The 140,155-nt window shown below is 39.3% G+C and overlaps 1 protein-coding gene across 1 annotated transcript; it reads right to left on the bottom strand.

The window, feature by feature from the left end:
* Positions 1 to 31,544: 31,544 nt before the first annotated feature.
* Positions 31,545 to 104,441, bottom strand: ADGRL4 (adhesion G protein-coupled receptor L4). Its single transcript, XM_058030075.1, has 16 exons — positions 104,032 to 104,441; positions 102,459 to 102,608; positions 67,006 to 67,158; positions 60,884 to 61,039; positions 60,296 to 60,366; positions 58,408 to 58,581; positions 58,136 to 58,319; positions 55,783 to 55,899; positions 54,506 to 54,699; positions 53,071 to 53,238; positions 51,352 to 51,555; positions 50,137 to 50,357; positions 49,976 to 50,042; positions 35,360 to 35,451; positions 33,649 to 33,817; positions 31,545 to 33,209 (listed from the first exon to the last, which is right to left on the bottom strand). Exons 1-16 carry the CDS (start codon positions 104,051 to 104,053, stop codon positions 33,147 to 33,149), a joined length of 2,205 nt encoding a protein of 734 aa, XP_057886058.1. The 5' UTR covers positions 104,054 to 104,441; the 3' UTR covers positions 31,545 to 33,146.
* Between the last annotated feature and the right edge of the window lie 35,714 nt (positions 104,442 to 140,155).

Below are 140,155 nucleotides of genomic sequence, written 5' to 3'. Positions count from 1 at the left end.
GCATGCAATGAGAAACTGCCTTTAAATGGTGTCTACCATATCTTGCTTCCCACACCTGGAAAGACAAAACTTGTCAGTATGACCATCACATTAGCCTGTGCTTAACAGTGAAAGCTTATACGAAGAAAACAGGAGGGAAATTATTCTCTTTGTTTATAAGAAGAATCTAATAAGAAGTGAGTTAAATTTCCAGAGGACCTCTGTGAGTTGGGACCATTGGGAACTTCTCAGTTGGTTCTCATGGGGTTTTTTCTGCTGTCCCACTAGGGGAAATATATCCAGAATTTCCCTCTTGCAGCAATAACATTTAGATCAATCCTTAGTAAAACCATGTCAGGAGGGAGTTTGCTCCCTAACTTCAATTATATGTATTTTTTTTGCAAGTGTTTAACATTTACTTTGAATTTAAACTTGTCTTTTGTTCAAATGATAAATTAAATATCAGGTAAAAACCCACCTGCATACAAAGGTTACTGAGGGGGCAGGAAGGAGAGCTCAGGAATGTCTACCTGGTATTTCCATGAGGCTGTGGGAGGTGCAACACAGCAAACACTGCACTAATTCAGGCAGCCAGACTTTATCCTCCAGGAGGGGAACAGGGATTTCTCTGCTGGTGCTGTCCATCAGGGAGGAGAAGGGTGAAACCTAAACCCAGGTCCTGAGGTCTTCTCCTTCTGGCCTGGAGAGACATTTACTGCAGGCCCCATCTAACAGTGCTTTACATTATTGCTTCATTTACTTGGAGTGATGCCACCTGACTGAGGAATAGTGAAGTTCATTATTGTGGTGCCAGGGCACCTGGGCTGGAGCCAGGGATGCAGTTTCATGGTCCCTCTACCCCATCATTGCTCCACCGGGAGTCAAGGGAGGGCTTCTTCACTACCAAGACCTCCTGAAATCTTGAGGATTTTAGTATCTCAGCTTTCCTTCATGAAGAGAGTGATACAGAATTGTATGGGTAGTCAGATCTTCCCTGAAATGAAATCTGTCTAGTAAAGTGTTTAAATATATAGTAGACATATAAACCATTAAAATAGATAAATAAATATTTTTGGGTCAGTGTGAGCTCAGGTGGTGAAAAAATAAGTATACACAGATTTTCCTTGATGTTTTCTCCTAAGGTCCTAAGTCCTGTGAGCTATGACAAGATACACCATGTATGTGAGCCCTGTGAAATTCAGCAGCACACCTTGGTGCTGTGAGATGTAGTCAGAAACATCCTTACAAACAGCTACATGTTTTGCAGCCAGCATGGAAGTAAATGCACAGCAGCAAAGTAATACTGTGATAACATGCAAAACTCCTGATCCTCTCACCCTGCTCATCACTGCCACAGCTTGACCTCTGCAGTAATATTGTGCTATCATATTGAGCTCAACTAGCTCCATTCCATAGGGCAGAATGTATAAGATAAAGTACAGAACTGTGTGAGAAAGAATATTTATTTAAACATCATTATTAATAGCTCATTGAAATACTGTGTGAGGGACACATACATATTAAAACAGAACTGCAGCATTTTTCAAGTCTAATAAAAGGTTTTATATTTAAGGTGTAACATGAATAAATTTGTTCTAAATGGATAGTGAATATACTGCATTTCTTTTTTCTAATGAAGCACACTGAATCTAAGCTTACAATCACCATGTGGACACCTGATTGCAAAAATAACAACTATAATAATTAAGATGGTGCAGGCTGCCATTTTCTCTTCATTTGCAGCATGTAATCTCTCTTTTTAATAACTCCTCTCTACCCAGGCTTGTTTCCTTGGGGGAGAAAAGAAAGTGATCTCAGAATTGTTGTACCCATTATTACTTTAAAGGAGCTACAGAATAAATGCAGTAAGTAGAGAGGAGACACAGCTAGAGTTTGAGGGTCACAGCACTGAGCTCTAATCCTTTCTTCAAAGTAGACACACCATTCCAGCTAGTTCTGAGGGAATAAACAGGAGATCCATCACTTAAGGGAAATGGATAAAAGGAGGAAAGGTAAGAGGTACACTTTTTAAAGGCAATACAATTTTTCTTAAACATTCAACAGGTCATGTTAGTGAGCAAGAAAATACATGAAAAATAAATAATCCACAATCAAACAGGTCCTCCACAAACAATATCCAAGTGCCTAATTTAGTTGCAGAGGAAGGAAATTTAATGTGGGCAGAGGCTTTATACACAACCTGAATCTTTTCCTTTTTTTCTTCTTTTAGGCATAAACAATGAAGAAAAGGGATTGTTAAAAAGCAATAGGAAATACCTTGGGATTTTTTTTCTTTTAAAGAAGAAAATATATGCTGTTGAGTGTTACAGAGAATGTGATGGCTGTATTAGGAGTGCAGTAATAGGAGGTAGACTGCTTTGATTTTACAGGGCACTTGCACCATAAATGAAACATGAATACAGCCTAATTAACCTGATTAGAGCTATTGCTTCTACACAGCAATTGTCTTTACATAACACATTCTGCTTGAGTAACAGAGTCTTATTATCTGCTGTTGTACTGCCATGGATAGCTCTGCACTCTCCTTGTTCTGTATTCACATTGCTGAATTATGGTGCAGTGATGCCATTTCCATCCTGCTAATGTATAGCCTAATGACAAAGCAGAGATTAGCCAAACTGCTCCCAAGCAACCACAGCAGGTTAAAATAGATATAGCCAGTTGGCTAGGAGAAGAGATTTTTAGCCTTCAGTTTTCCTCATTTTGAAAGATTTTTAAAAGGAAGCTTCACACCTATTTCATATTTAACATTCAATCCCTGAATGTTTTGCTCAAAACATTCAGCATTTGTAAGAGTGGCACAGCCTCCAAGATAATGTTTGATATTCTCTCCAGAGACATCGTCTAATGAATGAGAATGTGTTCAAGGCTGGGCTAAATTGCCATATGCTTATTCTAGTACATTCACAAAGGGATTTTTTTTTCATTAGATTGCTTTAAAAGGAGCTTTGGGTTTTTTGGGGTTTTTTTTTGACTCTTTTCCCAGTTTGATGCTGGCACACCACCACTGGAGTGATAATTGTGGGAATTGGATACAAAGTTTAAAAATTAAAACAGATAGAAATGCTATTTATATGTTGTCAAGCTTCTGATATATGCATGGTTTGAAAGATACTGTTGGTCTAGATTAATAGAATAGCTGTAGAATTTTATTTTGATAAATTTGCTTTTTGCTGCTAAGGTAAAGACACATTTTGGTGCATTTTTTGAAGTAGTTGTTGGGACTGTTCCTAAGGCCAAGTGTGCATTGCCTGTCATTTCCAGATAAAAGAATGAAAGTAGAAAGAGGAGTGGGGAATCTAACTCTGACATCCTCAATCTGAAATCAGATTGTTTTGATATGACTTAGTTTTACTAAGGAGCTCAAAGGTGTTTATTTGTATTTAAATACGGAAACACATTCTGAAGCCTGACAGTCCACCACCATGGCTACCATCATTGGCTCATCAGCCACATACAGATTCAGTGCCTTCAGGGTTTGCCCTCCCCTTTCAGGATATACTATTTCCCAAGTCATTCAGCAGGGTTAAATGTTAGACAACTTGCATCTGAGGCTTGAGTCACGTCATGTTTGAGGACTGGTGTTTGCTGTGTAACTCCATTGCACTAGAAGATAACTAATAAGTTTATCTTAACCCTTAGGCCTCATGGTCACAGGGTGGTTGGCTCCTGTGGGGTTGGTGCTGACAGGAAAGCAGGCAGCCCTGGAATTTAGCCCTGTCAGGAGTCTAGCTCAGTCCCTTTGGGGATGGAATGGTGACGGCACAGACAGGACACAGAGCTCTGAGGCCTGCAGTGCCCTGCTCAGCAGGCTGAGGGGCGGCCTGGGGCTGCATGCCTGGCTCCAAGGGTCACGGCTGGTAACTCAACCAGGGGGAAGGATACTTGTGTCAGGTTTATTGTGGTGAACTGTGGCTGTAAAACGTGTGAGCACTGCTGCAGGGAGGTGAGGAGAGTCCACACCACCCCGTGTGCCTCAGGATGAAAGCAGGAGGAGGGAGTTGGTTAAGCCAACTCAGCATCACAACCCTTTTTCAGGGAGAGCACACAAAACAGCCGCTGCCACTTCAGAATAGAACCCACGACCCTCTGCTGTACTGCATGAGGATGCCTTTCTATCCCTGGAAGAACAATGCCCAAGTCAGTGGTGGTGGAAGAATTCTAAAAAGAAGGAAATTCTCAAGGCTTCATTTTTCTTTACAACAGTCCAAGTGTATTACACTGAAAAACTTCAGATTCACCTAAGAAAGGAATCTTGTTTTTTATTTTCAAAGTATGGAGCAGTAAAAATATATAATGATCTCTCAAAATTGTTACTTATTGTGGTCCCACACAAAATGTGCAAAATGTTTTAAGAATGAAGGGGAAAGCACTGTTTTTTTCTTAGAAATCAATATTATCAGGTATAATGATGATTTTTTTTTGTTTGTTTCATGGACCTTCCTCTTAGTAACATATTCCTTTATATCACAGTACCACTGCAAGAACAGTATGGGTCTGGATCATCCCTTTCTAGTGCCAGAGTAACAGACAGGTTTATGGTGTCAGGAAGAAGCTCACCATGAATTTGCTCTCGGTACAGAATATGTGAGGTGAGTGGTACCTTAGTTTCACAGCACTGGGTCACTGTGACACTGGGTCATGGGTCAGATAAGATAAGCTGTGTATTATTCCTAAGGAAGGAGCAGATAATACCCAGCCAGTTCAAACAACAGGCATTGACTTTACCCTCACAAAATAGGTAAAAAAGACAACATCACCTACCAGTGTTTAATGAATGACTATGACTTCCAAAGTATAAAAGGTCTAATCGTATACAAATAAGAAGACACTTTGTTTTTAAGTTAGTGTGAAAGTTAGTTCAGTAATAAATTTGGCACCATGTTTCACTGGTGTAAAAGAAAGTTGCTACATGGCTATTCCCACAACAATATGTATTAATAATCATAATATTTTCTGTATAAGACAGATAAATGGAGCACTGATATTCATACCGGCTTATCAAGGACTTCAGCACTGGGGTTCAGCATTGCCCATAAAAATCAGAGTGCAAACTAACTCTTGAACACACCTGTGGCTCAGACCATGAAGATATAATTTAATCCCCCTCGTATAAAGAATTAAGGCTGAACAAATTTGTATACCCAGGAGGATGCAGGATGCATCCTCCTGGGATGCAGATCCAGGTCCACTGTCTTGCCACTTAGACAACTGCATTTTCTCCCACCTTGCAGAAAATCTCTTTACCATTTTACTGGGAGCAATTCTAACACTTATGATAAAGACTGTCTTTTCCTGCAAGAAGAGCATATATTACTGAAATTCTGTTCTCCAGTGTGGTATGTGCAGCCTTGATGTGTAACTGCTCAAATTCTATTTTCAAGACTTTTAAATATAAATATAGGAAAAAGTTAAAGGCAGGCCCCTGCTCTCTAGTCTCTGTACCCTGCACTGAAGTTAATGGTATCTGTTCATGGAGTTTAACTGGAGCTATATCTAGGTTATGCTGACACTAATTTGCTCTTTGAGAATTCACTGTAACTTCAGTGCAAACACTCAAGGAATAAAGCAGTTCTCAGTATGAATAGAGTTTGAAAATCTGCTCTAGCATGGGTACTTCTCAGAACAGTAAAAATGCTATATGAGAACTCTATTTCAGAAACCATCAATTTTTTAAAATATTCAATTAAAAAAAATAATACCTAAATTAATTTCCTTTGGCTCACCTTTGGAGAAAACACTAGGAAGATTGTTATTTTCTTGGTTTTCAAAGGCAAATAACTTGAAAAGAAACTTCTAAATTTAATTTTCAATGAATGCCTGCACTGATCAACAAATAATACCAATCTTGAAACTTAAATTGGACCTAATTATCCATTTTTTAATTCTTCAGAGAAGGCAATGGAATGAAGACAGAGAAATTCCATGGATATTTTCTGCAGTTTCATCTTGTTGGCTTTCCTTTCCCCTCTGAAAATTTATTTGTAATTCATTTACTGGCTGAATCTCTTCTGGAATAAACGGATGTAGCTCCAATTAAATGGAATTGGGTCACTTTACTCCAGATGTGCATTTAGTATTTTCCAGCTTTTAACATAGGAAGGTGTTGGTTGATGCTAACTTAGTTGCCTGTTAGAAAGTCTCTAGAAAAACAAGTTCCCTTGAACTGATTATTAGTAAAGCCTCTAATTGAGGACTTCTACTACAAACAACAAAGAACCATAAGTACAATCTGTAAATTATTCAAGCACTCCTATTCATTTTCCCAGAATTTCTGGACACTGTGACACAAGTGAATGAAAAATTGTCTTCCTCTTGATTTAAAGATTGATTTAAGATCTTTCCTACAGCAAATAAAACACTTAGATTCATATATCTGTGAGTTTTCTGAAGTGAATGTTAACTTTACCACTCCATTCTTTACTTGTGCACTTCTAAATATATGCAGATGTAGCACAACAAGGTGTAATAAATATGTTCATTTGAGCATATATTTTTTAACTCCTAATTAATTATACAAACATTTTATACCACTTGTGTTCCTGGTCCAGCTATCTACACTTCAGTGCAGGTGCCAGTGGCTGCCACACCACACAGAGTCACAGCAGAAGAGCCTATTAACACAGCCAAGACTCTTAACACTACATTTTCATGTTCATAAAGCTCAACTATATTTCTTAGTGTAATTATTATTTATAAGCATTAAATATTTCTTTCAAATCTGCCTATGTTTAGTCTCTCCAGACAGCTTCTGGGCTTTCTGTAGCAGCAGAGTGCTTGAACAGATCATGGCAGTGCCACTGCTGAACTTTGAGTTCAATGATGCTATCATATTAGGTAGGAGTGGTGATACTAAATAATTCAACGTCTTTCTGGAAGGTTGCAGCCCTATAACTTTCAGCTCTCCTCACCAGCCAATCTACAAAGAAATGTTGCTAGGAAAAACTATGGAGGAGTGTGGGAACAGCTCATCTTCCAGGCATAAAAGTAACTGCTGGTATCAGAAAAGGAAAATTAAAATATGAGACATACAACTGTAAAAGAAAATATGCTCTACATGAAAGCACATCAGCAGTTCCATCTGTAAGTTTCTACTCACTCAACATGTTGGAAAAAGTATAGAAAAAGATAAAAGTGCATGTACAAAGACTTAGGCAATGTCTGAAGAGAGGGTAACAAATGTTCTGTCTTAATGAAGCATGGAAAAGAAACCAATCTCACAGTAAGTTTGAAAAGCCAGGCCACTCACCTGGGAAACAAGAGAAAAAGGCAAACCAAGAAAATAGGCTATCAGCCTGAGCCTCACGAAGCATTCACAAAATATAAGTACCATAGACTTGTAAGTTAGTGGTTAATGGGCTCTAAAATTGTAGAAGTGCCTATAGCACACATGGAACCACAGGTGTGTGAGCCAGCCTTGTCACTGAAGATTACTGGAGCAGCAGGTTCAAAGCACATTGAAATGAACACCATTACAGGAGTTTCTAGATACCTTTCTCTGACTCCAAGGAGCAGTTTAGCAATGAGTTTGAAGCAGCCTTTCCATCCTGAAGTTACAGCAAGTAAGATTTCATTGCCATTTAATGGATATAATTCCTCATGCAGGAACAGTTAGACCTGTGGACAGTTCTTTAAAATGGACCTGGACTGAGATGATGAACCTCCAGCTATAAGCAATAAGGTGCAAGGACCACAACCAAAGGCAAGAGGAGGATTGTGAATCAAAGAGTGTAATTCCTCAGAAACAGTGGGAAGAGCATCCCTGAATCAGGCTTGGGCTGCCTGCCACAAAAGGTGGCACAAGGTGTGAGGAGAAGATTTGTGACAACTGTATGGCAGTGCAGGTTCAGAGAAGCAGGCAGGTTTTCCATGAGGGTATTCCCTGACCCTAAGAGATCAGGGGAGTCTATTTTGCTAAAAAGCACGAGACACACAAGGTGCTGACAAGAGCTTCAAATTGATCTGGAGAGCGGGAAGGGATGATGGACTTCTCAGGGAAGGAGTTGTTCGATTTCTCATCAGAGCACTTTGCCCTCACTGTCACTCATTTCGCTCTAGAGCCTTATAAGATCTTTAACCCAAAACAGGTGGTTTTGTCCGACTAATGAGACTTAATTGGAAACCTATTGTTTTTGCAGGGAGACTCTTAGGTCTTCTCAATAGGCAGATCGAAATAACATGAGGGAAAAAGGGATTTAAACTGAAAGACACGAGTGACATTTTGTCCATGTTATTACCTCAGTATTAAGTAGTTTATTTTTGTCTCTCTGTCTTGGGGAAAAATGGTTTGGGTTTGCCTTTGAATATGAAAGGTGATAGAGAGGTTTTAAACAGTTTAGATAAATAAAAGGCAAAAATTACTCTGGAAACAAATGAGAATAATTTGAAGCTACACAATAAAAAAGATAGAGATATATAGAAAATTCTACTTTTCCATTTTGAAATCCATTTAATATACTTCAGATTAGAAGGCTGGAAAAAGGTTTCTACTTCAGTCTCTTATCTGAAGCCAGGAGCAAGTGTACAATGCAGGAAAAAAGGAACCAAGGAAAACTTTTATTTTTCTCTTTGATGCCTTCACAGATCCATCAGAATAGAAGAGAGCTTCAGATACTTTATTTTTTTTAGTCTTGAAGAACTTCTGGAATAACTCAGAATTTTATATATTTTTTTTTTCCAGTTAACTTTTCTTTTTTATCTAGAAAATTTAATTTAACATCTCCCACCATCTTTAGCTTGTCTCTTGCTTTTTCGCATTGTAGACACAGTGGCTGTCTCAAAGTCAAATGAGGGCAATAATACTCCTCAGATGGTTTTTTGCTCTCTGAAAAAGCCCATCCTGCAGCTCTCCAAACTTTTCATTAATATACCTTACTTTATGGGGGTTTCAGTCATCCTTTAGGTGCTGCTGCCTCCTCCTGTGGTGCTCTGACTATTCCTCTGTGACAGAGATTTGGACACTGACCTTGCTCTCCCCCTCCCTCATTTAGGACCTCACACAAGATGTGGGAGGCTCTGTCTTCCCAGACTGCCCACAAAACTGGTCTTGTGTTCACCAAAGGCATTGCTAACAAATGAATAAGCGAAAAAACCCCAAACCTAAAAACCCAATGAAAGAACCCAAAAGGCAAAAATCCCCAGCCTCACCTCAGCATTGTAGCACAAGGGATAAATGGAAAAGGAGTAATAACAAATATATCAGAAGAGAGTGCAAAGACCTGCTTTATATGCTGGTGGTAATTCATGGGCTGTGGTGGGAGGAAGGTGCTTTCTAAGCAGGGGTGTGAGGAGAGAGTAGAATGCTGACTTATGATCTCCACTCCTACAAATACATTACTGTTGGACTGTAAAGTACCAGAGACAGCACTACTTGAGGTGTATCTGCTTGAAGGAGGTTAACAGGAATGCCATCTCTCCTCACATTTCTGTTTCTCCTTCTATTTCATCGGGTAAGATCTCTCTAGCAACAATTTATCATAACCTCATTAGCAATCTCTGACAACTGTGTTCTCTCCAGCTTTGTTTTCTCTCAATTCTTATGATCAAGAAATACACATTTTTTCTTCCCTGATTTCCTTCAGTTTTTTTTTTTTTTTTTTTTTTTTTTTTTTTTTTTTTTTTTTTTTTTAATGAAAGCCTGCAGTATGTAATGAAGGATTGCTGCCAGGAGCACATTGCACAGTGTCTATGTGATGATTATGTGAGTGGTTCACAGTCTTTCACGTTCCATGGTATAGAAGTGAGCCTTTGGGGCAACTCAAAAAGTTTTAAAACACTTGATTTCATTCAGGGAAGAATCAAAGAGTTTCACTAGAAGAAATTGTCTTTACACATATAAAAAAATGAAGGTTTCTAAAGGGATCTTTTGGTTAGATGACAGAAAACCTGCATTTTGTAATACCGCAGGGGTTCTTTTAATAAGTCACTGAAAAGTTCCATTTGACAAGTCAAACCTTGAATTTTTTTTTCATACTTATTATAGCCAAGGAGGTGCTAACCTAATACAATGGGCAAAGGAGTGTCATCACAATACAATAGACCAGACAGAGTTAGTACAATGCTGGGCAATAAGGGATCTCACTATAATGAGTTGGAGAAGCAGTGCCTGCAGCATAAGAAGCATGCTTCAGAAAAGAGAAAAAAAAGTGTTTAGTTTGTTACTGGTCATTTTATAGCTGCAATTGTAACCCAATGCAATGACCTGTAGATGCTTAAGAGCCTTTAAAAAGCAGAATGAGCATTTCAAAGGTTCACAGGCCAAAAGAAACCATTATGGTACCTAACTGGGGGCTCAGTAACACAGGCTTATAGATTTCTGCACAATGTTGTCTCTATCTGACTTGAAAATTCAGAGTTACATCAGTGATGTTAGGCTGAGGCTGTTTGGCCCTCTTTATTGCTCTCATTGATGCACTGTGAGAGCTACAGAAGTATTAGAGGATGAGATGAGAGTGTTTTCTCTTGACTTCCATTTAATTACAAAAAAAAAATTGCATAAAGTAAATCACAAATCTCTTCTTTTCCTGTACTTTTTTTGGTATCGGTTTCCAAAAATCTTTATTATATTTTTGGCCCTTAAATCACTTTATTCCATTTATACTCACTTCCGAGCTCATATTCAAATTTCAAGGTGCTCTAGCTCTGGCATCAGGACAATCCTATAGCAAGTATTGAAAGGTGTTTGGCTAGAAAAACATTCCCACTCACCACATCTTTCTAAAGCACAACACGGGCAAAGGATGCTCAGAACAAATCCATACAATATGTTATATGTAAATCTCCACAGGTTTTCAGCAAACTACACTCTGCAAATTTATGTGACCTACTTTTTCAGATTGCTTGGTGCATAATAGCATCCTTGCTGTCAATCACATGGCAACTGCAAGTATAATATATGCCCTTGATGTGGAGAGAAGAGAATGAGGCATAACTTGAATAAAACTTGGGCAAGATGTAGAAGAAAATGACGTAGGTATGAGTTCAAATTTACAGCACAACAATACAAATGCTTGGTGGGAGAAAAAGTGCTGCTCATTCTCTGGAAATGAAATATATGGTGCAGAATGGAGTAATTGTAGTATACAGAGGCACAGTTTGGATCACTTGGATATGCATGTGACAGACATCTGAAAGTCCAAGGAGCACCTTTCCTGATTACCCAGAAGTTCTAATGCAAAGCTTCATAAAAAAGAGTGACATTACAGAATCACAGAATAAGTTGTCCAAAAGCCTCTTGAACTGTCAGGCTGGTGCTGGGACCACTTCCCTGGGGAGCTTGTTCCAGTGCCCAGCCACCCTCTGGGTGAGGAACCTTTCCCTGACATCCAGTCTAAACTTTTCTGATGCAGATTTGAAGAGGGAGAACTCCAACAATATGTTGTAGTTACTTGGTGTAGCATAGTTTAAGGAGGAGTGCATTTCTGGACCAGATTTTTTAAACATTTTAAATAGTTTATTACTAATGAAAAATGGCATTCTTATTTAGCACAGAAAAGCTGTAGTGGTGTATAAGCTTTAATTCAAATATGGCAAAACACAGCCAAGCTGCAAACATCACTAGAACACTTTTGACTTCAGTAAGACCCAATTTACAGCTACTAAGAAAAAGAAACTATGAAATATTTCTGAGTTCCAATTACTAAATGGCCTTCAGGAGTCAGAAAACTTGGTTTTCTGGTTCAAGCAGTAGATAAAGCCTGAGGGGAACTGGTTTCAATTTATGGATCCGTGTTGGTCTTGGAGCAAATCATGCTTAATACAAAATGTGGATAGTATGTCATGCCTGTTGCACTATAAACGTTTTAAGGCAGGAAAAATCTCTCACCAGGTGAAGACTCTGCATCTACCTCAAAGAAATATCTATCTTGACTGAGAGGATGAGGTATTCCTATATTAGAAATACTGATCAATAACAAAAACAAATATTGCTGTCTTTTCCCAACCTCCCCTGGTTGCTGAAGCTTATCTCAGATGTGAGATTGGGTACACAGATTTTCTTCTGCACTTAGCTTTGTTGGGGGCAGGCAGTTCCTGCTTGCTGATAAAGATCAAGAAGGCTGGCAGAGAAGAAAATTAACAAGAATTATGAGGGAAAACAGAAAGAAGGAGGACCTGATGGAGGAAAATATACTGGTGGAGATATTCTGGTCTGCAGATGGTGAAGGACATATCCCAAGTGCTTTCCACTTCACCATCTGGCACTAGATAGAACAGAACATTCCCAGAGAATTAGAAAAGGTTGCTTTCACCTAAAAAATAACCCAAATATAGGGCTAATGATTAAGGGGGAAAAAATATTTATGTAGCCAAGTATTCAGAGTTCAGAAAGCAGGAGGAAAGCATAAGCCAATGAGGATGAGAGCTCTAAACCTAATTTTTTTTTTTCCTAGCCAATATTCAGGGCAAAGACTAACCCTTGCTCTGAATTCTCTTCACCTTGTTCCTGTGTTTGATGTTTCATGCAGTCCTCACCATCCTACTTCTCTCATCCTTTCCTTTCAAAAATCCCTGCATCTGCAATATCGCTGTGATTTGCTTCTAGGCCATAACCTGGCATGTGGGATGAGGGCTGATGGTTTCAGTAGATATATATGCTTTTTGTTCTCAAGGGAGATGGCATAGGTTAGAAAATGAACTGCCCCCTTTCTATCAGTGTTATATTCTTGCTTCTCTAAGGAACATTTGGGGTATAATGTGGTGGGAAGACATGTTACAGATGGATAAAACGTGGTGAGAAGTTGGTTTTATCTGCCTCAAATTAGACATGGAGACAGAAAGGACAGCAGTTTCTGGACATTAGGAGGAAAGTTTGCTTGGCAGGGCTTTTGAAACTCGGTCACATATTTTTTGTTTAACAGCTTACAAGATAGTGTATTATAAGACTGAGTGAGTGTTTATGATCTGTGTTGGAAAAGGACTATGGGATGTAAGTTGCTGGTGAATGTTTTCAGCTTATGTCTGAAAGGCTGGCAAGGATGAAGGAGGCACGGTTTAGGGGCCTGAACCCTGGAGAAATGGATGCTGACCACCTCACATCTGCTCCAAGGCTCCTCATGGGGAGGAACAGCAGTTGCTGCCATTCCATGGGGGGATTTCAGCACACAGTGATTACTTCACTCTGGTGTTTTTGGAGGAGCAAGTTCATACTAAAGTGTACGTATAAACTTCCTTCAGTTTATACCTACACTTGCATTTATTGCTAAGGGAATCTAGCTTCCCATTAAGTGCCTCTGAACTCAAATAGCTCCAAATTGGGCCTTCGTTTTTGTGAAAGCATGTAAGGAAAGACCTATACTACCAAAGGCAGCTCTGCTTCTTATTCTTTAAAGGTTTTGCCAAATGTTCTTATTTAATAACAGTTATCTTTATGTAGTAGCTGTATCTTTTCATAAGCTAATAGTTGTAAAGCACTGTCTACTTTGCTTAATGATACTACTTTCCCAATATAAAACAGGTCTAATGGGTGTCAAATGTGAAGGCAATATTCCTGCAATTTATCACTTAAGCCTTCTTTCACTCTTTTGGGGTGAATTGTTGTATTTTTAAAAGGAAATTGATTGCCTTGAGTGAATTCTTTTGTTCTTCTACATTAACAATTCATGAATGAAGCCAATAGCTGCAACACAATCTTCAGTTCCTTGTCCCACCAATAACCTCAGCTGTATCCTGGAGGGTAAACTCACACTGCATCAATCAGCTGTCCCCGTGCTCTGCAGCACAGCCATGTGAACTGTGCCTTACACTATGTTCTCCTTTGCTCCCTTGACTTTTGGCAGTAGGGAACTCCACAAAAATGAATTAACTGCTACAAAGTTTTCTGGTGTGCTGTACTTTACATGATTGGAAAGCTACGTTACTAGGAAGAATACAGGCATTTACTCTGAAGTTCAGAACCAAATGCCAATGGTCAAATGATCCTGTGCACCTTTCTTCTCTGCCCTGCTCTTTTCACTATATTTGTTAAGAATTGGGCCAGTCCAGTTAAAAAGATTCTGGGAGACTACAGAGGTTTCTGTTAGGGAACATTTTGGGCTACTTTTTTTTTTTTTTTTTTTAATAACCCACTGACAGAAAAATAACCCCAAACCAGCCCTATAAAAATGAGCTGGGAAAGGCAAAGAGGGTAGCAGTTTAAGAATACATTAAGATTGCACCTGCAAATGAGTTCATTCAGTTCTTTCCATGAGCAAACCCTGTGCTTCTATTCCCAAACAAGAAATAAACACCCAGGGCTGGTCAGGCAGACATCCAAATGCCCAGACTCAGAGTAGCTGTGTGCCCACAAAACTCATATGGAGAAGATGGAAGCTGTGAATGTGGACTTCAGCCTAACTTGCAAAGCTGGAGCTCTTGTGCAGGAAAACTCATCAAAATCTGCTGTCCTGGCTGGCTTTCAGTCACTAATAAAGTTTCTCTCCTGTGTGTCCCTTTTCTTACTGATGTGACTCCTCCCTTGAAAGACACCTGCTCTTAAGCACATTTTCCTCCTTTACCTCCTCCTTATTTTGGCTCAGTCTCCACATAAGCATGGGTATGCATGTGCCTTTTGCTGCTTTAGTTCCTCTCCAGCCACATTTGCTGTCTCTATGCAGCAACCTGCACCCAGACAGAGCTCTGCACACCCCAGGTTGGACAAGAGCAGGTTTCACCCAGGAGTAACACCTTGATGTTCCTGGACACACTTATTTCCACCTCAGTTTCATCATGGAACTTGGTGTGGCTGGTTATAACAATTTGTACTACTACAACAACAACAACAACCAAAAAACTGCTGCTGGTTACAAATTCCCAACCAACCAACCAACCAACCAACCAACCAACCAACCAACCAACCAACCAACCAATATTGACAAAAGCCATCTTTTGTGAACAAAACCCAACAAAACCTAGCAAACAGTTACTTTACTTCCTCAGGAAAACAATAAATTGAAATGCAAATAGGGGGATCCCCCTTTGTCATTGAAACTACATTTAAGAGACGCTCCTCTGGCCTAGTTGCTTCAGCATTTGACATCAGTGAGATAGAGGAGATACAAAAGATTATTTGTTTGCAGATTGCAAGATAACAAGCAGTACATCTGAAAATATATACCTGAGATAACTCTTCTTATAAATTATCCTGGGAGAAGATGAATAAGTAAAAGAAAGAAAAAAAAAGAGGCAGAGAAGGGAATGACAGAACTGCTGTAGGTAGTATGAATAAAGATTTAAGAAAAGACCAGTGAAAATAATTAATTTTTTCTGATTCACCACTTAAATTTCTTGAGAGTCCCCAAGAAATCTGATGTCCACCTGAACATAATTTTTTCCCCTATAATTATCTACATTTGAAACAAATATTGCCTGGGATTAAGTAAAAATGTTTATTCTAGCTGATTTTTTTAAACTTTGATTTGATGTCTTCTCAGAGAATTTAGAAAATAAAATAAGTACTTGAAAATAAAGGGATTAACTCATAGAGATCACTGCTAAAATAGAAGAAAGAGAAGAACAAGTAATGATGGCACCTTTCACAAAATGGAGCAGAAACAAAATCTGGGTTGTGGAAAACCCAGGCTTAGATTTCACCTCCCCCAAAGCTGCAGTGCAGACAGAAATCCACCTTTCCTCTCCTATGCTCATGCCATTCATTCAGACAAACATTCAATAAGAGTTCATTTATGTGCTCATTATTCAACATGATATAAGATTATACCCATAGACCCAAGTTCCAATTGGGGTCCCATGCACACCAGGAATAATTAATGAGGTGACCTCAAATGGTGGAGAGAGAAGATCTGCATCCTGTTCATAAGCTGTGGCAAGACACACAAAGGCTAAAAGTCTCCTTGTTTGTCCAAAGCAGTCTGTGGAAAATGGGATCAGAAATTCCAAGTCCTGGTACAGTGATTTTTCTGAAAAATGTTCCCCAAGACACACTATAAATGTGTCTCCCTAATGTCTCTCCACCCCTTTGCTCCCTGATCTGGTTCTGCTGAGACTCCAGGAGAGCTCTGACCAGATAACCTTGATCGACAGAACATTTTACAAAGACAAGGGCAAGGTAAACTTCCCTGGACTAGTCTGCAGTGTCATAAATGTTTGCAGAATTGACTGTTCCCTCCAGAGGCAGCCCCATGCTTCACTGTCCCTGCTGCATACAAATGAAGTCACTGCACAGCACAACCAAGTGCATATGCTGGGGTGTGACCTTCTGTTTGGTGACATCCATCAGTGAATTGCTCTGTGCTAGTGGCTGTCTGAAAATCAGCTGGTACATGAATTTCTCTTCTGATTTCACTAAAACCCAATCAATAAGGGCACATAGCTTTAGTGTTCTCATATGCCTCCTCTGTCCATAAAGTAAATGAAATATTTGCACAGACTTTTGTGATTCTTTTCAAAGGGCCTGACCAGAAATTGGAAGACGTCAGGAGCTCTGAGAAGGGGACTAGAGACAAGCAGCATTGTATGCACAGGAACTGCAAAGTCCTCTCTTTTAGGTGGAGGAAAAGGAAAATCAAAGCAAATCTCAATGAACCCTTATAAAAAATCTTGAAAGATTAATTTAGAATAAGTTAGTATTGCTAACTCTCTGATGCTGGACCTTGTGAACAGGTAATCCTGATGCAACTAAAGAAGCATTATAGATAACTGCTCAAATGCAAGCACATATCCCAGCTATATCTATATTTGCATAGAAATTTGTAAAATAAAGTCCTCTTGGCACGATAATTGTAAGGACATTATGGGAGAATTTTGTTTTTCTGGTAAAAAAACCCAAACATTAACGAACCTAATTATTTTGTAATTATGGAAAGATTAGGTAGGAAGTGGAAACAATGGCTCACCTTGTATTCTAAGAAGAAAATTGGGGCAAAACAAACAAAAGTGCAAACAGCGCTTTCAGAACAAAAGGAGATTCCTTTGTTCTGAGTGTGTCATTAAGCACAACATGCCCCAGCTATTGAAAAATATCCATGACTAATTGGAAATCTTCTGAAACAAATTGCTACTAAGGCTCATACAGAGCTATCCCACTTGGACCAAAAAAGACTCAATGCCCCTGGTGGCAACACTGAGAAAATATAAACACTTGTTATTTTCTGAAGTTCACTCTTAGGTATTGTCTTTTGGTTGCAGACAGTACGTGTGGCTCTGAGAGTGAGAGCAGCAGAGCCAGCGTGAGACAAGGGGGTTATTATTCCTAAATGTTATGTTATTGTTCTTAAAACATTCTTCTGCTAAGAAACAGTGCAGCAAGATAAAAACAATGGTATTATACCCAGGAGAAAAAAAAACAATGGCTTTGGAAAGAACAACTCTAGGAAATGGAGAGGAGGCTTTGCAAAAGAGCTCTTGTTTTGCTTTTCAAGGCTTTACATGGGACTGAGCACACATAATGGCTAAGAGCAGAGACCAGAGCATTTAAATGAGCTTTTCAGAAGTCTACTTTATAGATACATGTTTTACATCAGGGACAGATGATAGCAACTTTCCTTGCTCTGGGTTTTTGATTCTGATAAAGGTGTGGGAAAGAGATAAACATATCTGCTCATGTTTATTACTGTTCTAGTGAGAGAAAGAAATTTGATTAAAACTGTCATTTACTTTACAGCCACAGAAGTTATAAGCTAGTCTTTGGTGTTCAATAAGTGTTTGTTATGTCATCCCAAGCATTTAAACTGGTTGGTGCCCTGTCTTAAAATCCTTCACCCTCTTGCCAGTCCTCTTAATTTTTGTTCATATTCCTAACCCCTTTTCCAGCTGTCCACAATTGTAAAAGTAAATGATTTCAATATGATGCAAAAGAGTAAACAAACCCTTACCCTGCAATTGTTCTAGGCACTGTGAAAGAACAAATAATCATTTTGACAGGTAGACAGGAGACAGGTCAAAGTGATCTGCTGAAAGTCTGCCTTCAAGAAAGGGCAGCAATGCAAAGCTTCTTTCTTTTTCTTTTCTTCTACCTTTGTTTTCTTTCCTTCCCCCCACTCTCCTAAATCTCAGGGTGACCCAACAGCATTCATAGATAATGATAGTGACTATGTGCACAGAAAACTATAAGGCAGACACAGCAGAAATACGTGATCTTTTCTGCATTTTTAAAGTAGTAGTATGAGATCCCTTTGCTTTTGCATAATGATATAGAGCCATTGCCATTTTCTCAATCTATTACAATAAAATACACTCTGAACATTAACTACTTAGAGATATGGTAATGAGAAACTTTCTTTCAAGAGGAAAAGTTTGGACTCAGGAATGGGAAGTGTACAGCTCAGAAACTTTTAATTTCTACTTGTCACTGCTGGAAGAAGAATTCCCATCCATTTAAAACAAGCTGGGTTTGAAATAGAAATTTGGAACTCTAAATTATGGACCTTCAAAAAATCATGCAAATTCTGCAAAATATTTCTAGAGACATCTATATATATATATTGCACATCTATCTTTATGTGAGTAATACATTTTAAAACTCTTTTTAAGGACCTCCTGTGTCTTTTCCTGAAAATCCATTCATGTTCTCCAGCTTTGGCCATCCCCCAGGCTATGGAGATTAGATTTTTCTCCCCCTAATGGCAGCTAGCACCAATCATCACTTTGCAGCAGCTACCCTGGCAGGATGTGGGCAGCCTTATCCTGATCTGGGGACAAAGGGCAGCTGGGACACCTGTTCTGGCACTGTGGCCTGCTGTGGCTCAGGGGTGCAGCTGGAGCTGGGGAGAGGCAGGTCCTGGCCATGGTGTCCTGGCAGCAGAGGGGGGCTGGAGGTGCTGGTGGCTCTGTGAGCAGGGCTGCCCGTGGCTCTGGAGGTGACAGAGGTGGCCCAGGGCTGGTGACACAGAATCACAGAATTTCGAGGTTGGAAGAGACCTTTAGGATCATTGAGTCCAACCCATGCTCTAACACCTCCACTAGATCATGGCACCAAGTGCCACATCCAGTCTTTTTTTAAACTCTTTGAGCGATGGTGACTCCACCACCTCCCTGGGTAGATGATTCCAGTATTTGACCACTCTTTCTGTGAAAAACTTTCTCCTTAATTCTAGCCTGTATCTCCCTTGGCGCAGCCTGAGACTGTGTCCTCTTGTTCTGTCTGTTGTTGCCCGGAGAAAGAGACCAACCCCCAGCTCACCACAGCCACCCTTCAGGAAGCTGAAGAGAGTGATAAGGTCACCCCTGAGTCTCCTTTTCTCCAGGCTGAGCAAGCCCAGCTCCCGGGCTGCTCCTGCCTGTGCAGGGCTCCAGGAGGCACCACCAGCCCACACTGGAGGCCTTTGTGTGCTGGTAGCTCTCAGCTACACATTTGTTTGTGTTATTACTTCTCATACTGTCAGGCTTAAACCACCAAGGGTAATCCTGGGACAAGCTACAATTACAACTTCTTTCTGTTGTGGAGACATGACCTTTGACTGTTTGATTGCAGCTGGCTTTGGATCAGGGCCTGCAGCCAAAGCTGTGTCGCTAGCATAACATGCAACACTCTCTGCAGAGCCCCTAAGTGTAAGCCATCACTTCTCTGATCTAAAATACACATAATTGCAATGAGCTGTGAGATCCTCCAGCATTTCACAGCATATATTAAGAGATTTATTAACAAAGATTTTCTGTTTCCAGATAAAGAATTATGCAGAATGCCAAATTTTTAGCTTTCATGAAAAAAATGAAGCCCAGAGTGTGAAGAAGGGGTGAATTCTGGGGGATGTGTATGTCCCCATGGGAAAAGGGACACACCTTTTCCATGTACCACTTGGTAGTTCTATGAGAACAGATCTTCAAAGGAGACAGGAAAATGTGACAGAATTGTTGCAGCTTTACAGTGTTTAGGTTAAAACACAACTACTAAAAAAAATTTGGGTCATGCCATTTACATACAGAGTGATGGCAAATTCTTATTAGTAATCCATACACACAACAGAATTATACTCATGAAAGAACTGTGGTTAAGACTAGCTCAGCAGTCAGACTGCTGCAAAGGTTGTGTGACCATCCCAGCTTTAGGCACAGACTGGGCTGTCTGGAGCTGTCTGCAGCTCCCCTGTGCTGTGCAGGCTGGCACCAGCCTACTCTCCCTCTGACAGCAAAGCAGGCCTGTGAGAGGAGCACTGCAGCCACCAGTGCCCTGAATTTCACTGAAGCTTCCAGCACCAAAAAACAACCCTAAAAAAGCAACTGCCCTGTCAACCTCTACATAATCCAGTTTATCTGTCACACATGCTTTGTAAAAGCATCAGCCTATTAAATTCGACAGAGTCGACTTCAAACTTGCTAAAAAGGGAACAGGACACCATGGATATATTTTGGTCAGGCACAGCACAATATTTATGGCCTTTCTTCCCCCCTACAGTTATGCTACAGATGCATTTTATGTGAGTAGATCTTATTAGACAAGCAGGCGTTTCCAAAATGTTACAAATGCAACAAACGATAATGAGTACACACATAACGAGAGGATATTCTGCTGTGCTGCTGGCCTTGATTGGGCAGCTTGTTTAAACATCAGGTTAAATCCTTTTTAAAGTGAAGAGCCTTATAGAGGTTTGGCAGCAGTGCTCTTAATGACTGCAAAAAAAAAAAAAAAAAAAAGGAAAAAAAGAAAAAAAGAATAAAAAAGAAAAAAGGAAGAAAAAAAAGAAAAAAGGAAAAAGGGAAAAATATAAAAAGAAAAAAAAAAGAAAAAAAGAAAAAAGGGAAAAAAAGGGAAAAAAGGAAAAAAAGAGTCAGAATAAGATCAATTCACATTTTCTTTCAGCTAACTACTCCAACAAACCTATCCCTAATTTTTTTCCACACACATGAATTCTGCATGGAATTGGAGGGAATAAGTATTTTCTTCTTCCTCCCCAGCCAAGCATCTTCCCGATGCTACCCCACCTGCCTTGCTCCGGCCCTAAACCTGACGCCTCTCGTTCTCGGGCCGTGTTTAGCGCCGGGCGGGGCCAGCGGTTCCAGCTGTGCGGTTCCAGCTGTGCGGTCCCGGCAGGTGGCACTCGGGCTCCGCGCCTCGGGGCTGCGGCCGCGCTCGGCTGCGCGGCACCGGGCGGAGCGCAGCGGCGCTTTCTGGCCTTCAATCGCGACAGCAGCGTCTGTCGGCAGTGTCCCCCGGCTTTCCAGGGACACAATTTCCCGCGGGTGAAGCGGCCGTGTCGGGGGAGGTCGCACCGCACTGCCGGGACAGCCCGCGGCAGGTGCGCCCTTAGCGGCTCGGGGCTCAGCATCCCTGCAAACAATCGTGGAGAGAGAATTTAAAGCACAGTTATTATCCCCAAGGGAAATGCCTGCGTCGGGGGGGGGGGGGGGGGGGGGAATGTATGTATGCGTACTGTAACTCCTACTAGTGTTAATGGGAATTATGTGTGTAAATCCCCAAATTCCAGCACACAAAGATGAGAGTGTCCCTGTAAGGGTCTGAATTTATGCATTTGAATTAGATCTGGCTGTTGGGAAACTCATAATGCTGTGGCTCTTATTATAAATTTATACTTAGTAGGACTAAGTTTCACCTGAAACAACAGAGCCTGAAGTGTTATTTGTTCCAGCACATTATTTTGTTAGATGTGATAATCAGCTCACAGCAGGACTATGAGATGCTACTCAGCTTGTTGACAATTCTGGGTCCCATCCAGCTTCTGAAGCAGCTCTGAAGGCTGCAGAGGGGGATCCCAAACCTGGCTCCTCAGTGAGACATGGCCTGGGTATGGCTGACTGTCCACAGTCCCTTCCCAGGACATCCCTTTCCTGGGGAAATTACCTGTTCTATTTTGTGTGCACTCCCACCCCAAAGCAAAGACTACAGGTGAGGCTCAGCAGAACTGCTGCTGTTTCCAGCCCCCTGTATTTTGCCAGGTGGATGAGATTTTTTTCTTATGAGCTAAGTGCCTAAAAAGCAGTCTGAGGTGGAGGAAGAGCCTCAAATCAGTTCTCCTTGATTTACTGGGCTACTTTGTAGATTATTTCAGGAATTATGTGACCTAAGGGTATGACTTCCATTGGCATTACCTTTGAATTAGGAAGGTGCCTTTCACAGGAGCTTTTGTCCCACATTTATCATCTCAGCCTCAGATCTGTTTTAATCCCAAGGCATCCCTTCTCTCAAGGCTGCCAGTTTTCTGTCTGGTCTGAAAGGAAGGAAATCCTGTTCTGACCCTCATGTGTCAGCAGCTGGATTTGGTGAGTAGCCGTGGTGCTGCAGGAGGGATGCCGTGGAGTTGGGGGAGTTCCTAATAGGGAAACATGCCTAAAGAAGCCATGTCCTTCAGCCTGCCCTGTCTTACCTTCATCACCTTATTGTCTGGCCCAGCACCTACAGGGAGCAAAACAGAGAAACACACAGGACAGGACAGCTGTGGAGGGCCTGGGGCAGCAGTGCATGTGTGGGGGGCCTGGGGCAGCAGTGCATGTGTGGCAGGGAGGGGTCCCCTTTCCAGGGCTGTGCAGCTAACATGCTTCAGGGATGCAACAGTGCTGGGTGCCAGCATGAGCTCCAGGGCCACTGCAAACAGGGATGGCCACAAGCATGGTGCAAAACAGCTGCCAGACTGCCCCTCACCCCTCCCATGTGGTCATATTTTCTCCTCCTGCCTGTCTCTTTCTGTGCAGTGCTCAGACACTTCATTCCTCTCAGCTACCCCATGCGCGAGCAGCCGTGCGTGCCCTCTAATCCTGTGCAGTCCCAAGATTAGGCTGAAGCAGACCAGCACTTAATGCCACCCTAGATTTAAATACCAATCATAGAGGCAAGGAATTGCTTTATTGTGAATGAATCCCTAATCTATCGAGTTATTTGGAACAGCACAGTTAATTATTTTTAAACCTTCCTCTCCTACCTTAAGTCTGGGTGTGCCTCCAACAAATTCACTTTCAAATCTTGTAATGGAATAGAGGTATTGCCAGTCCTCATTAGAAACACCACAAAAGCCACAGCAGCAGTGCTGTGTTCCTTGTAATGATTTGTTTTACTGATAGATCAAGCAGCCTGTTGACAATTGTTGACTGCAACTGACAGCCTCATCTAATAAGATAAAGAAGCTGTACATTTTATTGATTATAAAACAAATTGGGTTTTTGTCTCTTTAAAATTTTTATTGGATAAAATTGGAGAACTTAGGCCTTTGAAACTGCAGCTTGCCATGACATTACAATGAATTATAATCCTAACCTATTCATGCTTCCTCAAAGGCCTGGCCCGTTTGCCTGCCTTGCAAGCATGTTGTAAAATGCCCCACATTTACATACATATTTTCAGGAGCTTTTTATTCAAGAACTGCGGCAGACTGGAGAAAGAGAAAGAAGCTGAATGGGCAAGAGTTCTCCAGGTCCTGGAATTTTAAGACTCTTGCAATATTTTGTCACAAGCAGAGAGTTCGAGGCAGACATTTTTGGATAAAGTTCTTTGGTTTTCATTACATAGGAGTGGAAATTTTTAATCCTTTCTGGCTCTGAAGATCTATGTTCCTGAACATCTATATTGCTGAAATAAATCTGACATTTTCTAGATCAATTTTTAGGGTGAGATCTTACAGAAGCTTAAGGCAAATCAAGATTTTTAAAGACCAATATCAGGACCCCCAAATCTGCTCTCAGCACTTTCTTGCAACCCCAGATGTCTCCCTGCCTGAATCCAGGCTGTGCAGGCACCTTCAGCTCTGCCTGTGCACTTGCTCAGAGAGGAGCAGGTAGGTGGGGATGTGTTACTGAGGGGCACCCAAGTCCCCTGCCTGACACGGTTTGAAGGGGGAGGCCAGTGAACACCTGTGACCATCAGCACAGGGTGCCTCAAAAACATCACAGTGCCAACTTTACTCTTCTAGCAGAAAGAGAAAGGAGGGAGAAGGATTGCTTGTGCCTTCCCTGACACATCTTTGTGGCTAAGAAAGCTGGAGCACCTGGCTGTCAGTGAAGCTGAGACAGCAGCAAGAAGCAGCCCTGACTCCTGGTCCCCAGTCTCAAGGCTGTTTTTGTTCTGTCGCTCTTCCTGCTCTTTTCCTGCTCACCCGTAGCAGAGATAAAAGAGGAGGTGGGGGTGGGGTGGGGGAAGTTTTGGAAGGAGCTGTCAGAGCACAGCCTTCCACCTACTGTCTCAGGCACCTCCAAAGGGAGAGACATTTGGGCATCTCTTGGGCCCATGATTACTTGCTTCAGCAGCTGAGATTTGTCAGGAAAGCACACCCCCACTGTGCTGAGTAGCAGCTCATGGGCAGATTTCTGGCAAACACTCCCAAAAAGTCAGAGATTAAGATTTGAATCCTTACAGGAGCTGGAGCACATGCTACCTGGACCCACTGCTCTGGGTTGGGAGGCACTTCAGGATAAGTGGATCAGTGTCACCATTGCAGTGTGCTATGAATCAAGAGTGCAAAAAACAACACTTGCAAAAAACAACCCTTGCTCTGTTATTATGCAACTGGATGTAGGTTGCCTCTTCCAGAAATGCTGAATCTAGCACACAATGATAGCAATTGCCTTCCTCATCACATCTCTTTTAAATGGACTGACTATTCCTGTGCTCCTCTTTTTATAAACTAGTTCATATATATGAGAAAAAAAAATACAACATGTCAGGTACCACACCATCCTAAAAAACATCACTCTGGACTGAGCATTTTGACCATATGACCCTTTCCATGTTCTCAGCCTCAACCTCTTTCAGGAAGGAGGAAACAGACAGACACACACACAGAGTCCACAGCAAGGGATGAGGGAAAAGTGAAACTCAGTTTCCAGTTGCTTTATGGTGGGCAAGGTGAGTTGCTGCCCACAAAGTGATGAGGCACCTCAACACCTCAAACCCCTGCTAGTGGTCTGCAACCAGTGTGGCATTTTCACCTCTGATGGAGCTCTGCCTCCATGTAAGGACCAGCTCCTAGATCTGCACATCTGCTCTGCCAACCTGGAAACTGGATCTGAAACCTAGCTCTTCCAACTGGCAATACATACACAAATGGTGACCTACTGATTACACTCACAGTTTGGCACTTATCTTATTTTTTAATTATTATCTGAAGTGGTTTAGTGACTCCATCATAGATTTCAGTGGGATGTTTGGGCTTAGGAGACTGGTTTGAAAATTTTGACCCGAGAGTGTATGGGTTACTTGCAGGTAACATCCATTCACTCCCAAGGAGGATCAGTTAAAAGCAGTTTGCAGTGCAGCAGTTTGTGCTACTTCTGTCCTACAGGGATGAAAAGTCTTTGGTTTCCTGTTTGTTGATCGGGTGCTTTCTCCAGTGCTCAAGTCAGTCAAAGGAAGAAAAAAAAAATTAACAGAGCTTTATAGAAATATTACATTCTTCCCGGAGTGGAGGCAAAACAAACAGAAGTTTAAAGTAAACAATCTCTACCAACAGATCTTTTCCCCTTTTATTGCATGAATTACAATGCCCTTCAGCCAGCAGAAGGCAGAGAAAGTTCTGCCAGGAAAAAGAGTTATTTGAAAAAGTTTACTTTAAACTTTTGTTTACTTTGCTGCACACACACATAAAAAAAAAAAAAAAAAGAAGAAAAGAAAAGAGAACCTTTCTTTTCCCACTTTAGTGCTAGGTAGAAAGAAAATGGATTTCTCTTTATCGACTGGCATGTGATTGGCAGAAGTAAAGGCAAGTTTCCTCATGGTCATGCCTCTGTGCTCAACCATGACCTGGAAGAACACTGTGAGAGATAAAGCAGGACTGTCCTGATCAACAAGGACACGCAGAGCAGTGGAAAAAACAAAATATGAGTGCCTCTGATCAATCCACTTATATAAACAAGCACAAAGCTACCAAAGCCAAACAGCACAATTTTATTCTAATATTGCTGCTCAATGAATCTTTTTCTTCTAAATCTCTGTCCCTTTTTGTAATGAGGACAAAAATTGCAGTGTTTTCATTCTCACTCTTGTAAATCTGGAGTAACTGGGAAAGAGATAAAAAAGCTCTTTGTTGGCTAGGACAAAAATTCTGACTAAAAAGTAGATTGTTCTCAAAACAAAAACCATCACCTTTTGTGAAAAACGTTCCCATTTCTGATCAGGTCTAATGTTTTCATTTGAAACAGACTTCTTGATCAGAAGCTAATAAAAGTGTGTTGTGAAATACTCAGAGCATTTTATAAAATGTATAACAAAAATAAGTGGTTTCGTGAAGACTTTGTAATAGACAGAATAAGAAAAAGAGACAAAGGAAGATAAAAGGAGATTTCTAGCAATGTATAAGCAGAGGGGGATAAAGCTGAATAGCAGCTGGATTAGTGCAGCATGAGTTTGTTTTTAAAGTACATCCCTTTTCTGCACTTCCACCCTCTCCTGTTTGCCCCACAACCCTGATCTTGTTCCTCCCCATTTCAAAAGAGCCATCCCTTCTTATTTCCCTTCTGACCTGCATTCCTCACTGCTGGCTGTAATGTGGCGATAAAGGCACCAGTAAACCCCGCCAGCTTGCCTAAGATCAGAAGATATGGAGGGTGATGTTAGCAAATTAACTGATTGGTATAAAACAAAGGAGGGAAAAAAAGTCGTCAGGAAGCTGGGAACTTTTGAACCCATTTAAACAAATACGTGGCAGAGGAGCAGGCTTGTCTGTTACAGGAATAGCGTCTGCAAGAGCCAAGCCAGAGCTTGGAAACCACAATCAGATGCAGCTCAGAGAGCAGCCCCTGGTAGGGGAACAAAGCTGTTTAAGAAAGGGGAGTTCCTGCCTTGCAGAAGGTGGGACACAATGGGATGCTCCTTTCTGCCCTTGCAGACGGTGGGATCCATCCCCTCCACTCTGCAGCCCCTGCAGGGACAGCCAAGCCTCTTTGTGCACTCCCCCTGTGACTGTGTGTTCAAGGGCCTGGGCTGGAAAAGAAAGCTGCTCTACTGAAAAGAATTGCAGTTAAGGCTTTGACACACACAGAGATTCACTTATTTACTACTTTAGGCTTTCCTGCTTCTCCACCAGCACCAAGAGGGTTAATACCTTCCTCCTGGGCTGGCCTCCAGAGATACTGCTCTCTGTGGCTCCAGCTGGCTTTCAGAGGTTCTTGAAATGATAGCTCTCAACTATCTCTTTTGTAGCAGAATGTATTCATTTATTAATTTATCTTCCCCCCCTCTTTAAAAATGTTACACGTTAGGGTTAGGAGGCATTCGTGCCTCTGTTTTGCTACTCACCAAGTGTCACTGTTTCTACCTTTGTTTCCCTATTGCAGCACAGCTATCCCTTGCTCACTCCAGAGCCAAATGTTGCACTCCAGCCTTCTCCACTTTACTGGGGGCTGGAAGATCTCAGCTCAGCTCTCATCTCTTCTGGGGACTGCAGGTCAGCTCTGGGAGCCGGGTGCACCACAGAGGGAGGGTCTCTGGGAAGGTGTGTCCTCAGCAGGCCCTGCCAGGGAAGGGGGGACACCTGGTCCTGCCCCATCCACTGAGAGAGGGAGTAAATGCAGCACTGCTTCTGAGAACGAGGAGTCAAACCCCAGAATCTTTAGGAGTCGTATTATAGGTATTAAGTGTCAATCATAATGAAGACAAAGCAGAGCTGAGCATCAGAAGGGAGATTATCCTTCAGTAGGACACGCACTGTAATTTCAGTGAGGATATATTTTGCTTTTTTCTGCTTCAATGCTACCCACCTGCCAGAGTGGAGTGCAGACTGCCTCTCCCTTAGCTGGCATCTCTACTAAATGGGTTACAGCTGCTACTCACTTCATTTAGGGCCTAACCCCTTGACAACAGCAGCCATGACTTGTGCACAGGATTTTGATGAGTCTTAGCTGGGTATTTGCAATTGGTATTTCTGCAGATCTCTTACACAGCATGGAGCATATTTTCAGCTTAAGAAGTGTGACCTGATCTTTCTTGAGCATAAATGAGCTCATACTAACATGGTTAAGGTGGGCTACTTGTAAATGGAGAGAAAAACCCCACATATGTTAAGTGACAGGGACAAAATCAAAAATGGCTGAGGACTGGTAATCAAAACAACCTGAAGTTCACAAAATAAAAAAAAGAAAAGGTTCATAAACATCATGGAATGAAAAACAGCTAAATTAATTCCACTACTGATAATGAGCAGGAAGCCCAGTGCTTGGGATCATGAGTTTATGCAAATCTGTTATTACTGCAAATTGGCATCCTAAGACCCTGATCATACAACACTTGCACATATGCTTAACTTTATGCACATGAGCAGCCTCATTAACGCCAAAGACTTAGTCGTGCATAAAACTGAGCAAATACATGAGTGTTTGTAAGATTGGGATTTAAACACAAGGGAGAGAAAACAAATTTACTGTATCATCAACAATTATTTCTGAAACCCAGCAGAAGCCAAGGTGATGCCAAGAAGTCTGCATAGTGCAGAAACATTCAAAGAGAGAGAGGAATGGGATTTTGAAGATTGTTGCCTTTAACTCAATCCATTAGACCAAATAATGGTGGGCCAGACCAGGAGGAAAACATCCCTGCCCAGATAAAATATAACTTATTTTAACAAAGTAAACTGGATTGTCTCTTAAAAACATAGTTTTCAAACTTAGTTATTATAAAGAAGAACAGTTTAGAATCAACTTGGATTTGACTAAATTAGCACTGTCTCACAAAAGTCTTACCAAATTAATATAAATGGTGTTAGGTTTATGTGGATACAGAGCTGACTGCAGCATTTATATAAATAGTTACAATAAATACAAAGGCTTACATTGCAGGGAGGTGCCTATTGCACTGTAGTGAAGGCTGATGGTAAGTCTTGGAGATAGTTTTAATTAGGATAGTCAGCAATGCTTTGGGAAACAGAGGAGCTTCCCCTATATTTGTTGAAAATACACTTTTTCCTTGGGAATCCAGAGGAGAAAATACAATAAAGTATGAGCACTTACCAGCAATGCAAGAAAAAACCCAAGGACCTGCAAAACAACAGCTGTAGAAGTAAAGCTTCTGCCACATTTAAAGGGATAGTTCTGGAAAAGGGATTCTGGGAAAAATACAACCCTGCATTGGGAAGATGTGAAATAGGACCTCTACAAAACATAATTGTTAAAGATGTAAAACAAGGCCTCTACAAAACATGAATATTATCATAAATATAATCAGTAATAACTTATGTTTCATGATAATTTCAGTGTGATTTTTAAAGCATTTTTTTGTTCCACTTGGGAAAAAAAGTATGTTCTCAAAAGCCGGTTTTACTGTTAGTTTTTGGTGTGTATGGATTTTTTTTCATACTTTCTGTTCTTCTGAGCCAGTAGGACTTCTGCTGTCAATATTGCAGTGGAGCAGTAAAGTTGGTGGATTTACTGTATTTCACATCAGTCACATCTTGCATCTTTGAAGCCGCAGCTCCAGGGCCTCCAGGTTCTGTGCCGGGCCATGGACCCGACTCCTGGCAAAGTCTGGGTGTGTCGAGGGCTCTTGGCTCTCCACAAGGTTTGTTCAGGAGCGTTGTCATGGAGATGCAGAGTCTGAGAGCAGCAGTCTGTCCTTCTGTGGCTGCAGCTCCACGGACAGGCTGCCCACAGCGCCGGCCGGCCGTGGGGGCTGAGCTGGCAGGCAGCCAGGCAGCTTGTGAAAATGCTTCAGCACATTTGCACTTGACAGTTTGGTTGTTTTTAAGTGGGCCATCAGGGTATTGCTGATCAGCTGTTTTCAAGTCTGCATCCATCTTAAAGGCTTAATTTTATATAAAAATTGCATGGGGATGACTATGGTGAGGTGGCACAGTCGCTTCTGTAATCTCCCAGCACTCAGCACCGGATGTATGAGAACCAAAGGAAAAGAGTAACACAGGCTGGCGGAAGCTGTTGGCCAGTGGCTCTCCTCCTACCATCTTTTCCCAGAGCAAAAAAAGTTTTAACTTCATGGGTTTTGACTTCTCTTTCTAATCTATATAGATTTCAAAGAAGGAGGTAGGGCTTCTCCTGGGATTAATTGGCACATGGCAAGAGTCTGATTATGAACTGGCCTTTAAGAAACTATGATGATAAATATATAAAAAATGAAATTATTGATGAGAAAAGTGATGCTGGAAGTGTAGCAGCTGGAGGAATCAGCCCTGAAAATATTTGTTCTGCTTCCCATAATCATGTGCAGCATTGCTTTATCTGTGATGTCAACAAGGGGCTCAAGTCCTGGCTTTGGAGCATCCCCATGTTCTGAGCTGAAGGTCTGTGACTGCTGGGGAGTGGAGAGAAGTCTGAAATAAATTTGCACTGTATTTATCTTGTTTTGAATGACTACCTGCTTCATTCCAATAGGTAAAGAGCACAGAAGTTTTGTTTATTAGCACAGCTCCAGCAGACTGAATCTCCCAATGGCTATGGTGATAATATTGCAGTTTCTTTGAAATACTATTCTAATTCTTTGAGGGAATATTTATTTCGGAATAGATGAGTCTTTACCTTATTTATTGTATTCTGAAACACTGAACCTTGAAATGCAACACTGAATACAAATTTCTGTTTGGTTTAATGGAAAAAATTTCTTCATCAAGCATTTACTTTCAGAGGGAAACCTTAATATTTTACTTTTTATATATCTGGTCAATCACTGATTTGTTATTTTTCCTGTTGGCCCCACTGGACATGTGACAGGCCTCTAAAATGTGTAATCTTAAAAAGTGTTAAACAAAATTCTTAGTTTTCAAACCAGTCAGCTAGTTGATCTGATAAATATATTACATGAATTTACTTTTGGACAAACAGTTTGCTTAGCACTTGAGTGCAAGTTTGCATAACAAAATTGTAACTAATGCCTGATTATTATTTTTCTGATTTGATACCATAGACTAATAGAACAATCCAGGCTGGAAGGGATCTCAGAGGATCATCTCATCCACCTCCTGCTCAGAGCAGGGTCAGGTTGAGATCAGGTTGCTGGGAACTTCAAGCAGTCTTAAAAACCTCCAAAGATTTTAACACAATTGTATGAACTCTCTGGGCAATCCTTTCCAACACTTGACTGTCCTCATGGTGAAAAGGATTTTCCTCATATCTTGTTGAAACTTCTCTTTTTTCAATTTATGTCCAATGTCAGCCCTTCTCTCTCTGTTGGATTGGGGTTCATGTAACTAAGGGCTGTGGCAAATAAACCTTTTAATTGTCAGTACATCTGCATGTGCTAGGAAGGGCAGTTGCAATATCCTTCAGGGTCTGAGGCAGGGAATCTAAAAAAATGTATCTGCTCTTTATGTGCTGTATTAAAAGATGAAAACTCATCCTTGTATGTAAGCAAAACAGAGTTTGAATGAAGATCTGACCCAGAGACAGGAGAGCAGTTTTCTTATAAAAGATGTTCTTTCATTACAAAGACTATTGTAAGCTAAACATTTATGATATATTTTCTTTCCAAGGAACTTTTTCAATCTCCCTGAGCATGCTGAAGTCATTATATAGTTACTAGAGATGCTTTGTCCAGATCAGCTTACTATAGGTTACAGTTCTGCAGGAGATTAAAAATGATGGGCTGGTAGATATCCTTCTAAAAATACTCTTTTAAGTAATATGTATCTGCATTTCCCAACCTCAGAAGAACATAGACAACAGCAAAGGAAATACAGCAAATAATTGAGGGCAAATGATATGTAACAATGTGAACTTTTACCACTGTATTTATTTAAATGAATGGAAATGTCAAAATGTGAAAGCAAAGCACTCCAGTTTATTCACATATTTTACATTCAAAGGACCAGGAGATTTCTTTAGTTTTTTTTGAAAAATAGACTACTCTTTTTTCAAAAAGACTTGACACAGGCATGGAACATACCTAATGAAGCCTATCATTGCAGTGCATACAATGAAAACCTTGTGTATAAGGAAAAAAGGATAAAAACCAAAGTTGACCACTACTAAAAAAAGATTTCCTTTAATATAAATAAAATTCAGACTAGTGCTTTATTTTAACAGACAACACAACAGTGGGATTTATTAACAACTACATATTTACAGTGCCTCACTGGCAAAAATACTGGGCTTCATCTGAGATCCTAGGACACTTCCTGAGAAGGCAATGTGGACAGGAAATTGCTCAGCACTTCACATAATTTGGGTGCTAAATGGGTGAAATTAAAGCATATTTTTCAAATAAGTCAGATAACATGGTGGAATGGTTGATGCATTGTGTTCATGCCCTGATCTGCCAAACTTGCACCTTGGCACGTTTGATTTTAGTGGTTTTATTCACACTCCTAAGGTTAAGTGCAGGATTGATTCAAACCCAGGAGCCTCAGAGGAAGACAACTGCTTGACTCAAAGATGCTGTGAGAAAACTGCTGTAATTGGAATTTACATGGTACAGAGCCACATTACCTTGAATTTAAATCTGTCTTCTTCTGCATGGGTGATTTCTACCACTTTACAAAGTCTGGATTCCAACCATCTATGAAGTGGCAAACCTGTGAAAGCACCTTCTTCCCACAGCCTCCAAAATCATAGTGCCAGTTAAGCAGATCTCAGTCTTTTTGGCAATTAAATAAAACGAGAACCAGATATTTTTCAAAGTATTCACAAAATAATCTTTCAGTTATAAAATGACTGTCCCACCATTCTTGTATCAGATCTGACCTCAGCTCTTTAGATCTAAACAGTTCTTTAGAAGTTATAAAAATAAAGGATTGATTAATATACAAATATATATTTCAGAGTGATAAGAGAATAATATTAAACAAATTCCTTTTTTAATCTACTTTAAATTAAAAGAAATGTTTTCAAAAGTCTGGGCTGAAGCAGATCTTTATCTATTGACTCTTTAATGGAACCCATTCCCCGCAGATGGTCACGCACAACTTAGTGTATGAAGTTTTTTACTACAAAAGGATGGTGAATATGTTTCCACTAGCAAAGCACTTCATAAAAATCTGCTGTGCCAGTTGGTTTTTGGTATCTTGCTTTCAAGAACTGCAGATATTTTTAATATTAGAAACAAAACCTCAGTCATGAGGTCTTGAGATTCTTTAGAAATTTCTTTCCCTTTTCTTTATTAATATTTTTTTGCAATGATCTAGTTTGTTTTGTATACTGTCAATATACAGAATAATACAGATGTTCTGCACGAATGCACATGTATGTACAAAACCAGTAATTTAGTTAAGAGATATGCCTGCTCACTGAGTCATTTCAAACTTTCAAAATACCATATTTTGCAGTAATATCCATAACAACACCATGTAAGTTTCTTCTTTCTTCTGCTGAGATGCTTTTGAGTGTTTTCCTTCCATTTATCTCAAACAGCCGAAACAGCAAGGAACATTTTTGAACAATCTATAATACTCCTCCTGAATCTGAAATAAAAATATTGAATTCAATTGTGCAATAGATTTATTAATAGGTCTATATGCCTTTTAACTTATTTTGTAATGCTCCTGTCACTAGATATTTTAAGGTGGGGCTGACATTTACTTTAGGACAGACCACTGAAGAAAGTATCATCCCAGGCTAGTGTGGGTGAATCTTGCTGCTAATTGAAAATACTGGAAGTTTTATTGCACTCATTGTATTATTCTGTCAGGTTAATGACACTGTAACCAGTTTTACAGTTAAAAAAACACATTTTCCCATGTTTCATACTTCAGTTTTTAAACTGAAGAAAATATGTGAGAACATAAAAACTGGACAGAGGTTCTGCCTCCTTGAAGGCAGAAGCTCAACTTCAGGGCTGGACACCGGGACAGTGCAGGGACATGAGGCGGAGTCACTTCCCACAAGGAACAGGATGCTTACCTTCCTAGACAGCACACAAAGAAATATGAAGATGAACATCCCCTGGAATGCATTGAAGATTGTAAAAAGATAGGCAGTAACCACAGACCCTTGGACCACATGGAGAACCCCAAAAATCCAGGTAGCCCCAAGGAGGAAGAGGAGAGCCAGGGCACCACGGGCACAGGATCTGGACAGGGAGAGAACATTGTGAGCAGCACACAGGCACATGCTTCTCTCCTTTCCCTCCTCTTTGGGTGGTGAGTGCTGCCTTGGAAATTCTTCCACAGCTGCCAAGGCCTGAGAAGTGCAAGTGCAGGGGCTGCTCTTCAGGGTGTGCTGTAGCACTGTAGCACGAACAAAGTCACACAACCACTTTGGAAGAGCAAAGGAGTAAAACTGGAGGGCCTTAAAACACTGGCTTCTTTAATCTTCAGCTATGTTTTCTCTGGTGTACTGCAGCACCATATGATTTGATTTAAATCTACTGTTAGTGTAATTCCCCAAGGAAAAACATATGTCTGTTATGAAGCATTCCCCCACTTTTCCTCCTCCCCCCTATCTTCCTCAAAAAAATAACCCAGAAAAATGTTCAGTATGCTCTTAGGTCAGTGCATGTGCATGACATCAAAGGATTCCCAGGCTGCCTCTCAGGTTCACTGCAGAGGACGGTGCCAGTTATAAAACCAGGCTCTTTTTAAAATTCCGTCTCTTAAAAATGAAAAAAAAAAATTGTTTTTAGAACACAAGTACCCTCAAATAGTTCCTGGGTCAGCATATTGATGCCTTAAAATTGTAGAAACTGATTGGCTACAATTTTTTTTTCCAAGATGCTGTAGAGCCCTGCTCACAGACTTGCACAAATTACAGCATGTTGTCTTGGAAATGAAGCCACTGATTACTTTCTTATTCATTTTCAGCTCAGTCATTGCAGGACTTCCTTTGAACAGCAGACATTTTTAGCACTGTTCCCTTGAAAATTGATAATTTTCAACTCCATTAGAAACAGGTCACCACATGAAGCTATGAAAGGTGAGGAATAGAGAAAGTAATCAATCAAACGATTGCTAAATCCTAACTATAAATCTAGTGCAATGCATTGAAACTGCAGGAGTGTTCCTAAGCAACACAAACAGTAAGTTGTTTTCAATGTTCCCTGTAGTACACTTCAGCTTTTCCTGCACAAACGGTTTTCAAGGTCCCTATAAATCAGTTTAAAAGAGAGTGAGTTGATGGAAAAATCATAGCAGCATGCAAAGTAAAGAATCTGCTCCATCCCCCAGTGCCACAGAAGCACAATGTCCTACTGCAGACTTTTCCCAAATAACGTGAATGGCTCCAATCTCTTATCTTGCTACTTCAAGGCAAATATTTTGGTCCCATTTCAGACATAGATTTGAATTCTGTTTTGCCTTGCATAGAGGCTGTGGAAAGTACTTAAGAAAAAAGGACAATTACTTCTTTAACTTTGCCATCAGTCTTTACCTCTGGTTGATATGGGCCACTTGTTTTCTTTGTGCATCTTTCACACACACCCTATCATACAAGGTATGACTCAGTGGGAATAATGACTGCAAAATTTATGTCCAAATATATATAAGGGTAATAGCAGAAAAAAAAAAATCTTTCTCTCTCTACAAATCTCAGGATATTGAACTGTTGCTTTTGAATACTCATTATCATCTCTCTCTGTATTTAAACTTACAGAATTTGTACTGAATGGCAAACTTACCTTATATTTTCATAACAGCTGACTTCTGGCTTTAACATTGCAGTGTGTCGAAATACTTTATAAATAATCACTCCAAAAGCCAACAAATTAACCTGGGGGAGCAAAGAGAAAAACTTTCAGTTTAAACCAGAATATCTTTGAATGCCAATAACTGTTAAGCATTTAAATTAAACAAGACAGATAAAATTTCTGTGTATCTGAAATCTACAGAATCCCATGCCTGGAGGGGAAAAAACCCACCCTGTTCTGATTCACTTACATTAAAAAAATATTAGCCCTGAAAAAAATATTGATCAAACAGGGATGTAACCCTACCTTATCTCAACAGTATCACTACCAACAGTCTGCAAATGTTTATTGATTTTATTGGTAAATCTCTTCGATTTCCTGCTGAGATTATTTTTCCTGAGTAGCGATGAAGGAAAGCAAAAGAAAGGAAAGGAAAGGAAAGGAAAGGAAAGGAAAGGAAAGGAAAGGAAAGGAAAGGAAAGGAAAGGAAAGGAAAGGAAAGGAAAGGAAAGGAAAGGAAAGGAAAGGAAAGGAAAGGAAAGGAAAGGAAAGGAAAGGAATTTAAAAAAAGGAATGAGAAATTTAGAAACTTCTAAAAAACCCTCTACCCTATGGGTTTTCTATTGTACTGTATCATATTGATCTCAAAATATGTGTGTCTTTTGTTGCTAAATAACATTAATAGCATCATGCATTTTGAGGCCTTTGGGGTGTGAAAACTTTCAAGTGGCAGAAAAATCTTAGAGGCTTTCACAAATAATTTTAAAAATCTAGCTTTTACTGAAAGGTGTATTGCTGTATATCTTCTCTTTTATGTTTTTTTCATAGATTAATAGTTTTGGTATTTTTTCCTTGATTTTTTACAATGGCATCACTTAATTTGAGTTTGAAACAAAGAAAAGCAACTAAACTAAGCAATATTGCAAATGATGCTCAGTTGTGATTCTGATGCTTTCTTGCCTTGGCTAGGCTTCACTGATCTTTCAGTTAAATTTATACTGCATTCCTTTAAAAAGGTGGAAGGTTGCCTTCTTACTTTGCAGCATTTAACATCAGAATATATTTAAAATATTAGTATATTATCCAAATTTTTGCTGTGTGTCATTCAGGTACTATTTGTAAGTCTTTGGCTGCAATCCCTTGGTCAGTTCCTGTGGGGTTCCAGCTGTAGAATGAATAGAATTAATGCCTTCCCCAAGCTGTTTCTCCAGAAAGACTTTATGGTTTTCCCCTGCTTCTTATTCTTTAAAAAAAAACAAACCAAACCAAAAACCCAACCCAAACAAAAAAAAAAAGTCTCTGGAATAAAAAGCAAACAGCTGTTGGAGCACAGTACCACTTGAAAAGGAATCGTTTTCATTTGTTAACACTCATAAAGTATGTCCTTAGAATACTTTTCTTGTGTCAAAGGGAAAGTATCTAATATTAAAGCAGTCTCTGCTTTAATTAGCTGCGTGCTCATCGTTTAATGCAGCATAATATATTTACAATTTGATAAGACAGGAGATAGAGCTGATGAGCAGTTTTGGGAATTAATCCTTCACTGAATACCTTGTGCTAGTGCTGATCATGAGAGCTATTCTGAAGCTCCTTATATTTAAAATTGTAATCTATGATATCTCCTAAACCAGCAATTTTTCAAAGTTAATTATGAGTCAGTCAGCAGTTGTGGATAATTATATGCAGACTTACTTTTTATTTTATATTTGTTGGTGAATAATATATCAAATAACTTCATGCATACACTGTAATCTGCATAACTCACATAATGTACTTATTAATTTGAAAAAGGTAGCGGGAAATGTGATCAAGGTACCAGAAGTATGGAGAACACCCTGCAACTTCTTTAAAAACTGCCAGAAATAGGTTCTGTGAGAGGCTCCACGGGCCAACCCCCCTTTCTCACAAAAGCAGCTGCAGAAGTGGCAAGGTTTTGCTGAGCAAGGATGGGGTGGGCAGTAGGCTCCATTTCTCCTTGTCCCAGTGGGGCTCCTTCGCACAAATGCTATTTGCACTGTCCGTTTCACAGGATAATAGGATTTGGCCTCCTGCATTAAAGTAATTCCCATTAACTCTGATCTTTTCATTCACCAGCCCATTCGAATGGGAATAATCTGTATGTATCAGGGGAGCAGGAGAGGTTAACACCAGCTTCTTGGAGTCAGCTGCCAGAACACAATTATTGTACAATATGTCTCAGGTAGCCTCACAGGAGGTAGTGTTACAGGGTAATGAGGGTGAACTTAACTTCTGAAACACTTGTCATTTTCAGGATTTATTAAAGTCTTAAGTCGGTCTTTGCCCCATTTTTAAGCACTCCATTAATAAAAATTTCTATAGCAAAGTGAAAGCACATATACAATGCTTCAACCTAAGTTAGAAACCTCTGGAACTGCATTTTGTCCTTTGAGGGGGGATGAAATGGATAGCAACAAAGGTTTAGTAACTACCCTGTGACACAGAAATGAAGCAAAACATGAGGGAAAACAATAGCATGAACTAATGGGTAAATCCAGGAGGAAAAAACCACCTAATGTAAACAACGTGTCAAGTGTGGCCTTTGGAGAAAACTGGTAATCCAATAGATATCCCAAAAGGTATCCTAAACTTAATGCATCCTGCTTCAACCTGATACTCTGTATGTTCTTTGCTATGAACACACCAATGGCCTCTATTTCTGGGAAATGTAAAGTAAAACGTTCATATTGGATGGCAGGACTGAGTATGAACACTAATAAGTTGAACTTACTAGGACTAAAGGGGAAATAGAACTGATATCCCCAAAGAGCCTTATGTGTTCCAACAAATGGAATGAGAAGTCAAATCACTTAAAATGCCTAGCCAAAGGTACAAGCACTTAAGACATTTGAATTTGTATGCAAAAATGAGTTTCAAACAAGCAGAAATTGAGGTAGTAGGCTGCAGAAGTAATCTAAAATACAGATGTACACAAAAGTCCTGGATCCCCAAATTTTCTGTCTGAGAGAGAGGGGCTTCTGCATGAGAGACGCTGAAACATCTAAAAAGTTTCGATTACTCCTTACAGCCAAATATTGTTTTATACTTACTTTGGTTGTAATCACGTGTTTTCATTTTTGTAATTAAACCAGAGTCTTAAGATCTTGTTGACTAAACCTTCACTGGCACTATAATTAAGACTGCCTTAAGGTGACAGGCCAGGTGACTGAGAAGGAAATGGCAAGCATAAGGCATGGTGTCCCCGGAGAGGGAGAGGCTGAGCAGAGCAGGATGTGCAGGCAGCTGTGACACCGAGCTCAGGACAGGCTGTGCACAGGGCCAGCCTGGGGACAGCTCACCTGAATAACGAGCACAGTGAGTCTGCAGCTGGGGGCACAGCCAGGGCGTGAGGGGCTGGGCACGGCCGCGGTTTTATGGAGTGAATAACGATGTCACAGTGTGACACGGCGGCTCCGGTGCCTTTGTTTTCAGTGCTATTACATGGCTGAGCAGGCAGAGAAACTGCTGTGTCCTGAGAGGGGCTGCTCGGCGAGGCTAATAGACTAGAGGGGAATTGCATTGATTCCAGGCCCTGAACTGAATAATTTTTTTTGTATTTTATTTATTTAACAAACCACCCCAGACTGCTATTGGGCAAACAGTGCACTCAGTCCTTATCATTTTACAAAGAAAACCTCTGACTTTCTCCCTGCCAGGGCAATTCTCTGAAGTGCTCAGCATCCTCAGCTCTGCCTCCTCTGCAATTCAGTGAGAATCATGTTTCACTCATCATTGCTCAGGTGCACTACAGAAATAATTTTAATAATTAATCTATTCATTTTTTTCTTTTTTTAAGTGGTTAATCAAAGTCAAGGACTGATACAGAAAAAGCCTCTACTCACAGCATCTTCAGGGAATCAAGTCTCCCTAAAGATATTTGTAAAAGTATTTTTAGCATTCTTAAATTCTAGAAATGTTATGGTATATTTATGAACAAATGAAAAACTTAAAATATATTTGTGAGAAATAGGAAATGAACATGAGAAATTATTAGGATGCCCATGAAATCAGGATTCTGTAGATATGGGCAACTACATTTATGTAGCTGTATAACCTTGGATAATCTCTAAGGAGACACAAACCCAGGAGCTGGGTTGTATTGTACACCTGAGATGGAGTTTAAAGGAAGGATGATAAGTGTTATATCCCTCTCTGGGACATCACATATGAAAAGGGTCAGAAGGATTTAGGGTGTTGGAGTGAATTCTGGCCCCATTAAACTAATATGCAGAATGCCAGTTAAATAGTAAAACTCCTATTGCCACCAGCATTGTCAAGGCTTTATCACTGCACACCACAGACAATGCAGTCCCAAGACATTCACAGGCAACAGTGGGCACTGCTGCAGGTTTTAGCACTTAATGCGTCATGGATGCACACTGTGGTAAAGAGCAGGACAGTGATATTTTCCTGCTGCTGTTTTGGGGATCTCCATGCTACAGTTCCCATGTTCAGAACTGTGATGTTGCTGGGGTAGGTACAACAGGCAGACAGGGAAGAGTTCAGAGCAGTCTGGAGTGGTACAACTCCTAGGATCAGATCTGACCCACAGCACTGATCTGGATAATGTCCTCTTGCAGGAGAGAGAAAGCAATTTAGAATTCAAAGAAATTTACTGGTGCTCTCCTAATCATCTGGTCAACAACAGGGAGGCTTTGCCAAAGGAGTTAGCCCAGGGATCTCTGTTCAATCAGTCATATGTATTTTAGAATAGGATGGGAAAAGAATGGAGCTAACCTACCTCCACCTGCATCTAGGATATCCCTGAAAGTCTGCTTGCAGGTGAGCATCCCTCCCTCTGTCTCCCTGCTACCTGAGCAGGTGCTTCTGCAAGGAAGGAAAGCTGGGCATGGACACAGCAAGATGCTGCTGCCCTGGCTGCCACTCCTGTCAGGTCTGGGACTGCCCCAGCAGAGAGCACTGAGGAACAATCTCACCTATTGTCTAAGCAAAATACCAACCTCTCTGTGGATTGCTAGTGTTTTAGAAACTAAATAATAATATAAGAACGAGCATGTAGGTCCTAAAATCCTAAGTGTTCCAGGCTGCTGGAGTTCTGCTAATAGCACATTGCCTAGCAACGGCTATATTTAAAATAGGTCTTTAATTCCACTCTGAAATGTACCTATTTTACATACTGAAAGAGTATTGTAGTGTTCTGTCCTCAAGTAAATACGATGTTAGTGCTTCACACTGCATGAAACTCTCCCTGTGTAGATGCAGAATGGTATTTTTTGTTAGTTGAACACTGAATAGGATGAGCTGCACAAAATTTAATAAAACTTGCAAATAAAAATATTTGCACTCATGTTGAAGAGCTGTAATTTCTTTCATAATTAATTACAATTAAATTGTAAGACACTGAGTGAAGTGATCTATCATCATTTTGCCCCATCAAGGTAGCTGAAAGCTGTCAGATTTGACAACTAAGACATCTTTTTTCCTTCTTCCCCCCCTTCCTTTTTTAAAGCAAGACAAAGAGCACTTGAAAGCTCAGAGGGGAATGGTCTGTCTTTCATGGCAGTGGCTCAGTTAGTACCTGGACTTGTGGTGAAATTAAATGGATCAGGACAGGGCATTCAAAAAAATTTCATCCAAGACTTTTTTTCTTGAAAAATGTCAGTTCATTAGCACTAAAAGACATTTACTGTTTTAGACTGTGTTTTCACCAGGAAATGCTTCCTGACCAGGATGGCTTTACTGAATAAAACCAGAAAGGACACTCCTGAACAATGAAAATCCCTGTGGACAGCACATTTATACAGGATGTTGGAGACATGGGGCACAATTTTCTGTTTTACTTAATATTCAGACTTGGCTATGACCCTTGGTTTCTTCAGCTCTGTATAGTTATTCACTGCTACTGCTACTGCTGGATCTATTCCATGCCATATAAATAATTAAATATTCACTGGAGCAGAAAGACCTGGATTTCCCTCACCCCCCCAGTTCCTTGTCCAGGATTATCTAAACAGTTTTGTTTTTTAAACACTGCTACAATTGTTTAATATGAGGCTGAGGTTTTGAGAGTATTTCCAATGCACATTATTTATAGAATGAAAAAAGGAATCAGTAATTTCATGTATGATATCTTTGTGTAAAAAGATACACCCCAGCCTTTCAAAAGTTATTAAAACATTTCAAATACCAGCCTTTAAAGGCTCTCTAGTGTTACAAAGAAGAGAAGGTATAAGAAAGAAGCAGCTAATTCTAAAGACTCAGACATACTAGTTCTGATTCAGTCTGAGCACTTTAAATTCAAACTTCAAAAATGAAACCCCCAAATCATTCCCTTTTCCTTTCTTAGTCTCTGTCTCAATAATTGATGAAACCATCTATATGCTGATGTCAGATCTCACAAAAAAGAATGAGAAAATTTCTCCTGCTGCTCTCTTAGGCATATACTTGAATTTTTTACATATATCATATTGAATGTGGCTCTTTCAAAAAATGTCTGAAGTTCAGAGCAGCTGCATCTGTATCAGTCTGTACAATGACCCTCATTACGAGTGTTTGAATTAATGAGCTTGTGATGGTCTGGGTTCTGCCAGGGAGAGCAATCCATGCCTGCCTCTCTGGCTGGATGGCTGATGGTGGCTGAAGCCACAGCGTTCAGTGGGTCATCGTTACTGCAGCCCGGGAGAACGGAATTAAGTTATTAACAATACAACCGTTTAAGCTTCAAAATGAAAATGTGTGCTGCATTAATTGCATAAAATTGGACACAAGCTGGCAGTCAAACAGTCAGGGTTTGTCTCCTGACTGATTTATCTCATTACCACGTCCCCAGTGAATAGATCTTCTCGAAAGCTTTAAGTATACAACAGCAGTCTTATCTAGGAGTAGGAAACGGAACAAAAACATTAATGAACCCCTTTAGGCTGTATTTTTGGGAAATATTTTCAATTATTCAGGGGTAGAATTTTATGCTTCTAAGATTTTAATGATTTCACTTGTTTTAAAAGTTAAAACATAGCCAAATGAGTTTATTACAAATCCTGACTTGCGGAAAAAAAAAAAAAGTTCACATAGGATTGCTTTTTATTTATGAATACTTCAAAGTTTTCTTTTACATACTTCAAGCTATAGATTTAGACTCAATTAACTGTTTCCTTTATATTTTTAGAACACTTAAAAGAAGATGTAAATAAATAAATGGGGTTTTCATGCTTTTCATCAGGGTAAACAGCTTTGCAGACTTGTGGATTCAATGTTATTTCTTATTGGATTGCAAAACCAAACACATTATTTACTGTCATCTCTGCAGCCAAGGGCAGGAGGGATGAACCAACAGAGCTGTACCTGACCTCAGACATAAATGTTACCCCAGTTAGATGCAGTGGTAGGACTGGGGCCTATTTTGCTCACAGTGTAAATAATCCCTAGGTTTACTCTTCTTTTCCAAGAAGCTTTTGAGAAGATGTATTATCTTGTGAGTTTGGAGTGACATAAATCAGGCTGTTTAATGAACTGATTCAAGGTGCATCAAAAAGCTCAGACTAGACATTGCTCCTGTTCCTATGGTCTCCTTGCATACATGGAAACCTTTCTTAGGCTGCATCTGGAGCCTCGTGTAGGAACCCTGCAGGAGTTTGACACAGAAAGGAGGAGTGAAATAGTTGTACATTATCTTTTATTACAACTAGCTTCAGTGACTGGGTGAGCTACCAAGAAGGAGAAAGCATCAGGAGCATGACTGAGATGTGAAGTCTGAGAACAAGCTGTATTTTCAATTTTGGAGGCATGAATATTTGTCAGAAAGCTATCTATACCTTCCACAATTTGCCAAATCCTCTTCAGGATCACATGGCATGATTTATTCAAAACTACAAAAACTTCTTTTAGTGTCCAAGTGAGATTTCCAAGCACAGTATTCCTGTGCAATTACTGTTGTGAATTTAAGTTCACCTCTGTAAATGCCTGTCAGGAATGAATCAAAGGGGCAGTAGGATACTGGAAGAAGATCTGATTCAAGTGAGATGTCATGTAGATGAAGCCATTATGTAATTGCTAAGAAAGTCCAAAAGACATCACCAGTCTATGCTAACTGTCTAAAGCAAACCTATGGTGTCCTTTCAGTGAACAATTTAGGGTAAGCATATATGTTTATAGTAATTGTGCTTAGAGCAAGGCATATAACAGAACCACCAAGAAGATATTAAACAATGAAAAAACCCTAAAATACAAACCAACAAAACTAACCTATTTCAGTCAGTTGTATGGCTTTCCTAAAAAAAACCCCACAAAAGCTGATTATACATGGATCCATTAAACGAGTCTTTCTAGAACTGAAGGAGGATGTGTGTGACATTAATCTGCTCTGAGCTGGGGAATATCTCAGGAAATCTGCAGCCACCTGGCATATGCAGGTGCTCTTCTCCTTTCCCTTGACATCCATCTGTGCTCCCTCCCCTGCTGTGTCTGCTTGGTTCACTCTGGGTGACAGAGGACACGCCTGAGTTTCGAGTCTAATGTTCTTCCAGGGACAGCAAGGGACAACTTCATTTACTTTTTTCTTATAGAACTTCTAAGCTGATTTTTTAAAAAGCAAACACTTTTGTTTGGAACATTCTTCAAGGACCCTTCAGCCTTATGCAATGAATTTGTTACTATGCAATAACACAGGATCAAATATTTTTTCTAATTACATTACTCTAAAATGGCTAATGGACATACCCCTCTTTTTCCTAAGTATGTCAAGGGACCATAGAATTGGGGCTTTAATAGCAGAGAGAAGAAGATAAAACCTTGATTCATGTGAAAGCTCTGGTCTCGCTGAGAAATTGCATCCATTGGGTTTGGCAATATGGAAGCTGTTGATCCTGTCCACTGAACAGGGCAAGTATTTTCTGACTCAGTTATTATTTAGCACAGCAGGTATTGTTGCTGAACAGCACTGTGGTTTAAACTAATCTGTTTCAAGCAAAGTTGCAGACTTGTTCTTTAATGCCACTATATAATTAATTCTCTCCACTTTATCCACAATGGCATAAGAAATGCCATGGAGACACCTTTAACTGAAGCCACTGAGAGGTTAATGAAAAGGGGACTATTACTCTTTAAAAAAGAATAATAAAGGCATTGCTAGTCCCAGTAGGAATTTATTTCCACTAAAAAGGCAGACTGAGAAATAACAGTAGATATAAAAAAATGTTTTAAACAGCTATTTTCTGAAAAACACACAGTTAACAGTGGAGTATATCTTTCACATCTATATAAGAAACATAACTAAGCATTTATCACAAAAAAACCCATTGAATTTTTCAGAACATAAATATTCACGGAAAAATGTGAGATGGTGCTATGTTTTGTTGTGGTGGAAGTCAGAGGTCAAGGAACATTTTTGATAATAATTCTTAGAATATCAAGCAATGTCAGGAATACTGATTGTGCAATGTTTCACTGAAGAACAAGGATAATAAAGTGAGGAAGACCAAAGAGACAGTGGACTTGATGACATCACTGTGATGTGACTCACCTCAGAGGGGCTGCTTTTTTTTTCTTTTCTTTTTTTTTTGAAATGATAACAATGGTCTGTCAGACCATGTTCTTTATCGAAGCTTGGGAAAATATAATATCTTAGATTCTTTGAATATTTATTTTTTATATGAAATATGTTCAGTTTGAATAGTCTAGATTAAGTGCATGAAATTTGTGAGTATATGAGAAAATAGCACAGTAATGGATTTGCCAGGAATTCTTCTGCATTGATTGCAGCAGTATTACTAATCTTGAATCAACCTAAATGTACAGAACTGAATAAGTATTAGAGCTGTCCATTGAGATTTGATAAATGCACTAATCCATTAATTTTACCTTTTTTTGTTGAATAAATTACTTGACAAATAATGGTAAAATTCATCAAATAAATTATCTGATGAATGTATTTTTTAAGTAATCGACTACCTCTAATGAATATGCAGGCAGTTCCTTAATGAAAAGCATTACTCTACTGCTAGCCTGCTTTCATCACTCATATGTCACTTTTTTGCATTTTGCAATGGCAATCTGTATATTTTATTCATTTACCCATTCATTTATATAAGAAAGGTTCAACCAGTATGGTTAATCAATCACGGAAATTCTTAGAGTATTTTTGCTTTACAGTTGATTATTCATTGCATTTATCAAAAAAGAGCTTGGATTTTCTGGGGACACCACTCCAAGAATTATTCTTGGCTTGTACATTCTAAGTCAAGTGCACAAGAATGCTCTGAAAATTGCAGGGTTCGTGTATAAGCCATTTTTATAGTTGTAAACGCTACAATTACCAATTGTTTCAAGAAACTGGAACTTGAAGCCAAGCCAGACACCTTCAAAGTACCTAAAAACACTCATTAGAGAGGTAAAACAAGGAATAGCGTGCAGGAGCTACCTCCTCACTGCACAGCACTGGGATGTTTGGATAAAAGCCACAGAGAGGATTATTTGGATGATGTTCAATTTTGGAAATGTTCCAACCTCAAAGAGCAAGTCTGTATTTTTCATTAGGGAGGTGATCTCAACAAATGATAGTGATAGATTTATACTGTCAAATGGCAAATTGTACCTATTAATGTTACAACACGTCACACTTCTGAGTCCTGGTTCCTCACAGAGGTGTGCCAATTTATTGTGACAGTGACAGTAGGTACAACAGTCAAGTCTGCATGACTCTGTCGATACTGTAAAGGCACAAATCATGTTTTCATGGGTGACTTTGAACTTGCTGCACAAAGCTCAGCTGAACAGATTTGATGGGAGAACATTGTGGGAGACAGGTATATTAGAAGGGTTGGCTGGAGCTGCACTTGGAATAGCAGTGATTCTTTTCCAAATTTTCCTTTTAATGTCTCATAGACTTTCATAACTACAGTGTTAACAGCCCTTGGCCCACCCTTCCAGACATCATTTCTACTCCCAAATGGATAACTAATATATAACTGAACCTCAAAATAGGGTACAAGTGGAAGAACTTATGCTGTATCTACAGAGTTTAAAAGATGAAGATTCCAAAACCACCAGGGGTACAGAATAAAGCCCTTACACAGGTCTACTCCCACTCAAAAAGCTATGATGCCAGGGGTGGGGAAAGCCATGTTGAAATGCTCCAAAATGGGAAGGAGTTTGTTGCTGACAGAAATTACATGCTAATCAAAACTGCAGCCACGTCACCCTGGCGACAAATACTCATTTCCATTCTACACACTTATTACCAGGGAGATTATTCCTGTAAGAGTGTTTTACAATAGTAAAGAAACTCTTCTAGGGCTTCTTTATATTCTCTGGGTTTTTTCCTCCCCCATTTTCATATCTTTTATCTCCGGGGTTTATATTTGTCTTTGCCTCAATCAGTCTTTGGCTGCCATGTGTGTGAATGTTTGTCCCTTAAAGCTTGAGATAAACTCACATTCCTATTAAAAAGTTTAAATACATGTTATAAATAATTTCTCCATACTTGTATGCTTTGATCTAATCTACTGCATAGTTTTAGTTAAAATGGTTGTGGTTCTAAAGATTACAAATATTAGGAGGAAGGAATAAATTGTAGAAGTTATCTTCAGTTTGCAGCTTGTTTTCTAAAGGTTTAAAATGCTCTTTCTTTGCTAAGTCCATCTAAAGAGTTTCTGACCCACTTCTTTTCATGTACAGTCACCAATCTAATAATAATAATAATTTTTAGATGGGATCAATAAGGCCATTACTTTGCACTTAAAACTTCTAATAGAACCTCTATATTAATAAGCAAACACCTTCAGAAGAAGTGTTTCTGCTTAGGCAATCAGAGAAGAACTTAATTTGTACTCCTGATAAACACTTGAGCTCCCTATGCTTCATTTTTACTACAGATTTACAGCCCAAGGACATGTCTGAAACAATGTGCCCTGAGACAGCTGACCATTGGTACAGGAGGGGTTCTGTTCATCATTTACATGCTGTCTTAGAAGCATATTACAGTATAATCCAAACGACAAATCTCCTGGGTCCCACTCACAGAAAGGGAAACCACCATTTGGGTACATGGGCATTTGTCCTGACAATGTTTTTAATGGTTTTGTGCAAGAATTTTGGCGTGAGTAGCCCTCCAGAGAATTGGTATCCATGGTCTCCTAACTGTCTTGGAAAATCTGCAAATTCAATGCTATTAGCAGATGAAGTTTAGGATTAAAGGTAAACTTGAAGCTGCCAGATATTTCAGCTTTGAATGATGGTTGTAGTGCTCTATCTGGTTATTCTAGAACAAAAATGATATTTTCTTGTCAGAGTTCTGAACTAATATTTTTTAAATTCTTTCTCTTTAATTAGCTGTGGGCAGAATGGAAATATTGGGAAAAGATTGGCTCCTGTAATTAAAAGGACTGCCTGAGTGGCACTACTTTGGAAAGAGTAATCTTTGTCATGTTGAAGCCCATGCAGTGTTCTCAACAGGAAGGCTGGACAATGGAAACAGAATTGCTACCAACAATGTGCTTTCCACGGAGAAGACATCTGACACCAACTTCATCTTCCAGTGTCAGTGCCTATTTTCATAGGGTTTTCCATATTTTCGTGTACTACCTGGATAGAGCATGAGCAAGGTACCTACACCCTTAGAAAATATCCCTCTTGAAGTTCAGGCTTCATTTTGCTGTCAAAACAAGCTGTCAAAACCCTCAAAAAAACCCTGGAGCTGCTGAAGCACCTTACTGAAAGCAGATTGCCTTTCCCCCCACAATCTAGGAGCGCACTGTTATGAAGAGACACTAAATGGAAGTATGCAAATGCTGGGAAAACAAATTAGCACAAAATACTTCTATAACACACCAAAAGTAGCTGAACAGGGCTCTTTGCTATTCAGCTACAGGTCTTAGGCAAAGGAGTGAGAAAGAAACTGTCTGGCAGCTCTCCTCATCCATAGGAGGGCTGCACTGGCATACAGGCCTGGATCATCTTCTAACACCTCCCTTTCTCCTTTTAATTTGCAGGGATTGCTGGAAGATCTGGAGTGCTCAGAGAATGTCTACAGGCCTCAGAGTCCAGCTTGCAGGATTTGCTTCTGCAGCCAGCCAGATTTACAGCAAAGCCACTGCAGACCTGCTCTGCCTCTGTGCTGTGTACCTGAGATCCCCACTGGGCACAGCTCAGCTGGAGCTGAAAACAAGGACACAGATGCCTGCTCTTGGAGCATTTTGTGTGTTTGATAATGCGATTTTCGTGTGCTAACCCTACAGAGATAGATCACTGTGCATAAATCTTTACTTGAGGGCAAATGAGGAGCAGCAATGAGAGAAATAACAACAAAACCCCAGCCCTGCTGCCTCCATGGAAGGAAAGATAAGGTCCAAAGAGGAAATAGGAAATTGTAAACATAAACCTAAGAATTGTAAGAATTTCCTAGTAAAGGATGATGCCTTGCCATGATTTTATTCATCTTATTAACCTGCTGGACACCAGGGCTATCTGACCCAGAAGCACTGACCCAAGGGAGGTCAGGGTGCTTTGCCTCTCAAAATTTGCTGTGCTCACCAGAAGGGTGAGATGGGGAGGCATAACCTTGCAGCTATATCTGGCAGGTTGTTTCCAGCTGTACCCAATATGCAGTGGGAATTTGGCGTGAAATTTGACCAGAATTATACCTGATACTTTATTAAGCTTTGAAATGGAAAATGCCTTGACATAAAACTGTTTCACTACCAAGTTGAATGCGTTATGACCTTCCACTTTTTTTTTTTTTTTTTTTTTTAACAAATCCTCACATTATACCAAATAGCTTAAAAAGGAACACAGCTGTAACTGACTTGACCGTGGGTGTAGTGGGGCCTCACTATTGCACCTTCTCCTCCTGTTAGCTCAGCTATCACTGTCAACACAGTCGTACAGAATACAGCCCCATTACAGCCAGAATGGTTCCTTAAACTTTATAGCACTTAGGAATGCTCCTGAGACACCAAAAACATCTCGATTCAGAATTGAACATGTAATACCTGCCAAATTTGCAGGTTTGAAACCACTTCCAATAGGAATTAAAAAGGCGCTCTTCACAGCTGAAATAGGGCTATCAATACTTGACTTGTCTGCCCATGTGAAATAGCAGGTTCTTTTCTCTGACGTCGCAATTTAGTCTAAAATGGCTTTGATGATGACAGGGTACATGCGAATGATAAAACCACAAAGATGACAGTCTAATCTTACAAAGATGACCGATCACTGATAAGAGATTAAGTCACACAACATTTGAAAAACCAGATTATCTGTCTGCTAGGATGGTGTCTGTGTAACACCTCCTGCTGAGCCATGCTGAGATGCCAGTGACATACAAAGATGCCTCTCTGTAAAAACCAGAAATGCTTCACAGAATTTCACAAAACGTTGGGATAAAAGAAAGAGAGTAAGAAAAAACTCCTCTGATATTATATTGAACTTTTTTTGTCAAACATTCATTTTTCAGACTAGTAAAGTGTTTAGATGTACAGCATATAAATAATTTAGAGGTACTATAAAAAGGTCTAAATTAGTCAATTCTGCCCTATAATTAGCACTCACAGCTATGCTGGCAGTGGGTGGGTGATTATTAAACACCTTTTATTATTGGCTTTATGTACTACAATAAAAAATTAAAATTATACTTACAAGAATTATTAGACATGCTGGTCCTATAAAACTCCATATAAAGTTATTCTTAGTGCTGAGCCAACATCTGAAAATTAAACAGCAGAAAATGCCTTGAAATGTGCTTTTGTGACTATTGTCTCCGCCTGTACAATGATTTGGACACAGAAACAGTGACTTACACTTCTGTGGTGCCATAGTACTTGTATCCCAGTGCAGCAGAGATTCCAACAACCACGGCTGGGCTGACATAGCCAAAGACATAGAAATTCTTGTGCAAGAAACCCTTGTTGTAGATGACTCCCACAACTATAAGGTAGAGGTGAATACCTTCAATGCACATCCATGCAAAAGCAGCTAGCAGGAAATAATGGAGTAGTCCAGCAGTAATTGAGCAGAAGAGCTAGAAATTCAACCAGAGAAAGCAGGAGTCACAATCCCATTAACTGGCTTTTGTCAATATATATTATAACATAACAGTACATGCACAGCAACTGAGTGACCTTAAAGTGGGGATTCAGCCCAGTTGTAAAGCTGGTTAACAAGAACTTGGCCTACACCCATTTGTACATTTGCTCATTAGTGGTTTCTGTAGCAAATGGTAAAATAGACTAATTCCACTTTTAAAATTAGTTTCTGTCTTCCCATAAGTGGCTTGACTAGTTTGATCCTATTGTTATAGCTGAGTAGTCTTTAGGCTTGTTCTACAGAAAGTTAATTTTTATTATTTTGATAACATTGTAATTAGGAATCACAAGGAATTATTTCTGAAATAACTTTTGTTATACAAAGTGTTTGTAAAATGATATTTTTCAATCCATCAATGCTGGAGTGCTACCTCAGGGATAGCAGCTCGTATTTTTTCAAGTGATTTTAAATCCTATTCAGCTACTTATAGTAGGATATTTTGATAATTTATGCATCATTTTATTTCTTGAAACTAATCTGAGATGCAAAAATCAACCCCCCAGCTTTCTGAAAAGCAAAAGGGACAGGTCAAGACCTCACATGTGGTCCTCCAGCCTACAGCTCAATATCTCAGATGTCAGCTTGGGATTGCAGCTCTGGCCTGATTTTAGAGAACACCGTTAACCTGGGGGCCACCAACGTGGCTTTATACAGCATCCTAAGCGAAGTGAAAATGCTAAACACTTTGAGATCTCATTCTCAGTAAAGGTGACAAATTTTAAGTGAAATCCATGGAGTAAAGTCACTACACACCAGCTCAGATGAAGGGCCTGCCTCTTTAAATGACCATTTTGTATTTCCTGTTACTGTACTGGGAAGGCAGGGTCACTATTGTAGGTAGGAAGTGTGGGGAGTGGAAGGAAGATCTTATCTTATACTGTATATTTATTTTGCAATACAAAATCAAGGCACAAGTGAAAACTACCCACCTTATTATTGTTCATATTAATTCCAATCAGAAAAATAAGTTCTGCCAGGAAAAGGCTGCAGCAGAGGTTTTTGTGAATTGTCGTTCTAGTGCTTTGAATTTCACTGAAGAACCAGAAGGTGAAAATGCACATGGAGAGGCAAATCAACGAAATAATTATTCCTAGCTGAGTGATTCTTGTAAGAATGCTATAATTTGTAACACCCTGGGGGAAAATTATAATATAGTATTTAAAAGAACAGCTTTGTAACATCTCAAGAAAGACCTCATTCTATAATACAGCTCTTTTCTTCTTTTCTACAAAATATTAATCAAAACTGTTTGCAGAGTTTCACTGGAAATGTACACTTTGGATAATCTAAAAAGTATTGGGTTTTTGTGAGACAGATATAATTCTAGGGGAAATTAGTAATAAACTGTACATATTCCTGCTCTTGCGTTTTCTGATATTTCTTAACGAAACTTTTTATTAACATCAGTATCTCCTAATAAGATTTTCAAAATCAGATCATTTCGGTGAATGACAAATACACTGGCAGTAGGACATCTATTAATATGACACAAATATTTTCTAATATAAAAGGACTTATCACAGCAGTGACTTAGATAAGCAAAACTGAATAACTGTCTTACTGAATTTGCAACATGATCAAAACAAGACTCTGAAATAACAATCATTTCAAGCAAATGCTATTCCAGATATTTAACATGAACTTTCTCCAGAGAAACACAAGATACTTCAATACTGGACATGAATATTTTCTGTATAAGAATACAATTTCTTTTGCTGTTTGCTATTTGAACAAAGAAACTCTGAAATACATGACTGTACATCAGCAAAAGGATGGTATTCAGCTGACCATAAAATATATCCCAGTATTTTTTTACTAAATAAAGGATGAGAGATTCTTCACCTCCCAGCCTTTCTTTTCAAAATAACTATATAGGTACCTGCAAAGGTTTTAAATTTCAACTGAAGACTTAGGATGCTATTTAGCAACCAGGAAACAGCCTCTATCAGCATGAAATTCACAGTGTGAGAGAACTGTCTCAATACAGTATATTCATGCTAATATTCTGCTTGCTGTCAGTTCTGATACCTTATAAAGCTGCCTCCTGAGGCAGGACCTGAGCTCCTGCAGATCCCCACTGAGACCCTGGAAATCAATGGAGCTTCTTAATGTAAGAAGGACATAAATTGAATGGCCATCCTCCCAATTTTGTGCTGGTCGGGAGTGCCCATGTTTAATAGCCATAAACTTCAGAATGATTATGCTGCTGCAAACTCTCCAGAGAGAATTTAAAGCAGATTTTTAGATGCCAAGGTTAGACAAATGCGTGGCAAAGTTTTGAGAGACAGAAATTCAGGGCCATATGGTTACTGACCACCAATGAATGGCAGATAAATCCCACAGCAGTATTAAAGTGAGATGTAAAATGAAATGCAATGCTCCAAAAATAAGCACAACAGACTGTGTTTTTGGAACAAGATACTTTGCTGCATCACTGCTCTGTAATACTGCAGAAAGGACATAAGGAAATTCAAACACATATGGGAGGAATTTTGTTTGCTTTGTGCACAATAAATTGTGTGTTTGCTGAACAAAACTGAGAGACAACCTAAAGGGGGGTGAGTATGCAGGTTGCACTAAAATAAAAACATAAGGAAAGAAAACAGAATAAAGTATCAGGTAAAACACTAAATTAAAATAGCACTTACAACGGAGCCACCTGAGGACATCAAAACAGCAAAATGAGTCAGATGATTACATTTGCATGAGATATGAGTGGAGTTGGAATGTGTCAGCTCACAGCCTTCTGTAGCCCAGTTGCCATTCATTGTGTCTGAGTAGTTCCAAAATGCACATTTAATGTCTTTATCTGCAGTCTGGAACAGAAACAAGATGTTCTGCTGATGGCAAAAGGCAGGATATTTCCCATCAAGAGACCTTTCTTACGCTAGACCGCACAATTCATTAAAAAATGCTTGTTATCATTGGAAGGTTGGGAAACAAAACACACATTCTGCAAGGCCTATTCCAAGCAATTAAAATGTGGCTGGGGATGGAAGCAATTTATTCACACAGCTAAAACCCCACCAAACATGTAGTCTAATCAGATTACTGAACCCTGCTGGCACCTGCAAAGATGTTGGAATTTTTATCTATTGAAAACATTGTTATATATATTCTTGCACCTGCTGAACATGGAGTAGACTCCAAGGTTACAGCCACATTGCCTATCCATTCCAAATGAGCAGTTCAAAACCTAAGACTTATTCCATGCATTTTACAAAGCAATCTGGGATAAAGCCAGGGTCATATCACACCTGCTATATCACCTGCTACACAACAGTGATGAGGAAGACCATTAGTATTATTTAGTACAGTGAGTGCTTACTAAATCTAGTCAAAGACTAAGTCTCCCCTGTAATGTAGGCTTTATAAATACATGCAAATTTATATAAAGGTGATTTCTAACTCAGAAGGGAAGAAACAAATTTAAAAGCTGTGTAACCAAGGTTAGCACCTTGTTCCATTGCTCACCTCTCTACAGAATTGCTTTCTTGTTATGTTTCTGATGATTCTTTGTGCTGCGTGAGGTAATTTTTCACATATGATTCAAGCCAGCAAAAATCTGTATTTGCTGGAAGTAAACTTCTCAGTTTTAATAAATGTGTTCAGATTTCAGAAATAGCAAAGCTCCAAAACTATAGGTTCTGCTATTACCCCCTAATTCCAGGTTACCTTTTTTGCACAAACCTTGATGCATTACTTCCCCTTTTTTAAGTACACATGCTTAACTGTCCGATACACTGTCAGAAACAAAACCCACCTAAGTACAGAACAATCAAGATCCTGTTATATTCTCTGTTTCAGACATCTGCATTTTATCCATACTACAACCCAGCCAAGATGGCATCATTGCCCTTGCTTAAGCCCCATAGCAATTTTCCTCTGTACCATATTTAGTATATTGCACTTAGGATGTCACATTTGAGATTGATCTTATTAGAGTAGTAAACTGTAACATCACATCAGCAAACAACAGAATTATGTCTTAGTTCATCATATGCTGCAGGTATGCTTACATCACATAAAATGATTAGCTAATGCTTTGTTTTACTTGAAGCTGATAATAAAAAACCTCCTTACCTTGGCATACTTTAAGGTAAATGTTATTTTCTCGAGCTCATAGAGTGTGGGTGGATTTGAGCTAATTGCAACAGCTATAACTGCAGAGCTCACTGTCTGTCTCTGCTCGGAAGGGTCTTTGGAGGAGAGGTTTTTGGGCGAGGAAAGCAGCGAGCCGATGTTGCTGTACCGCAGAAAGACAACTGCCACGGTGCCTATCAATCAAACACACCAGGGTTAGGAGTTTGGGGGCTTTTATGGAAGAACAAAATTGAAGGCATTAAGGAAACAATAAGCAATAGACATTATTGCTGCTATTGCATAAAATATGCAAAACAGATGGAGTCTTTGTGGAATACTTATAAAAATGTTTTAGGGACAATGAAATATAGCTTTATTTAAAACAATGTAACTGGCATTGGAAGTAAAAACGTGTGTTCACACCGGCAATACTAACTAGATATATCCATATGTATTTTTCCTAGAGTAATGTATAGTTGCTGCTGTTCTGCAACTGGTTACACATGTGGTGTCAACTCTTATAGACTTAAATGTCTCTGACTTGAAGTAAATACTGGACTTTTCTGATGTTTGACTTCCATTACATTGGACCCAGGATGGGAAAAAGAAAAAGATATTTTAGGGTTCAATGCTGATCTTAAAAAATGTGGAGACTTTCTCCCTGGTACCACAATAAACCACATTTTTAGATACTGATATGATTTGAGATACGGATTAGATGGAAGACAAAGGTTTGAAAAATCTTTTCCATGTTTATGAAATTATGTGGTATGAGTCCATAACTGTTTAAACACATGTATTTATATTTAGTGATATGCATTTATATTTAGTGGCAACAGTAGTTGCAAGCCCTTTCTGTGTAACTCTGAGGTACAAGCCAGATCTGGGTCTTGCTGGTTTTGGTACTAAAGATCAAACATTCTTGCCCCAGTGAGCTACTCTCTGAACAGAAAAATGCAGCAAATTTTGAAGGAGAGTTGAGGGGGGCTGGCCCAAAGTCATACAGCAGATCTATGGCTTGAGAAATGGATAAAGCTCAGGTCTGTAGCATCAATGCCCAGGGTGAAAACTCATTGGACACTGTGCCACTGGATATATTAGAAATATCAGTCTTGAGACAATCAAGGAGAAAGGGTCACAAAAATACCTTGTCTTCTCTGTAGCTAGCAGTGGGGAAGTTCAGCCTTGGTAAACAGCACATTTGGCTGTTTTCTAGTGGGTAAAAGTCTGTCTAAAGTGTTTATTAACCCACCTACTCTTCAACCTTTGTTTCTTACCATTTGGATGAGGTTCCTTTCTCTTCTTTGGAGAGATCTTTACGTAATCTCCCCCTGTGTATACATGAGGGTGGATGTGTTTCATGTGGTGCGAATCAAAAGCAAAAACCTTGAGTGCTGTAAAACAAGAAAAATACTGTACAAATCACAGCTCCATTATGGCCTGCCATAATTTAGAGTTGGGTTAGTAAGTGTGCTACTGGATTGCATAATTACTGTGAATTTTAAGACTCTATCCTTGTGCAAAATATTTCAAGAAAAATGTCATTAATATAACACGTTTGTTTAAACGTCTATTTTTAAAAATTTTCATGCATACATTTTGCTCTCATACTTTTTACTCTTTCTATGAAAAATATAGTCTCTTATTTACCTTTCCTTAAATTAGGTACTGGAAAAACAATGTAGGTTACTTTAGGAAGAGCTATTGCTTTATTAAAAATGTATTTCTGAAAGGGGCTACAAATCACAATTATAAAAAGGAAAGCACAAAATTCTCCACTGAATAATAACATTTGATAAAAGCTAACTTTTGAAAAGTATATGTTTTATGGTTATCCATCCACGCTACCAAATACACACTGCACCATGAACTAATGATGTGTCTTGTCAAAAAGCAAACAAGCAAGCATCACCCCTTAGGACAAAAACTACATTAGAGACTATTGAGCTCTTTACTTGCTTCATTACGGCGCTGAGTTTCAATCACCCAGGATGGGAATAAAAAGAAGTCAATAGGGCTTTTTTTAAAAACAAAACAAAGTAAAGCAAAACAAAATGAAACAAAACAAATCTAAAACTTGACTGACAGAGGAATATCACTAAGCTAGACCATCTGCATTGCTTATAGCACAGCACACAAAAATAATATGAGCTATTCAATAGACCAGCTGTCAGAAAATGTTTGTAAGGGCATAAGAAATTGTTTTCTTTGGCTGGAGTTTTGTAAAGCTCATAGTTCAAGAGCTTACACCAAAAAAAGCAGTGGAGAGAGAGGGGTGATGTTGTAGGTCTTAACCTAAAATTGTGTTGTCTGGCACATATGAGACCTGTGCAAAATGTATTCATGCTGAAAAACAGTAACAAAATATTTTAGTGTTTAGGTCCAATTTGGAAATTGGCTCATCCAGTTTACCATTTTAGAACAAAACCAAGGAATACAATCATTAACCTTTCAACATAGGGATTCCTCTCCATTCTCTTTATCAGCTTTTTCTGTCACCTTGGTGACTGACACCTACAGTTCCACTGGAGACTGCACCTGAATCCTCTTTGCTGACTTCCATGGCCTCAGCCCTGTGGTCATGAGAGCCTCTGCTTTCGAGCAGGGCAGGTGTGGGGAGGGAGCACAGGGGCTTTAGAGCGGCACCTGGCACTGCCCTGCACCTGCTGCAGGCCCAGAGGGGCTCTGCAATGACATGAGTCTCATTCTGCAGAGTCCATGTCGAGGAACAAATCCCTCCCTTCTTTTTCATCACTCTATTTTCAGAAAGGTGAGGGAAGAACAGGTGGTTTGACCAGCCTCGAGACCACAGTAGGAATCTTACGCATCAAGTCATCATATGAAACAGCAAGCTGCTGAGAGACACTGAAGGACTGTACTAAATCTAAAATAACAAATCAGATCACATACAGTTTGGGGACATTCAGAAAAATAAAGATGAAGGAGTGGCCATTGGCAAAGGAATCTGCCATGCTTTATCAGGATTTGCAAAAGTGGCTGGTCAGCCTTACTCTGCTCTCAGTAGAAGGAATGGTAAAACTATTATTACCAAAGCAAAATCAGCAGGTATTGGTGGAAAGACAGCAGCACACAGGGTAGAGAAGGTAGGTGAACAAAATGGTGCAGTTGAGACTAACCAATTCTCCTCCTGGGGAATTCCTCTTAAAGTGAGAAATTCCTGTTGAGATTATGCCACTCAAGATTAAACTCACTAGGTACAATCCTTATTCCAAGAACTACACTGAACCAAAAAGAGTAAAAAAAATCTGTAGAAAGTAAGTCCAAATTTTGTTCCACTGGTGTTTTTTATACACTTAAGATGCATAGATAATTTTGTGCTTATAAAATGAATCTAGACTGTGTGAATATGGCCATAATGAGAGATTTAAAGAGAATATGAAAACAAGTTCCTTCAGTCTCTCAATTTATTTTTTTGCTCCGGACTCAAAGGTTTAGTCTTTGAAAATTATGATACTTACACTGAAAGTCAGGTGTTAGTTACAAAAATCATACAAATTAACACCTGTTTCTTTCACATAACACCATTTCTAATCTTTATAATTGTGCTGAAAAACTCCTCAGTTTAATCCACATCTGAAGTATACCTCAGAATAATTTTCTTTATCTTACCTATGTCACTTGCATTAGCATCCAGCTGGGCTGTCCTTTTGAAGCTCTGTGACATGAGAAGTGTGGCCTGCTCTGCTGTGTGCAGCAGCTTGGTCAGGCTCCTCCTTTGGTTATCTACAGGCAGAGCTTCCCAGGCTGTAATTTTGTCTTTTTGTAAAAAATTGTTCACAGTGTTGACCAAAACCTGTAAGTAAAACATGTGTTTGAGAAGAGTCCCGTGCTATCTTTGGAATAAGGACAAACCCCACAGCTCCAAGGCCCGATCCACTCACGTTAATGGTGGTGTTCTGCAGGGCTTCACTGTCAGAGACAGGGTCACTCATGGTGTTCCACGGTGAATGGGACAGTGCTTCAACGTATGAAATCACTTCTACAGGTAAAAGGGGTCCCAAAGTATTTTTATTAATTTCTTGCAGCTTCTCCAGAGGTGTTTTTAAATGACTAATCTGAAAAATGCCAGAATTCATATCTCAATGAAACAATTAAAGCAATATTTCTGCACGTGAAAATGAACCCAATAGACTGATTTCTGTTAATTAACATACTGGTTTATAAGACACTTGTGAATAAACACTCCTACCCAATCAACACGTTGACCTATAAATTATTGATATTACACATGTCTAGTTATAACCCTCACAAACAGCCACAATTAAAAAAAAGGTGTGCTACCATTGCACATTTTTTTCCCTGCAGCAACTAAGTTTTATTTATCCTGATGATCTAAAGTGAACTAGTAAATGTTCTGCAAAAAAATTAAATATCAATGATATGATTATTCTGCTTCTGTATTAATCTATTGAATTTTCTTTTAAAATTTAACTGTAGAGGTGGAAACAGATGGGAAGTATTTGTATTTTTTTAGTTGTTTTTTCTCAAATGCAAATTATAAAGCATGTAGTTGAGTGTACTGTACCGCCAATTTCTCCTTCAGTGCTTCAGCTTATAAACTGCTAAATGCACTTACATAAAACAGCTAGTTTAAAATATAGGCAGGAGAGTGTGAGATGAAGGTTAAACTTCCTCATTTCAGTCTCATGGCTGAAAAAGAGAAGAATTCTTATTTCACAATACTGGAATCTAATTAATAAAACACCCAACATCTGATTTTGTATGATCTCCACTCTCTGCTGTTGAACAGCTTTTATGGGGCTTGCTTTGCCTTTGACTGTAACTGAACAGAACTAGAAAACAGGCTAAAAATCTGACAGTTATTTACAAGAAAGTATTTTTAATTATCAATTTAAGTTTAGTTTGAGTATATCTTTTAAAAAAATCTCCCTCTAAGTTTCTGCTGTAACAGTTACCATGTCTTTGCACCCAAGGTATTATATTTGATATGATGCATTACATTGCAGGTAAAGATAAAAACTATGTTAATACTACATATGTATATGCAATAGTAGGTTAATAAAATCCTGTAAAATAATATCTTTTTGAATCCAGTAACTGAATCAAATTGCTTAATATCAAATGCAAACATATACAATTGCTTTTAATTTATTTATGCTTATGCTTCATTTATTCTTTAAAATTAGACAATACTGTAGCTGTAGAATAATGGATAGTGCATTCATTAATGTATTTTTAATTAGCTTCAGGAATCACTGTTTCTGGTGAAAAAAAGAAATTTTCTGGTGAAAAATACTCTGGCCACAGAGTATTTGAGTATTTATTTGTTTTTATAAATCCTGTATCACTTTACACACTTGTCTTTGAGGAGTAAATAAAGCAGCATACCAAGATGCTATGGCTCCCTTTTCTATTTAGTCACTTGTTGACATTACTTTTGTAAGCTATCTTGCCTTCCTTCTGAACAAGCAAATAATTGCACATCAGTAAATGCAGCAGTGTGTAACTCCAGAAATTACAGAAACAGCTGAGTGATTACCACACTTCTGAATTTTTCATGCATCATGACTCACTTTGCTGGAAAGAGAACACGCAGATTCCCAGCAAGTTATTATCATGAGTAGAACATACAACCCAGTTCAAATAATTTGAAATTATTAAAAAGCCTTCTGTCAACATGCTTAAGTTCAATTGTATGCTTCAAGCCTTTGTTAAAAACTGTTTAAGAACTATTATAATTGAAACAGCAGTTTCAAATAGAAACAATTAAAGGATTTGAAAATTAATCTACAAACCAGTGCTACTTACCCTGGCTAAAGTTCTATTAATATGTTCAGCTATACAGTCTTTGAATAACTCACACTTGGCCCTTGGATTTTCTGTAAAAACAAAAAGGGAAACTAATTATACATTGCAGTTTAATCAATATTCAATACATAATAATTGCAAAAGCTCTTGTCTAGGTCATTCCCCACACCACCAGCATTCTGAATTTATGCACATAAAACACAGCATTCCATTCTCAAACACAATTACAAAGACTTTATCTCGGCCAAAATTATAGCATTGGGTTGGAATGAGCTCTTATATTCAGGTGGAGAATTTGGTCCCTTTTATGGGACTTCCACAGGTGGGGCAGAGAGAGCTCAAATTTCCAGAGAGCAGTACAGATCTGACAGCTCTGAGGAGGTAGCCATTATTTCAGATGGATCTCATCACACTGTTTAGCAAAAATACATTTACAAAATTATTCCATTCTCAGGAATTGTAGATGCCACAGCCTTGCCTCTTTTTCATGTCTTGCTGATTAATCTAACTGAAGATAAATAGGCACTGGTGGGTTTCCCAGAAGATGTATCTCTATAATAACACATAAACCTTTATAATATCATGTACCTTGGCAGGAAGTGCCATCATTTGGCTTAAACTGCAATTTTCCTGTGGATGGTTGATAACCTTCCTTACAGGAGCAGCTAAACCCTCCATCCACATTTTCACATTTTGCATGATCTCCACAGGCAAGGCTTGCTTCATTGCTGCACTCATCTACATCTGCAAATATTGTGAGAAATTGAATTTTTATTAAGTATGTACAGAATAACACCTTGCTGCTTTGTTGATAATAGCCCTGCACACTACAAGCAGTTTCATAATAAAATTTCATGTAATAAAAAAAAAGCAACAACTAAACCCACAATCTCAATGGCAAAGCCCCTGCCAATTATAATACTTAGGGATTAGAAGGATAAATCATAATTGATCATATTTTTATACCACCACTTTTATTGCTCTATAATACTACACTGCTCGTGTTTTAAAACCATATTAATTCTATCATAACAAAATGGTTGGCATGATGCAAATCATCTGAAATCCATTTTTCAGAGATTAGACTAAATAGATTTTCTCTGCTCAGTTAGAAAAAGAAAAAGACCCTGCAGACTTGTCTTTTAAGTTGCAGCTTTAAAAAGACAGTGCAAAAGCTCACTCTGTCCGTCTTGTTAATCTAAGAATTAAACTCTGTGCCCTTTAAAGTGCTTGACGTATCCTTTTCTATTTTTTTTAATCCACATTTAAATTACATTTGCCTAAAATGCCTTTTTTGCTTCTAAATAAATTGCCATTAGGTAGACAAGTTCAGTAACTGGGTGGGGCATAGTCCAAGACTAAAACCAGTGAATTCCAGTAAGGGAATCCATGAATTGATCAGTTTGGGAGAGCTGGGTACTAAATCCCTGGCTGGAGGAGTGATTATTTTGCATTATTTGGCTGGCTAAGGATAAAGATCAAATAACTCAATGGAGAAAGCAAACTGGGAACTACACCAAATAATTCTGGAGAATGAAGTAATGGACTGTGAAGGGCTGGGCTGGAAAGGAGAAAAACATGAGGAGCTTTGGGACAGGTATATCTGAAAAATGAAGTGGTACATGAGTGGGTTTAAGTAACAGCTGAAGAAAAGGGAAGGCAGTGCAGGGCATGGAGGAGAGAGGATGGCAGCTCCAGTCAAAAACTGGAATGATGCTTAGTTTTGGGAAGAAATTGGTGAAAAAAGAGAAGTGGTTAATTGATCAGTGGAAAAGAAGAGCTATGTGAATTGATAGGCAGCCTCTGCTGAGTCAGAGGGCATGTTAAAAACAGACAAGCAGAAAGCAGATTATGGGGGTGGCTGGAAATCCACTATTAGCATATAGAAACTAGATTCACACTCTGCTTTTGATGCAAGAATCTTGGTGGGTTTCAAAATGGAGCATGAAATGAAGCAACAATACATGTGAAATAATATTATTGAAAAATGGAAAGATAAACTGCAAGCATATGGATATATAGAGGGAATGCAAAAAAAAATACATGAAGAATACTTGAGGGTCATCTGTCTATTGGGACTGAGGTCTCCCTGGAATTTAAGATTGAAGTCCCACCTTACTTTCATATATCTCTTTTTCCCAATGAGCCAATGCTCTGATTTGAACCTGATATGCTGTGTTTGAGCCTGAAGCTCAGAAGCTTCAGGAAAAGCCATTCAGGCTCCTGCACAGACAGGAAGGAGATGTGGCACTGGAGATGCATTTGCCCTCCCCAGCACAGCCACCACTGCCCTGCAGGGAGAGCCACCAAGAAAACTCTGTGTTTAAATGGCTTGGTGCCAGCATGGAAGTTTAAAGCAGGAAGTTAAATGATGATTTTCTGCATTAGGGCAATAGGTTATTTCCATATTTAATGTCCCAAACTGCTAATGCTTCTCTTTAAGGAGCTGAGTTTTGCATTATGAGCATTTGTATGGTTTCTGTGACCTAAGTATTCATAGCTATGGAGCTAACCACATTATACATGAACCAATCTGGCAAAAGGGAAGGAAAAAAGCATGATGTAGTGCTACACACAGGATACCTCGTAATTAAATGCTGTCATTTAAAGACACAAGGCTAAAGTTCTTACTCTTGGCATTTAAATAACCTCTCACATCAGTAAATTATAAAGCTCTGCTTGAAACAAGTGAGCGTCTGTCAGTGCCTTGTTGTGTGGCTCTGTAAGACTGAGAGATTTTGAATGAAGTGGCAGGGGTGAAAATCACGACAAAGCCAGTTTGTCTAACTTGGAAACACCACCACCCTCAAACCAAAGATTTCTTGGGCCTTGTCAGCTGCATGGAGGGCATGTGCATCTGAACAAGCCATTCATCATGTAATGCAGTGCTAAAACACCAGCAGCTGACAACAATCTTTGCCAAAACTTACAGTAAAAGGGTAATATTTGAATGCATTTCAGAACACTAAGGATCAGGTTTCCGTACGATTTACTGATACAAATGTTTCAAAATTGTCATGACACTTTTATAAACTTTTAGATCAGTAAACAATTGATTTGTTATTATTGGGCAGTCATGCAATTTCTTTTTGTAATTATAGAAGATATAAAGTGTAATGGAGATTTTAATGAGAAGAGAGGATTATCAAAAAAAACCCAGAAATTCAAGTATTTTGGCATATCTCTGGCAACAGGACTGCTATTTAAAGTCTGATAGAGACACCCTGTTGAGTATATGCAAATAGATTTTCTGCAGTTGAGTTGTCCATATGGAATGGGTCCATATCATGCCTATTTAATTTACTGTTTTCAGAAGAAAGAACAACTCCTGGATGACAAAATTAAAAGGCAATATGCCTGAACTTGCAAGGTACTAATCAGCTTCGTATCCCTTTTAAATCAATGAGATTGTCAGGAGCAGCCAACAGTTTGTGACAGTTGCAAGAATGCAGCTTTCAAGTTCCTGCTTTGAAATGCTGCGCACAGTAGCTGTAGGCTTTTGTTTCTTTATAGTTTGTAGTTATGCCTTTTTAACCAAATATGCAATTGTTGGACCACACATGGACAACAGCTTGTCAGTGCTTTCAGCAATACAATTTTAGAGGAGCTTTGGGGTGAGGATCCCAAACTCTCCTCCTTGCTGTGCTGTGGGAGCAGGAGTGGGCTGCCAAGGCTGCGTGAGCAGTCTTCACAGACAGCATTCCTGAGCAAAGGTTGAAGAACAACAGCTTTTTAAACAGAAGAGCACTTGCCACAGGTCTGTGAAAGGCGCTGGCCTTTCAGTAAATATTCAAAACAAATCCTGCAGCTGAACTTTGAAGCTTTTATAATAGCTGCGATCAGAAAAATAATATCACCAACACCACTTAGGCTAGCGTGAAAATAGATTTATAACCTTTTATTTTATTTCTTTGCTTTGTCACTCCTCATCTATTGCAGCAGGCAAGGAAATTCCAATTAAATTAAAAGTACGGAGAACAGTTATTATGTTCAGTGCTGCCAATTACAGGATTGTACCTACATCGCTTTGATTCCTCACCAGCCAGTCAAGACAGCTTGATGTCTACATTATACCTTCTGCTTATTAGTAGCTTGCAAGTGATTGAAAACTCCAATTGCAAAGGACTGGATGTTCCCTCCCCGTGTCTCCACACTGTGGAAGGCAGCAGCACGCACAAAGTAGAAATGTAAAAGGCTATGAATGGCAAAGGTAAAAGAAAAGTTAGCAACGCGGCCCAACGCCAGATTCCATCCACTGTACAGCTCCCTTGTCACAGCAAAGGATGGGATGGAGAATGGGTGCCTTCCCAGTGCTCTCAGAAATACCTGAAGGGAGCTAATAGCATGTTCCCAGAAAAAGCAGAGTGGCGTGGATGTCACTTTCATTTCACAGATGGCCATTTTCATGTTTTTACTCTGTTGACTGGGGTGAAAAAAGTAGGTTTCTATTTCACTTTTTTATCTGCAGCTGAACATTCAATAAATTGTGAAGTCTAAGGAAAAGTATGGCTTTTGCACAAATCAAAAAATAGATTTTAATAGCTCACTTTCAGGACAGCAGAAAAATGTCTTCAGAAATGTCACATCTCTGCATTCTTATTTTTTTCTTCTCCATTTCCTTTATTCTTTTCTTCTCCTCTCTTTCCCTTCCTACTGCCCGGTTTTTCCTCTATCTGTATCTTTCTTTGTCATCTCTTCAGCAATTTTACCTGATAACATGGGTGAAATACTTCTGACCCTCAACTCAAAACCCAGCATTCTGGCTGGATTAAGGGTGAACCAACATTTCTCAAAGCATTTTTGCCAAGATTTCTTTTGATCTAAGACCTTGGGGAACATTATCACTTTTTACTTGGGAGCTCATTGTGGCTTCCAAAGAGGGAACACAGAGGTATTTTCATGGACTTGGAAAGTGACTTGGACACACAAGGTTTTGTGCCACGCTTGCACTACTGGAAGCTCAGGTAGGTTTGAGGGCATAAACAAATAGGATTCATAATGGCATACTCTCCAAAATTCAAACACTAGTTTTAAAGTTACTGTCATGTACTTATATACATATATTAAAAAGAAGATTTAAGACTTTGCAGAATCTAAAAATATATTGTGGAGCCCCAAAAGCTTGTGTAGGATGGATACCTGGTATTTCTGTTCTGTGATTTGTACTAAATAACTTGCACTCTATTTAGAATGAAATGTTGATATTTGCTTCAGCTGTCACCCTGAATACACAAATGTCAGCTTCTTGTGTGCAAATCATATCTGCTACCTGTAGCAGCAGAACCATTGGGTACAAAATATCCTATTATGATTTCCCTGATGGATAAGGAAAAAAATTAATTGTGGATCAAAAGGTTGTGTTTAGGACTCACATCTTGGTAAAGTAATTTGTACAGTTGTTTAATGAAAAAAGGTGCCCACAGGTAATATTTTTTTTTCATTTCAGTGTGCATTTTAAAAGCTCTTGGCTCCTCCATGTGGATTTTCAAAAAGAAGAAGTATTCTAGTAGAGGATAAAAAGAAGATCAATCTGCCCAGTAAAGAGGGGAAAAAGGGAAGAAACTATCAAGCTAAGGGTAAGAAGTTAAAGTGATATAAAGACAGTCTGAGAAATAAGTTTGAAGACAAACTCCCAAAGCTGAGGAAATATCATAATGTAAAAATCAAAACCTGGAGCAGAAATGGTGAGAATATTTACAGCTCAGTGTGCTAACTGTCTCCATCCCAGCTAATTTAAGAATGATTCATAGCAGCTGGATAAAGCAGAGCACTTTTAGATGGATGTGAGCAATGGGCAAGAAATGTCGATTAGATCACTTTCTGGCTTAATATGCAACCACTCTGCTGATATTAAGAGCGGTGAGAAGAGAGGTTGTCAGCACTCACAAGCTCACAGGAGACATACCTAGAATGAGACACAGTCAGCATAAAGGTGTAAAGGGCAATAGATTTATTTCTCATTTTCCCATTCCCTGAGGACTTTTGCAACATACAGAGAAAATTACCAGGAGTTTGAAAAAGAGAAATAGTTGCAGTTCTTCCATTCAGAGGAAATCCTAAAGGATTGCATGGTTGTTCAGAAATAACATTTTTCCAGAGAACTTTTCCTCCCCTGTAATCTTGAACATGTTCCATACAACTGCTACAGAACCAGAGGCTAATGAAGGGCACAGGAGGTAGGATAACCACTGATCTGGCTTGTTTCTTTTGATTAGACTTGAAAAATAACAAAAGTATCCTGAACAAGTTTCCAAATAAAAGATATTTGAAGTATATTAGTTCAAACTTATAGAGAAATTTGTTGATCCAGATCTGAATGCAGAATATTTTGTCACTTTTTCTCCTGAGAATGTGATCACTTTGCTCACACATCAGTGAAACAGTGGCATAAATGGGTGAATTGGTGATTTCTGTGTAGCCTTAACTATATATTTATTGTGTAAATCTGTGACATGTGGATTTAAATATATTGCAAACAGAGTTAAGATGCAAGTGTCACTGAAAGCAATGGCAGATGCTCTGTTGTCAGGGAGAAGTGTGTGCCTGAACTGGAATATTAAGCAAGCCTGTTCCAGTCCAAAATGTGGGAATTTTATACACAAATTCCAAACTTCACAATATGAGAGCATTTTGCTATATTTCTATAATTAAGAGAAGCAGTAAGAGAAGAGTGACAATGTAAAGCTCTGTGGCAGACAGTAATAACTTACCCACGCAGGAGGTTCCATCATTAGGAACAAAAATTTGTTGACCATTGCTGGGTTTGAAACCAGACATACATGTGCAGTAATAACTTCCCTCTGTGTTTGTGCAATTGGCATGCTCTCCACAAGGCTGAGTAGCATTTTCACACTCATTATCATCTGCAAGACAAATTATGGAAAAATATATTTACATTTGATGATTGAAGAAAGCAGTTTTCTATAAGCTTAATTTGGCTCTGGTATTTCACTTGCATAAATCTTGAATGCTGAGCTGGCAGTCTTGGTATTTGTCTATAGAGTTTTCCCATTGCCAAGGAAGTAATCGGGTGTTCAGCAGCACTCATCTGCCCTCATCCTGTGTGAATCAACAAGTGAGAGATCAGTGGGATGCTGAAATGAATGGTTTAATTGGATATACACTTGGAATAGAGGACTGAGACGAGTCTGTGTTCTGCCATGGCTGTAATTGATAATATTTTTTTTCCTATCCAAAAATCTACAGGTAGAAGCTCACTCTGAGGATGTGTCTGGGAATTCTGAATTATAAAAAACAGAGGTCAAAAGGCTATAAAGAAATCACCCCTTAATTCTCTGACATCAAAGCAAAACCTCTATAGCTAAATGCACATTTTTTATGGCCTGTTTTAAAACACCTTCTGTGGTATCTCTCAGCATTACTGTAAAAACAGACTTACAAATTCATCCTGCTGACTGGCCTGAGTCTTCAAGTATATTGTTTTTTCTTAGTTATCCCAAAGGTCTCAACAAAGAGATCAGCAAGATTCATGTCTTGAGCCTTTCCTCCTAGCAATTGCTCTGCAAGTCATAATTTTTGTACCTGAAAATTCACATGAACAATTTTACTGGGCTAACCCCAGGCCTCCAATGACACAGTGAAAAGGAGTGATATACACAAGTCTGAGACTGTCATTATGAGCATGGGGATCCAGCAATCTTAATGAAAGGTCAAACAAAATCATGAACTCATGCTTTGAACTCCATAGTTGATCTCCTGCAATGACTCAATAAAACCATTTCCTATCCAAAATCTTCCAAGGTTTCTGTTTTCTATTGAATAATTTTCAGACCAAATTTGAAAAAAATTTCAAAAGTTTTCTTTTTCAGGCCACTACTTATCAAACTGAGAAAAACACTCACAATACTGATAAATCCATCTTCCCAGTAGCCCATTTTTTTGAAGTATCCCAAAACTCTGAAACAAAAAATCAATGAAAGTCTCCCAAAGAAGGTGGCACTCTTGAGTGGAATTCTCTATTTTCTACATAATGAGAAAGGACTTTCTGAAATGTACTGGGATTTTGTTCCTGTTCTCAAGCAAAAGGTACTCACAACATGATGAATGACAGGAAAGAATTCTAACAGGGAGAGAAATAACAATTTATTGCAGAAGAAAAATGATTTAGGAGCATGACAGGGAGAAGAAATATGATTTCAGAAAAGACACCCAAGGATGAGCTTTGGAAAGGTGTTCCTGCTTCCTGATGGTCAGTGTTCTCATAAGCTGTTTACAGAGATAGGATGCAGATAAGGAAAGTGGCACGCAAGCTGGGGCAGTGACAAGATTAAAGTACAGCAAGAGCCACAAAGCCTTGCAGGAATACATTTCTGGAATAAAACTTCATCACGACCCCCAGCATAACTCAAACAGGAAACATTTTGATATTTGAAGTCTGACATGATTTTCAATGTGACTCAGTTGACTCAGACATGCAAATATCATTTCAGAGCTGCAGTTTTCCTCAGGGGAATTTGGGTCAACAGTATCAAATGGATTATGCTCATTAAAACTAAAATGTAATGTAATTTAATGAGGAATCCAAGTATAAAAGCACCGTGCCAACACACTTCAACAATATTTATTCCACAGCCTTGGTATTCATGAGAATACAGCAGAGGATGTGTATCATTTGGATCTTAAGAATGCCAAAATAAAACCTAATTAGTATAAGTGGAATTATGATAGGGAGAAAAAAGTGTGATGTTGATCCCAGTTCAAAAAAAAAGCATGAGAATATGAAAAAAAATCTGGTTTGTCATGTAGCATTGCAGAGACCAGGTCCCAGAAAACTTTGCAACCTTAATTACAGGGTCCACTTCTAATGTATTTTGTGTATGTCTGACTCCTTTGCATCCCAAATTTGCCTAGCATTTAGTGACAACAAAAAAAGAGTGGAATACTCTATTACAGTTAGTTGTAAAATTAATTTGGTCTTGGGAAAATATTACAGATTCTATAAAAGTGTATGTGTTGACTTTGGAAAGCTCATGGGATTGTAGTCTTGGAAAATGAGAAGTAGAAGGTCGCTGATAGTGGCAGGACTAGATTTAAAGTAGAGGCATAACAGAGCTAAGGAGTCTAAAGGCTACATGCAAGAACATTTATTTTTGATTTTTTTTCTAGGACTTCAACAGCAGTCCTTGATATCCAGCAATATTGCCTTTTTTCGGTGGTCCAAAGGATTTATAAGCAATATTAAAGTGACTCATACAGTGGTTATCAACAAATTCACTAGAATTATATCTAAATAACTTCACTGGATTATTGGTGTTTTTCCTCAATATTTATGATGTCTGCAAGGGATTTAATGGTGACTGTATGGCCTTGGTAAGCTTTCTTATTGAGAGATCTTTCAGATAATTACAGGAACATTTTGAACATTGAAGAACAGCAGTAACTTACATTGCAAACCCAAGAATGAATATTTTAAAGAGTTAAATTCACACGGAGCTTTCATTTCACTATTCCCATGGTCTAAAGTAATACTGACCAGACTGTGCAGGGCGATAATTTACTGGACCACATCCTGCTTGCATTGAAATTAATGACGTAAAAGTTACTGATGGAAGTAGGCTATGGAAAACTACTAGGTTAATGAGGAAGGCAAGAGAAGAAGTTTGAAAAAAACAGAAAGGATTTTCTTATACAGCCTATCAAAACATTCCTTTTTACACAAAATATTCTACAAGATAAAAAATGATGGCAAAAATAATATCGAGTTCTCTGTGTAAACAACCTGAATTTTTTATTCAGAAAGCACTCCAACGAGGACCCAGGGGCTTAAAGTAATATTCCAAATTTTACATGATTTATAATGTCATTGGATTTGTGATTTAAAAGATGTCAGGAAAAAACAATGGGATTTATAGATGAAAAAAAATATTTTCCTAACAAAATTTCCTGCCTATGCAGAAAGGATACTTTAAGTGACAGCACTCATAGAGTCCACCTGCTTTGTTGCTACCTAATTTAATTACAGCACCTGCATTTAATGCTGCACAGCTACTCACCGAACACTGCAGGCAGTATTTCGGGAATATACATTGCTTTAAAGATTTTTTGTCTCCAGTAAATTATGAAAAATTTGGAGACTTTAGAGGCACGACCAGCCAAATGACAAGGTTAATTATCATGGCTAAATGGTAATGTTACATTCAAGTCTGTTAGATACAGAAGGCATTTCCTGAATAGCTGCGCTCTCTTGAGAAATGAAGGTGGGGCCATGGAGCTGGTTGTTGGGATTGGTTGGTTTTTTTAGGTTGCTTTCCATTTTTGGCTAGTTATTTTTTTACATGGCAGTTCTATGATTTGGATTGCTCTAAAATCTCATCATTACCAATCAAAATGTAAAGAAGGTTATACATAATTTCCAAGGGAATTTGTGTTGAGTAACTCAAAGATATGTGGGAGATATGGCAACATGTACCTGAATACTGGTAGGATGTTTCCATGCTAGAGTTGTATAATAAAATCCATTTTCCATTTTTACCTTAAAATTACAGCGAGCATGTATTTTGCTGTACATAAATGTCATAGTTAGATAGAATCAACTACTCTTATAGCAATCAATGTAATATAATCACATCTCTACTAGTCTCTTGAGAATGTATTATGGATTTTTAAAAGCAAAAAAAAAAGAAAAAAATATGAAAAACTGATATACCCCTCTAGAGCTCCATTTTGATCTGAGCTAGTGATTCTGTTATCAAACACTTGTGCTCATTAATATGAGTACATTTTTGCATAGAGAGCATTAAATTATTTTACAAACTTTAAAACATACCAATACAAAAAGGAAGAATGATTTGTGGATTTTAGGGGCATGATGCATTTGGAAGCTAGAGGAATCTGATAAGATTCTAGGAGGAGATAAACAAACCTGGAACATTTCCTTTGTTGTATTCTATGTCCCTTTTAAAGTGAAAGATTTTCCATGTCATATATGGTAAATATATGGTATTTTAATAATGCATGGTTATGAAATTATAACCTACAATTGGAAAGCAGCTACAAAAGTACATAATTTGCTTTTTTTTTGTGACAAGCATTGGAAAATTCTTTGAGTTATCAATTCTGGTGAGATGATTTTTGTAATACTGCTTGTGTATTTACATGAAAAATATCATGAGGAAAAATCTTTAGGTAATGGATTTATCAAACAGCTATGAAAGATTTTCATTGCACTGGGCACATCTCTGTGATAGACTTTTTGATGATATGATGACATATAATATGAAGAGTTAGTTGTGGGGTGAAACTTGTCATATTGATTCACAATCACACAGAAGTTTTTCTTGTTTTACTTTATATAAATTTCTAAATAAATTGTTCCTCCGTTCAAGTAACAAACAAGGCGGAAATCCAAAGTTATACAGAATGATTTGTGCATTTACAGTCCTCCCCAATCCATGCAAAACGAGATTTTTGTAGAAATGAAGAGAATATTAAAGACACCTGACCAGAGCTTGAGTTTGTTAACCTGAACCTCACTGGAACAAGCATAGGCCTTGTGCTTGATTTTCAGTGAGTGATTTTCAGTGCTGTGATTTTCAGGAGTTTAGTGAAGCCTGATGTTACTGTGGACTACAAGCAGCTCTTACACCACGATATGTGCGCCTTCAATTTAGTGCGTTCCCACGTGACATAAAGTTGATGCAATTAAAGCATCAACAATTAATTTTCCCCTAATCCACGCAAACCTATCTGTGGAAAGCAAGGCTGGAGGCCTCTGGGGCACACCCATCTATCAGGATGGACCCAGTATCTCCGGGACACAGCAGTGTGAGCGCTGGACAGCAGTGGGGAGGAAGGAAATGCAGCCGGGCTGGCTGGGGAATTCATTGATGCATTGCATCCGCTGCTTTCTGACAGCAGCCTCTGCTGCCAGAGCTGCTGTGGAGCCCCTGGGGGAAAGGAAAACTACCCTTCCCTAGTGTAACCCTCGTGGGAGAACAGGGCTTGAAGTGCCTCACTTAACCCCTCAAAAGCAAGGAAATGAAAGGCTTCCTGTAAAGCAAATTCCAGTGCTGCTCCCCCCGCTGTGCTCAGCCTGTCTGGAGGTCTCAGAACAGTGGGTGATTTTACATACATTACTCCTGTGCTGCAGGACTGCATCTACTGCCATCAAAGCCCGAGTTAAGAACAGCAATACCATTAGCAACCTTGCCTTTCCTTTCTTGTGATTTGTATCCATTAATGGCAATTTAACACAATTTGTTTATGATTCTCCAAAGATTCGGCATTCGAGCTTGGTCTAAATCAGCATGAAAGAGCAGATGCTTAGAATAACCACTAGAGACTGTAGAAACTGGGCTGGAAATCTCATTTAAATATGAATTGCTTTCATAATGGGCCTGATTCATCTTTGTCCTACACCTGGGCAGGGAAGCATGCAGTTGCTGCATAGGAAATCTTACTGCTGCAAGCTCTGCCTTGTTAAGATTTCACATCTCCTTGCCACCTTCAAGAGCTTTTCACAATGCCTTCTTGGGATGTTTTTGTAACTTTTTGGGAGTTTTAAAGCAGTTTTGACTTGGTGGCTCTAAAACTAGCTCCTATAAGGTCTTAGTGCTACAAACAAATATTTTCTCTCACACAGGCTATGAGTTTATGAAGGGATAATTTCAGATCAGCAGTTCTTTCATGTCTGGATGAACTAAAGGGCCTCACATCAGAAAATTCCCTTAGTCCCAATTTAAGGAACAGGATAGAACAGTCTAAGAGAGGGAGGACAGGTTCCTACATATTAAAGTCACACTCAGGTTGAGTTTCAGAGAATGGACAAGGTTTGGAGGGTTTAGTATATTATCTAAACTGTTTCCCTCATCTCTTGCTGATATTTCCAGACATTATAAATTAAACACGAACAGCATTTATTATCAGGTAAATGCTAGAGATTAAATTGTCATTTTGTTTAGCCACACAGAACGTCCTGTCTTTTGAACACTTGTGAAATACCAGAAAAAAGAAATAATTTGTGATCACTCCTATGTGAAGAATGGGGTATATATCATTAAAGGTACTAATCCTTGAGCGGAAACAAACCATTTATCCAGAGAGGCATCTGCAAGAATTTGAGAACAAAAAGGAACAAGGTGCTTAAACTAGTGAAACAGAAGTAAAAGGGGGATTAAATAATTGAAGGAGGGAATAAATATTGAGTTGTCCTGTCACAGTTTTCCCAACCACTTCCTCCCCTTCACCTCTGGAGAGCAGAGGCCCACATGGAGTGTATCAACATCACTCTCCCAGAAGAGACCTCATTGCTGTACTGACCAACAGAGAGTCAGCAAGAAACTTCAGAGCTGCAAGTGCAGAGCATCGGCTTGGGCATCCAAACCACAAATTAGTTATTTATTGTCTGACTGACGCCCCTTCCCTGACTGGGTCGTGAGGGTAAGGCCTGGGAGTGCTGCGAGGATTTTCTCCTGCAGGCAAAGCTTGGAGCTGGTCAGGCATCCCCTGTTGGGGAGAGCAGGGTCTCAGCAGCCTGTCAGGGTGTGGGTGTTGAGCACAGCCCAAGGGGCAGCCCAGGCACAAGGGACAAGGAGCTGACACTCACTCGTCAGGGTAGCAGAGCACGACCTCCTTGTATCTGGGGTACTCCAGGATCCCCTGCTGTCTTTCTCCCAAGAACACAGCATTAATTTACCAGCAAGGAGCTGGTCTGATGAGCTGTTAAAATGCAATGCTAAAGAAGGGGAGAGATTGTAGCAGAGTAATGTCAGACACAGTACAGTGTGGAAAAGTCCCTGAACAGGCTGGAGTTCCAAGGCTGGTTTTTGAGGTGAGAAGTTGTGACTGGGTGAATTATTTGGAAAACTGGTTAATAGATACCAAAGAGGAATGGATAAAAAATAATCCTAATTCCAGTTCCAGTCACATGCAGCTCCTGGTTGGTTATATTGTGAACTCAAACAACAAATGTTCCCATCAGACAGGATGTGAATAAGTGAGATGTCACTCAAATCCAAACATTTTGGTCCCATGCAAGAGATTAGACAGAAGGAAAGCAGCTTAGGAAACAGTCTGATTAAGGGGGAATAAAAACTTCCAGGCAACATTGTCCTAAATTTCAAAACAAAAAAGTATATTTAGTCAGAAAACACAGCCAGGATATGCATCAGCACTTTACAGCTTGTATATGAAGTCCAGAGTGGGGCCATCACGGTGTGGGTGAGCAAGACGTGAAGAAGGTGTAACTGAGAGAAAACACAGCTTGACTGAGGCAGTGGAACATTGAGCATTATCTGATGAGCTTTATCAGACTTGCTACAAGCATGCAGCAAAGGCTGTGGGAAGAAATGGTGGTGTTCTATGTCAGGATATGGGCTTGTCATCCTTCAGTCACTCAGGGCTGCATCCTGGGGTCTGGAATGTCACATGGCAGCAGCAGCACCGTGCTCCCACTGTGCCAGGCAGCTGGGGCTGGAAGCACACAAAAGCACCTGTGCTGCTCTGGGAGCCTCTGCAAAGCACAAAGGGCAGAATCAAATATTTAACATCAGTGACACTGTGAGGTGTGTGAGCTCGTGGCACAGGTGGCACACAGTGATGGGCACAAATGAGCAAATACATGGAGCTCTGCAATGATTCATAAAATAACTGCTCAGGCACAGAGCTAGCTGGTAAAGGTAATTTTAATTGGAGTTGATGAGATCCATTTGTTTGGGGTGGTTCATATCATACATTTGGGAGCCAGAAATTAAGACCAGGCTGCTGAGTTACTCCCTGGAGTGGGCAGGCAGGTGTGTTTGAGCTAAAAGACCAGCTCAGGTTCATATCTAATTCTGAAGCATGCTTTCCCCTAGCTGACTTGCTCCATTGCTCCTTGTGGCAGGCTCAGAAATACCAGGACTGTTTCTGCATTTCTTTCCAAGTGAATATGCTCATGTTCTGTTTAAGTGTGTGAAAGGTCTGTTTCCATAAAAGAGCCTGACCTCAAACTCACAAATGCCCAAGGAGTGGCTCCCATTAACCTACACCATTGCTATTACAGGAGCAAAGGGGCACAACCTGCCAAGAGCAGAAGTCAAGAATCAAGATCACATTGCTCTTCCTCACCCACACTGATTTAATTACAAAACTCAACCTCAACATCCTGGCAGACACCCTGTGTCAAGCTCGCTACTTCAGGATTAGACAGAATGTAATTGAGACACATCATTAGTTTCTTGGTTTGCCTCCTTCAAAAACAAGGAATTAACACAAAGTGGAGTGCCGCTGAATGGGGATATGCTGGATTTGAACTGCTGGCAGTGTGCAGGTATATATATATTCAGGGTTTTTCTGAATGCTACCAGCAAAGTGTTTTAGAAGCTTCACTGTAATTAAATTACATAATTTCCCATTTAGCTTTCATTTTTGTGGCTAGTTTGTTTGTTTTCACTGAAAAACATCCTTTAACTGAAAAGTAAAACAGGACATGCACAATCAGAATATTTTTGCTTAAAGGAAAGTAAGCAGCACAGCAGTCCCCTGCTGAAAGGGATTTGCCAGTAGATAACCATGCCCCCTCCTGCAGAACTGAATGGAAGCCCAAGTAGAAGTCCTGTTTCAGCACTGCAAATACAACTGCATTAAAAAAAAAACCCAAAGAAAATCAGAAATACAACCAAACCCAAACCAAACTAGAGCCAGACAATATTGGCATTCTAATTTCTTGCAGATTTCCCAATGCATTTTCCATAATTCTGGTATAGAATCAGCACCATCCATGAAAGTAGATTTATCACAATGTGAGAGTGAAGTCTTGATTACATTAACTCTTTTTTCAGAGTATTTACTTATTCTCTGTACACATATCTGTCCAATACTCCAATAGCCACTGTATAATATTATTAAGGAAAGTAAGACTCAAAGTTGTTCAATTATCAATGCACCTGATTCTTGTTATTTCCAGCACTAATTTCTCAAAACTCTGCTTGCAGAACTTTCTGAAACACAAACTCAGTATGACAGAATTTTGTGCATGTTACATCAGAACCAAAACCAAATCAAAACTCTTGTAGAGGACATAATTCTCCACTAGCTGCAAAGAGGTTGTACATCACCATGCACCAAACATCCCTCAACAATGACCCATCAAACAGCAAGTGAAACACTAAAACAGAGGTCATGGTGAAGATGAATTCCTACATTTCACATTTCCAGACTACCTTTCTGGTCCATGAGAGGTAAACTCTGTCCTTTTACATTTCCCATTTTAGCATCATTTTTGCAAGAGAAAAGAGGAACTGAACTTACTTAGAAGGTTTTTGCTAAATCCTAAATTTAGAATCATAGCATTAAGACTTTCTTTGGACAACAAGGACAGCTAGACATGTAGAAAGGACAACTGTGCTTCTCAGTGTTCAGCTTTTGAATCTGCTGCTTAAAAACAGGTAGTACATTGTGAAGCCCAGATATCACTGTGTTACATTTTTCCAAAGGACAAATTTATTGCAAATAATTTCCTGTAACATATCAGAAACTATATTAAGAACATTTCTTGATTTTGAGACGTGTACTCTGTTCCATTTTGGATTTAAAAGGCAGAATACAATAAAAGATGTGGTAAAATTTCATTGGGAGAAGTAGTAACTCAAATAACATGGAAGGCCATAAAACAGTGACTACAAAAGCTGTTTTTATTTCCATTATGGAAGAGTGTTCATTGATTTCTGAAACCACAGGCTAATTATGCTCTGAGTGGATGGAGAGCCATAAGGAGTCTGGCCTGGGCATCAGACACACAGGGATCACTATTTACTTTTGTCAAACCCAACTTGCAGTACTAAAGACAGGAGTATCTTGACAAAATTGGATTGCCACTCTTCAGGAGATTAGATGAGGTGACCTAATCCTGCTCCATGAAACACTTGGACCTATATTGCTCTAAGCTAATATTAGGGTTAGGCCATTATAAGAAGATTTTACAATAGTGAATAGTGGTTTTATTTATTTTATTTTTAAAGTAAAATATTACATGTGAAATAGTCATCTTCTACAGTGGCCCACAAAGCTTTCATGTGGCTTCATGACTGTCCTTTTTATATTATCCTATTTGTGAGTTATCCCATTTAAATGTTCTGGAATTCAAGAGCTTCACTTCTGGATAATAGACTAAATCACAAAAGGAAATAATTTCAATCTATAAATGAGAAAGGCCATTAATTGCTGGAATACATCCAGTCTCCAAACCTGAAGATATCAAATATGGTCTGGCAAGGAGGAGACAATTAGGCTGAGGAATTCTACCCAGAGGGAAAACATGCCACCATTATTTCAGCTGGACTAATGATTACAACAATAACCACTGAAGTATTTCCAGCTACTGTCAATGCTGCAAGTATTTAACTCCACGGTCAAAACATCTTCACTACTGACAGTGATATTCTCAGAGACTGACCCCAGTGGATGATTTCAGAAAAAAAATCACTATAAAATCATACAGGTTTTAATGTTGTGTACACCCCATAGCCTCCCCCCTTCTTTTCTTCTGATGTGAATTAAAGCTAAATGTAGTGATAGAAGTGGAACAGGAGGTTATAAAACTTAGGAGGAGTTAGGTCTGTGGTACTGCTTGGCTCAGTTGAAAGGTTGCAGGTATTTGGATGAATATAATTGTTTTCCCATATAATGGCCAAATATCATCTTAGTGGAATTTGCTACTTTGAAAAGCATCTAGCTCTCCTCCTTTCTGTAGCAACCTCTTCCAAAAACCAGACTGGTCTTAAGGCCAAATTTCCTCTTTCATCTCTCCCTCCTGAAACATATAGCTTTGAAGGGATGGAACTCATGGTCTCCTCATGCCAAATGGTCTGGGTAGCTCTTTCTGGACCTTTTTTCTGAGGCATGAAACCTGGAAAATTTTAGCTTCATGTCAAACAGCAGAATGAGTTAACCTACTGAGATCTCTTAATGAATTTTGAGCGTGAGGGGAGTACATGGCATCCTAAATCAATCTAAAGAGAATTTTCCCTTGCTGACTACGCTAACAACTCTACTCTTCATTAGTTAATACATCCTAGGTTGAAATAGTCTGTTTATTCATAATCACTGTTGTCTACATGAATTTGTAATTTTCTAGTGAAGGTTTTTATTCTCAGAAACAGGGGCTGAGGACTTTATTATCCCAACGATACAAAACACTTAGTAGGCAAAAAACAAAAGTCCATTAAAAACATATCTGAGTTTGGACAGAAGTAATACTTCTACCATAAGTATTAAAGTTGAAACGCCATAAGTATTAAAGTTGAAATGAGGCACGAGTCAGAGATGAAAACATTTTTAAGTTTCTCCGCCATAATACCACCTGCCACACAAAGTGTTATTATGTCCATTTTATCCTGGGAGTACTGACAGGCGGGAGGGTGTGGATATGCTGTAAATATTCTGTGTATCTTTTGGCAATGGGGGACAGGCTGTGTGCCACACTGCGGGGCTGCCTGAGCTCAGAGGTGTGTCCCATCACAGGCAGCGGTGCTGCAGCAGGGCTGCCAGGTTAATTTGCCCTTTAAATCCAGTCTCTGTTAGCCTGGCCCTGGTAGCACAGCACAGCTCTGACACTGGGAGGAAAATTCCCAGTTACACAGCACAGAGAAAACACCCCTGCACTGGTTAAAGTGAGGGGACAATTTACATTCTGAGATGAGAGAAAAGGAGGATTGTCATAAAGCACTGAATAAATGCACATAAAGCACAGCAGATCTCCACAGACTGCCATGCCGAGGTTCCATCTGAGAGATAGGCACTGCAGAAACTTTCACCAGTATTGTTCCCTGAGTATTACTCTGCTTCAAAGTTGTCAGTTGGAAAGGCTAAAAACTTGCTTCCCAAGAAAATCACTCAAAAATATAAAAAAGAAGCTTCCCTTCACACATTGAAATAAACCCCTCAAAGTAAGTGCCTAAACCTAAGTTCAAGCAAAAATAATCAAGATAAATATTACAATTACTGAATCAACTGAACTCGTAGAAGCATTGGGTAGATTCCTGCAGCATGTTAAGTATCCCTGAAAACTGAGCTGTTTAATTGGAAATATGGTGAAATGCTGCAAGTTGCAGTAAAGATGGTTACTTTGTTTTCAATCTAGGAAAACCATTATATCATGTATGAAATGTTTTATTCATCAAAAGAAGTCATTGCCTTTTGTCCTCTGCACCTGCCTGTGAATGCATCAGTGCAGGCAGTTCTATAGGACAGCCTCAACTTTGCTCCAAAAGTCCTAACACAATCAATATACTGAAAATCCCAGTTTTAGTTTGTTGGGAAATGTTCTCTGTGCTTGAAATTGTTGCAAATTTTACATTATTCTAAGCATTAAACATTTCACTTAGAGTACGTGAAATCAAATCTAAATTCAGACTATGGACCCAAAAAGTAGTTAAAAAGACATTTATTTTCAAATGGTCAAGCTGTTATATAAGAAAATAATATATTAGAGCTCAAATTGTTACACCAGCTGCCTTGGCTCCAGATCAGGCCCTGTAAAGTTAACCTCCAGGACCTCCTCCAGAGACTCACTGAAAGATCTGGGATACAGAACAGCTGGAGCCAGGGAAAAGGGCATGTTGGGGATGGGACAGCATGCCATGCTTTGGGAAGGCTGATATTTTACAGAGGGCTGACTGTTGCTCAGAGGAGTGCTTTACCAGTCCTAAAATCTGCACAGGGATTTGAGTAAGGGAAGGGCATGCCTTTCCTCTTAGCTGGTGACGTCCATGTTACAGCTGCTGGAGACAACTGGCAGAGTCACCCTGCGACTTAAGGCTCAGGCAAGAAGGAAAAATTGTTTTCTAAGCAGGCTCCACTTTTAGGCCATTAAACTGCAAGATAATGATGGGTTTTTTGAGGAGCAAGAAATTCTTTAGAACTTCATTTGGTGTCTACTCTAGCCAAAGGCTGCTGTGTTGTGATATTTTATGTTTAAATGTACCCTACTCTGACAAGCCACCAAAGTCTTTAAAGTCTTCTCATCTTTATTGCAGACAGTGCTTTGATCTCAATGCCAGAAAAGGTCAACACAAGAACTTCAGAATTAGACTTGTTTACATCCAACATAAAACACAAATAAATGAATGTGGCAAGGACATCTCAGGCAGATTAAATAAGGCCACATTTTCCTAGTTCCACTCAAAATGTTTTTGTTTTTGCCAACCATTGTGCAAGCAATATCTTCATCAAATCCGATGAAATTCACTTATTGAGGCACTTTCCCCCTCAAAATGTTTCATCAATCATAGCCCAGAAGGGCTCTGTCATAGGATAATTGCAACTTGGCGTACCAACAAAGAGCATCCCAACATCCTCAGCTTCCTTATCTATACAATAGGCAGGGATGACAGCCATTTTATTAGCTGAGATATTGTTACCCCCATCAGATAAAATGGCATGTTTTGTTGCTTTGATGTTTTCTGTCAGCAGAGCAGAGCTGTCGTTTCCAACTGCATGTTTAGAGAATGGCTGTGGTAGCAGCCTATGTTCCCCCACAACACCCCTGCCCAAAACACCTCACAGAGTGAGTCAAGGGATGTACTAATTGCACTTTATCAGAAAGGAATGGGAAGACCAAACAGAGCTTCTGCCACAGTAATTTCTAGCCAAGACATAATTGTGGAGTCATTTCTCGTCTGAATACTTTTCTTTGAGGGAGAAAAAAAATCACCAGAGAGTGAATTCCCTCTGAAAGCAGCCAGCTGAGAAGCCACACAGAAATGATTTCAGCCATTCCTATTCCACTGTCTCCACATACAGTATTATTAATCCACAGAATATTTAGTGAATTAAAATAACATTTGGGGTAACTACTTACCATTAACAATTTTCCAAAATAACAAAAATTATAGCACTCAGAAGAAATTTGTATCTTGCTTCCACATGCTTGGTTAGATCATGCAGACTTTGAAGGCTAACAAAAAATCTGTCATGCAGAGCAATATGCAAACCCATTTAATTTTCTATTTAAATTCTTCCTGAGAGAGTGGACTTTTCCTGAATTTCAAAACAGCAAGCCTGTTAACCAAACTCCAAAGGTGGAAAATTCTGCTTGTCGACACCAGGCTTATCTCGCTGTACCATCACTTGGGCAATAATTATATGAAGTGCTGTAGACATAATTTAATAATTCAACATTTGCCTACTGCTACTGAAGACTTCCCATCTATACTAAGCACAGGAAAGTGCTCTGGACTGTCCAGTGGACTGCATGACAAATACTGTCCACATCTTTTATGACAGCAGGGCTATAGCACGCCACTTTGTGATGAGGGGTGTTGTTGGAATGATAACAGGAACAGCACAATTAAAAGTCATTAACCCAGCAGGAAATTTCATCTTTGGTGGATACTCAGCAAGGGGTTGCCCCTGAAAACAAAGAGCAAAGTAAGCAAGTGTAGACTGTTCTGACAAATACCAGCATCTCTGCTGACCTTCACAGTTGCACACATGCCATGTGCCTCTAGAGAGTCAGGCATTTCCATTGATGCTCCATCCAACAGCCCCGACATAATGACACCTCTCTCTGCCTCATCTCCACCTCCCCCAGCCCCTAAGTAATTCCCAAATGCAAAAGGTGTGTTGCTTCCTTTACACAGCAGTGTCCTTTCCTGACTTTCCACCTCCACACATGCTCCTGAAGCCACCTCCACAACCAAAGGTTGTGAGCTGGATGCACCCTTGGTAATGTGACCTTGAGACACTCACAGATTTCATTTTCTTTTATTGACTGTCCTATAGACTGTGGGTGGAAGCCTGTGGAATCACTTAGCCTGCCTTTGTCTCAGTTCCCCATCTACCAAATCCTTCCATTTACCTTGTCTGTTTTGATTTAAACAAAATGAGCTCAAACCCTTAAAGGTCACATTTGCTTTGATAGCAATATGAACTCATTTGGTACCTTGATCTTGTTTGGGTAAGCTTAAACCACATAATGAATCTTAAGAAATGAAACAAACTGAAACTTCCTTTCAAACACCGCTCTCCAGAATGTTTTTACTTCGAGCAAAGGACGGTGCAAGATTAAGTTGCACAGTTAGAAAGGTACCTTATTACCCCATTGAAAAAGAGAGCTAAAAAGGAAATTCTGCCATGGATTTGAGTGGTTGGGAGGTTTAACCCTGAATACCCTTTTGGTATTACAGAGAAGGTACATGTTCCTCATGCTTGTCTTTAAGCCCTGTGAGCCCAGTCAACAGATGCCCTCCTTGCAGCAACCTTCTCAAGCAGACTAAACCCTGGTCTAAAGAAAAGTTCCTTCTCCTATTGGAAAAAAAAAATGTTCTAACGTAGAATCTAAGGTCAAAATTGCAGGTTATGATAGTCTACTTTGAGCAGAATTCCTTGTTATTACTTGTTATTTTTATGCATCAATGGGCACCTAAAGGCTAAACTGCTCAGTCTTTAGAAATGCCCCCAGTATATGCAATTAATACTTCTACATCATTCAGTATTTTTTTTTCTGTTTAAAGCTTTAGCTCCTGAAATCACATTAACAACGCCAATACTGAAAACTTAAACAAAAACCCCCAAAACCCAAGTATCAGCAGCTCCTAGCAACAGAAATTTTAATCTATTTTAAATGAAAGAAAGTCAAATATTTTCACGGTTCCACTTTTCTGGTTTGCAGGACAATGCATACATGAGATCTGATTCACAGATACATAACTTGGCAAAAAGGTTTTACAAATCCAGTGATCCTACTATTAATCTTATGAATTTTTTTGGTATTTCAATTTTTCAGACACACCCTGGGCACAATGCCTATCAAATCTCTTGAAAATTCATAAAATATTGAGTTAAATAATTGCGCCTCCTTGTTTTGTTGATGCATTTCTGAAAACCTCTTCAGAAGAATGTGACAGATGATTAGCAAAGAAGACAGAGACCAGCAAAAAATCAAGGCAAAGCCAACGGCAGGGAATCACTCATTTCATTACCAGTACATATTTCTTCAAACAGCAGCTTCTGACACACTTCAGTCTTGCAGCTCTGACTAACACCTGCTGACAGACTTAGCTCATACCTGTCTACCTGCTTCACAGAGAAAATAACTGTATAAGGATCCCACCTTGCTTTCTGCATTTAAAAACACGGGAGCACTTACCCTTCCTTCTTTTTTTCTTCCTTCTGCTGCTGCTCTCTGCCATGTCTGCCTATAGACTGAAACAGACTGTCAGTGGAAATCTCAGTGCTGTTTCCACTTCCTTCCCTTTTAATAGCTAGTTCAGGAGAGAGGTACTAGATTGGCATCTGGAGTATTGGGGCCCAGGAAACTACTCAGCTGCAATTGAAACCTTGTGTGTGTCAGGTGTGATGAGTTCTGAGAAAAAAAGTCAGAAACTTCCACAAATGAGCAGCGACTGCCTGAATCACAGCATGGAGATCAAAGGGCTTTTCAATGAACAAAATGCTACTTGGACATTTATCAAGGATTATTCAATTATCTAATAATGAAACCTTTAGCTAATGAAATATTTTTTGAAAGGTGGAGGGAGAAAAACAACAACAAGGACTTTGCTGAAGCAGATGTAAAACTGACACATCTGCCTCCCTCGACACCACCAAATTGGCTCTTTCAATATGTTTCATTTGTTCTCCTGCCAATTGCTGATCTCTCGTCAATTTACTTTCAGACTTGGAAGAAAATTAAATGGTTTGATGACATATTGGTATTTTATCTTTGAAATGCAAAATATGTATTTCAATGATCTTAGAAATGTTTCACTTCTTTGAAATGTTTGCAATTGTATGATGTTGGACTTGATCTCCATCTGGAACAAAAGAGTATAACTCCATCTAACTAAATGAATCTAGGCAGTTTATCACAGCTGGTGATCTTGTCCATAGTTTTCTCATTGATTAACAAAGAATATATTATATACTTATTTAGAAATATGCAGTGTGAAAGGTGATGACACCCTATATGCTTTAGGCATGCTTGAAAATACCTGTTCTAGATGATTATCCAAAAATGCTTCCTAATAGCCTTAAATAGTCAAAATGAAATGACAGAACTGTCATCACAGCAAATCACATAGGGAAAGAAAAATGATGCCAGCATTAACTGCATCAGCCACCTGCTCTATATAGGTTATTAAAATGATGGAAACAGTATGTTGGCTGTTCCATATATGCAGGTTAAAACCCCCCGCAGGTCCAATGTTTCATAATACTAGCTGTAATTTACATGCCTGTAATTTATACAGCATTTCTCAAAATGCTGGCTGGAAAAGACTGGCTACTGACTGGGGTACTCTATTTCCTTTCTCTGTGATTACTTCCTTCTTTAATCACAACTTCAAAAAGGAATTTTGGCACCAAAAGTACTTTGACAAATGTCGTGCTCTGATTCTTGATATGGTCAGGACTGTCTTGACCCCGCCAACAATTACTGGGGCAGTCTTTATTTTGTAATGATGCCTCAAAACTCATTTCCAAAGGGTTGGGGTCCTATAAACACCTATGGGAGCTTGTGCTATGATCAGCATAGTAGCAGTCACTTTTATTCAAACACAGCAAGAAGGAGAAAGACATGGAGGTAATGGCAATGTCCTCTTCATCAGCAGTGTTTTAGCAGGAAGGAGTCCTAAACAAACGTGCCCTGTCCTCATCCTGAGAAGCACACCAATCACCCAGCTGCAGGCAGTGCCTGAGCAGAGCTTCACCCCATCCCTCCTACCTGGCTGCTCCAGGTGCCAAGAGCAGCTCAATCCCCCCGAGCCCAGGAGAGCATCTCTGCAGCTGGGCAGGCAATGCCTCATGTGCCACTCTTGATTTCAGGTCCCTGCCCTAGGGACACCTAATATATTTTATCCAAGAATTGTTTAAAGTAAAATAATCTGTCATACAAATGAGTGGAAAGAGGCTCATTTTAGGAGCCACTGCTACTGCGACTGACCAATATAGATGAAAGTGCTCATATTTAGGCTTTCTGAACTCAAAGCAGAGGCTTTCCTCTCTTTATGCTAAATTTACCCATCTGTAAAGCAGACACATTACAGTTTACCTAACTCAGAGAAATGAGATAATACAACTTTGGCAAAAGAAAGGCTCCATCACATTGCTTTACTAGACATAAAATGGTAATATGAATATATGATTTTAAATCAACATTAAGATAGTGTAGACTCTGGGACATTTCTGATATTGCTTTGGCTGGATAATGTAATTTATTTTCAAACAGGTTTCTAGGAGTGCTTGATATTCCACAAAGTCAGCCTGTGTTACAAGATGTACATAGCTAATCTGCTGAGAAACGAAACCATAAACAACACTTTATTCCATATTATTTTATTCATGAGAGCATTTTCCAATTGGTGCAATCTTGAAGTATGCATTGGATCTTGGGATCACACAGCCATGCCAACACACCCCTAAGTTAGTCTGCTTTAAACATTCTTAATTTCCTGAGGAGGAAGGTGCTGCAAAATATTTAAGGCTGGCATATCTGGTTTGAAACACCCTTTTATTTTCTTTTCTTTCTTCTTTTGTTTTTGCATATTTTCATAAGGGAAAAAAATCTTGTGACACTATTACCCATACTTTCCTATGTGAGTACTCTGTGCAGGGTATTAACTATATTAGCAGTTAGTTTCCAGGGTGGAAATGACAGCATTTGCCTCTGATTGTCCCAGCACAGGAAGTATGACTCTTGGGAGCTCTCAGAACAGGCACCCACCACTGCCAGAAACAGAGCAAGATTATACTGCTTCTTGCAAGAGGAAGAGCTTCTTGCTCTTGAGCGAGATTATATTGCTTCTTTTTCTTCTTTTTTTTCCCCCAGGAGCTGGGCTGAAATTTTTGTAATATGCATTAAGTGCCCACACATGACTTACAAATCAGCCATCACATATCTTCAGTAGTATTGTTTTCACAGGATAATCCTTGGTGATGTTCAAAGCTAAATCTGTTATCTCTTTGATGAATGCATTTTAAAGCCCAAGGAAGAACATGGGTAAGTGACACAAAGAAGAGAGTGAAGATTTGCAAGCAGTGACAAGAGTTGACAGGAAGGAAAACTGGTGTGTTTATAAGTGGCTTCTCAGAAGTCATCTCCCTCAAAAATGTAACTCTTCTTATCCACACTTGTGCAATACATATAAATTAATAAAAAAGCTTCATTAGATATTATCCCTATAAATTATTTAAGAGAGGTAGATCCCAAGGTCTTGAAGACATTGGCCAGAAGATCCTGCTGGATTGGATGCTGAGAGCTCTCTCCCATGACAGTCCTGGATACTAAGCCACTGTTAAATGTCTGTCTTGACGGAGATTTATTTTGTATGTGCTTGAAACTGAACCATGTCACATATTTGGCAGGAAATGTAATCCCTTCAGAAAGAGGATTTGATCCTCAGTGTGATCTTGCCATTCTCAGGCAGGAATAGCTCTTGGTAAAGCCAGTGCAAGATCTGTCCATGTATTTCTGTTTTGAGTAAGGGACAAGTCCCAAACTTGAGGCTATGAGAGCAAAAGCTCCTGTCCCCACCAATCCACATGGCCCTGATGGCATGAGATGTCCTGCAGAGACAAACTGCACAGTGCACACACAAGATGCCTCCATCTGAATTAATCCAGAGAATTGCTGGATATTTTTGAAAATTTTTCCTAAACCTCCAAGTAGCATGTGATGCAAACAGCAGCAGAAGAATTATTATGAAGGAGACTAAGGCATGGCTCCTGGTTTGAAGAGAATCAAACAAAATCACTGAATGAATGACAGCTTAGAGATCCTCCCTTAGAGCTGACAGCTCCAGTATTCCCCCATCAAGTTGATTCCCAGTTTTGAGACTCTTTGTCTTATCCTTCTCTTTCCTTCTGTTCCACCATGGCAGCCCTCCCCTGCTATCCCCTGTGCCTTTCTGTCCTTTCCTTCTGGCTGTATGTCCTTAATGCAGCTAGTCCCACCTCTCTGCCATTCCTCATTTTCTGGTGGCACTTCTCACATGAGATTCCCATTGCTGAAGTGTAGGAGTTGGGATTTCCTACTCCCTTTTCCTGAAAACCTTAGATGTGAATCTCAGCAATGGCTGAAAGTACAACATCTCTGGGATATAGCACAGCATTTGATACAGTGGCTCACAAAATCTTATTAGAAAAATATCTTATGATGTCTTGGGTAAGAGTGCTGCCATGGGGATTGCAAACTGGCTGCAGGAATGTAAACAAAGGACAATGGGTGATGACAAAGAGCTCTGCACTGAGCTGTGGAGGGGTACCCAGTGGGCTTCCCCAGGAGCTGGTGTTAAGCCCAGTCTCATTTTTCATATTTCCTAATGCTCTGGAAAAAGAGAAGAACATTCTGAGAATTAAATTCGTGGATGATACTAAATTACTAGATGCTTTCAATATCAATCAGGACAGAGTTATTCTATGGAGGGAAAGCAGAGAGGATGGGAATGGGGAGAGTCTGTGACCAGACTCAGCTATACAAATATTTGAGGAAAGATTTTATGCCCCAGCTGATAATAATGGGAGGCCACTGAAAGTCCAGCCAAAAGCAGCTGGACTGTCAAAGGCAGGAGCAGAGAAATAACAACAAAATCAGCTAGGAGGCGATTATTAATTGTAACATTTCTCCAAAGATGCCAGATATTGTTATTTTCTAGTCTCAAGAAATTTCAAAGTTTGCAGTTTTCGAAGATTTTGTGTGGTTTCATGCTACAGAGTAGCACGTAGCAATGTAATACAGAGGCATGTGTCTTCATAAAACATCTAACATATATATAACATATAACATCTCTTTTCTGAGGAGAAACCAGTGGTAAAATACTGACCATTTTCTTTGTATGATTTCTTTGCATATACTATCAACATGATGAGAACAGAAGTAGTAAAAATTGACACAGAGGCCTTTTTAGGAATTTCACTCTTCACAAGCAAAACAATACACCCAAATGGAATCTGCCAAGAGGGGTAAAAGCAAAAATTAATTCTGCATGTGCCCCATAGGTCCTATGCTACAGAATCATAGAATCACCAGATAATGGTTTGTGTTGGAAGGGACCATGAAGATTTAGTTGTAACCCCTCAGCTATAAGCAGGCTTTCACTAGACCAGGCTCCTCATGAAAAATAAGATTTTTTCTAAGCACTGTGCTCTGTGTGCTATGGAAACACCTATGAAAATATGCCACTGTCCTTATCTATTATCCTTATTATATTATCCTTAGTGACAATATGTGCAGAGTGCGTAACTGCATGACACCATTCCTTAACAGCTTGTGTCATGCTCAGCATGTGTAGCTGGAGGAAGAAGGTGGAAGGGGGGGACATTCAGAGAGATGGCTTTTGTTTTTCTGAGTTACAGATGAAGGAACCCTGCTGTCCTGGAATGACTGAACACCTGCTTGCTCATGGGAGTGGTGAATGAAAGCCCTTTTTTGCTTTCCTTGTGTGCATGACTATTGCTGTTCTTGTAAAACTGTATTTTTTTCAACCCCCAAGTTTTCTTACTTTTATTTTTCTGATTCTCTCTCCTGCCCCACTGGGGAAAGCAAAGCAGCTGCTGTGTGGGGCTGAGTTGCTGGCTGGAGTTAGACCATGGCACACCAAAAACCTGAACATGTCAGCTAAAACAAAGGTGTCCATCAAAGATTGTACTATTCCCTACTTTCTTTCCTGACTGGTAAACACTGATATGGAAAACTAGAGCAAAATCAACCTAAGAAAGTGCATGTAACACACAAAAAATTCTCTTCAGGCTGCTTTAAGTCATGGCAGAGGACGACTTCAGCAGAGGAACGAAAACCATGCCTGGCTCCAAGCACAAATCCCAAATGGTTGAGGAGCTGATAAGAGATGATTTTAATTCACCTTTTGAAATACCTATCATTGCTAGTGGCTTCTATTTTTTTCATGTAAGTATTGCCAAAGAGACTACTTAGGGAGCAAAGTTAAAAATTTCCAGGAGGAGTTTAGTTGTAGTACTTTCCAATTAAATATAAATTTTGCTTTTACACAATGCAATTATTTGCATGACATAAAACACTAATGTGTGGATGCTTTATTTTTAAGCAAATGCTACACCTAAAAATTCTTAGGACTGGTAAGGACCAGGACCTGAATCTCATGTGATGAAAACTTGTATAGTGACTTAAAATTTAGAGAATGCCTTTCAAATATGATAAAAAGTGTTTTTAATAGGTTATCCTATAATTTTATCTCTTTTCTCAAGAATTTAACACATCTTTTCAGTCAAATATTTGTAGAGACTCTTCCTTTCTCCAAAGTTTCTACAGAAGTTAAACACAAATTTGCCTGCAAAAGTTATGTTGAGCTAGTTTCTGGCAGCAATTTGGCAGCATCTTTATGTCTGCACAACATTGTGATTATCTCACAAATTCACAATACTTTAATTCTGAACCCTACTATTTTCCATAGAGGCAATATCTTCAGTGCTAGTCTGAATGCTCTGAATGTTAAGTGTCTGGCTCTGGCTGGATTCCCTACATTTTTTGTCTGTGAACACGTAGCACATGGCTCTTGATTACTACTTTTAAATTGATCTGTGTCTGCTATGAAAATATATTGCTTCATAAAAGTCTTTCAGGGTATCAGCTTCCAAATTAGTGATTTTTCTCTCAAGCTCTGACTTTGAGAGCTTACAGTACAGAATCATGCAGTCCAGCTACTTGAATCAAATTGAAATCCATCCATCTGCAATTCAGATCCAAATTCTTTCAGTGCTCTTGGCTCATCTCTAGGTAAAGAGCAGCTGTTGTCCTGTTAAAGTGACTGTAAATAATTGTAACTTCAAGCTCCGACAGGGAAATGCACTGGGGACCACTCCATCCCCAGGATGTTCCTGGCCTGGGCTGGTTTCACACGGTGCTTGCACCCCTACAACACAGGTGAGGAGGGGAAAAAATCCAGGGTTTCTTTCTCTTGCTGTTTTCTCCTTTTCATGCCAAAAAGCCTGTCCCCGTGCTTTTTAGGGGCCACATGTGTTTTGCAGCACAAACAGTACAGCACCAGAGGAAGAAAGACTTGTTTACAGCAGAGGTTCAGTAAAGTGTTTAAAGGAAGAATTTTCCAGTAAAAAGAGATGGGCTCTAACTAAGAAGGAAGGTGCTTGTTAAAGCAACTCTATCAGAATAGCAGATGAATCACAATGTGATATAGCACTATTTGAAAGGATGTTTTGAATGGAGCTGTCAGTAAGTATTTTAATAGCAAGTCTTCAATTTCTGCTTTATGGGGTTTTTAACCACCAAGAAGAAAACATAAGTAACAAGGAGGGATTTAGGAATTGTTTAGTGTTTGGCTGTTCAAAGAAAGAAAAGAACCCTCCACATGCATTGCCGCTAATGAAAATTGCCATTATGGGGTTTTTTACTCCATTTGTGAATGCTAAACACTGTAATAATGCAAAGTCCTTATGATTTTCTAAATCTCCTCAATAAGGAGGATATTATCTACTTATTTAATGACCCAATCTCTAATGGCAAGGAGCTGCTACCACCAGCAGCTCCAGCTCATTCACATAGTTCCTCTCCCTAATTAAAAGGTCTTTACAGTTAAAAATAAAGAAATAAATCAATCAAAACCCCAAACTGCCATCAGATGGTAGGAAAATAAAAGGCACTTCAGGGACAGATTTTCAATTGCTTGGCATCCACAACTCGGAGTATTCTTTTGAAACAGCTCAGTCCTCCTTTAGGCACCTCAGATAGAGCCAGACAGTTCAAAAATCCTCAACACATATTCCTTTGGAAAATCCATCCCTCATTGTGGCTTTGTGTCCAAGAGCCATTGTGGCTAGCGAGACTCAATCGTAAGTCACCTACCTCCCTGCTGGAGGAATGTCACCAGCATCACCCCTTCTGCAGGAAACCCTGATAAAACACCTGACTGTACTCATCTGTGCTCCTGCCTCTGCTTGCTGCTGCAGGAACAGAAGCAGCAGCTCTATTTTTACCACACTGCCAGTGAAGGCAGCAATAGCCCTGCTCCTGGATTTCCCTCGCAGCTCCCAAAGCCAGGTGTCCACATTGCAGCACAGGCTCCTTACTGGCTTGAATATCAAGCTCAAAATGGAATGTGGCTGTCTGCATGGCATTCCTTGAGGGTAATGTGCCATTGCCAGGTTAAAAGTTTCCTGTAAGGTGATCAGTCTAAGGCCAAAACTTGAGTAATAATTCAAGAGCTGTTTACAGCTAATGAAAGCTGCAGTAGCTTTCTCTAAGAGCAGAGAATAAAGCTCAGAGGTTTTATAGCACATCCCTCTGCTCAAACAAGAAGCATTTGGTGGTATTAACATGCTACCTGTTTATTCAGTAGGAAATACAAAAAGTTCAGTTAGCAGTTCTTTTTTTCTTCAGTCTTCAGCTGCGTAAATATTATTCCAGCTTCTCCTTTGACATCCACCTAAACCCCAGACCTTGTGTGTGCAAAGTGGTATAAATGGAGCTCAACACTTGTGTAACCCACTGCTGTGTCCCAGCATACCTAGGACTGAGTATGTGACTTCTGTGAGACCAGTGAGGCTGTATGATGCATCCCTGAAGTGACCTCACTTTCTAAAGGCAGCTTCACTATGAGTTTCCTGGGTTTTAACGATAAATCTGAGTATGATAAAAGAGTTGTGGAATCACCATAGCAAGATTTGCATGACAACACTGAAAAAGAAGCCAAATTGTAGTTCTGCATAGTTTACAATGTGCTGTCCTGCACATTTTGTATTTTGATCTGCTCAGATCAAAAGCTGTGTTAAGTTTTAGAAACTTCTCCTCATCTCTGCTTTTGAGTCACTTTTGAAGGCTGTTTGCCTTTCCCATTTTCTCTGTGGTAGCTAAGGAGATGAAAGTCTTTCTGTATGCACCAGATATCCCTGACACAATGGGAGAGAAATATTGATATTTTTTATATTGCACAGTGGGTCATATTTATGAGTTGATGCATGCTTCATCATAGCTCTAAATAATGGAAAATTTTGGATAGGAACAAAGGGCCTGAAACTGTCTGTCTGAGTATCTCCACTTTCCTCTCCCTTCTGAACTCCTTACAGACTGATTTTGGAAAGGTAGAACTTCCTTGGGATCAATGTTCCCCATGAAAATGATTTATTCAAGAGAAAAAGTAAGGCAAAGCCTTCATTGTAATACAATTTTCCACCTACTCCTTTCTCATCACCACAAGCTAAAAATGCAGGACTCAGAGCTCCTATTCGGGCCTGCAGAGCTTAACTGAATTTCTCTTTCAGCCCATGACAACACCCTGAAGCTTCTCTGGAGTTTCTTTAGGGCCTCTGGTGTTACACGGATCAGAGGTGAAGACTGTCATGGGATGCAGAGATTATTGCTGCAATATCTCCCTTGCCTGCCATCACACTCTGTGAGCCAAGCCTGGGTTACCCTCAGCCCTTTTGAGCTTTGGGGGTACCCAAAACTCACTGGAACATTAGGAGGGCAGTGAAGATGTCTGTGCTCTGTCCCAGCTGGGCACTGAGCATGACAGGACAGGACAGTGGCTGTGGGAGCAGACCCACAGCTCATCTGCACAGATGGGGCAGAGGGAAGCAGTGGTCTCCCAGTGTAGGATGAATTCACCTTTTCTCTTCGTCTCCCACTGGTAAAATTCTGGGGATAAAATCTGCAATACCTCAGGCTAATTTCACATTTTTTAAAATTGAGATTCAGGCACTTTGCAACAAATAAAAAGTAAATATATAACCATGCAAGTCACCATCCAAGCTTATGTTCTCCCTCACTGTAACTTATGTAGATTGCTGCCTATGTGCCTAGCTTTCATTACAATAAAACATAAAAGCCAGTGCATATCCTGAAGAACTCTTTTTCTTTATTGAAACACCATTACATGAAGCCTAGTAACATAAACAAAGATTAGACTTGGCTGTTTTGAACAAATAACCATTTATTGTCAAGGCTTTTCAGGAGCTTTCATTTTCCTTTTTGAAAAATAAGATCCTGTGCCAACCTAGCAAATGTGTAACATTAAATAATAAGCAAAATAATGGGACACCCTACCACACCATTATTTAGACAATCTCGGAGTGTCACAGTTGTACATGTCCAAGCTAAGGCAGAAACCCAGTTAAATGAAGCATATTCAACCAAACCCCTACAAGCAGAGTCCCTTGGGACATGGCTGCTGTTCCTCAGTGCTGCAACCAGCCCTTGGAGCAGGAGAATGCACAGGAGGAGCCATCCAGGGGCAGAGGGCTCCGTGCCATGGAACAGCACACCCAGGACACAGCCAGAGAACCTTTTCCCTGTTTCCTGTCCCGGCACAGGGGCACAGAGCACAGGGCAGAGGTGTCTCACCCCAAGGAGCAGCCAGGGTTGTGGTGGGCAGGCGGAAGGAGACCCCCCTGCACTTCACTGTGTCTGCTCCAGCTGTGGCACCACAGCTGCTGGGGCTCTGGCCTCTGGCTCTCCCTGAACGTTAATGGCACCAGAATTCTCCATTTTAAAGTAATCGTGAATCTCCTAAGCCCAGCCAGAAGTAATCACCCAAGCAGCTATCCCTTAGACAATGAGCAGAGATTATTCAGCTTCCTTGTACCCCAGTGAAACATCAGCTTCCTTCCTGGCCCTGATTGGGGCTGTGATTAACCACACAGTTCAAGGTGAAAGGAGAATGCGGCTCCAGGCATGTATGGCTTCCTTTAACCTCAGCAAAACACCGTGCCAGATATTTCAATTAGTGTGCACCAAGGTCACAAAATCAATTTCTTATCGCCGAAAAACACACATACTGTAAATTTCATTTTCAAGCCATAATCTCTAAATTAAATCTGTGTACCTAAAAAATATACAGTGCAAAATTGCAGTCCTTCAGCCCCCTCCCTCTCCTGCAGCCCAGCAGCATTTTCACAAACATCACCTGGCTTTGTGCTCTATATTTAGAGCACAATGTTTGGTTAGATTCTAATCTTCTTGGAGAACGTCATTATCTCTTTCTTTGGCAAATAGAGGTCCAAAGTGTCAATTACCTTCTTAAACTCTTTCATACACACAGGGCTGAGCTGGGTTTGATATTCGCTCTGCCAGCAGCTCAGTTGGCAATTTTTCACAGTCATACACAGAAAAATTGTGCACCAGTATATCATCCTAGATAAATTACACATTTCAAATGTGGTTACATACAACTTCACCACTCCTGGCCAGCATGTTTTGGCAGAAGAAAATAAAAAACAACAATTAAAAACAAGGCACAAAAAAAATCCCAAAGAAAACACTTTTCTGCAATTGAACTCTATGGGTTAGAGAATTCATAGAGTTCATAGTTTATAGAGTTACAGAGAAAAAAGTAAAATGAATATAGGAGATTAGTGGGCTATTATTACATGTAAATCAGTGGAGCTGTGCAGAACTGACATAATCTCATGTGTGTAATTCCTGATGATGCATCCCTTGTTTTGTGGGTGACACTGATTTCACAGCCCAAAGGCAGCTGCACAGTCTGATGGCTGCAGCAGCCTCTGCCATGGGCAAGCCTAGGCTGAGAAGTCTCAAGGAAATGGAATTTATGGAAGCAATTTCTTTACAATAAATCCTGTTCTTTCCTTAACAAAAACTAAGTTTGACTATACAGCCACAGAATGAGTAAAACTGACAAATTTGAGATTACCTTACTTTTTTTTTCCATAGAAAATTCCGCTTTTATTCACATGCCTACTTATACACAGGTCCCTGTGTGCATGGTTGTGTGCATTTAATACACATGTATGAGTATACATGTTCAGGAAATACTTTTCATCCTTTTACTTGAAAACAGCAAGTGAGAAGAACATATTGTTACCGTTGGACCTCCTGGGACTACTTCAGATGTCAGAGACACAGGAAGGGAATCATATCTCTGGTAAACACAAAGTAAGCAAACTCTGAAATAACAAGTTTATAGCTCCTTAAATGAGTTTTCCCACATCCTCTGAACATGTAACATATTGATTCTTAGTACCATAAAGCAGGATGAAAGGAGTATTTTCTCAAGAAAGGAAATTAGCGTTATTTGGCAAGGGTTAAAACACGTTTTGAATTAAACAAGTAAGAAACCATCCAAGTGCAGATAATCAGCCTAAAAGTTTGGGTAAATTTTTGAGAGAGACAAATTACTCTTTTCTACCTCATCATCTACACACACTTTAAAAACTTCTTTTAGATGCAAACAGGACTAATTTAAAAGAGAGTCTGGTTGTGATTAAAGATATAACAAGAGGAAGTTTTTTTTCTTTCTGGTTCTTTAAAAAATGCATTACTGTATTTTAGTCATGCTCAAAGTACCATTTCAATAAAATGTAAACAAAACACATAAAAGAAATAGAGAGATTTTTTTTTATTATTTTTTGGCTCAAATCTGAGAATGTAATGAATCTATCTAAAAAGTCCCTAAAATGGACTTTGTCCAGGGCTTCTAAAAGTTAGGTCAATCTTAAAAATAGTTATTGTGGGCTGTGTCTTTGGCCCAGGTGAACTGTGTTTTCTGGCAGTAGGAAGAAGATCTTAACTCTCTGAAGATCCTCTGTCTCTCATTTGAGTGGGAAACTGGGAGTGATTTCTTCATTTTTGGAATTGACATTTTGGATGCATAAAACGCTTTGAGTCAAAATTTGATGGACTCAGCTATCACCAAAGGGGTATCAGGGACAGCCAAAGGTGGTCAGGAGGCATGAAAAGACACTTTATTATTAGAAATCTACAGTTCCTATAGAAACAATGGTGGACCTAAGACCTGTTTGGCCTTTAGGAATCTTCTCTCCCACTATTGGTGAACTATGAATATCACACCCTGGAGAACCATAGCTACAAACAGTGGTTGCAGAAAGACAGATAATAATCGTTTGAATTCTTTCCTCTAAGTTTCCTGCAGCTCCTACACAGCTTCCCAGGATTTTCCTGGGAGAACCATGTCACTCTCTGTGATTCCACACTCAGCCATTTACAGAGGTAAGACAATTGGAGTAAGACAGACACCTCCACCATGCCTTATTCAGCAGGGTTGTATTGTTACTCCAGACATCCTGCACTGCTTTCTTCCTGACTCACTTTCTCATGCATCACCATGCGCTGTTGTAACACATGCTCCCCTTTCAAATTCCTGACCTACTCTTAAAAAATTCAGCTAAAACATAATTTGAATATAGCTATAAAAATAAATTCAAGGCTACAGAAGCTGTTTTGACTAATACTGTTAGCCAAGGGTATGGTTATTTTCAGCAACATAAACATAACTCCATCCTTTGTGTCTGGAAGGCAACCATACAGCAGCTGGTTAGTCCCCAGCAGCCCATGGACATCACAGCCATCAAGCCCTTCCCAAATTCACAGAAAGTGTGACATCTTGCACATGAAAAGGCAAAAGACATACATAAAGCCATAGGTCCCCGAATGGCCAGGAGCCTGCCATGTTAAGGTTAACATCAGCACTTTCCTAGGCAGGTGGACTGTTATGCACCAGAAAATCAAATCCTCCCAGTTAATTTATCCAGACTTTTCAATTCCGTGATCTGCCTACAGGTTTAATCTGGAATGTGAAATCAAGATACCTCAGCCGGGTAACATCTCACAGCTCAGCAGGCAATCTCTGCACTTCATGGAAAGTAAAAAACCATTCAGCTGCATCATTACCAAAGAAGACACAAAGGAAGAAAACCGTCTGGCCCCTGAAGAGGAACCCTGAAGCCATGGGCTAAGTTAAATATTATACCTAAATATGTAACAAACAGAATGGTGCCTCCCGACAAATCTTAGGATCACCAAAATGCCCAACACCTAAATCTCCAGTAGGAATTCTGAATTAAAAGGTGATTCCTGCTTCTTCCCTGAAGCCATGTAAAAGCTCCAGCAGAATATAGAGGCAAAGAAGAAGAGATTGGGAGGTGCAGGAGGAGAAGGGGAAAGGAAAAAGGGCAAGGAGCATGTCAAAAGGGCTGGGAATCAGCGATCTTCTTTGGCCCCCTGTATAGCACATCCCAAGTTTTCCAAGCTGTCACACGTTGAGTTGAGCCCTGTTAGTGCTTGGCTACGGCATATCTTTCTCCTGCTGTGCTATGTTAGAGCAGCTGCAATTTGCCTTTTTATAGCTTGTGGTAACTGATAGCAGTGAAATGAATTTAGGAAATGTGTGGATTGGATCTTCCATATCAGTGATTTCAGACTATTTGGTAAACACAGAAGTGACATCCAGTGATGTATGCCTGCAGTTAAAAAAGAAAAAATCTCCTTTGGTGAATCAACATTTGAATTAAATAATTTTCTATTGATGAACAATTTTGGATAGAATAAAATGATTACACACAGTGGTTGTACAAGGTCATTTTAATTTGAAAGCAAAAATTCCCTCCATAAAAACTATAGACAAATTGGGTACTGCAGAATGGCAACAATGACACCAATGAATCCAAACAAATTCAGTGATTGCAATAAAAGTCAATGCTGGGACTCAGCAGCATCATGTTAGGACAAGGAACTGAGGTCTCACAAGAAAACTTCTTTTTATAGACAGCAAAAGCCAGAGACTTGGTATTTTGACCCTCCATAAAGCAAGAAAATATGTTTGTGTTCAGATATTGAGCATGCTTTCAATTTGATTCAGCTGGATTTACACAAATTGCCCTGTGTTCTAACAGGGATTCTGTATTTTGATACAAAATACCACTTTGCACTGATGTACTTTTTACCTCTGTAAAATGATAAATCCTCCTACAGTGCACTTCAGAAACAGAGTTACTGCCTTGCCCCAGTAGAAAATTTCTCTGACAGCCTAAGTCCTTGCTCAATACTTCTGGAAGAGCTGTAACTATTTTACAAGTAACACTGATTAATCTTGCAGTATAATTTGCAAGTGACATTTACAAGGGAATATTGTGTAGGGATATCTGGGAGGGATATTGTGTTCAGGCTTTTCCTGCTTGCCTGCCTACCCTCCTGGAACAAACAGCGCTGCTTCATTTTCCTTCCGTATTTTACAAAGTTAAAGTAAACACTGTGATCACACTGTTTACTTTAATTTCCTGCAGTGTGCCAGCAAAGCAGCAAATTGGCAGTCAGCAATCAAGAAGCAGCCAGCATTTGAAACAGCAGAGCTGCTTAGGAAAGCATCACTGATGCCAACTCATTTTCCCCTTTGTTTTAAAAATAAAATATTGGCTTCTATGAAGTTTTACTTCTACCCTTATCTTTTCAAAAGGATCAAACATTTTGTTGGTTTCCTTTAATTTTCTTTCAGAAGAAAGCTGGAATTATGAACAACACCTAATTTATATGTCCAACTCTTCTTACACAAATGGCAAATATATACTATTTATCTGTAAAAAATCCGTGGCATTTTTGCATGAGAGGAAGTTAACTTGTCTATAAATCAGTTGTTTCTGGGTATATCTTTATATTTTTTTGCCAAGAGTTTTAGCCCATGTTATTTCAATTATATGTATGATATTGTGAAGCTAAAGCCTTGTAAATTACAAGCAGAATACACATCTGCCCAAGAGCAGCCCTAAAAAGCAAATAGATGTACTATCAGAGGTCATTCTCTCTTATTTAATACTTCATAAAGCAAGGAATATAAATACAAAAGAAGAGGTAAGGAGACTGGGATAGTATTTTGTACCTCAGAGGTGTAAAACTTGACAAGGTGACTCATTTATGGCTTTCTGGAAGATACTGTACAGAGGGAATTTATTGCTCTGTAAATTATAATTCCAGTATATAAAAGAGGCCAGATACCACAATCAGTTATTCTCCTGACTATGTGCATTCCTGCATATATTCTTGCTGAAGACAATGAGATTATGAAGAGGATTAGCTTTTTGTTAGAGTGGCCAAAGTATGCCTTCAGAAAGTCCAAAACATGACCTAATTTAAGGTGGTTGAAACCTTGTGGGAAAGATTGTAAAAGGATAATTATTTTAAAAGCCATGACTTTGACACCAGGAAATTAAATTCATATCTATGTGTCTTTATCTATACACAGCAAATCCAATAATCTTGAGCTCTCTGCAGTCACTTAGCCAGCTGGCAAAGGGAGCAAAGTCAAAACTAACAAACCCCATTCCTAAGGTATGTTGACATCAGTGATTCACGATTCATCAATAATGGTGCTAGGAAATAAATGTAAGAGGACATTATTGCCTTTTGCAGCACAGAAAACTCAAGGGAGAATGTCTAAGTGTGTCACAGTGAAAAGACAGGGCTAGCAAAGAAATAACTTTTACAAGTATTTAAGAGGTGTTACAAGTAAGTGAAAGTAGAGAAACAAATGTAAACCTTTCACTGTAAGAATGTACCTATAAATAAAAATGAAGAGTTTCTCAGCCATGAAAGCTTAAGAGGACTAACCTGAAAACTAAGATTTTCTGTTCAACATGTTTATAAGGAGGAAGAATTTGAATTGCTTGTTTCAGAATAAAGCCTCAAAACAATGACTGTTCTGGTTTAATCGTCTACCAGGACAACCACAATGAAGAAGTTGGTTCTACATTATGCAAAATTACTGATGTTGTTGACAGTAATTATGACTCTCACAGCCTATCTAAATAACAAAAAGGGCAAATATGTAAACATAATGTACTACATAGGCTCTTTCTAAAATGCCTGTATTAGCACATAATTGATGATCTCCTTTGAAGGTGACTGCGCTATCATTGTGAAAGCCCAAGATTATTAACTGAATAAAAATGGGAAGCTATCTCTAGAACAGCACACACACCTGCTGCTTTTGCCACACAGAACAGCAAGATCTCATACATCATTTAACAACTGAGGTTTTGCTTTACGTCTTCACAGCTTTAAACTATTCATGATAGGGTGTAGCCTACATTTCTAATCCTTTACAGAACATACCCAATTAAAATTCTGGTTAATTTTTTATGCTATTAGAGGACTACTGCACAATATTAGAAATGCACTGCGTTTCATACTGCCCTAGAGAAACATTGTCTCTCTTTCAGGGCCAGCAGCCACACTGCTCTGATATGAGCTTTGCTGGAGGGTAAGTGACTTTGGTGGCTGTTGAGGTATTTTACCAGAGAAAATGTTGGTCTCCAGACATGAGACTTGCTTCAAACCATTGCCACTTGACTGCAATACACCACAAGCACATCTAGTATCTTGTTTGCCTGGACTGACTTTGGAAATTTTATTTAAAAGACTGAGTTTTTAAACACTGAGTACAATTCTTAATAAACAATTAATGGATTTACAAGATTTGTGAATGCATATTTAACTGCACTGAATTTTCTTTAAGTACTCAATTAATGTTTTTTATGAAATTTGAATGTAGATTTCTCTAAGAAAATACGAGTAAAAGGGAAAGTAAGAAAAAGTTATTGTATGAAAAAAAAAAGAGCATGGAAGGCAAGATAAATTTGTCCTCACAAATTTGGATTTAATAACATTTTAATAGGTGCATGTATAATGGATGGGTTTAAGAACATCAATCATGGCAGTGAGAACAATAGGTATCCTTACTGCAAATTGATTATTCATAATTTCAGACTTTCTAGACCAGTACAGACAATGTAGTGGGTACCAGATGATGCCAGGTAAGTAAATGCTACTTTGATTTATGCCAGGCAGTATTGTTAAAATTGACTTGTTTTTCTTCTTTCTCTGCATTATTCACAAGTGTAGGCCCTTGACTCTGCAAACATGATGTGCACTTATCATTCACACCAGCTGACTTTCATGGTGCTACAATTGAACCAGTGCAAGAACAAAACCAGTGTTGTGAAGGCCATTTCTTACTTTCTTTTGTCCAGCTTGATAGACAAATAATGATTAACCCATCACAGCAAGGTTAGCATTAAATTCAAGCAATTTATTTAGAAACTACATGAAACTTGATGAAAAGAAGACACTGACAGAAGAGTGTTTGTTCAGACTTTAGAAGGGAAGGCAAAGGGCAAATAATAATGTTGCCTACTCTACTCAATGGGAGGTCATGAGGGCTTATGGAGGAGATGAAGCTAAACTATTATTAGACATGTACAGTGGTAAGTGCACATGGGAAGGGAAAGATACAAGCTGCAACGAGAGAAACCTCAACCAGATATCAGAAAAAACATTTTCACGATTGGTCAGACATTGAAACAAGGGCCCAGAGAGGTGCAGGTTTCATCCTTGGAGATACTCAGAACTCAGCTGGCCAAAGCCCTAAGCTGCCTGCTGTAGGTTGAACCTGCTCTGAGTGGGGAGCTGGACCAGATGACCTACAGAAGTCTCTTCTAAATTATTCTATGATTATGTGATTCCTCATTTTTTGCTTTTTTATACATCTATATTTCTCTTTAAACATTCACACCTTATAAACAAAAAAGAAGGCCTTAGAAAAAAGGCTTTTGCATTCTAAATCTTCTTAAACAAACATACTTCCAAGCACAGCATGGCAAATAAGCTACAGCACTCCAAAATACCTGTGGGCTGCTTTCCTACACTCATACCACACCAAAGGGTTACTACTAAGTAGTAACTGCTAAATTTCCCAAGATGCTTGAAGCACAAAAACTGACCTGGTAAATAGTTACTTCTCCTAACTGCTTCTCAGGATACTGAAAACTGACAAGATTCATTTCAGCCTATCTGCAGCTAGACATAACCATACCTAACAGGGAAAATAAATATTAGAGCTATTCATAGTGGAGGAAAACTCAAGTACGAAGGTGGGGAAAATATATTTTTCTTTAGCTGAAAGACAGTCATCCTAAAGTAGATTGCTTAATAGGATTTCTGGCATATTTCTCTGTAGTACAGAAATCAACAGTGGCATGTCTCTGTGGCATACACACCTCCTTGTTTTCCCAGAGCAGCCCAGGAGCTGTTACTTGATGGTGACCAGCTGCTGGGAAGAGTGGCCAAGTGCTGTGTGTGTGAGGAGGGAGCTGAGGGCTGTGCAGGAGCCACCACACCAGCCCTAACTGCAGAAATACTGAGTCACAAGGGAAATTGCTGAAGGTAAATCAGCAAAGATTAGTTAGCAGCTCTCATGGAAAAGAAAAGCTGGAAAACAGGTCATACTCAACTGAGATACAAGGCAAGCTGTATCAAAAGACCGAGATGAGCACAATTTGTACAATTTCTCAGAAAATATTAAAGTTTTTGGCTTTGAAGACATATTAGCGTAGGATACTGCTGTGACATAAAGTTTAATCCTTGAGCTAGTGGGCTCTTGAGTAAGTTTTTCAAGTGAGCACATAAAGAAAAGTATAGGTAAAATCTGTTTACCTTTACAGACTGTTATGCCATTTCCTGTGTATCCTTGGGAGCAGTAGCAGCCTGTTGTCCCACCCTGAACTTCACACCTGGCATCTTTGTGGCATGTCATGTTGCAGCTTGGAGAAGTGCAGCCATAGTCCAGCAGACTGGAAATCAAAACTGGAACAAAGGAAAATCAGACTTCTTTCATTATCTAAAACCTTTATTCTGAGCTCTAAAATGAGATCCGGGCCAAAGGTTTCCACAAAATGGGTACATTCCCGTAAACATCATCACAGACTGTTGTACTGCAGGATGGGGCAAGGGCCACCAGCTACAGGGGCGTCTTTGGTAGAACAGCAGATACCACAGATAAACAACTCAAATGTGTTCTCAACCAGTAAAAAAATTGGTAAACAGCATAGAAGTCACTCAGTGATTGAGGGGGAACCATTTCAATGGCTTTCAAAGCTCTCTAGTAGTTTCCAGTAAAGCCCAGGCATTCATTTGCACTCTGAATTATGTATGGAGCAAAATCCAAACTGCCCTACATGTCCCAGGGAAAAATACCAAAGAATGTTCCCCTGATCACACTTTTTGTTCTTATAACTACTCCCATACTTCTGAAGCTAAAACATAGGCATGGTTTGGTAGATTAAGATGAAATATCACATATTTACATCACTATGATAGCAGGGTTTAAAAGTTATTTACAGTGTGGCAAGTTATTTAAATTTAATCTCTCAAAACACCATAACTACTTTCCCATTGTATGAATGCATACAAGAAAAAAGGAATCTCTTCTTTTGAGAACACTTACAGATCACTGTACGATCACACACACCCTACAATTGGTAGATATAAGGCATTTAGCTCAGAAATGATAGTAAGTTTTTTAATTTGTAGTTTAAAAATTGTTAGTGGGAGGACATAATGAAAGTTGCAGAACACAAAGATCATTCTGGGTGCTGTCTTTCCCTGCAGTTCTGCTTTTCCCTACCTAAATGTCATTCTGGATATTTGCTAGCCCAGTGTTACAGTTTCATTGCCGCATGAAATCTCACGGAGGTGTTGTTTTCTTGAAAAAATTAGGACTTCATGAAAAATTCAAAAGACTTAAAATTGCACACAATTTTTAAATTATTATATATAATCCAAGTCAATTTAGATATCAACAAATTTCACATTTTCTCTGTGTTTCTGAGAGGAGAGACTGTCTTCCACAGGGATTAAAACAGAAACCTGTTGATTCTGTTGTCATTTTACTGTTTTCAGCATGTGAAATCTAAAAATTTCCCAAGCAGATGGAGAGAGAGAGAAGGAAAAAAACATACAAAAAATGCACAGAAACTCACAATGTTTCTGGGGTTTTTTCGGTACCAAAGCCACAGTGAGATAAGGACTGGTGTTTGGGGTTTGGTTGTGGGATGATCCTAACCATGCAATTACCAAATCCAACAGCAGCTCTGACCAAAGCTGCAGGGATTTCCAGTCCTGTGTACCCAGCAGGTTTCAACCACCCCCAATATAATACTTTCTCCTTATCAGATCCCACTCCCGTCTCACCTGGCACACACTCCCCAGAGACAGAGGTTTCACCTACCTAGGAATGGAAGCAGTTTCATTGGTGATGCTGTTGCTGTGCAGTGCCTGGTGCAGAGCCCCTGTGTCAGAGAAGAAAACTCCCTGCTTTAAAAGATACGACCATGTGCAAGATAACGCACATAGGACCGTGGGGAGAGCGATGTCCCGGTACAGGCACAGCCCTGACTCTGCCCTCTGTGCCAAGCCTCACGCTTCCAAAAGTTCCTGAGGCTCTCAGGCAGGACAGGAAGGGTCAGGAGGGGCTGAGGAGCTGGTCTGCTGGCAAGCAGGAAGGCAGTGAGAAAGCAAAAGGGAAACGAGAGGCTGCGTCTGGCGGAGGATATCGGAGAGGATTCCGGGGTGAGCAGGTTAGGGGAGCATGGAGCTGTTTGGGAGAGTGGCTGGGGCAGGGGGAAGGTGCAGCTGGCAGGGGTGGCTGCAGCCTGCTGGCAGTGCAGGAGCAGCAGGTGGAGCAGATGAGGGAGGGTGAGGAAGAGGTGGGGGAGATCAGTGACTTGCTGGGTGTTTACGGGCTCAGGGGTAATGGTCTGCATGCTTCCTTCCACCTTTTCCTGCTGACATGAGTACATGTGAGCCCTGAGACTCATGTTTGGAATCAATCTTGGCTGACTGCTGTGGTTCTTACTGCTTCCTTCAGTTTTGAGATGGATCTTTACTGCAGTCAAGCAATGTTGCTTTAAGGGTAATGGGATGTGAGGGAGGTACAGGAAATCACTGAACTCTGCTTTGTGAGGAAAACAAAGACATAGGCAGGGAGGAAAGAGGCAGGAAGCTCAGGAACTGAAGGAGACCAAATTTCTAGGAGTTCATGGGTTGTGTAATAAGATATGTTCAATACAGCATTTGGCATGTCTTTGTGTTTAACTTGAGAGCAGCTCTATTCTCATTACAGCATCCTGAAGAGACTTCAGCACGTACTTGTATCATGCATTGATATGCCAGTATTTTCTCTAATCTTGCCAGGGACAATGTGCCTACCGTCATTTCCCAGCTTGCTGGAGATGATGACTCTCATGTTGAAGCACTGTAAAACTGAAGCAATGACGTGTGCCTGTCCTTATAGCTGCAACCTGAGGGATGTGCACAAACAGCCATGCTGCTGGGAGAATGGAGAATCTCTCTAAGGTAAATAAAACCCAAGAGGCTGTGGAAGGTCACTGTAACAAAATATATCATGTCTGACTAGAGGCTGGGGCTTTGGTGGGTACCTGATGGGAGAGCATCAGTCTGCTCTTGGGAATTATCTCTAGATCTGGCAACACTTTTTTCTAAAATTTTGGGAACTATTTGCTCATCACCATATTCCAGCCTCAGTGAGTAAGGCTCTACTCAGGCCAGGGAGGTGTGAGGCCTGCAGGAATAGCACGTAGGTGTCTGGTTGGTACAAAATACTTCTGGAGCACCTTGGTAAACAGAGAGGAAGCTCCAGGAACCGGATGTTAATTTTTGACGAACTGCAGAGTAGTGAACAAAGGGTCCAGGTGTAGGAAGACTTTTTCCCTCCTGTTTGACTTTGTGATGGGGGGAGGACTTAAAGGGCATGAGAGGAAGGGACTAGGAATTTGTTTGTTTTCTTAAGTTTTCCCATAATCTAATGCATGGGGCCACAGAAGAACACAAAATCAGATGACCTGAGGATAGCTTTGATCTGCACGTCCTGTCCTGTCCTGTGTGCTGGCATGTACTATAAGCTCAGCTGGTCTGTAGTAACTTACAAATCCTGCTGCTAAACTTCAGTGGAGTAATAGGTGATGGAAACCTATAATGCAGAAAATAAATGTTATTGTTCTGTGTCTTATTACTCCCCAAAATCAAGTGAAAAGATTTTGACAGGAAGCAAGAGAACAAGAAGTTACAACCTAAGATTCAGGCGTTAAGAGCTGGAAACACATTTTTACCACTCAGGGATGTACATTTCAATTTTGTCTAGACACCAGCAGTCTGCAAGGAGTGTCCAGATAGGCTTGGAGAGCAATTTCATAACCCCAATGATAGTAAATTTATAGTAAAAAACTTTAACTCCTTTTCTAATTAAAGGTCTGAGGAGACAGGAGAAATTGTGGATGACTCAGAAAAATACCCCATAATCTTACTATTGGGAGGTGAATGCCTCCTTTTCTTTCTGCTGAAAAGGCACATGCTAGCACCTTTTCACTGGTCAGTGATTCAGACCTGCAAGGGGACTGTGCCAAGCAGGTGAGGACGTTTCCATCTGGAATGGGAACAGCTCCCTGCTGGCACCCACAGGCACCTGGGTGACATGGAGGCAGGGCACAGGTCCAGCTGGCCAGGGCTGACACCGTGCCTGGCACTGGGTGAGCAGGCAGCACGTAAAGAAGAAAGATGAGGAAGAGCAGAGCAAGGACAGGAGAAGGTAGGCTAGGTCAAGAGCAACTCAGTGATAAAAGGAGCTTCGATCAGATTTAGAAGGCAATAGGGAGACAGTGAAGAAGAGGGATTTAGGAATATCTTAATGAGATCTCAATACTGGGAGCAGTGGATTACTTTTGCATTACACTGCTTTAAAAACTGGCTAATGTGAGTGTCATTTAGAGGCTGAAGACAGCAAGGTCACAATAGGAATGGATTGGAGAAGGATGGACTTGACAAAGATTTTATGGGAAGAATGAGGAGGAAAGAAGAGATTTCTGAGACATTTTGGAGATTAAACCAGAAGGATTTACTGATAATATCTATTGGCATACAGGGGCAGGAGTTAAACAAGTGGAGATGAGCAAGTGAACACATGAAAAGGAGACACTTTCAAATTTGTGCTGTCAAAAATTTCAAAAAATGCTGAGAAAAAAATATTGAGGTGTCACAAATCTGAAGTATTGATGGGTACCTGTCTTTATAGGCAGGGAAGAGGGACATGCACAAATGTGCATATTCCTGAAAGAGTGTAGAATAGGTCTAAGCTAAATAAAATGGGTACAAGAATGTGGAATGCCAGTGCTGCATAATCCGTCATTAAGAAACATTAGAAATAAATGGTTTGTGGAAGTATTTCACAAGTCAGTCTTTCCATTCTTATCCATGGAGAGCAAAGCCCCAGTTCTATACTTAACTGTGTTGCTCATTTTATAAATGGGCTCATTTGTCTTTGCAAGACTGAGTTAGGAAGGCATAAGTAAATGAATATACACAGGTTAACATGCTTGACTTCAAACCACACATTTCTGATTACTGATCACTGTGATTATAACATCCTACATGTGACTGTAGAATTCTCAAGCTGTTTTTTTTTTGCTGGTGCACTGATGGGAAGACATCAGCCTGCTTTTATAAATTATTGGGTACTTTCCAAGCTTTGTATCATGAATAAACCTATTTATTCCTATCCTTGTTTTAAAGGTAATTGGAATGCTGATTGTGCAGACAATGCTGTGAAAATAACATGCACAGCTGATGGCTTTCTAGAACTCAATCATATATAGCTTTCTAAAGATAAATATAGATGAATACAGAGCACTGCTTTCATTCCAGAAACTGTCTATAGTGCCAACAAAGGAGCAAAAACTGAACAGAGCAAGCATTAGGTGTGGCTTTTAAAATGAGCAGCAGCATGATCTGCTGTATTAAAGATATTGTTTGGTGTGATCAAATTTGGACTACTAGCTGAAAATGCAAGAAAGGATCTCACCAAACTTGCAGTTTGCCATAGGTTGCAGACCCCACTTTCAGACCTCAACAGGTCATGCTCAAAGGAGATGGTGAGAGAATGTATCAGATTGAGAGATCCTGAATGCCCCAGGTATTGTTTGCAAATCTTCACCCTCCTTGGTGCTGAGATCTGTGTATTTTCAGCACCCTCAAATGCCAGTATCTAACACTCACAGTGTGCTCCAGCATAACCCACCCCGAATGTGCAGAACAGCCAAAGGCACGTGCATGCAACACAAGCATTTATCTCTATCACATAAGTACACACATGTATCAGTTACTGAATTGGGATAATATTTAATGCAAATAATAAAATTATGATAATTTTGATCATGATTTTTCATGCTTCGCTTTTTATTTTTTTGTCAAATGACTGTTGAATCACCCTGTTTCCTGCCAAAAAGAAAATATGATATAAAACAGACAGAGGATGTACAAATGCACTCTATGAAGATTTTTCTCTGATGATTCCTTTGGTTTTTTTATATCAAATTTATTTATTGGTTTCAAATCAAGTCCTATCACTTCAAAAATTTAGATGGTCTTTATAATACTTCAGAAATGTTTCATTTATCCTTGTCACTAGGACAGTTATAGAGTTTTTTCTTCTAGTCACGGAAATCTGGATGCAATTGAAAATGCACTTAAATGTCAGATACAAAATAATGAATTTCCATTATTGGTTAAAATTATTTTCAAATAAAAAAATCCATGGAAAGTATTTTTCAAACACAGGCCACTCAATCACAGGGCAGCCTACCTCAGAGGGCTCTAGCTCAAAAGTAGTGTCAGCATCTGTTTTATAACTGTCTCACCTCACCTTCCTGTCTGAGTGCTTTACAAATCCTTATCATTTTATGTGCAAACATCATATTCCATCTGAGCATACAGGGCTGAATAGATCTCTTGGGATGATGTAACTCTAGGCAATTCTGAAGCAATAAACACACAAACTCACATAAACATATGCATGCACACATCCTCCTAAATCTGCGTAGCTATGTCCATCTGAAGGAAATGGCACATTTCAGTGCTCAGAGCCAGTTCCTTTCTTCTCTTTGTTTCACCTTGGATGAAGTCATGAAATAAGGGAATTTAAAGTGAATGCAATGTTTCTGAAAGCCAGATTAACTGCCCTGAAATTGGGCTCTGTTTCTGCATCTGCTATAATACAGCAGAGATGTACAGATTGAGTATAAAGTTCCCCACAGCTAAAAGGGATAAAGTAATTCAGTTTCCATGTCTGTTTGTGTTCTCCTGGTCATGCTACAGTGAAATTGTAACAATAGTCTCATTTCTGCAGGAGAAATAGAGTGAACTCCATGAATAATTACACCAATGAAATGCCAGTCTACCAGCGAAGGGCTCTTACATCTGAACCACCACATGACCACACTGGGTCCTACAGGCCCATGATTATATCCTTGTGTTTTTCACATGGGAGAGGAGTTCTGACACTTCTTGTTTGCCTACCACAGAGTCCCAGAGTGGCAGTCCCTGTCCTGGCCTGTCCAGGTGTTACCCTCTCAATGCTACAGACAATCTCTCAGCAGAGCAATACACCACAAAAGCCATAGTGAATTTTTTGTCCTCAGGTAACACTCTGAAAACTAGTTAAATTATGACATGGGTTTGGGGTCTTACCAATTAACTTCAATGCCTATTGAAGAACGACTTGATCCTAAGCAAGGATATTGGGATTTGGTCCTGCATTCCCAGGAACCTTGATGTGCCATGGGGGTGTATCTTGCAGAAATTAAGGTCAAAGGGAGCAGAGGAGGAGGTGTGACCAGCCAGATATGGCCACAGGAATGGACAGAACTATGGGCAGAATGTTGTATGCTCAATACTGGAAAAGAAGATGCTCTTTTCCATCCTCTCAGCCCCTCACAATTCCAGATGGCCTGGATAACAGTTCATGGAAGTTCTGGCTCTCTGCTGCTGCCGTGTTCTGCCTCACTTCTCACAGTCTGGCCAAGGCCAGAGCCCTCCTCCCCCTGCCCTCTTTCCTTCCTTACCCCTTCATCCTTTCTCCCAGTGACTCCTCAAGAATTTGTGCATTTCCTATCTGAGAACTCTAGCAGAAGGAAAAATACTTGAGGATCATGACAGGAAACAAAATAATACTCAGAGGAGGAAAATAATGAATGATCGTTTAAGATCGAGAGTGGAAAGTTCATCGTACGAACTGCCAAGAGTGCTTTATTTCAAACCCAAACATCTGCATTACAAACAACAATCATATAATCACTGACTTCTTGCATTATCCCTTCCCAGGCAGAAATTACTCTGTGGTGCATGGGCCAACAAACAATTATTCTGTAATATTCCTTCTCTGTGATATCATCTCCTTCCTTGAAGATTTCAGGAACATGAGAATTTGCTGGGAAGTTGAAATGTTTGGAGAAAAGTTGGTTGTAGCACGCAGAGTGTGAGTGAAGCCTCTCCATTCAATGACAGATGGATAATGCTTTGAAAGAGAGCATGGACAGGAGGGACAGGTCCTCAGGCAACCCTGCTATTATCCAATTGCTTTTCTACCACACCAGTCACCTGGTAAAGCATGTTCTTCATGTGCACTGACTCCAGAAAGGGCTTTCTCTCAACCCCAGTACTGCAAAGCAGAGAGTTCATAGCAGCTACAGAAAAGTTCAGATTTTTTTGTTTGAGCCAATGACTTAGAGCCATATTCCCCCTCACTCACACTACAGGGTCGTGTTTCTCTGGTGTTGGGGCACTAGTGGCTGAGTGCTGGCAAATTCTGTTGGACCAGCTTAAAATTAAAACCTGGAGTGTGCTGAAATGGTCAGCATCCTTATACAAGCCTATAAATTCATTGCTAAAACTTTCTGTCTGTCCTCTCATGCATTGGATTGTGGTGCATCTTGAAGAAACTCAAAATATGCCCCTCACAGAGTTGCATATTTTGTATGGTGCTGGTGCTCTTGACACTCCCTTGACTTTGAAAGTAAACTTGCAAATTTAACTTGCATCCTTCAGACACCTTCTCACATGCACTCTGTCGTTTCAGAGTTGCCTTTTATCTTAAATTAATGTAATTTTATTCCCCAAATGAGACATTAATTAATTATAAATAAATAAATAAATCTAGTAATTATTGTTTCCCAGTTTGGACTCCTTCTTATGGGTCTAGGGGTCACTATTTCTATCTTTAGCCCTGCTCATGGCTAGAGTAGGACTGAAGAGATATTTCTGCTCTGGACTCACCCTCCTCCCTGGCTTACCACACTTTTCCTTCCTCTCTGCTGCTGGATAGTTCATCCATCCTAACCCAGAGGTTAGGGCTAATTCACACCCCATCAATAGGCACAAGAAGTTTAAATGATTTCTTACAGTGTTCATTATCTTGTACCTGTCTGCAGCAAGATTCATCTGGTATCTTGTTAGTCACTCAGGTTTTATTAGCTCCTCCTGAAATTCCTTACTTTGCTCCTTGGTTTATATTAACTTAAATAATTGTGTATTGTCAGCAAATTTCAGCACCTTGTTATTCATTCCATTTCACATATCATTAAATATGAGTGGTGAGCAAATAGCGGAGGAAATTATTCATGAATATTCATTTAAAGTTGAAAGCAAATTCCATTCTCACAGCATTTGTGACCAGCCCTTGTTCACTTTCTGCAAACAACTGAGTGCCAAAGATTTACTCATGTAAGTGCACGCAGAAGATTCACATTTTATTCCCATATACAAATAATCCCCCCAAAAATTTCCACCCGCATGTTTCTAGACAAAATTCACATTCTGTGAGTAGAGGAGATATCTCTAGAAAGGGGACAGAATCCCAGAGGAGTATATTTGAGCATATTTGAAAGACCTACTCCTTTCTCATGCAGAGACAATCTGACACAAGGCAAGTGAGGAGAGGACTGCATTTCTGACACATCCCATTCAACATCTGCACCTGCGTTCACCCAACGCCAAGCAGAGACCTGCAGCCTTCTGCTGCCATCTGCATGGGCTCCTGACCATATTTCCAGCTGGTCTGGCTTATGGATTGGCTGTTCCATGCATCCTGGCACTCTGGTCCAGGCCTGTCTGGCATCATGGGCTCCCTACCAGTGTTGTGGTCAGCTGAGCCATTCACAGGCTGCTGGCCCTGGCCCTGCTCTGCAGCTGCACATCCAGACAAAGCTCTGGGCAGGACACTGCGCTCGTGGGTCCCTGGCCACCTTCACCATCCCCAGAAGCCTCCCTCACCCCTACAGGAGAGGTTGCACTGCATGGTTACACCAAGCACATCTTCTCCTTTTTAAACATCGCCCCGTGCATTTCTGAAACAACATAATGAGATGTGTCATAAATGAAGACCATAAAAGAATGAGCTGTTTTTATAATAGCAGTTAAGAACCCATCCAGTCTGTTAGCACTTGTGTTATGAGTTGCACAGCAGTGCTAACCTAGATGAAGGTTATCTTTGGAATCCTGAAGGTGCTGAAAAGAGAGGAAGAGAAGCAGGACTTGTGAATGAGGCAGGCAATCTGCAATACTGTGACACTGTGCATGAGAAACATCATTGTAGCCAAGTGACTGAATTGATTTGTCTTCCAAATGGCAAGAAGAGGTTGAATGGAGGTGGCTCGTGAGCAGTTTGATTGCCCCCATACTTTAATCCTTATTTTTTTTTAAATGGTATCAATACTCTGTTAAGTGTGCATATAAGGAAAAGAACCCCTTCAGCTGCTTCAGTAAATTCAAATCTGTGCTCCACATTTAGCTCCACGTGAACACAATGTCACACACACATACTCATGGTGGACCATTTGGCCTTTTGGGTGATCAGCCAAAATTGTTTTGAGGTCTGCTCCGTGCATCAGTATAATGACAAAAACAGGACAGAATGGTTTGCAGAACTTACAAAGCAGCAAGAAATATGTGCTTGCCTCAGTTGTAGGTAATCCTGCCTGTGAACACCCAGGTGTGGCAGGCATTTCCTGAAGAAACTCCTGCCTGCAAACTAAATTTAGTGGAAATTTTGCTTATGCATAGCTATAGGACTCGTTCTTTAAAAGAACTGGCATACAATAAGTCTGTTCATGAACTGCTTTCACTAGTACACTGAAGTCTTCACTTACTAAATCAGATATTTTCAGATTAAATATTTAAAACATTTTCAAAACACACTGCTGCCGTATTTATGTGGTCCAGTGAGTGCTGATTATATCATATGATACAGCTTTTTTCATAAGACTGCAGGAAAGGAGACGTGCAGATAGTCATATGCAACTTCCTTCACAGAAATGCCTGTATTTAAAGTGGAAAAAGAAAGGAAATTAAAATGAGATTCCATTGTTTAGATGAAAAAGTGCAAAGGTTCACGACTAAATTAATGTAATTCTGACTTTGACCTTTGGACAAAGCATTTAAGAGCTTTCCAATAATGACATCATATTTACTTGGTGCCTATGCCTTAGTTTGCAGTTTAATTACTTAAAGAATAAACCAATTACAGATTTATAGAATATGCATTATATAGTAGATATGTTAAAACTCTTACACTCATCATAGTTGCTTTAATTAATTCAAGTCATGATATGCTGGATTTCAGCTCACAAAGCCCTTCCCTATAGCCTCATTGCCATGATCCTAGAAACATCTGGGTGCACAAATGGATGCTCGTGAGAAATTCCAGAGTGTTTGAGGGAACTACAGGGATTGAGGAGATGAATGTATACATTTGCTTTTCTATATTTCACACGGTTTGTCAATCTTCATTTTTAAAAACTCTCCCCTAGGTATCTTGAATTATCTTTTATTTCAATATTTTTGAACGTCCCTATCAAGAAGAGAGTTTCCTTGGAGATTTTGAGATTCTGAGTTCACTGAAGTCGAGGGAACTATGCTGCTTTATGCAAGCTGTGGATTTAGTCTGATAGTCTCATCTTAGTGAATACAGAGAAGATTGAGTTTATCCAAACTTAAGAAAGCCACATGAATAAGTTTGTTTGAACAATTCTGTTGTATCTCCTCTGTATTTACAGTGCAATTTAGCAGGCTGAAATTAATTTTTCCTCTCTGATTATGTTTTCTACAGACACTGGAAAGGTTGATGAGTACAATATAGTTTTAAATGATGTGCCTTATTCATGCTTTTTTCTTTATGTCCCATTACTGTAGGATTTGAGTGGAACCATATGATTATAGTCTTAGGCTGTCATGCAAATGGACTAATTTTGTTCCATTTCCCATTCCCCTCACCGTCCTTGTCAATGCAAGGGATAAATCTTGCTCTGTGTTCTGTTCCTCATAGACTTGCAGGGCTGTCATCAGAGTGGATTAATCTACTGCCTGTGTTATCACAAAATTCTCTGTCCTAACAATGACTTATCACCGAATTTAAAGCTTGATATACTTTATATTCAATCTGAAGACTTAGTCTTGCAACAAAAATTGTAATGAGAGCTAAAAACGGTACAAAAATAATCCATTCTTATCACAGTCTTTGAATTGTAATTTCATGGATTTCCTTGAATACAGTATTTTACTGAACAATAGCAAGAGAGAACATGACAGAATAACATACTTGAAATTTCAATTTTAAATGTCACCTAAATTAGGCTTCCAAATTGTTTAATTAAGTGACCATAGCTCTATTAGAAGTTATTGTCAGCGCAATCTCTGAGCAAGTAGTTCCTTCGATAAAAGCCAGGGTGTGGACAAGCTATTACTCAACAGTGTATAAAAACACCACTAAAAACAATTACAATGGTGGGACTTAAACATAAAATATCACAAATTTTAGAGTTATTTCTTCCACATATAATCCTTTAACTACCTCCTTCATGCTTGGCTATTGCATGGTTTTTAAATTGGCATGTGGTTGTTATACATGCCTATAATTTATTCTTTTCTCAGGGTTCTCACACTGGTCTACATTGCAAGAAAAAAATGTTTTAAGCATTTCTTTAAAATATGTATTTATCTGTGTGCTCAAGATACTAGATGAAATAACAAATTTTTTATTATTTTTCCTTCTGATGTTAGGTATGAGAGGCCAAAAGAAACTGACTTAAGCTACTCTACATAAAAATAATGCCTTCTAAACTTTAAGCTATCTTTTTATTTTTTTAGCGTATAAGATTTTTCTACATGGGAATTTCAGAATGAAGCAAAGCAGTTGGTCCAAGATTATGTTAAATGGAAGAAGGAGCTTCCACTCCACCACCTAGAGCTGATTTACAGAAATTCCTATGTTAACCATTTAATTTACAGATTCTGAGTTTTTTACTTCATAGTTGGCAATTTTGGCAAGGAACCCAGCGCAAACTTTTGGGTGTCAGCTTTGTGATTTTTCTCACCGTGCTTTATGAGATGCCTCCCACAACTGGCAGTGGGCCTGAGACTGGCTGTGTTAAACTGCCACGATGCTTTTCCCATAACTCAACTGTGTTTTGCCAGCTCCATTTCTAAACTGCCATGAGAGCAGCCTGGAAGACACACTGCTCACTTCCAGCAGTCTTTCAAATAAACAGGATAATGCCTTGCATTGGCACTCATGCAGTCAGATGGATTTGCCCATGTAGCTTTGGAGGAGCAACATTATGATTTCAGAAGAAAGAAATCTGGAGGATGAAGTAAAAAAGCAGTGTGTGGTTTGTTGTGGTTTTGGTAGTTTTGATTCCGTGTGTGTTTTTTTGATTTTTTTTAATTTGTTTTATTTTGCTTTTCTTTGAAGGCCTCTCTCTGCAAGTGCCTTCAGAAAGTGCAATATTGCTGCTTTCCTTGGCAAGCTGTCAATGTCTGGTAGGAGGAATTCCTGGGAGAAAAAGCACTGATGAAGAATTTTATACCAGAGAAGGTGATGATCCTACCAAGATTTTTGGTGCTCATTTGAAGGTACAGAATATCCATATGAAAACCTTTTCTCCCCATAATTTAATACCCTTCATGACTTAAATACTGAAGAAGTAAAAGCTTGAAAAGCAGCAGCAACAAGTGGGGAATGTACTGGGCGTTATGGATGTCCCCTACAGACATTAAGGACATTTGGCTAGGTCTGTATCATACTGTGCTGCCCCAGGGTGAGAAATGACTGCCTCAGAAATGGAAGAAGACCTGGACAATTCACAAGATAAACCCTGTCTTGAAATCAGCATGCTAAAACACACTGTCTGTTTTGCCATGAGCTGTCCTTTATCATACACACTCCCATATATCTTGCTTTGCACCCACAGTATAAAGAATGTTTTAAAATTATTCAAATTTCTTAAGAAGTGCTCCTACTTTGAACACTAGCCCATCAATGCAGCGTTTCGGATCCATTGCTCTCTGCCTGCACTATAGCACTGATGCACAGGTCAGTCTTGTGAGTGAAATTCCAGTCCTGACTTTTACAAATTCCACAACACATACACAGAAATGATGTGCACAGAAAGGATTTGCATGAAGAGCTCTCATTGTCTGCAAGGTCATATAGTTTATGAGCACTGTTAAAAGTCTCCTGCTGGTAAGATCTCAGCATTTATGTAGAAAGGTTGTTTTCCTCTCATTATGGTATCATGGGAATTTTTCACCTTTTCTTGGCTTCCTGTTTGGCTTCAACAATTTTTAAGAAAGTTTCCAGCATGTTGGTAAGCACGCTGGAAGTGTGCAGTGATAGAACATCTTGCCAAAGTGCTCTCTGTTTTCCAAGAAGGTACTGGGAGCACTGACTGAGCCTTGGTCCTCTCTTGTCTTCAGTCACTACCAGAGAATATTTTTTCCTTTGACTTGGCACAGGGAGTAGGAGCAGAAATTACCATCTCAATTTTATTTATTCCAACAACATCTTGTAGACATTTGCTTTTGTGACACCCTTCCAGATGGGACTGAGCATGCAGCTATTTGAGTCCCAGAGCTCTACAGATGTCCAGATGGAAGACTAGAGTGCACAGCAATCAGTGAGTAATTGGGTAAGTGATAGACCTGCTGCAAAGCAGCATTACCTCAGCCTTAAGGAGGATTAATTACAAAAGACCTATGATGCCAATGAATTCTCTTTAAAAAGTTGTGTGCGGATTCAAGGCACTTTAAGTCAAAGAAGCTGTACTTAATTCAACATAATATGCCTACATAAATAAGCAAGTGTTGAAAGATATTAAGCACTTTATATAGCACACTAGCAGAAGTATCTGAGTCTTTTGGGTTTTTTTTGTAAAAGTATTCTGGAAACAGTAATAAACTGATCCCCCTGTCACCAGAGGTGGTCTTCCTAAAGCACAGTGTAACCTCTAGTTTTGTCTCACACATAGCACCCAGTGCTGAATACTGAACATGAAGTTTGATCCCAAAGTGCTGATAAAATACAGCTGATTTCTCAGCTTAGGCTGACAAGATTTGTTCATGCTTAAAAAAATAATGCCTCAAGTGACAAGCCCTCAAGATTTCAAAGGAACCCTTAGAGAGTTTTGTTCAATCAGAAGGTAACAGAGATGCTCTTCCTGACACATCGCTGCAGTCTCAATGGAATAAGACAGACACCAAGGAGGGGCAAATACTACTGATCAGGTTAACATGAAAACTTTTTGCAAGCACTAATTGGAATGCAAATCTTTGTACCATAAAAAAACCGAGCTATGAATAGAGCATTGGAGTTTAATTGATTAAATCTGTCAGTTTCTAAAAAAGCCAGAGATACACGTTCTGATGTACTTGACTCCCAACAGTTTTATTAATAGCTATACGGTGCCTCAGCTTGCATAGAGATGCAGGTATAAAACACTGTATATTTTTACACTTAAGCAGATTTCCTATGAAGGCACACAGCAGAGTGTGAGTCACAAGGTGAGTGTGCCTGTCAGTGGGGCTGGCTCTGCTGGCACAGCTGAACTGCAGAGCTCTGCAGCAGCAGGAGTGAGCCTGACAGTCACTGAACACCAGGCACAGGTACAGGTTTGCCATTGCTCCATGAAAGAAATGACAATAAATTGTAACAAACACAGGCTGTAAAATCAAAGAGAAAGAATAAGAGAAAAAAAAAAAATGAAGTCCGGCTAATCGCTGTTTAAATTTCATCACCATTTTTCCAAATTTCTGCTCTAAGAAGCTAACAAATTTATGAATCCTGCAGTGAGAGATGTGCTCCCTTTTAGATAAGTATGACAGAGTGCGTGGGTGTATGTGTGTGAGGAGGGTATCAGCCCCTCTGCTTATCAGTATGCTCAAGCTTAATGCTTAACGTGACAACTTCCCCCACAGCTGCTTTCTCATTGTAACTCAAGTAGGTTAGTTTCAAAATTATACATCCAGTAAGTCACTCTACAGATGTTCACTGTCACCCTATGAATCCTCTGTCTTATTCCCTCAATGTGAAGTATATTTTTCTCAAATCCTGGACCAACATTTATCAGAACATATATCAGAACTTTTTGAAATTACTGTAATTAATTGAGAGTCTGTGAATTCCTTACCTATCCAAAGGCAAGGATAAAACCCTAAAATTAAATGCAACTAAAAATTATGGTATAAATTAAAGCCAAAGTAGAATGCTTTTGTTGCTCTTCCATCGTGCCCCCAAACTTTAAAAAATAAAAAAGACTTCATGATCCTATGATCCAAAATAACAATACCCATATATACAGCATGGCACATAGTATCATGCTGTTTCATTAGTGAGACTGCTATATATGGCTTGTGTTTTATTACTGCAATAGTATTTAATAGATAGTTCTTGCCCTTTGCATTGCATACCTGGTCTCACATTGTGGCTCAAATATTTAGTCTTTAAAGAAGAGAATATGAAAAGAGGAAATAAAAAAATTAATTCAATAGGCTTATATTTCTACTCTGTGTAGAACCACATGAACCTTTTCTGATTTTCCAGCAATTCCAAAAAGTCTGAACCAGTTCCAAACCACCTGAGTAAGAATGAGAAAGCATGAACTACCTGAAAACATAAGATAGCAATTTAAAAATTAAAATAGTAAAGAAAAAAGACCTTCAAGTAGAAAAATCCTTTCAATTTGGAATACTGGAATATCAAGATATTGAATCAGAGCAAAGCACTTTGACTTCTATTTCAGTTTTTATTAAATTTCCATCAATCTCTTCTTGACCCAAATAATTCAGAAAAATTGGAATGGAGCCAAGGAAAAATTCATTGCCACCACCCAATCAGTGTTTTCCAACAAATTCGACCTACCCTTACTTTCTCCTGATACTCGGCAAGGAGATTATTTATGAATTTTTCAACTTTACTTTTTATGCTTTCCCATAGAAAAAAATAAACGCAATCGGGGAAGAGGTTCCAGCATAAATATATTTGACAGCTCATGGAGAGATAACTTGCTGCTTTTAATCCTGCTGGCTAATAACAACATAAATACACCCTGCGCAGAGTGCTCCTTGTGCGGTACGAGCGCTGCGGCTGGGAGGTGTTAAATGAAGAGTGAGCGACCTGTCAGGGTGCATTGGGGCTGGCTGGGCACGGGCTGGGTGCAGCAGCTGTGGTGGGGCTGTGCCACCTGGGGCTGGGGATGTGGGCAGGCTCCAGCCGAGGCTTCATGGCCAGAGCAACAGCAGCAAGAGAAGTTTGGAATGGCTGCACACTCCCAAGAGCCCATCGATGACCTGACCCAAGCAAACCCTGAGGGGTTAGGGAAGAGAAATCGCCTGGGGAGTGGAGGGCAGCAAGCAGGGCTGTCACCTGTCCTTGCTCGGTGCAGCAGAGCAGACACAGGGCGTGCAAACCTCTCCTCCCGTGCAGAGGAGCTGGGCCTGAGACCTGCAGTGCAGAGTGTGCCTTTGGTCAAGATGCCCTAGCAGCCAGTTTCAGGGTTCAGGGCATTTCAGTGGAGGAGCAGATATCACAAATAGAGCCCTTTAATTAACACTGTACAATGTGTTTCCTATACAGACTGACATAACTGCCTATATTTCAAGTGGTAAGTTTATGCAGGAATGGTTGGAAATGAGCAGATTTACTGCAAATACTACCATAAATAAACTTTCCTGAACCAACATCGGTAACACAAACAAATGATTATGTCTGTTGTCTGAAATGCAGCAAAAAGCAAAATTGCAAAATTGTGGCAGGTGTGACACCTGATAGCTAAATTGAAATTTATAGAATGCATATGGCAGAAGTTCATTTTTCTTTTTCATTTAGTGATCAAAAACTAGATGACAGACAGTGCAAAATGAAAACAGATGAAATGAATTTCCGAATGGATCCTGCCAAGTTTCATTTTCTCCACAAGTTCTTGGAAAGCCCAGAACCTATTCCCATGTGCACAGCCAGAATTTGCAGATTCTGCTCTTTACCTCTTCATCCTGCCATCTGACAGTTTGCCAAGTCCTGTGTGCTGCAGAACGATTGTGAAGAGAGGTCTGTTTATTATGGTACCAAGATCATTCTGTCAGACTTGATAGCCTAATTTTTATATGGAGTATAAATAAAATATAATAATATATAAATATATATGTACACATGCACACATTAATTATAAAAGTTTTCAAAGTCACAGTCATTAAAATGCTTCCTCTGATGAAAGTAGAAAGGCTGGATAATAAACGAAGTGTAATGGAAATTTGATATGAGTTTTTAAATGTGGGCTGAGGTAAAAGGTGAACATAAGCAACAGATCCTTTTACTCGTCCGATATGAAACAAGATTCTCTGTGGAATAAGTTTCAGACAGGCATGGAGAATTTATTTTTAATCAGCTTTAAAATACAGTCTATAATAAGCATGCCCTTAGGCAGTTATACTGTGCATGCCATCATAAAAAGAAGAAAAAAAAGAGAAGAAATCTTACAATGAGGCTTAAGAAAAATGGTCAACTGGATGCTGGATTTTTTAATCTATGATTGTCTTTGCCCCTGCTGAGGATTCCTATATCATCTTTTCATCAGGAGAGTTAGGCAAAGCCACTCAGCGGGTGCTGTATGTTGGGAGCCACAAAAATCAATATAGGGAATATGAAGGCAATTTTTAAAAGCTAATGTGTGAAACATTAAAAATCCATGCAGTATAAACCATGTATAATCTTAGCTACTCCCTGGCTCAAACGGATCAAACAGCAGAAATTGTGCTATATTGCACACTAAAGTGAAATAACCTTTAAGGCTGAAGATTGATTCTTTTGGGAAAGTATTTACAATATGGTATATTAAGCACTTTGGATAGAAATAACATGCCTTCTCATAACAGGGATATACACTTGTGAAAGAAAACAACTGGACAGTGATCTCATGAGCTAAAGGAAAGGATCCAAATTTATGCCTTTTCATAAGAAAATTATTGGATAGTTTTCCTTTCAGAGGGTAACATCATTAAATTACAGCTTTTAATCAGGACATACTAGTTGCAAATTTATGTAATGTTTTCTTGGAGGCAACATATGTCATATTGCACTAAAATTATTTTGGCTAAAGCTTTATAAACCTCTTAAGCATCTAATGAGGTCCAGTGCTAGAAAAAAAAAAAATTGCCTTTGGCAGAGTTTCCACGTATCAAAGATATCCCACTAAAATCGAAGTGATTGTTCTGGGGAAAAAATTGTGCAAAAGCACGCTACAGTCTACCCCAAAGAGATGAGAGATGGGGAGTATTTCTGTCTTGGCTGGGTAGCTGGAAACATGAAGAACAGAGAGATGAGGGGACATGCCAAGGTTATGTACAAAGTCTTTGTCAAGGCAGGATCTAAATATACATCTTGAGAGTCCTAGAGGGCACAATATTGTCTCATTTTGAATCGAAGTACTCTTTCTAATTCAGTGCAATCTTCCAAAACAATTATAGCCTACAGCATATGCACAATATCATTGAAAAAAATTTGCATGTGTTTTGTATAAAATTCCCAGCACATTATCGTCCTAGCACACTAGTATGAAATCTAGAGTAAAGAGGTAGGTAAAAGCAAACAGCAATACACAGAAAACATTGGGAAATGGAAAAAATGGAAAATCTCCACCAAACTCCAATCAGAGAGCTGAAGCAGATATTCTTACCCTCAACCCTGCTTGTCCCTGTACTGGCTGACCAGATTAAAAGGGCAAAGGAATCAAAATGTGAGCCTAATTGGAAATTGTCTCAGTTTCTGTGCAAAATGTCTCCAAAGAGCTGTACTTTGCTACTTTGCCATAGGAATAACATATTCCATGGCTCCTTAATTATTTCTTTGGGACCTATGGAAGTCCCGTGTTAAAACTCTTGCTGTGATGCAAAGTCACACTTTTTATTATTTAAAATTTTTGTATTGTGAGTTTTGTATTTGAAGAATTTAAACTGGGACATTAAAAACCTTCTTCAGAACAGAAGTATATTAAGTACAGAAGAGATTTGCGTAAGGCTTCTTAAGAGAGAGAGCATGATTAAAAATGCCCCTACAACGTCTAAAATACCTGCTAGCAGTCAAGAACTGAAGGAGGAAAATTAAATTCTTCAAAATATTATCAACTTCTGTGCTGTAATATTAAAGAAAAAAGAACAGAATTTTCAAAAATGTCCAGGGGAGAGAAAAACAAAAGACTGAGTAAAGTTTTTGAATAACATAGAAGGAGAAACAATCACCAAGGAGTTAGGCATGTCAAAACTACTGTGTAAACACTTCTCTTCCTACTTACAGTAGGAATTAATCAGTAGCAAAAATGTATTGGATACAAAATCCAAAAAACCAAGGGGAAGATGTTAAACTGATCTTCAGTGGAGGGAATGTAAACATGTACTTAAGTTAACAAAGAATACTTCAGGATCTGAAGGGTTTTGCTACCTGGGGACAAGGAACTAGCAGACAAGGAACTAGCAGGGGGCATCTGACTAATTTTGCAGATCAGTCTCCACCACCCAAATATTAAACAAAATGTGGTGCTGGAGTTTAAACAGAGAGGAAAGAATGAGTGACCAGGATATGTAAACTTTTAACCTGGCTTTTGTTCCAGGTGAAGAACCTGAAAGGATCACAGAGGAATTAATTTATGAGAACTGATGGAGTGGAAAGCATCTCAGCAGAGTCAGCTTGCGTTAGCTGAACTCAGGCTAACATCACCCATCGACTTTTTCCACATACTGAACTGGGCAAAAAGGGATGAGGTAAAATTAATCAGGACTGCAGCAAGATGTTTTGATCTAGTTGCAATCAGAAGAGCCACTGAGATAATGGAGATGAATTGCTGGCTCAAGATGATGATATGGTGGGTGGTGATTAGTTTTCAGATAGAGTATTATCAGGCTGAGTCATGGTTCAGCTCAGCCAGCGCTGTACTACATAATCTCTAGTGATTTTAAGGCAGTGATTAATTTAGTCTTGGCCAGATCTATTGTTGGAATTGGGAGCAGCAATAAATATTTTCCTAGAGTTACTGTTATATACATTAAAAGCATCTGAGGGGGACGCTGGGTATTGATGGAGCAGCAGTTATGAGCTCTTATGTCAAGGAATGGAAGAGATAGCAAGCCACAATTTATAAAACAATTTTTAAGTGTTTCCTAGAAAATTATTACAAATACAGTGATAGGGGAAAAGTAGTGAGTAAAGAAGGGGAAGAATACACATAAAATGGCCATTGAAAAGGCAATTTTCTCCTGGGATGAATACAGGGGGACATAAGCTATGCTTATTGCATAGTAATATGTATTCAGCTCGAGCTGAGTACAAAGGACCACCAAGCAGAAGCACTTGCAGTTTCTCACCACTTCCAGGAGTGTGACAAGCTGTGTGTGGTACTGTGTGGAGAATTCAGGTCAGCAGCGTTCCCAATTCAGAGAGAAGCTTCAAAGCAATTCTAAATGGCCTAAATTACATTTAGAATACCACAAAATATGCATTTTATGTCCAGTGGATTTTTTGTAAATGACATCACAAAGGGAAAAGTGGTTCCTGAAATGGAAATTTAGCATGAAATGCAGATTTCCCTAGTCAAGATGCCATTGAGCCTCCATCTCCACAACAGTCTTACAAAGGCTCTACTTTCCCTGACAGCAGCACCATTCCACACAGCCCTATTCTTTGTCCTCCACTTTAATGCCCAGGCTGGGATTTAGGGAAGAGCAAATTACATTGCTTTGGAGATTGAAATAATTAATTTGCACTTGAGTAGGGGGAACAATCAACAGCCCTGACATTTTTACTTCTGCTCTGAGCCTCAGCTGCTTCTCCCCAGGTAGGGAACAGCCTCTGGACTCTTTGTCTTACTATTTCCCATGCTGGTCACCATTCTGGTGTTCAGGATACTCAGCTCATAAGAGAACTGATCGCCTTATGAATGCTCTGTACCAGCCCTACTTTCTTACAACTGGATTGGTTTCGTGGGGGAAGAAAGATTTCAAACCCAGAAATGCTGGCAGTAGCAAAGCTTTGCTGATTTGCCTAAGTACATTCATTCAGAAATCAGTCACTCCAGTTCCAGGCCAGATCTGCTGGGATTGGAATAACAGTCTTTGTTGTTCAATGTTTTCTTGATTTTTCCTTTCTACATACCAAATTTTGTGTTCCCATACCTCTAACAGGATGTGTTTTTACTTTTTCCTGGCTCCTCTTCCTGGCAGGAAACTGGATCAGCCTCTCTGTATTTAGTGTAAAAGGAGATAAAAGAGTCATGACGGTGACTTTGGACAATATTTTGCCATTATTTATTTCACAGAATTTTCTTCTCAACAGTAGGTACTATTTCCAGAGTATTTCCCCTGCTTTTTTAGTGTCTATTCTCTGGGAAAATGAATGAAAATAATAACATTTTGGGGGGTGTCAGCCATCCTGACAAAAAAAGACATAGAAACCAAGTTGGCTTTACTTTAGCAAATTAACCATATGCCTTATATCAGTGGGAGATGTGCCCCATTGAGAAGAAATAATCACCCCTGATTTTATGGAGATTTATGCCAGGTTGTGGGCTTGGCTTCTGGTCTGCACACACAACATTTATTGATGCTTACAGGTTTGTTGGAATTGTTCCTCCGTGCTTATGCTGACAGAGACCAAAGTAGATGGGAAAAAGAAGAAATATTGGTTTAGCCCTACTTTCACAGAAGGGACTTATAGCATACCACAATGTGAATGCAATAATATAAACACAGTATTGCAAGACTGTGGTCCAAACACAGTGGAGTTCACATGTCTTGATACAGTTTAAAGAGGAACTTCTCCTTTTTCTATCCATTGGAATAGAGAGCGCAAAGATTGTGTCCCATAAACATTTGTGCACAGGTTCAATTTTCACTACTAACAGTAATCAAACATTCTCACAGGCCTCATCACATATTTAAAGTTGAGTATAAGACCTAAGAACTCACAGGGACAGAAATATGAGTCAGGGTTTACACTGAGAGAATTGAGGTCCAGAGGGATGCAGTTGCCAGGAAGTGACAATATATCAGAAGAAAAATTGAATTCAGACCTCTGAGATCCAACTAAATCACAAGAGCACATTTCCTCTATTTAATCATTAGATAAAAAGCGAGGTTGAAGAAAAACTTCAATTTGTTGGGAAACATTTTGCCTCCATTTTGGGACCAGATTTCAAAAACAGTAGCTTTATCAAATTCAGAAGGGTAAGTGCCCATAGCAAGTGCCAGTGGGAGACTGTGATTTCACATTTGCTTGTTGTTCTTTTTTCTCCCCTAACAAGAATTCCTAAAATAATCTAAAATATCTGTTGTTTATATCTGAAGAAGACAATAGTTTAAAATATGCATACCTGTTTCTAGTGAGTTGAAAGCACAATGCAACTATGATTTTATTGCCATATCTTTTGTTCTCTGGGTTTCTATTTCAAGAGTTTGATCAAAATTAATGTGGTTTCTCTACCCAATGGCATTTATTTTGGTTATAAGATTAGAAATGTAAATTTGCAATAAAAGAAGAAAATAGGAAGCTGTTTTTAATGAATATTTTACACATGACTAATTAACAGAATCCCCTACAGGAATTTGGAAGTAATAAGGAATTGACTGAAAATAAATTAAAAATTAATAAAGGGGTCTCCAAACAACTTTGTTTATGAGCATTACCAGTTGCATTCTTAGTTATGAATATTTCAAGCTGCTTTACTATTCAGGATGCTTTATTCTTGGAGTGTTCATAATTTTAGAGGTGATTAGGCAAAAAAAGAAGAACAGCACAAAACGAAATGTCTGGAAATGATAAAGCCTACCTGGGGAAAACTAGCTAATGCACAAATAATGGCTTAATATCCATTGTTTTAGTCTGATAATACCTGTGGTATGATGTTCCCCTTAATCCTCATCTTCTAAATGGACGGAAAAGAACTGCTCAGTAATTCATTGAGAAAAATGAGAATCTTCTCCCAGATATTGTCTTAAGAGCTGCAGTGCTGCAGCTGTGCACAGTCAGTAATGGATGTTGGCTGAGCATGAAGAGGGCTTTGCCCTCTCTTGGGCTTTGCCCTGGGCTTGGACTCTGTCCTGGTCTTGGGCTTTGTTCTGGCCTTGGGCTTTGCCTTGGGCTTAGACTTTGCCCTGGGTTTGGGCTCTGCCCTGGGTTTGGGCTTTGCCCTGGGCTTGGGCTTTGCCCCAGGTTTGGGCTTTGCCCTGGGTTTGGCTTTGCCCTGGGCTTGGGCTTTGCCCTGGGTATGGGCTTTGCCCTGGGCATGGGCTTTTCCCTGGGTTTGGGCTCTGCCCTGGGCTGGGCTTTGCCCTGGGCTTGGGCTTTGCCCCAGGTTTGGGCTTTGCCCTGGGTTTGGGCTCTGCCCTGGGTTTGGGCTCTGCCCTGGATTTGGGCTGTGGTGGGAAGGAGCTGCAGCCCCGAGCTGAGCTGGGTGCCAGGCAGAGTGTGAGCTGCTCAGAAGGACTCTGCTCATGGCAGAAACACGAGCACCACCCAGCTAGTCTGCTCCCATTTATCTCTGCTAAACCCATGCGTTAAAGCGCATTGCAAGATAATGGTGCAAAAAATATACCTTTGTATGTTTACAATGTGTCTTCATTTATATCAGTATGACAGAAATATTACCTGGGGAGGGTGGAGGAGAGGGAGAAACACACAAATGGCATGAATAAATAGGTCCCCTTCCCTGTTAGATGATCTGAGATGATCCAATCAATCTAGGTATCCTAATATCAAAGATAAATTACAGCAAAACTAGAATAAAACACAGTGGATTTTTTTTTAAGCAGTAGTGCTTCCTGCTGATACCAAATATTGACAGAGAAGACACTTGGTAAGTATGTTCAGCAGTAAGGAACCAATACATTCAGTGTAATCAGTGAGACTATTTGATGGTTCCCTCAACAAGAGCTTGATGATCACTGCCCAGAACGGAATGAACAGCACAATATTTTTGCAAACTTGTTCTGCACAAATAAGAATATAATACTGCTGCTACTAGTAGTAATAAAAGATAATACATTTGGTCACATATGGAAAGAGAAGTCACACACATTAATATAGGAACTTCTAACTCTTCACTTCAGTGGCAAAGTTTCTCTGTCCAACAGAGCAAAAAGCTCTTTCCTAGCCAAGTGTTTGGGCAAGTATCATTCCCATTTTGCTTCAGTTTCAAGGAATATACGTCCCACAGAGGGCACATGTTGCCAGTGTTTGATGGCTCTTTTCAAAGGCTATATCAGACAAGATTTATGTGTCTTATTCTTCTCCCCCCTGCCCAGGGAGACAGAAGAATAACAAAAGAATTCTACTATCTCCCATGGTAGTAGAAAATTACCCATAGAAAAATGAGATTAAAAAATATGAAAACTCAATCCCACCTTTTAATGCACTAATTGCTTTTACACTGTCACTACCACCTGAGAAGTTTAAGGCACCTTAAATAATAAACTAACATTTAGGGTGTGACCTCGTCTCTTGGAAAAAATCTGCAGAACTCTTGGGAATAAGGAAAATGATTGCTCCACCATCATTAAATGCAAAATCCCTTAAAGAAGAGGTAAGAACCCATTACACTTCAGGCCTGGCAGTTCTCATCATAAAATTACAAGTTTCTGTTCCGATGCATGGAGAAACTAGAACTTCTCCATCACACAGAGGAAGACCACAGGAAGACCACATATTTCTCTGATCAACAGCACAGACTAATTAATTTTGTTTTTCTTAAACAGAAATATTCCCCTGTGTCTTGCAGGACCCTAAAAAATTAACGGACAGATTTGATCTTAGGTAGACCCCAATGAAACCTGGAAAAGCACCTAAGTCTCTGAATTCCTATCTGAACATGGCGGTCTTCAGGTATTCTGTGCTAGTAATTTAAAACAACAATAGGTACTCTTGAAAAGTCAAGGAATTCTCTCTGAATGTGAAGTCACTCCCGCATTTTCAACTCTGATCTTTTTTTCCATTGCCCTTGTCTAACAATGAACCAACTAAATAAAGCTTCAAACAGTTTTTACCAGTCTGTAAATGTGATGTGTTTCTTAAAAATAAGTAACTGATTACTATGATTTAGTTATCAGTAAAAGCTTTTAAATAAAACCCAAAATATATCCACATTGTAAAAAGAAATTGTAGCTTCTGACTTTTATTGATAAGGCCATTTATTAAGCACTTTGGAGCTGATTTGCTCATTTGAAGATAAGCTTCGAACAATATTTGTTGGATATTCATTCAATTCTCCACAGCCTTTGTTCATTCCCCTCTTCCTAATGGAAACATATTTTTTTTCTTTTTCTTCTTTTTTTTTTTTTTTTTTTTTTTTAAGGTAGAAAATCACCTTGTGTGTTTCAGAGTGGCCTGCAACGACTACACTGAGACAATGGCTGACACTGAAACATCAGCAGCAGCCAGCAGACACAGGCAAGGAGCCCAACCATGGGCAGGGAGGTTTTAGAGGGAGCAATAAGGCCGTTCTTCCCGTTGGGAAGGATTTGAGCTGTGCCTGGGAGCGCTCCGGGAGCGCGGTGCCAGCGCCAGCCTAGGCCGCGGCAGAGCCGGAGCGGCCGCGGGTGCGCCACCAACACCTGGAACAGCTGGACTCACGGGTGCTCCAGGGTTGCCAGAAAGGCTTGTGGTGAAATTCATGGATGTTTTACAAAACCACAGCTATTTCAGCTGTGAATAGGCGAGTTGTAAATAATAGTGTGAGGTTCCAGGCCCGTTCTCCCCAGCGCAACAAGGCGGGGTGGTGGATTGCTGTGTGACTGCGGTCCTTCTTGCCCACAGGAGTGGTGAAGCCTCTCCTCCCTTCCCTGTAGCACTACAGACCATGCACAAAATTCACCACCAAATTCAGCTGTGTCTTTACACAACCAGCTGCCAGACTGTAAACATTTAGAACATCAAACCTTTCAAACCATTCTACCAAAGATGAAAACTGTGCCTTCAGAAAAATAGAAAGATCAAATACAGACCCTGATTGACATTCTGCAAGAGTTTTGCTTCAAAATGAGCCCCAGAAACCAAAAGAAAAATTTGTATATGTTTTTTAACGTTTTGTTGTGCTAAATCTATAGAAAACTCTGGCAAATCTTCCTCACAAGACACACGTAACAAGTAGACATAAACCAGACTTCTCAGGTCATACTGCTTAGTTCAAGAAAACTGGAAACAAATATAACAAGAAGTGAAAAGTGAATGAAAATTTTGAAGTCTGTTATGTATAATTTCTTCAGGTTCTCATCTTACAATGAGTCTTCAGAGCAACTATAACAGGGTCTAACTCTATAATTCATATTTATAACACAGCACAAGCAAGTGAGCAGTAGAGGTAGAAATAATTTGCACTAGCCATCGTGGAAATACTTACAAATGATGGCTCTAATGGGTACATATGATTAAAAAAAAAGAAATTATTCAATGCTGGAAAATGACATGCAAAAGAATCTTGTGAGGGCATATTAATTGTGTATACACTGAGTCACGCTCCATGGGAGAAACAAAATTCCTTCACTTAAAAAATAAAAATAAAATTAAAAAGAATAGTAATGATTTGAAAGCAGAAGTCTGTCCATGTATAAAGAGCTAAAAACTATAAAAAACAGATTGAAAAATGTGTTTAACTGACATTTGTAGCATCTGTTTAATTTTCATCTTCAATTAGGAGCCAAATCCAAAGACAAGGAGTGTTTTGGCTCTGAGTCAAGTTAAATTTTTCTAGATTTAGTTCATTTTTATCAAGTGCAGTTTCAAAGCCTTTTATTTATTTATTTATCTTTTTTAATGGTTCAGTCTTTTATAGCACATCTTGCATACATGGATGAGTTTTAGATCAGGAATAAAGAAACATACATTGACATCTCCAGTAAAAGCTATAGAGATGTTATGAAACTGACATGCCTTCCTATTCTCTCCAATTCTCCCTTCCACAAACAACAGTAATTTCCAGCAGTTATTTGGACCCATTGTCTCTCCAATGCATGAAGAATTTTGAGTTCTGGGAAAAGCAATAATCAGATATAATTTAGTCTTTATTTCAGTCTCCCAGCAGAACTCTTCCTACAACAAATTGAACATAATTTCCTTTCCTATAATGAACCCAAACCAAGGTAAGTTTATGTCTTTGCAGTCACCACCCTAGCTTCTATTCTTCCCCCAGATTTCCTACTTGCATGCTGTCAAGACCAGCAACTCAGGCAATTTTTGACCTGGTGGATGCTTTGCCTTCTTGTCTCCTTCTCTGAAATCTGGTCACTCTTGTGGACTCACAATTTCTGGGAGTGCAGGTGGTGCCCTGTCTCTGACCATTGCTGTTGTGGATCATATATCCCATTGGAATTATTCCAAAGTCTCATGGAGCCCTATATGTCAAAATTCACACCCCAAAAACAAATTGGGGGGCCCATAAAAACCACTACCTGTGATCTACTTGCTACCTGAAAGCCTTGCTAATAAATCTTTAAATAAGATTTAGCTAAGATACAGCTTTATAGGATCCTTACTTGAAAAGCAAAAGTTGTAAGATGTGAGCAAGTCCCAAGAAAGTTTTGCCTTTAATGACAGTACACTGACAGGGGCTGAGCTTTTTAAACCAAACCCAACTATTTGCTGTAGCTGTGAGAGCTTGAATAAGGTGTATTTTATTGCTTATTTTCCTTGCTGCATTACCCAGGGACTGTAATGTAATTTGCTGGTGCCACCTGCCCTATTCAAATACATTAAAATAAGTATTCTTTGCTGTATTCTGAAGAACATAGCCACTTTTTCCTTTGATCTCAAGCTTGTATTAAAAATCATGTTTGGATGTTTGATTTGTTTTACAGTGAGTAAGCAGGCAGTGTTTTGCATTGAGTTTCCATAATCAGATATTCACTTCTATCAGGCACTTTTAAATAAAGTATAAAGTGTTGGCATGGAGGAAAAGTACAAAGCTATTCTAAAAGGAAGCACACTGATTAAAAATGAATAAATAAGTTCAAATAATGAAAGACTATAAAAAAAGCCTAAATCCACATTCCAATGCAGGCAATGTATGAGGATGACAACATGTTTACCTTAAGTTTCTATATAACTCTACTGACAACTATTCCCAGTAACACTGGGTAAAACACCTTTCATTCCCTTTCCCTTACATATGTGCATATTTAAATATTTGTATGTGTTTGTTATGACACATGGATGCTAGTATTTCTTCTATAAATTTAACTTGGATTAAGGCCTCAGCCCTGCAGCCTGGGAGACAGAATTACATCATCCCAGAGTTTTCAATGAATGGTATTTCTGTGCTCACAAGAGCTGAATCCCAGGCATTAAACTGAGGAGAGAGGTTAAGTGCTTACATCTGTCTTGCCTGGGACCCTTCTGCTTTGATACCATTTTTATCTCCTTGTAAGAGATAATTAAGCCTCAAAAACACTTTCATGGAAGACCTTTGAACATTCATGTACATCAGATCAGGGCTGGAATCTGTAGATTGCTGATCAAGACCCTTTCTCTTATAACATCAAAGTATTTCTTTTTTATTTCATGAACAGTCCTTGAAACTGCTCCTCTATCCACTAAAAAAACCATACTAGAGCCAATTAAGGTGTCATATGAAATTGATTGGGCATTAAACTGAAAAATCTATGTTTAAAGCCTTGCCTTCATGCAAGCTGGCTTTACAACTGGACTGATCTATAGCAAATAGTCAAGACCATCAGAAATGGTATAAGGGACCATTGTATAAATGGAAGCTTGCAGTCAGCCAGAAGAGTTTGCACTTCATTGATCAGCTAAGATGAGAAAAAAGATCTGTAAGTGCAAGTCTGAAAGTAAGGGGAGTTCTGACAGATCTTATTTACCTGGACCAGGAACTAAAATGCCTGGATTCTTCAATACTGTGGAGCTGAATTTAAAGATTTAGCTAACCAAAATATTACCCTAAACAATCTGTAGCCAAAACCTCAGACAAAAGAAAGGGCTCAGCATCTGTCATGAGCATTTCTGAATTAACATGTTGTAGCAAAACTGTTGTGTATTTCTCACACACTCTCAAAAAAAGGAATTACTTTTTGCATGAATATAGGCCATTCCAAAGGTACACAGGTGGCATAAACGTTACACACTTTTGAACGTAAATTATGTTATCAGTCCTATATAGCAGTCACAAATATATCTGGAAGAAACAGGAGAATTGAATGTAAAACCTTTACAAACAGGAGGGTTGGATTCTGGCCAGTAACATCTCTTATCCAATGCCTTATCAGGTAGAAAACTCTCCTTCCTGGTGAATGATACCCTGAGGGAGGAGGATGGCATGAAAACTGAACACTGTAAATACACTGAATGATTTCTTTTATAATGGTGTATTACTAATGACTCCCTAGTTAAGATTGGATTGAGATTTGCATTTAAATCAAGGCTAAACAGTCTTATTTCACACTTTAATGGTTGAGTAGTCTCTAAATTTGGCACAGTAACTTCAGAGTAGAATTTTGCTAGTTACTTTCTTTAGTAAATATTTACTACACAGTTATTAAATATTTGCAAATGAAAGTTGCAAAGGAAACAACTTTCTTTTTTTGTCTCATTTTCTTGGATTTAACAGTCCTCAAGTCCAGCAAACTTCACAAACACCTAAGTTCATATGTGTGCATGTGCACACCTTACAGTCCTTCAGGTATTTTTTACCTGGTAAATTACTGCCAACACAGACACTCTGGAAATTCTGAATAAAGCACAAACTGCTGTTTTGCCAGGGTAGCCAACCAGCCTACTGGAGCTGCATGTAGTGGAGACCCTTCATCCAGGCTCTTGTTTTGTTTAAAATAAGTCCTTTGTCTTTCAATAAGTCTGAATTCCTTGAGTTCATTCGTCCTTCTTTCCTGTGTGGGGCTTGGCAGCTCATCACATATATCATCATTACTGCATTAATGCTTGTTAAAATCATGGAACTTTATGATTGCATACTTTGATCCATAAAAAGGACACAATCATAGCTGTAATGGGAAAATAACACTGTTTTTATACAGAAATGCATAACAAGGCAATAGAATTAGAGAACTTACCCAAAGCTAACAATAGGGACTGGAAAAGTGGGCTGTGAAATTGGATAGGATCTGAGAAATTGGATAGGATCTGAGTGAATTATATAGTTCTTCACTCCTGCTTTGAATATTTTAGTTGCAAGCCTCCTGTTAGCCCCATCACTCCTTCACTTCGGCACCTTTTTTATTCCAACAGCCAAAATCCCCTCTGTAGGAAAACCTCAATCCAAGGGTACTTCACCACTCAGATATGAGATGTTTCTTTTGTACTAAGCCAGAAGAAATTCACCAGACTGGACAGGCAAGAGGTGAGGATTTGAATTAGCCTCAGTTTAAGGTGGGTAGGGTTAAGGAAGAGGCCAAGGAGAGAAATAATAAATCAAATGCCAGCAGAATATCAGGTAACTTCAGAGCTTATTTGCCTTTCATAGCTGGTATTACTGGGATGTACAATCCAGTAACCCCATCCATGGAAAAGAAAGCAAACAACAAACCTGTATGGACTTCATACTGTGTAGCAAATATCAGCTTTAATGTATAATATTACAATTGGGTTATGAATAATGGGTTGAATTTCTCTTTGATTAAGTAGTGCTGGATTAGGAAACGAATAGCCTCAGATCAAACAGCTTGTGGAAAGAATTAGCACAGTGCTTGAGAAGCCTAGCAACTAGCAAAAAAGGAAAAAAGAGAGACAGAAGAATGTTAAAAGAGTGCAACAAAAAGTTCCCAGCTTCAGAAGGGCAGCGAGACTCTAAAGAGCAGTGAACCTTGGGTGCAAGTGAGAGGTTGCCACATCCCGCCCCATGGGAAGCACTGAAAAGCTGCCACAGGGATTTTCTCCTCTGTCCATCGTGTTTCCTCCAGCTCCTATGCTGTTTGTCTGTGTGAAAGACCCCTTTTTTTTTCAAATACATAAAAGGACAAGAAGAGATAAAAGATGGGTCCAGGAAGTTATGCTGCCCAGATAATGACCCTTTCTTTGTTAAAATTCCTAAATGTGAAATCCCAAAGAGAACAAATTCAGCCTCTCATCTTCTATTTCCCTTCCTCCTTTTGTCCATGTTGCTGTCAGTCTCTTTGACACATTATTCTTCAAACACTCCCTATCAACTCTAATATTTCCCAAGAAGGAGACTCTTTTATGTTCTTCATCATCATGAAGACACCATACATTTCTTTGGGTCAATGAACAACTTTCTCTCTGACCATTCAACCTGACAAGTAAATTACACTCAGACTTCAGAAGAAAATAATACATCTATGACCAAGATCAAACAAAACCCATACTAACAGTGTGTGATTCACTATGGGTCCTTTACTCATTTCAGTGTTACTGGAAATATAGCTTATCAATGTTTACTAACCTTAATATTTTCATGCTTTTAAAAGCAAATGGAAATTTTAAGATTTCAGTTATCCCTTATGTAGAAAGCCTTTGATTATTTCTTCCAGCTTCCACTGACACAGCAGCATTTAAAGAGAAAAACTGCCAGGCCAAGCATAGACCAAAGGAACGTGGAAATTATCTATTCAGAAGCCCTAACTGGCTGCAAAAGAGACACCACTGTTGCACTTTAAGTGAGTGCAAGTGACAATAAAGTGCTGCAGGTCATGGAAGGGAAAGCAAGTGACTGTCAGAAAGCCCGGTGATGCAGGATAGGCAAAGTAGGAGACAACTGAAGTGATGAATATTTAGATACAGGACTGAAAACAAAGATTTTCATGGTAACTTAATTTAAATTTTATTTTGGTGAAAACACTTGAAAATTATTATGGCTGCAACAGTAATTGAACTATAGGTTTTTCTTGAAGCCTTTATTTAAGCTAGGGTTCACAATTTAATTCCTGTCCAGCATCATATACCAAAGAGACAGCTAAAATGAGTAAATATTGCATGGTTGTCTTAATATTTGAAGGATTAGGTGCATAAAGGGTGTGGCATACACAAGCAGGTAAGTAACACAAATCTAAGCTGTCAAGGTGTTATCTGTCGGATTTTAAGTTTGAAGTACATTTCCCTGAGATAGGCATGGCTTCTACTGCATAGGATATACAGCAAAATATAGCAGAAATAAATAGAAAATTCCCTATGAAAAACAGGATTGTCAATGACTTTTCTAAACTACTTAAAAACTTAACAATTTTTAGACATTGTTTATTGTAGTTTTATACAATATTTCTGATAAATACATTTTTATTTGTTTTATGAGAACAACTGTGCTATGCTGTAAGCTGAAAATGTTAGTACTAAACATTCTGTTACTACATTATACAATTCCTTAGTTTAATCAAAATAACAGCTCAATACAGGCATTTCACACGGCTAAAAACAGGTAACTGGAACACAAAAATAATAGAAAGGTTTTATCATCAGATAATGTGTGTTCCTGCTACAAGAACAATAACAAGAGTGGTTCATAGTTGTTCAGAGAGATACTTAGCTGCTGAAACATCCTTTACTGGTATTTTGGTCCCATAAAGATTTTGAAGATGTAAGTCTCCATTAAATTTTTTAACTCTTGGAGATCTTGGAGTAATTTGTACTTTAGGGAGATTTTTTTTTCATTTTTTAAGATTTTTCAGATTCTGGAATTTCTATTTTTTTTTTTTTCTGTACACAGAAATAATAGCACGCTTTACAATCTGTGAGCAGAAATAGTATACAGAATACACATCCCTTTTCTGGGCAAACTTTGAAATACTAAGATACTGAAATTCAAACTCTTCAAAGAATTTGTTACCTGTCAGAGTATGTAAGATGCTTTCTGCTCATACTTTAATAATCAAATCATTCTGTTGGTCCATCTTGCCCATTTTGTTTTTCACATCAAGCTTTCTACCTTAGTGCAGAGTGTGATAGTGTACTTTTCCATAACTAAAACAATATTTTCCATGTCAAAAAACTATACACATGGAATCAAGGGTGGAGCTGAAAAGAAAATTATGAATAACAAATTTGCTGAAAAACTCAGCCAAACAAACAACCTCCCTTTCCTTTTAAAATGGGAGGAGAAAACTTATTACCAAATTCAAGCTGACTTATGAAAATATTTTTATTCAAAAAATGAAACATTTTGTTTTGACATCTTTTGAAATGGAAATATTCCTTTATGGAAATACCAAAAATCTTTGACATTTTCTAAGAGAACATTTCTGAATTTTTATTTTGAAGTTAATTTTTCTTCTGAAACAGGCTCAAAAAAATTAAATCTGCTTTAAATGAGGAAGACTGCTCAAGGTAAAAAGCAAAAAAAAATTCCTTATCTTGAAGAAAACACATAAAAGGAACATTTTCCAGTTTTCATTATTTGTGGACCTATATTTTTTCTCTAATTTTTGGTTTGTTTAAATCTATTGCTTTTTATCAGAACCTATAACAAATACTATGGTTCATCCACTTTCATTAGTCTCTAACACTGGACTTCAGCAGGACCACAGTGTTTATTAATTGAACAAAACTTCATTTTCCCCATTTAGAAAGAAGACCACAGGAAGAGAAAGGGGCTGCTGTCATCAGCAGTGTGCTTCTGTGTCCCTGACTGTCCATTCCTCCCCCTCTCACAGCTGATTCCCCATTTTCCATCTGTTTAATTTGCTTAAGCAGTTAATTAATTTATAGGCAACTTATGTCAATATGTTTAGTTAGCAAGTAGCTGCCACAGGAGTATCCCATCTCACTAGTGGGAAGATGATTTTAGTTGTCAGATGAGAATTTAGTGAGGTAAATGTTGGTATTTTGTCAAAAATCCTGCTTTACATCACGGAAATAGACACGACATCTTATCTACCTTTTGTTTATAGTGGAAGAATGCAGCCCTGTCCTCATGGGAGCTGCCCACCAGGGAGGGAAGGGCAATTTACCCCAGCATTTACAGGACCAGCTCAAAACAGCCATACCAGGGCAGGATTTTTATTGCTTATACTTTTTAGAGAAAAATTCTAGAAACTGTCAGTGCACCTCTGAGCTATGAGCTGTTTTTTTTATGTTTTTACAGGCAAAGAAAAAATTCCCTCATTGATTCTCTTAAGATCTTTCCTCCCCCTGACCTCTGTTTCCATTTCATATTCGGTCATTTCCTATTTCACAGGTACTCTGGGTTCTTTCACTAGAGTGGGCCATTCACTCATGGAGACATTTCTTGTCAAATCAGGCTTGAAATGCCACTGCACTTTTGCTTTTACTAACCACCTTTACATGATAATCATCACCTTGCTTGCTGTGACTCAGCACTGAGCATTAGTGATCTGTGTGCAGCAGATCACAGCAGCTGGTGAAAAAAGTGGGTTTTTCCTTCTCCTCCCTGATAATTGAGGCTTTGCTTAGATGGCGGGAGTGAAAATATTAACACCTGGAAATGAGGGAAAAACAAACAGCATTGTTGAGCTTCATTATAACTAAGAGCTTTGCTAAAAGGAACATCAGTGCAATTAGAGTGTAATCCAAAGCCCATTAAAGTAATTGGGAATCAGTCCACTGAATTAAACAGGCTTTAGATCAGGCCCACGCCGCATATCAGAAGGCAGTGCTATCTGAAGGAGATTGCATTTCTAAGTGTGAATAACACTGCTGCACACACAGCTTTGCTAACAGAAATTCCAGCTCTGTCACATTTTCTGTTGCTGGCATCCTCTTTTCATCAACATTTGTCTTGTAGCAGATTGTGGTTATTATTCCAAATCCAAAGTGCTTTTTGAAAAAGCATCATCATTGTCTGGGCAGATCTGCTGAATAGTTCTATAACATAGTGGGCATGGCCATGGCCTACACAGAGCGATAATAAAAAGAAACCTTGGAAACATGTAATTTTAATGTCCTATCAATTTTATAGCCATTTTAAATGTTTTGTAGTTATGACCAAAACTGTCTCAGTAAGTGGAAAAAAAAGCATGACTGGGGTCAGTCGCTCAGAATGCTTGAATGTCTTACAGAAGCCCCATGTCAAAAGGCCTTGAAATAACCATGCATTTCTCCCTGTGATGCTGCCAAGAGAGGGGAGGTGGCAGAAAGTATTCTAATCATAAGTAACAACTTTGTCCCTAAATTAATTTCTGGTATCCATTGCTGGCCCAGCTAATTTGGGTGAGTCAGGACGGGACAGATTGTTGCATTTACTGAATTAAAAATGAAGAAAGGGAGTGTGCTAAGGGAGAAGACATTAAACACAATTCCTCCACCAACATATAGCACACACCAGGGTGCTGGCTCTCCTCTTGCATGGATGAACTTTTCTGTAGGGGTCGTGCACCATCTCTGCCAGCTACACCTCTGATCACCCATGGGCAGGGGATTTGTGCAGAGCCATCAGACCCAGGAGAAGCTCCAGGCACTCCTGCCTTGCTGTGCTTGAGAGCTCTGCCTCTAACCTCTGTGGTAATCCTGCTTTCAACATGGGAGTCATTGTGGGAAAGAAAACACAGGTCTAGATAGGCTAGAAGGAAGGCATTTTCTGACTAGGCCCATTTTCCTCACTAGACACATTTCCAGAACTTTTACACAAGCCATGTTTCTAGAAGTGCCAGGAAGGTGAAACAGTGATGTTTACTATACACCTTACCATGTGTGAGGGGATGAAGGGAAGAAGTTATAAAGGAGATGCAAAACACCCAAGTAAAGCAGTTAATTAACTTGATGTTGGAAAGTGAGACCATATGTCTGCTCTGTATCACTCAGTCTGACAGGCAAGAGAGAAGGTGGTGGCTCTCTGGGGTCGAAGAAGGAAATGAGGGGAAGAGCCCATCAGTCTCTAACCCAAAGGCAACTGGTGCAGCTCACAGGAGGACAATGTTCTTTTGTGGGGAAGATTGTAAAAAGCCTTGAACAAAATTTTTTTTTATATCTCAGGCCAAATAAGGCAGTATTAATACTGTCAACTAATTTTTAGTGTGGTCTTTTTCCATTAGTAGCCTTCAAAGAGATTCACAAATGAATTCTGTGTCAATATCTGACATACAGATATTGCAAAGAAACAATACATGAACTACACTTGAAGAACCAGGCAGGGAGAACAGATAGAAATAATGGGAAAGAGAAGCCATATTTCTTTTTCACTCATCTATGATAAAATTCTAGACAAAGATTAAATTAATTAATAAAAGCAGAAGAATAATCCTTTATCAAATTATGGGATGGAACTATTAATTCTTAGATATGAGAGTTTGCAAAACCCCCAAAGAAGCTACTAGAAATGCTGTTGCTGAGAGCATTGAAGTTTTGCTACCAGTGGCAAGTAATAAAATATGAGAAACCAAGATGTAGAGTTTGCTATTCCTGTTATAAATATGCATCCTCCTTCACCCAGCAGAGAAGAGAAATTTAAATTCTCAGTTCTTCAATTCAGCTGCATCATTTGGAATTAATTTCCCTAAAGAAAAACCAGGGATCAAACAAGGTTGATCTCTGTTACAGTCACCAAATAAAATTGAACTTGACACCAGATATTAATAATCCTTGGGCATAACCTGTGGTAGAAATTTCTGACTGAAGGCCGAATAAGTTAGCTCTAATAAAAAAGGCTTGGATTAAATTTATGATTTTCAGATGAAACATCTAACACGATTATATTCTGATAAACTCACATGTCAGAAACAGGCCAGAATATTTTGACATGATGCCCAGTGTCTGTCTTGGATAAGGTAAGTAAGAGTTTGTACTTCTGTAGCTGCTTTTTCTGAAGAAACCAGAATGACTTACAAGCATCACTTCACTTATGCAAACAGTGGAGAATGGGTAATTGCAAACTGAAATAAAACTGCCCTGGTGTGAAACTCAAAAACAATCCACAAAAGTTTAATCAGGTGGGAAGACTATTCTCCACTGGAAGCAGCAATGGCATGTCAGAGATGCAGTATGGACATTAACGCAAAGTGGTCAAGACCTCAATTTCACATTTTGCATTTTCACATTCAGTAGCTTATTACACCATATACTTTTCTTCATCTTTAATTTAATTACAACTGGATGCTGAAATGATGTGCATTGAATAACTGGTGCCCCTTCCTACAGCCTATTGTTCTGCCCATTTAAAAAGTCTGATAGGCTTACAGTAGAAAGTGGTGCAACAAAGTGTTATCATATTGTGAAGTGAAGGAAATAAAATCAAATTAATACTAATTTAATTTTGAATACAAGTGTCCACAATAAG

This window comes from Melospiza georgiana, chromosome 9 (genome assembly GCF_028018845.1).
Source record: "Melospiza georgiana isolate bMelGeo1 chromosome 9, bMelGeo1.pri, whole genome shotgun sequence".
NCBI classification, from domain to species: Eukaryota; Metazoa; Chordata; class Aves; order Passeriformes; family Passerellidae; genus Melospiza; species Melospiza georgiana.
The sequence above is the reverse complement of the archived record's forward strand: the minus strand, read 5'-3'. Positions and strand labels throughout refer to the sequence as shown.

Excerpts from the sequence above, each read along its gene's own strand:
- ADGRL4 (XM_058030075.1), bottom strand. The coding sequence starts at position 104,053 with ATGAAACTGCTTCCATTCCTAG. Across the intron at positions 60,367-60,883 it reads TGATGGCACTTCCTGCCAAG|AAAATCCAAGGGCCAAGTGT; the intron begins GTACATGATATT and ends TTGTTTTTACAG. Across the intron at positions 33,818-35,359 it reads AGCTGTTATGAAAATATAAG|ATCCTGTGCCCGTGGTGCCC; the intron begins GTAAGTTTGCCA and ends CTCCCTGTCCAG.